The sequence below is a fragment of the Talaromyces amestolkiae genome, assembly GCF_001896365.1.
Source record: "Talaromyces amestolkiae strain CIB chromosome Unknown scaffold6.1, whole genome shotgun sequence".
Lineage (NCBI taxonomy): Eukaryota > Fungi > Ascomycota > Eurotiomycetes > Eurotiales > Trichocomaceae > Talaromyces > Talaromyces amestolkiae.
In genome coordinates this window covers 33,939-173,467 of record NW_024468042.1, presented here as the reverse complement: position 1 = coordinate 173,467, position 139,529 = coordinate 33,939, and the positions used below count along the sequence as shown (strand labels likewise).

The window sequence follows — 139,529 nt, the reverse complement described above, 5'->3', positions numbered from 1 at the left end:
ACTGCTTCTTTCCCAGAGAAAAGGGAGACTTCGCAAGCCACAAATGGGATGAAGAGTCTACCGTTGAAGAATTGCTAGCTCCATATCCGGATCTAGACCGCAATGTGTTCAAGCATCTAAGCATTGGTAAAGATATCCGTCCTTGGAGATTGTGGGTGCATAAACCCTATGAATGGTGGCAGAAAGGGGTTGTTTGTGTGATGGGAGACGCCGCACATCCGGTAAGAGTAATTTCGATCACAATGAAAACTAAATCTGACACTGACTTTTCTCAAAGATGATGCCAGATCAAAGTCAAGGAGCCTGCATGGCCATCGAAGACGCAGCTTGTCTTGGTCTAGTTTTCAGCAAGGAACATTTCCGCGGCGACATCCGTGAAGCTCTAGAAGTGTACGAGAAGATTCGCAAGCCTCGGGCAACAAGAGTCCAAGCAGCCTCACAAAGAGCCAGGGAGAATATTTATGAGCGCATTGGTATGCACTACTCTCGTATAGACTGAACATTCACAGTCGTTCTAACAAGTACTTATAGGATTCTCGAGCAACACGAACAACGAGAAATATACCGTACAAGACGAGTCTAACAAATTAACTATTGAAGAGATGAACTCGTATGTTTTTATTTTACCCAAACTTCGATACTTTCATCGTGCCCCGAATACTGATATTGTCTTTGCAGGTACGATATGAAAAAGGATGTCGCAAGCGTATTTGCCAACCGATCCGAAATTTAAGCAAATAACTCAACAAGACGCTTAATCTTGGCTACTTTTCCACTTCTATGTTGATTGTTCTTACTCCATTAATTTGTTTGATACCTCTTGAAGTCATAATATCAAGCGTGATAATACATGTTCATGCGTTTTGTAGGTTTCTTATTGTTGTTTTTGCCCTCGGATAGAGTTTCCTATACGTTACGCAATCAAGACATCACTTACAAGATCAATTGTATAGTCTATTGACATATGTCAAAACACCAGGCCTTTAAGATAATCAAGTAAACTATCGTCCTATTTTGAGAAGCAAATCTTTCGCTGGAGTTACCAACCTGACGATGCCAATCGCGTACCGCACCATCCTCACGATCAACAATCAGCTCGGCTCAGATCTCTACGAAGCAGATCCCAGAATAAAAGCCGGCTCTATAGACGGCGTCTTACCGTACTACATCAGAGCCGGTACTGAACGGACAGTGTTCATCAGCACCCCAAGCTCCTTTGCCGGCTCAAGGGGATCATTGATATATCTGACACACAACAACATACAAAATTGCGAGGCAAAACTTGTCTTCGATTTCAAATGTGTTGAAGGAGAGGCCAATTATGTCAGGTTTAGTAGTACGATGCCGAATCAGTTGAGGGTTGTGGTTGATCCGTATGACGCTACTGATCACCCTTTATATGGTGCGTGTCTGGATAGTGTAGATATTTGCTTTGATCAAGCTCGAGTAACCCTTCATTACCTACAGCTACATTTACTCTGCTACCATAATCGCCCAAAGACCTTGAGCTGATATCTTTTCGATATATTCGGACGACACGAGGCAAGAAACAAGTTAGGGAAAGAGCCAGGAGTTTCCTAATCTGGTGACAACCTTGTATCCATACAAGACCGACAAAAGTTTACATGAAGCCTTCAGCCTATGAAGAACGCACCTATAGATGCTTCTGTCGTTCAAAGAAACCTAAATATGGCGTATTTTAAAATACTTGTATATAAGTCATTCACTACTCAAATTAGTATGCAGTTGTCTAATATGGTCATGAAACGATTAAACAAACAAAAAACGCCATCCATGCAATCTTTTGGCACATCAAAATACATTAGAATGATTACAGTAGCAAGTCATTGAACCCTTCTCCTAAAGCGTCGTAGACTTTGGATTCCCCAAAAGCATCAGAACGACTTTGCTCATCCGGCTGATTGAATGACTCCCAACGATGTAGATACATATTCGCCGCTTCAACTAATGAGGACTTTGCATAATGAACGTCGACAATCTCCTTTGATTTGGTGATCTCAGTTTCTACCACTCTCGGTTCCCGACCGCGACGGACGAAATATCGACCGTTGTGCTTTGACCAATTGGTGCGGAGGTACGTTTGCACCTGACGAGTTGTATATGTGCGATGTTCTAGAAAGAGAGGGTTCACGTGGGTATTGTCTGTTAGCTCGTCGGGGAAAATGTCATACTGGTCTTCCATGACGGTAGATGGTTCAAAAAGTCTCTGCACGATGAAGGCTGTGTATGTGCGTAATTGTCCCAGTATGGCCATGTTGTGATCGTCGGAATGTCCATTTCTGACGAAATAATCGAGAATTGGGACCATTGCGGAAATAATATCAATACAAGACTTGATGATCAGCAGTGCGCGCGTTTTTTCGGTGTAATCCGCATCTTGAATAAAGATGTATATGACCTGCCTGATAGCTCGTAGAATGGCACCAAACATGCTGTTCACCGATTTGATGCAATCAGGATCATTGATGTCAACATCGTACAGCAAATCACGCGCCGCTCGAGACGTTGCTTTCATGACCGGCAGAACAAAAATCCAAGCAGCAGTGCTGCTTAGTGCACACTCAATATAAGCTGGAAACAAGCAATGTAATAGAAACGATCGCAGTGTTGGATTCGCAGTGTCGCCAGACTCATACGTCTCACCCATACTCTCACAGAGCTGAGCAACGAGCTCACCCTGTCTATCATCCAAAGCCGCTGATTCGCATATGCCTTGCAAGAAATTTACCAGTTCCTTCGCAGCTTTTGTTGCAGGTAGTCGAATGCCATAGCCTTTCAATTTTGCTACAACAAGCCCCGGATCGCCAAGTGGAAGGGGAAATGTAGACGGGTCTGTGAAATAGCGATCGATGGGACAGATCGATTGCGTGTGCTGCTGCATGAAGCTGATTATATCGTGCACAAATTCAACGTACTGTCCTCGCGCGGTCTTTCCGGACTGGCCGAGCTCTTGATAATTCGTCTTCATCGTTGCCATCATGGCCATGATCAGTTCTCTGTACTCATCGATTGCTTTGGTATTCACGGAGCCAGTGTTATCTTGAGTTTGTAGATGCTCACGCATATTCGACAGTAGGCTAGAAATCAATGATATCCGTCTGTCTGTCAACTCCGACAGCGAGACATGATATCGACCATCTGTCCCTCGATTGAAGGGTAAATTCTTCATTAGTAGTGTCTGATCTTCATTGAGAAGTACTTCCGTGAGACGGTGTTGAAATTTCAGTGCCGACGTTCTCTCCACAAGGCATGACACCCACATTGTCAGAATCTGTAGTCTACATTCCGAGAAGAATTGACTATCGTTCTCTATACAGTTCGCGAGAAACTGAGGCCCGAACTTTTTGGTCTGCGGAGTCATTCGAAGGGCTGTCCAGGAGTTGCCGCTGTAAGGATTAAGGTAGCTATCCCAGTGTTCAAGTCCACTCCTTACTGAAGCGTGTGCCAGAGCCGACCAGCACTCTGTCAATTTGAGGAGCAAGGAGTCCTCCGGAGGCCTGTCTTCACCGAAACAATTGGACAGTAGGCGAGAGACACATGGTCGAATAACTTCTTGCAAATACGGGAAAGTCGTAGCAGCTGCCGCGGGTTCGGCCACGCCATCAAAAACTTCTTCAAGAGCGGACCAGTCTCCATATTCCTGGCTGTCATCATTTGTAGGAGAATTTGTAGAATTGACGAGAGGTAAGTCCTTTGCAAGAAATTTGATAACGAGCTGCAGACCATCACAGATGATATGATTGGCTCTGGAATTAACCGGATCAAACAATTCAAACAGCTTGACAATAGGAAACCCCTCCACAAGAAGGCAAGCTTGACCGAAGGATCTTGATGATTGAATAGCCGAATCCATAGCTGTGATAGTCGAAGAAATCAATGCCTCAATCTGACGTTGATTATGTGATACAGTGGACTCGACGTCCTGCTTTGAAAAATGCATTTGATTCTTTGCTTGCGCCTCGACTTCAGTTTTTGCAAGCTGGTGTTGCCGGACTATCCCCGAAGCGAAGAACTTGTACCAATCGGCAAAATGCTTCAAATCAGCATCTTCTTCATTCGTTGATAGCTTGAAATGCACAAGTCTCCTCCACGAGCGAATGCTCAAACTCATCGTTTCCAGATGGGATGTTGCAGGATCAATCACGTTACGAATCGTCTGAAGTCTCGGTCGACAAATACCTGGAACAGCCCAATAAAGGGTACAAAGAAGGTCATGGTGATTTCTCAAAGCATCGAGGTCTTCATGAGCTAGAGGCTTTTCTTTTGGATAAACTCGCCCATGGTTAGGGAGAAGACGCCAAGTGATGTTTCTCATCGTCTTCTTGTCGTGGACTTGGGAGAGGTAGCGAAGGCCGCTGCCGAGTATTTTGAGAAACAGATGAAATGATGAGTCACAAGGTTCAATCTCGATGGTAGGGTTCGTATCCAGCGCTTCGAGGAATGATGGAGATCCAAAGCTTTGCTCAGTTTTAAGATTGTACATCATGTTTTTAGCATAGAAATCGAACAGTGTTTCTAAAATTCCTTTGCAGTGACGCCAAGACCAGGACACCATGAGAAGAAGACATCTTTGGAAGAGGACGCGGCAATAGTTGATGTAAAATGTAGGTTGATCCGAATCGAGATAATACGTATCCAAGACCTTCGAAACTAATGTCTGAACGATAGGCCATTGATCGTACTTATCACGAAATCGAAGCCCAGGGCGACCAAGTCCGAATTCATCGATCTCATAGAGTGGAAGCGTGGTGAAGACTGCCTCCCAAACCTCTTCAAGATGCTGAATGTTTGAAGAAGATGCCTTATCAGCAAATGATAATAACGCCAACTCATTAAACCATCCTTGGAATTCTTGGGATGAATGCAAGATCTGGAAAAGAATGATATGGGCTTCGACCGCGGGGAAACCATGGCGAATTCCAGATTCGAGATTGACATCCTGATTTCTCTCATTGAATTGGCGAATATTTTGCAGTCCATGATGGGTGTACATTAGAGAAGAAATCTGGCGGGAAACGGTCTTGACGAGATTCAGAGTGTCCTCTCTCTTAGAGGGATTCACCAATTCGTGAGATGCAACTTGACGTATTTGATTGGCAAAAATCATGTTGAGACTTGCTAACCTCAAGTAACCCTGCCATCCACTATGATTCGCGTGACACGCCGTTGCGACATGATTGTGCAAATCGCAAATAAAAGGTACGACACGCTCGATGAAGGATACTCGATCAATCGGGTCAATGAAGTGCATAGTATCGGTGATCCATCTAATCACAAAAACGAAAACTCGAAAGGTATCAGAATTGGAAGAAATCTCCGGCAATGAGCCATATTTCTCAATCTCATTCTTAATCAAGTCCATGATCACGCCCAATTCGGAAGACACTTGCTCAGTCCAAGGACCCCAGCGGAAAACTTGATCGCCCAAGTCAATGACTGCAAAGCCTACATCTTGATCCATGTTTCTTTTGTTGATATTAAGTGAACGTGAAAGACCACATTCGCCGATAAAAGTAGAATCGTGAAAATATGTCCCTTTGCGAATAGGCAAGACGTTAAAGTCGACAGAAAAGACCCTAAAATTCCCGAACCCATATAATGTATTACTTAAACGCTTAGTATTGTCGACTGGAGTAGTATGTGTCCTTTTCGCCGGTTCTGAGGAAGCTGTTATTTGCGGCATGGGATCAATATCAATCACTTCTGCACGAGCTGGAATTCGTTTTCTTGGCGGCTTATGTCGTGCTGGCTGCTGATTCTCTATTCTTTCAGGTATGGGCTGGATGGCAGGTCGAGGGAATTGTGATGGATCTTGATCAGGGGGCTCCAACGTAGAAATGTAACGGTCTAGAGTGAACGTTCGCTTGCGGTCTTTGTCTAGTGCGGCCAGAGAAGCTGAGAAGGCATAAGGAGAAAGGCCTGCTTCACCACCGACTATCTCGGATTCCACAGGTCTTGCGCCGTTTCTTCGTAGCGAGGTTATGGCATGTGTCCTACTGATGACGTTTTTTCTAACGAGCCTTGATTGCTTCATGGTCGTCGAAATGACTCGACTTTTCACGGGAGGAACGGCCAGTGGCTGTGCAAATGTAAGATTCTCTGATGTCAGGTCAAGCTCTCGTAGAAAGCGTGGTCTCTCATCAGAGACCGAATTCTGAGGTAGAGTACTTGTATGATTGCGATCCGTACGCTCTTGTCTGTTTGCTGAAAGGCTTTGGAGAGGTTGACGAGCACTTCTCGGGGTGCTGGTCATCGACAGCTTTGCTTGCTTCATAGATCCCTTCTTCCAATCCCACAAAGCTTTATTTGTCTCTTTCGTCTCTTCTCGCGTGGCCATGTTGAACACTTTTCTACTTGGACTTGATCTTCCCTGGTCTTTCCGCGATCGAGCTTGCCTAGTGGCAACCCGTAAGAACTGAGGTTGTTCTTTACGAGATCGGCGAGCGACATCTGGGGCATCCAAAATGCTTAAATTTGGTATCTGTGGTCTTCGAACTTTTCGTTTTGAAGGGCGAGGTGTCCTGTCGTCGAGACGCACCTGCCGAAGTGGACGACTCTTCTGCGGTTGATTATTTCTGTAAGAGACTTGCTTTCTCTTGTATGTTTTCGGGATGCTCGAGTGTGATCTATTGTGACTGAATAGTGACCGGCGTACAGGCGAGAAAATCTCTTCAAGTGTGTTGTCTTCAGGAATATCTTCATCCATATCATTAGTCGGATCGTAAAACTTCCTTAAATCGGCCGAGGTCTTGCGGCTTTCTTTCGCAACCTGGATGTCAACAGCAGCAGGCGCATCAAGGTCGGCATCATCCGAGTCAGATGAGTCTTCCAGGAACGCGAAAGTCGCCCGCGGTGTGAGCGACTCTAGGGCAATGCTCCGTGGTCGCGAGATTGGCCTCGCCACCCCCTTCTGTGGTTCAGCACGTGTAGAGAGCAACTCTCGTTGATGTTTGTCTGATGATGGATTGGCGGTCTTTCCGCCTTTGTTTTTAAGATCCAACGTTAACCATGACGCTGGAAGAACGCCCTTGATTCTACGCTGGTATTGTTTAACCGCCATCTCTGACGCACTTTCCTCTGGTTCATTATCTTCGACTGAGGTTTGTGAAGTTATATGGTCGTCTTCAGCGTCCAGGGGTGCAACGCTGTCGAAGTCATCGTCAATCGTAAGATCGGTTGCATCCATTGAGACTGACTGTACGGTTGTGTCAAATGTCTTTGCAGGAGGGGTGAAGCCCCGTGGGAAGCGGAATCCATCCTTTCCCACATGAGCTGCGGATGGGACGCTTCCTGAGCGAGGTGGTGATAGCGGAGCCTGAATTGATTGTGTAGTATTGGGGCTGACGAAAGTATCTGCCTTATCAATCACAACCTTGCAAGATGGGAATTGTTGTTTATGCTTTTTGACTTGGCTGTCATGGAACAACTTTCTCCTCTTTTGCGAATGAGGTTGGACATGATCATGCACCAATTGAGACTTATCTTTGGGTATCCGCTGTCGGCTAATTGAAGCTGGTGATTTGCATGGGTCGGGAGGAGAGGACGGTGGGAAGATGAATTCGCTAGGTGGACTGCTCGGGGGTTCAGGCGCACCGATTATAGATTCTTGGCTTTCTCCTTGAGTATGCCTGGCAGCAGATTCTGCAGTAACCACACGAACTGGCTTAAGCCCTGCCTTTCTGACAAGAGATTGATATTTGGCATCTTCTATGAGATACGGATGCATTTGTATCTCTTTTCTTTCGCGTAATGATCGTCGCTGGGGTTGGAGTTCCGTGTCCAATGCTAGAATATCACTTGTCAAAGTTTGAGATAAAGCGTCTTCATCCACAAGGTCCACTATTTGAGGCGCAACGAGTCGTTGTGGTTGGGAGTGTTGGTCTCCATGGATTTGGTGAGCTTGTTGGCTTGAGTCTGGTGAAACTATTACCGATGGAGCAGAAGAAAGCGGAGAATCTGAATCACTTTGGAACCCCAACACATCATTTGGAATATCTGCGGAGTTGGTAGTGTAAATTGTCTCTGATTTGTTTGGTACAACGCCAATGAAATGGAGTTCATCATCTGACGAAGCAGCCTCATCGTCTGTGAGCAGAGGCTCAATCGCTGAACCAGACTTTGCCAATAAAGGATCGGTTTCAGGAGGGATCAAGGTGTCCGACTCATTGTTCAACTCTAAGTCTACCGATAGTAAATGATGGCTTCCCTCGTGGTCACCATCATGGGCATTGTTATTGTGACCTCCATCATTCAAATTCAGCTCTACCGACTGTAATTCCTGGTCTTTTTCACGAGCACCCTCATCCTCATCATCGTTGTAACTGCTGTGGTCTGATCCTAGCTCCGCCGATTCCGAGTATTGCTCATATTCCTTGACGCCCTCGCCATTCTCAATGCTGTTCTTATCTTCACCAAGCCCAGTCAGTTGTACTCCATCTCTATCATCATCATCCAACGTAGGGGCTTGTTCCTCGCTATATTCCTTCCTCGATTCCTGGCTTTCAAAATCCTCGTCGTCATCTGAGTCCGGGACGTAACCCTTGTTCCGCCATGTATTCATTTGTACTCGTACGTCCAGACAAGTCTCCCATTTCTCAGCCCGGTAGTCTTATATCTTCAGAGAAGACTAAAACATCGTACAGTAGACGAATAAAGTTGCCGGCGTGGAGTTTTATATGTATAGCAGAAGTGAGCAGTTGTCGCACCACTTGGTGAGACGCGTCTGGCTGTTTGTGGGGAAGGAAGACGCGTCGGCTCGATAAATTGATTAATTAGCTGTGTCCTGCCTCAGGCGCTAAGGCATCAACACGCAGCTCTCAGGCAACCAACAATTTCACAATTTCAAGCTTGCCGAGCAGTTACCTTTTATCCACTCTACAAGACATCTACTGAGCTTTGCATAAGCCTTCATTATCCTCATAAAATGCTTTGATCCCACGCGATATGAACTTTGAAACTGTTCAAGAATTTAATTAATCAAAATGAGTGGACTGCGCGGCCTTGTCCCGGCAACAGTCGCCATCGGGCTCGGTATTTTCACAGGTGTGAATGACCACTCCATCCATTGTCTGTTAGCAATTATAGCTCAAGTTCTGTCTTCTAACCCCTTTTTTTATTGCACTAGGATACTACACGTTTCACCCGGCGATCCAACAATTTAACGCCGAGCGACGAACAATGAATCCGTAAATATGATCCCGCATCTACTTTTAGCGATGAGACGAGGTGAAATGGTGGTTTTGACAAGTGGCAACAAATAGATCGATTACTGCAGTCGCCGACAATAAATTGAACAAAGAAACATCTATACCGACTGCTTCGCAGAGCAGTGCCCCGAATGAGCAGACTGAGGCTCCAGCGAAAACGGCCGAACGATGAGTCAGTTCCGTGGCGAGACGATTATGAGTACAAGTCGGAACAGAATGCTCATGGAGAACTCCATATTCTTCGAGAGAATTGACATAATGGTGACTTTAGTCATCATATCGGTGTACATATACCAGCATTTATAGGCGTCGTGGGAATTACAATCTTGATCATATACGGACAACGACCACTGCTATCCCATACTCAAAGTACGCGAGATCTGAGGATTGAACACAACTTACAACGTCGACCACATTACGTTCCGCTAATTTATGGCGTGGATCGAACTAGTAAAAGCTATCGACAATAAAAACATTTGCAGCACCTATCCACTGTTAATAGCAAAGGACTATATCTACACTTTGTAAAATCATGAACGGGCGCGATTATTGATATTTTGGATCCTACTTAGGTAATAGATTCAATATTTCCAAAGAATATTGAACTCTTGGGTATATACCCATTGATCTAGAAGATCAGAGATCACTTATATCAATGCATTTTCAAGATCAATCAAGGACACAGTCACCCTGTTAGATGTTCCTGAGAGCACGCCTCCACCGTTCAACAGAAGGTAAGTCTCCTTCTCCTGCAAAATGCGCAAGGACCGAGTGTAGCTCGTACTTTCGGGCGTGGGGATCTCCGTCCAATTGCCTGCACCCAAAGCTTGGTTGACGTAAACAGAGCTTGACCCTCCGGAGCTCACAATGATGGTGCCATTGGAAGAACCATAAGACGACCACACAACGTAGGGCGAGCCATCAGGAGTGGCTCCATTTGAAACTACCATTTGAGTTCCGGAAGCAGTTGCAAAGTTTTCCGGGTCTGTTGAAAGCTTGTATGTGACCGGGAACGAATAGCTAGAAGTGCCAAAGAAGCTGCCATGTTCATAAGTCATGAGGAATTGGCCATTGGGAAGCTGTGTGAAGTTAGAGAATGGAAAGACTGCTTAATAAAGAAACCAAGAACAGAATATGAGGGAAATAGGATACCCCTCAGGCGGATGGACAGGAGAAAAAATACCTTGGTAATGACTGGCATGCCTGGGCGATCCGTATATGTATCATACGTGCTAAAAGTGTATTCTAATTAGCCTAGATCAAAGAGACAATCATTGATCTTTGTAGAAGACCTGCATACACATCGTTGACCACAGGCCCCCAAGATTTCAGATCCGTCGAAACCTGATGGACGAGCTTCTGTCCATATGTTGCATTGTCTCTCTGATCAGAATAATAACAAATCAACCTCCCATGGCTGAGGGTGGAAAATTAGTATATGCTTCCCTTGGAATACATTTCGCTTACGGCTACTTACTGAGCAAGCAAGAATGGCTCCCAGACCGGCGTCAGGCCATTATCGGGAATTGCTTCTCCTCCTGATGCAATGTGACTAAGAAATTGCCACGTCTTTCCGGAATCATGGGATGCATAAATATCAATCTGAGTGGTAGACAGATCCGTTGGAATACTGTTTCCAGCCAGGAGCAAGGTACCAGGACCAAATGACCCAATTCTTTCATCTAAGTAATATAGGAAAGGTTGATAACGTAGTCCCACCCCGTTGGCAGTGTCTTGTACCTTTGACAATTTGCTCCAGGTTTTGCCAAGATCGGATGAGCGATATATAGGAAAATAGACAGCTGGTGGTTCGGGAGAGTAGTTTTCCCATGTGGCCAGCAAGTCGCCGTTGGGCAACTGAACAGTACGAGCATACAGAGTACGTGGAATGTTGTAGTCAGACGGTGGATCAAAAATGGTGACGTTCGAGAATGTTTTCGTCAAACTAGGCACAATCGCGGCTACAGCGAGTGGCAGAACCGCCAACGAGAAGAAAATACGGACTTTCATGATTGGCAAGTCGGTGATAGTTTCGCCTTAGGTGCATTATTATTTTCTCTTACTCGCGAGTCTCTACCTCTCTTTATACAAGCACCGAACGCGCCGTACTCAACAACATGACCCCAGATATTCCTGAGCGGATAATAATGAGATGCGGGGGAACCGAATGCTTTTGCTTGATTGTTCTACAGTCTACTGAAATGTTAATATAACTTCCTAGGTGTCGGGTAAATTTTTTATTCAGGTATTGTTTCGAATCACACTTCTCTGTCGGCGTGCACCCTCTAAGACTATTAACCGGTGACAATCTGTTAAACTCTGTGTCGGCGGGGATGAGGAAAACTTTAACAGAAAGTGCAAAGAGAAGAGGACGATTGTGCATCTATCTGGGAAATCTAGTATGACGATTGGTGCGATATATTGTACCGTATCCCGAGACCTTTGTACCCGCAAATTGAAAAATTTGTGTCGAGAGTGATTTGTTTAAAGAACTTCCATAATAGTGCAGGTACGTTTAGAATTACATTGCGATATGGCAATGCTTAGCTGTCCTTTGAGTGGTCCAGAAAGCAAAAACCCAAGAGGTCTGGACTTGAGAAACAAGTAACTATTTGGTATCGCGATCCTATATCTAGCGAGTAGTCAAGCTGCTAGCGCATTACTAATAAGGGTACGAGTATCTAGCAGTATAGTCATTAGATCTGTCATCCCTTCATGCGTTAGGAAAAATGATGTCACAGTAAAACCTGGGCAGCGCGAAGACAAATTAAGGGAATCCCTCGTAAACAAATGTAAGGGATTCATGTTAGAATTAGAGAAATATCGCAAGATTTACACAGTACGCTCACAAGGAGACTCATATTCAGAATACCTAACCACATCGTTTGATGCTAATTTTCTTACCATGTTCCGCGGTTCTTCAAGGCGGGGAGTTCGCTATCCCATTCGACTTTAAAAGCTGTGAAATCTGTAAGAAATTGATTTAAGAAAAATAAAGGGAGACGACTTACTAGCTGGGAACGGAGTGAAGCTGCCGCCATCCTCGCGGAGGTAGTGGTAAGAACCACCCTCACGAGGGATTTTCTTCAGAAGGCCTTGGGTACCGCGTGCACGACGGAGGTTATCCAAACGACCAACGACGCGAAGCATGGAGGTCAAGGCGATAAGGCTGGCATCCTGACCGAGGCAAGAGTGAGCTCCAATGCCGTAGTGGACATATGAATCCACGGGGCGGTCAAGAAGAACCTTTTCGGGTTCGGGGAAGACGACTGGGTCGCGTGAGGCGCTGATGAAGCTGACAAAAACCTTGGCACCCTTATTGATCTGTATCTCATTACCGCCATCGTTAACGGTGACGTCTCGTTGAGCTTCGCGGTAGGCACCGTATGTTCCGTTGAGACGAATGGCTTCAAGTACGTAGTGAGTAAGAGCCTTGTCGGACTCCGGTGTGTTCAACTTGGCCAGGCGGTTGATCTCGGGCAAGTATGCCTTTCCAGCATCGGACAGATAAAAGTCGATGATTTGAGTGAACTATGAGATATTGATTAATACGTCTCCCGCGAAAAGGCTTCAGTCTAAACAAAGAAACTTACCACCTGACCCAATTTGGGCACCATAGATACAACAGCTGGGAGGATCTGAGTCCAGGTGACTTCATGCGCATTGAGACCACTGTCAAGCAGATTCTTCACCACGTTCACGCCATAGTCAGACAAGGGGTTATCTTGCTTGCGCAGGCCATCGATGAAGTGGGAGAGAATGCCGTTGGAACCAATGGATTTGACGTTCAGTTCAACCATCTCTCCAATCTTCTTGGCAACAGCACGAGCAGCCTGACGCAGTGGATAGGAGCGCATCAAATCGTAGTCGAAGAAAACAGCTTGGAAGATGACGGCATTGGCCATGTATAGCTCATGCTCAGTGAAAATCCCTCGTGGGTTGCCCTTGGTTTTCAATGGGAGTCCGAAAAGATGTGCAGCAAAGTGCACAGTGGCAAGGTTTCCAACACTGTAAGAATCGATTAGAAATATCAATAAATAATTTTGCTATGTGATCAACTTACTCTCGAGTGAGATCCACCTGCTTAGTGCCGGCAAGTGTGTACGACTTGTCGTGAAGCAACTGCAGGGTGATTTGTTCATAAAATTCTTTTAGACGAGAGTCCCATCCTTCTTGGTATAGTGACCTCTCAAGGAGTTCACGTTGCTTAGTGTGGAAAGGTGTGTCACCAGAGAGCATGTAATCAAATCCAGTCTTCTCACCAAACACCCATGCGCTGGCATCACCCCAGGTAACACGGAAGTTGCGAGTATCTTTGAGGACAGTCTCAGCAGCTTGGTATGTTTTCAGCTCCACACGGGGAGCGTTGAAAGTTGGTGGATCCCAGCTGTAGTCAGCTTCACGTCCCAAGTTCTTCATGATGACCTTATTCTCTTCAGGGATGGTCATGGGGTAGTGTGCGTAGATCGAATCGGATTTGAAATGGTTGGGGAATGCACGGAATGCAAGCTTGTAGAACACACAGCCCTGGTTGATATTCAAGTCATGACCACTTTCTTGCCAACCCCAGTTTGTGAGGTTTCGTGGTGTTTGGTCGGTAGTATAGAAACGATCACCGCGTACGAGAGCCACAGCATCGGACAACACGGCACGCGAGATGGTATAGGTAGGCGTGATACCAACACCAGGAGCCATAGGTTCCTTAGCTTCCTCAGCAACGATACCGGGGTATAGTTCGACATAGTCGGGATGTTCATAAAGGTGGCGAAGTTGATCCGCAACGTATGGGTCTGAGTTGATTTCCTCAAAGGTCTCGTACGGTTTCAAGTTGAAGAACTTACGGAACTCGTTCAGAGAACCGACGTTCCATTTGCGGGCTTGCTCAATACCAAGAATTTCAATGGACCGCATAACCTTGGGAACGTTGCGAGCGCCAAAAGATCCTAATTCAGGTCAGACATCGCGCGCACGAGCAAACGTAGATCAACTCACCTGCGACGTCCTCAACAGCGCTAGCCATGATCTTAACAAGGTCATCATCTTTGAAAGTTCCGTCTGCTTGACGTTGGAGGTTGGCGAAAGTACGCTTAGAGGGATCCTTGTCAATGCTCTGTTCGTATTTATTGAGTCCCATAAGGAGCTCGACCATGGAGACCTCTTCGGCCGGTTTACCGAACAAATCCCTGTAGACTTCTTCTGTCCACTTCTCATCATTATAACTGGTAGCCGAGTGCCAGCGGTAGGCGAGGTTAAATTCCACAGAACACTGGTTTCCAAGACCAGAGGGAGTGGTGTGAGTACCCTGCATTCTGGCACGGGGATCTAGACACCATGTACTATTGGTCCTGTTAAGGTTGACAATTGTGCGCAAGTAATCATACAGAGTGATGTTAATGTACAGACCGCAAGTGATCCTGGACACAATTAGAGCTGACCTTAATGTTATTGGATTATGACTTACAATCGGCCGGTTTGAAAAAGATCCTCGTCATATTTCTTCCAGGCAGCTTCAGTCTGCTCAGGTGAAAGACCTGGGCGAGGTTTGTTGAATCTGCCATTCTCATTGATCTGCGCAATCTGTTCGACGACGTTGTTGTGGAATCTACAGGCGCAACTTGGTCAATAATCTCATTACAACGGCGGGCCYGACAGTTCTCACCTATTTAACATAACCATGAGAACGTTGCACATGGCAGGGAAAGCCTGGAGACGGGGCTCCGAAAAGGAGTCGGGTTTGATCTTTCCATCTTTGAAAGTACGCATCTGATTCTGGTCATCCTGGTTATCACCGTAGAGGATGGACAAATCCAGATAGGCGGAAGTCTGAGAGATGTGAGGGTTTCTGTAATCGGTCTGGAAGATGTCTATAATGTGACGTTAGAATTATGCTTTCCCAGCTGTCGCATTACCGAGGTCTACTTGCCGTGGATGATAAGCGAGGCCCAGGCGAAGAAGACACTGGAAACTTTGTTTGGGTGTGGTGTGAATTTCTCTCTGGCCATGATACTGTCAAAGATGAGACCTGCATCTGGAAGACCACTCGGTTGGATAGTCAATGGCGCGATTGAGCGGGAGTATTCAGTGTTGGCAGCGCCCAGCCATGGAATTGTAGGATTGTTCCACGAGCCATCGGCAGATCGGTATTCAAATTTGGGTCCGACAAACCTATGACTATTAGTATGGCGTACCGATCGTCTGGGTTGGGGAGTGTTACGAAAGAGGTGGATGTGGAAGAGAGTCCCAAAGTTCGTCAAGGAACGCATTTGTAAGCTCAGTCCTCCTCTCAGAGTTAGACGGAAGTCCGCTGACGAGCTGGATAATGCGCTCCATCAACATAGTCTTGTCATCCACATATCCGCCAGACGCTTTGTTTTTCATGACTTCAACGAGAGTACCATAGTCTTTGAATCCCAATGATCGGAGATCAGAAAACAGGCTGGTGGAGTGATCATGGCCATGTTCCAGGTAGGTGCCATCGCCACTTTGAGTAGGCAATGGCTCTCGAGACGCGTGAATCACTTGGGCGTATCTCTCGAAGATAGCAGAGACTTCATTCCGGGCCTTGCTGTGGTCTTCCGGCTCAGCAGGCGGAGCAGAGCTCGAGACGGCCTTGGATTGTCGCTTGCCATTCACCTTTTCGCTGGTCTGGCCATTCTCCTTGACCTTAGAGTCATCCTTCTTTTTGAATACGGAAGAAAACCTGCGCATCTTGAAGACAGGCACGCAACTTGAAGAAGCAAAAAAAAATTGAAAAGATAAAATCAGAGGGTATCACAATGCACAATTGTATGAGTAACCGAGCAAAGTGGAGGACTAGAAGTATTTAAGAGAAACTCAGATCGTACGTAGTGGACCCGAGAGGTAAGTAGGCAGCCACAGGGAGCTATGAATGCTACGAGGTCCAAGGTACAGCTGTATTGCTTGTAAGCTGTTAGCCTGTTGCTACGTGGATTTATCAAGTGCGGAGCACAAAGCAGAGCCAGAGCTTCATTGCTCATGGCAACTATCAAGGTGATTGGCGGTAACATGATGTCATGATCCTGCTGATGGTCCTAGATCTGAAAGCTCTCGATTCTCCTTCGTCGAACCAGGTAAGTCTTGCCCATGTTGCTCGCAGATTTGGAACATTGAATCTGCATGAGATTTCACAGTCCAGCGATTCGAGCATCATTTGGCGCTCCATCTCGGGCTCACTAGTGGCCAATAGAGCCAGACTAATATCTCATCAGCGGTGGATCCCGGGGTCGATCGATGGAAAAGCCGCGTTTTGGGACTCCGCAAGGACCAGAGAATGGCATGACTTGTGCATAAAACGMCCCCGCCTACCTATCTGGGAAAGTTACTCAAAAGCGACTAGCTTCTCTCTGAAGTTCGGTGGAGTGAACACGAAGGCTTACCTTATTTAGTGACTGAGTTTGCTGCTCCTTTGATTTGCGGATGCTTTATTTGTTGATACGAAGACCATTTAGACTCTTTTAGATTGTCGACTCCACAATCGTCAGCCAGGTGATGAAAGAAAGTCTCTTTGCGAAGATGATCAATCATGGCGGTGGACCCCCGAGCAAAAAGGTCGAGTCCGGTTTGAATTTGGCGGCGTTGGATACGGTAAGCTTAGGTAAAGAAAAAAAAGCTACAGAGTAGGCAATTGACAGTCGTTTGAAGGCACCGAGTTCCGACTTCACCGCCAATCGCGACGACAAAGACGCAAGGGTCCCGTTGCATAAAACAACGTGTCAAGATCTAAGACCCTGTACAAAGCACGCAAATTGTCCGTCGCATGCAACCAATGTTCGTTGCGAGCAAGCTGGATTCTAAAGCCATCGTGCGCAATTATTTCGTATGAATCTGTCCACCGCATAGCCGAGCCGTACTTCGTAGTCGAAGACAAAATCACATCACGGGTGGGAGATAAAGTCGGAGGGATGATGGGTCCAGTATATCCACATCTTGAGCTCGATAGGAGATATGTCCGATGGCTCAGCTCCAATAGCTTGTCCAGATTGCCAAGAATCATCACGATCATGACAGGAAAGTGGTCGAAGAAAGGCTGTCGCTTAGGATGTGCGTCGTAATTGGGCAGGGGGGTTGACAGGGGTTGCCACCCACTTTGCTTTCGTTTTCCATTCGAGGTACAAGTGTCCGGTTTGGGTTTTCACTTTTCAGCCCGCCACGCGCAAGCTGTCGGTCTGCAGTGGATTCAATTTGTCGAATTTGGTGGGTGGTTCACCCAGAGTCGAAAAGTAAAGCATGCTAGCGTAGCACTAGGGCTAACTAAAGTCGTCCAAAGAGCATCTTAGCGTTCAGGATCATGCATGATGGCCAAATTCTAGCCGATCGCTGGGGAGGGTAGCGAGTCTAGTCCGTTCTCCGTAGAGATCATCGTAATATTCCTCCGCTTACGAGCCGGGTTCTTCAGGGTACACCAGTGGGGTATCACCGTCGGGTGCACAAGGATAGTAGAGTACGTACTGAAAACAATTGAGCGACGGCAGAAGGAAGTGAAAATTCATATAGAGAAGGATGATGGATGAAGGGAATTAGATGTCATCCCGTCGGAAGGAAGGCAGGAAGTAAGGAAGGAAGGAAAGCATGGCATTGAGGCAGGAGCGACCGACTGTCACGGTTCGGGTGGTCCCTTCCTTCCGCTCCCGAACTTTGTTCTTTCCTCCGGCAACCAACTCTCGTCCAGTCTCAGCATCAACACTTCCTCTGGCTCCAAGCTAACTTAGTGACCTGGCTAGCATCGTAGTACTAGTACGTAGCCAAGTACAACTACGTGCGCATTGACGAACCGATTCTCAATTCCAAAGCCATGGCCAGCCCAGGTGGACCTTCCACGACCATATCTGCCCGGTCGACCTCCTTACTGTCACTACGGAGTATCCCGCAAGTTCAGCTTGCCATCGCCATTGTTTTGCTAGATCGAATGCGCCATGTTGTCCAAGGTGGTATCGTATTGATTCAGTACTCCGTGCTTGTGGTCGACAAGATATGGATCGCCGCTCGAGAAATCGACACGCTGCCCAGTGGTGATTTTTTTTGCGTCTGTGCAACAAGCAATGGATGATCCATACCAGCTGTCGTAATCGTACTCCATACTCGTAGTGTTCAGGCAAACGATCTCGTGGACACGATACGATACATAAGTACTATTACGTAGAATGTTTAAAGCAAACAAAGTCAATCAGATTGAGTTGGCTTGGCTGGGTCTTAAGACTGTCGTGATATACAAGCCTAAGTCTTAGTTCGAGTTTGCCAGTTCGCGAGATCTCCGGAAACAGAAGAGAATAAGGTATGCAACCACCACCTAGGACGTAACAGTACGATAAAATACCCACCCACAGTATGTGATTTTTTCCTTTTTCTCGTGTATTTACGGCTGGGATACCACACAGGAGAGCCAAAATTGAGGAACACTTGGATCGCTCCACTCGACGCGGGCCGCAAAGCCCCCTGTCCATAACCAATCGTTTACTAGTACCACGCCTGAATTATTCTTCTAGCTTCAAGCCGCGAAAACTAGATCCATCACAATTTCCATTCTGATTCGAGTCACTAACTTTTACGTAGTTAGTCTTTGAGTTCTGAGTGACAAGCACGAGGCAGCAGTGGATTATTCGATAGTGCTTCCTGCCCCCCACTGTGACAGTCCGACACGCTTAAACGAAAGAAAAGCGAGTTGAAAAACCCGTCGATGATAGGGAGAGGGATGTCCGAGGTTCATTCCAAAACAGGGCAATCCATTGCTGTCAGCGCTTGCCTGTATCCACTGTACTCCGTAGGCTCTCGACTCTCGAGCACCCTAGTCCAGTCGTGCTAATGCGAGCTGTGCATCTAGAGTAACCAAATCTGAATCAGAAGGGGACAGTGCAGGGCCACACAGTCATGATCAGCGTGTCTGTCAACGAAGCGAGGCATAAGACGGAAATTCTTGCTCTTTATCCCGAACACGTTGTGATCTATGGGCCAGCAATTTGTTGCAAGCTACGACTACACGGACAAAGTCTCATCATAGGTAGTACGTAACTACCACTGAAGTACACACCATCCGTAATGAGAGTCGCGTACTCCGCATTGGTTGCCATTTCAATCATCATTGCCGAGACGACAAGAGAAATAGCTTCGTGAGCGAAATTCATCCGTCGGTATACGAACGTGCCTTCTTCCCCCTACTGCAATGGTGCAGCATGATCATAAACTTGTTATTGCCGGCTAAACTTTTGAGTACATGACGTCGACTGGGCGCATACTGACTATCAGCGCGTCGACACCGGTTTGTATATATACTCTCGGTAATATTAGCGTATCCATCGGATACGATCGAAAACGTGGATTAAGCACCACAGTGATTCTACAAACATCAGAATGGAGCCGACCATCGGGCCGCAACAGGCTCCAAAGACCTTCGTGCTCTGCTTTGACGGCACAGGCAACAAATTCTCGGGAGACGAGTCGGATAGCAATGTCTTGAAGATATTTCGAGTAAGCTTTTCCCACGAAGCAGAGTGTCTCAACCTGTGTTCTGACCACCGTCTTAGATGCTCGATCGCAGTCGCGGTACTCAATTCCACTACTATCAGCCAGGAATTGGCACCTATGTGACCTCAACTTCGCTCTCGAGCACTGGCACCATTCATCGCATTCGCTCGGCTTATCTGAAAGCCAAGGATTCTGCCGTAGGGTCGTCGTTCGATCAGCATGTCATGGGTGGGTACAAGTTTCTCATGCGATACTACGTTCCCGGTGACGATATCTACTTTTTCGGCTTCAGCCGTGGCTCATACATTGCGCGCTTTTTGGCCGAAATGCTGGATTATATCGGTCTATTGGAGGCTGGAAACGAGGAGTTGATCCGCTTCGCATGGAAAACATTTGCCAAGTGGCAACAGCGACGAGGTCAAACTGACCAGGACCAAGAAGAGAAGAAAAAACTCTTCAATTATATGAAAGCTTTCCGCGAAACGTTCAGTCGCCCAATCAGTCGAATCCGCTTCATGGGACTTTTCGATACAGTCAACAGTGTACCCCGATTCGAATCTGCCTGGATGCAACGAAGTAAATTTCCATATACAGCTCGCAGTTCTGCTCTCGTGATTCGCCATGCGGTCGGTATTGATGAAAGACGGGCCAAATTCCGCCAAGATCTGATTTCAGAGTCGAAGCCCTGGCATGCGAACCACAAGCATCATGACCATTACCTAAGGGATCACATGCACCATCTTCACCTCAATCGCGAAAAGCCAGAAGAGGTCCCTAAAATCACTTTAAACAATGATGGTTACGATGTCGACCTGGAGAAAGCGGGACAGGAAGATGAAAAGACCGCCGCTCGCCGGGGTCGAGAGGAGGGCGAATCCATCTACCGGACTCCACGTGGCTCCAGCGCCGGAAGTACGCAACATATAGATCGATATCGCGCACCTTCACCATTACAGAATCGAAAAACGAGTCATCCGAACTTGGACGTCCCGGAGATCAATGTCCCTATCGATGACGGTTCGTCGACACACAGCGATGTTACGTCACTGCAGATCGCACATGAACTCAGTGAGGACGACGTAAGAGAGCAAGATATTCGCGAAGTTTGGTTTCCAGGTGGACACGCTGATATTGGAGGTGGCTGGAGTCTCGAGGAGGGTGAATCCTGGGCTCTGAGCCATGCGCCACTGGTCTGGATGGTTCAGGAGGCACAGAAAGCTGGCTTGAATTTTGACCACAGGAAAATGAAACAATTTGAATGTTGTGAAGAGTATGTTGAGAATTACTCTCCCATCCATGTCTATGACCAAGAGCCGGATTGGTGTCAGGATGAGAGTCATGGCGCCAATGTAAATGGCAATGGGATACCAACAATCAAACTTCCCCGGAATGAGAACGAACGTAATACAAGTCGTGCGCTTCATCGCTTCCTTACTGCCCTTGAGCACTCCAGCACAAAAGGCGTACTGCACGATTGCCTGGAATATGGCGCAGGACTTCCGTGGAGTTCTGTGCTTTCTTGGCGCATTATGGAGTATTTGCCGTTTCGACGTATGGACCTGCAGCCCGATGGATCGTGGAAACCTATCCGCTGGCCGCTTCCTTGCGGTGAAGTTCGTGATATTCCCGACGATGCAGAGATCCACGTGTCAGCCATTCGTCGTCTAAAAGCCGATCCCAAATACCGTCCTGGAAATCTGATCATCGGGGGCGGCGGACGCGGCAAAAGGAAAGCTTCTGCAGAATATGGTATTGGTGAATGGGTGGTCTGCAACGACGAAGGCGACCCTGTTCGAGAGACGTATACACGGAAGAAGGCAGGCAAGAAAGCAGAAGAGAGCGAGAATCAGTAGCAGCTCTCTCGCGTTCTCTCTCTGCCAAGCCGGGTCCTGGCATATACAGCACACATTGTAACTATAGTGATCAAACTCTCAGCAATGCATATTCATACACTTCCGAAAGCCATTCATTTGCGATGCTTGTAGGGATCCGAGGTCGATAAGAACACACCACATCCTAGCCCTAGTAGGCATTGTTTGTTTGTTGCCAGGTCAATACATCATCTGGCAAACGAAGCAAATACAGATGTGAGAGTGGCTGATAGGAGCGGATCTTCCGAGGACGCCGCACGCGGAATGGCGGTTGTATCGAGCGGTCCAGAACATACTACGTAGTCGATGATACGGACTTGGAGTATTCTAGACGGGTATGGAAAGAGGAGGGAGGGGAGATTCGCAGCTCCGTGATCTAGACTCGTGATTATAATAGAAGACTCAGAGTACAGAATAGAAAGAAAGAAAGAAAGAAAGAAAGAAAGAAAAAAAAAAGTAGCTTGTGACACGGCCGCGCCTTCATTGTATTGTCCGTAATTAATTACATGGCCTTACCAGCGCTCTCTTATATTACGCGCTGATTCCGCCTGAGACAAACCGCCCCCCGCCGGACGGTCCTGCCCAGTACAGGGAAATATTACAATATAGTCTAACTGTCTTCAATCTTTTGCTGCAACCACGACTGCCCGTATTGTATTTCCTCTTCTTCCACTACCACTCCAGACCACCGATTCCTTTTTGCTTCGCCATTTCAGACACCGTGGTCCGTCGCCTCTTCAGTGCTGTGGAGCGCATTCATACGAACGATCCTCTGTGATGATTTACTGATCAGCTGGTTGTGCTGTCGTCACTTTCCGGCCGGGGTCTCGATTTCAGCGTGCTGTTAGGTTGATCTGTTGGCATATTCAATAATAACAACAACAACAACCGGCCAAAGCAACAGACAAATACAGGTGTGCCTGGCTTACGGAAACCTCGATGCAGCATGCGCTCGACTTTTTTCTCCGGCGGACAGCTTTACTAAGGCCATCATGATGACTGAATCATTCGTAACCCCGGAACAAATACAGCTCCCACCCAGCCCGGCTCGTTCTCCGCTGCCAGTGGGAAGCACACCCTTGTCCAAAGCAAATTCCCAAAACGAGGATCTCCTTTCTGTGCCTCCTCTGTTTACCACCCCTTTGCCGCCGGTCCGAAACCGCTCGCCGCTGTCACGAACTCATGCACGATCTCGTTCTCTCGCAAGCCCCTTTCCGATGCAGATGACTAGAGCCCATTCGTCGCCTGGACTAGATTCTCGCGGTCGCTATGTTTATCCACCAAGCTTTGCTAGACCTCCGAGCCCTCTGGAGCAATCAATGCGAAGACATAGTCCGTTGCGTGCTGCGGATGACATGCGAATTTTGAGCCTAAGCTCATTGAATATTTCAGAGACCATTTCCGAACACGCAGAACTCGAGCTACCGGAGGCTACACCATCACCATCGACGGAATCGCAACCGACCTACTCGCCATTTTCTCCTTCGACGCATACTCCAGTTTCTCGGCCTGGTCGACGACCTTCCACGTCATCACTACACAGCAACCTCTCAAGCATCACGACGAACACTACCAGCAGCCCAGGCTCTGTTCATTCCTCTCCAATCATGGTGGCGACGAAGTTCAACGAGTCATACCCCGGACTTTCCATATCTTCTACCTCCTCGATGCCGTCCACGCCGACCAGTCTTCGCTCACGCAGTCCGAGCATATCTTCTCTAGAGACGATCCCCGATATCCCAGATGCGGAAGCAGACGCCGAAGCCGAAGCGCTCGAGTTGGAAGAAATGACTCGATTGAAACTAGCTGCCGAAGCGACCGATGCAGATGGCCTACGACGCCGACCTACCGCAGAGAACTCTCCGTCTGGAAACGCGAGAGGCTACGGGTCGTCGAGAAATGACAAACGGAAGCGTTGGAGTGTCTGTGGAGCAGAGCGACGGCAAGACCTGGACCTGGAGACTATCTGGGAAGATTAGAAGGAGAACCAGGTATTTCTACTCGCAAACATCCACCACTTCTCGAGCGCATCTCTTATCAGCCACCTATATGCGCATGCGTCCGCCAATAATCGCGAGGCTCTTTGGCTTCAATTTCGTGTATTTGAATTACTTTTTTTCATACGAAGCGCAGATGTTACTTAGCAATGGCGTTACGGAATGCATCGTGTCTTGATACCCGATACGACAGAGGCCATTCGTGCATATTATTCTTTATTTCGGTATTTCTATTTGGGGTTGCTTCTATTTGACATGGAGTCTAGTGTGGCGTCATGGGGTTGTCTTCAACAATCTGTTTTTTATTTGAATTCTCGTGTATGTTTGCATCAACTTACGGAGTGACAGGTCACTTTCCGTCATGTACATGCCTAGTGACTATGTTACCAACACTTAGGAAATACGACTGCGTAATATGTGCACAGGTATGTAGAATCGTCGTCGTACAATTTTCATCCCACCCCTGCAGGACAATGGCATATAATGGTATGGCCTACCCCAATATTGAGTTTAGCTATGGAGACTATGAAAATGAATAGCATCCTACCCCAGATCCGTAGTACATACTATGTACACCACTGTGGTCCCTTGATTCGCGTCCTCCACTTTGCTTGCATCCAAAAAACTGTAGCTGTAGCCGCTGTTGTCAACATCACTGCTGGTCCTTGATTCGTCCACGTCCTTGAGCGGATTTTGTATGCCAACGCTCTTTCTGAGGAGACGAGTATGTTTCAACATGAAATGGCAGGAGAAAGACGAGGGAAATAGGAAGCTGACAAACAAAGCGTATTCTTGTCAGAGCAAAATACCGCTTTATCGTAAAGGAGATCCCCTCATTAGGGCGATATGGTAACGGTATGTAAGACAGGTGCGAGCGCTCTGTATTCGCTGTAAGCACGTGACATTCAGTTCTGCCCGTTGCTATATTGCGACTGGGTCGGCCAATCAGCAGCTTGTAGGTAAGAAAAGCGGTCGAGCGCAGCAAACTTATGGTACGACCCTGCTCAATCCCACCAACAGCGTCTGCCATTCTTAACGTTTCACCCGTAACTAGAATTCTGACTTCGAGGAATAAATTGCGAAATATTATAGCGGTTTCCGACCGGATTTGGCCGCGCAATATTAAAAATTCATATCGTGCGGAGAGAGATGGATGGGTTTTCCTGCTCTTTTAATCACCGACCATACACGCTAACTTACGGCCTATACTACAAACACTTATGTTACTAGTGGATATATGTATATATACCTAGGTAGCATGCGGAGTATCTACCTCCAGGTCACAGCCGACACCCGAGGGCATCGTCTCCAGCCATCCCCATATCTCACTCCATTCGATCTCCCAGTAGATGAATGCCTTGAAAAAGCCTAGCTTGAGTCTAGGTTAATCCTATTTATACCTGGACATGGATCCTTCGGGCCCTCGTTTGCATTTAATATCCGCCGTTGCGTGACAACCCCTCCACAGAAGGTCATAAGGTTATGGAAATATACATTCATGTGATACAGCCAGGACAAGTATTTATCTAGGCACTGTCCGTTTCAACAAAAGTAAATAAGCTAGAATTAAGTGCCGTATAACGAGATTGCCACCCAAGCGCACCAACCGCAAATCTATTGCAATTTCACAATGACGAACGGTAAATCGCAAGTTGTCATTGTTGGCGGAGGTCTCGCCGGCCTCGTTGCAGCAACAGAGCTTTCACGGCGCGGAGTCCATACAATCATCGTCGACCAGGAAAATGAAGCAAATCTGGGAGGACAAGCGTTCTGGTCACTGGGTGGCTTGTTCTGCGTCAATTCCGCTTCCCAGCGTCGCCTTGGCATCAAGGACAGTCGAGAGCTCGCCATGCAAGACTGGTTCAATTCCGCTCAATTTGACCGTGACACCGACTTTTGGCCCAAGCAATGGGCCGAAGCATTTGTTAACTTTGCCACCGATGAGCTAGAAGCTTATGTGAAGAGTTTTGGCATGTCGTTTTCAAGTGTTGGTTGGGCAGAACGGGGTAGTGGGAACGCTAGTGGCCATGGGAATTCTGTCCCTAGGTTTCATGTTACCTGGGGTGCTGGGCCAGCAGTTGTCGAAGCTTTCGAGAAGCCAGTACGAGAGGCGGCCAAGAGAGGACTGGTAGAATTCAAGTTTCGGCACAAGGTTGACCAGCTTGTAGTTGATGAGCAAACCGGGGCCGTCGTTGGTGTTCGGGGACAGATATTGGAGACGTCGGATGCTTTGCGAGGGGTTGAAAGTAGTCGAAAGGCCATTGAGAGCTTTGAAATTGAAGCGACGAAAGTTTTGATTACATCCGGCGGAATTGGTGGTAACGTTGAACTGGTGAAGAAGAACTGGCCGGTCGACCGTCTGGGCCCTAAAGTACCGCGCTCGTTCGTCGTCGGCGTGCCTGCATATGTCGACGGTCGAATGATCGAAATCGCAGAACAAGCAGGAGCCAATATTGTCAACAGCGACCGGATGTGGCATTACACGGAAGGATTGCAAAATTGGAACTCTATCTGGCCACAACATGGCATCCGAATCATACCAGGTCCATCGTCATTGTGGTTGGATGCGACTGGCAAACGGCTACCGCCGTTTCTGTATCCTGGATGCGACACTCTGGCCACGCTCAAGCATATCTGTGCTACCGGGTATGACTATACTTGGTTCATTCTCAACAGAAGCATCGTCGCTAAGGAGTTTGCTTTGTCCGGCTCGGAACAGAATCCAGATTTGACCAGCAAGAGTATCTGGAAGGCGCTACAGCAGCGATTTTTCAGTTCTTCCCCTACAGAACCTGTCCAAGCCTTCTTAGATCATGGAGCAGATTTCGTGGTAGACGAATCTTTGACCGCTCTGGTCCATAGGATGAACAAACTTGCCGAAGAACAGGGCGGACCGTCAGTAGACGTGGAGCAGATCAAACGAGAAATCGAGATCAGGGACGACCAAGTCAAAAACAAGTACTCGAAAGATGCACAAATCATGTTGATACGTAACGCACAGAACTACTGGCCCGAACGATTCTCGCGGGTTTCCAAGCTTCACGAGATCCTGGATCCTCGCCACGGACCTCTCATTGCCGTCAGACTGAACCTTCTGACCCGGAAGACGCTCGGCGGACTCGAAACAAACCTGGACGCGAATGTTCTTCGTCCCGGCGGCGAGGTATTTCCCAATCTATATGCCGCTGGAGAGGTTGCTGGGTTTGGCGGAGGAGGCGTTCATGGATACAGCTCACTTGAAGGGACCTTCCTTGGTGGATGTATTTTCTCCGGGCGGACTGCTGGCATCAAGATTGCGGAATCTCTGGGAGCGTAATTAGTGGATGTACTAGTCAAGTTGCCAATCAAGAGACCGTTTCAATAACCATAGAGGACTGAGTCCATATAACTTGTATGATAATATTCAACATTGCTAGTACAGTAAGTATTGAAAAATGCAGCGAATCACAGCGGAGTGTCGGGCATCATTGGTATCGCCGGGCCGAGCTTGCTGATAAGGAATGAGGGTCTTTTTTTCCCCTCGTCCCCGAAAGGAATCATCTTTACTCTCCCAGTCCCGGACTTCCTAGATATACTATACCGGACACAGCACCGGATTTTTCATCGTTGTTTCATCGTCAAACTCCATCGCAAGACTGCTAGCCACCGCACGACTGCCCGGCTCATCCTGCCAAGCGGGGAACGTCACAAGGCCCGTCTTCTTATCAGTCCGTATCACAGAATGTGAGTGGCACATCCGGTGTTTTTGCTTTTTCCTTGCCTACCTATACCCAATTCATCAATTGTGCATGTGCGAGTGCTCGCGGCTGGAGTCCAGATCAGCGTCGTCTCTCGACGAGGCATCGAATGAGGTACATGAACAGAGAGGCTGCCTTTGTCGCCGTAGCCGCCAGCGCAATCGTCGCCGCCTGTGAGGAGTTGAACAGGTCGAATCGGGTTGATGATGCTGCATCATGCATCATTTTATGGCTGTACCTGCCTGTTTCATCTCGAGCCCGCATGCCAAGCGTGAAGATGACGGGTTTCGGATTCAGGATGAGGATGGCCATGGGCAAGCGTTACACACGGCCGTTCCTGCTGCTGCTGGCCTGCCATGTCCTCAGCAATGAATTCGTCCTAGAACTTTCATTTTCTTCTATGACCTCAAAAGATCTTATCCGGAAATTAAGATTCTACACAAGATTTTCACACAAACCAACATTTTACACCAAACCATTGCATAACCCTGTCTTCAAAAACGTACGCATACAATCATGGAGTGCAAAGCTAATCAGTTGGCTCAGCTAGCAAGCTGGTTACAGTACGCGAGTGTTCAGCGACACAAGTCGACTCTGCATCCAGCTGCTGTCGGTCGAAAACTTCCACTATCTGCACGCAAATATCAACTAGCTCTCATGGGGAAGACTCCGCATGTAGGAATTATCGGAGCCGGTGTATCTGGGCTAAGATGCGCTGATATTCTCGCCCAAAATGGCGCCAAAGTTACCATCTTAGAAGCGAGGAATCGTATTGGCGGAAGGGTACAGTCATGACCATCCTGTTCTTAGACCATGATAGATATCGTAGGTTCTGCCTTCTGAAAAACGGGCTGACGGTTTGCCACAGATAACGCAGGTTGAAGTTGGTGGAAATCTGGTGGATTTGTGAGTCGAAAACGAAAATTGTCCGCCTTGTAGTAAGCTAACCACTTATAAAGAGGCGCAAACTGGATCCACGGAACAGAAGGCAATCCAATCGATCAGATCAGTAGGATATCAGATACGACCACCTGTGAATGGGACGGGCGTGAGACGATATATGATACCAATGGAAAGTTGCTCGATGAAGCTACCACCATGAAGTTGGCTGAGTGGATGTGGACTACCGTTGATGAAGGTTTCGTGTTCAGCACCAAGAATAAGGACTCGATACCTGCCAGTATGAGTTTGTACGACTACTGCTGTAAGCAGCTCGAGAAGACCGATTTTACTGAGGCGGAAAAAGCCGCCTGCAAAGAATTCTCCAAATTTTGGGGTGCCTATGTCGGCGAACCTGTTGAACGACAGAGCATGAAATTCTTCTGCTTAGAAGAATGCATTGAAGGGAGTAAGTCTTTTCAACATCCACTATCCAATCGGCGGAAGACTAATTTGTCCAGCGAATTTGTTCGTGGCATCTACGTACAAAAACATCCTCGACCATATCTCGAAATTAGCATTAAAACATGCGGATCTTCACTTGAATTCACCTGTTGTTCAAATAGAAGCAGCCAACAGAGAGGTTACCAGTGACCGTCACATCACCGTCGTAACGGAAGCTGGGAAAAAGTATCAGTTCGACGATGTTATCGTCACTTGTCCCCTGGGCTGGCTGAAGAAGAACAAGTCTGTTTTCAGTCCGTCGTTACCATTACGCTTAACTTCTGCAATCGACAACATATCATACGGTCGACTCGAGAAGATTTACGTTACTTTCCCACGTGCCTTTTGGCATATACCTACCGAGCGCAAGTCGGCAAGCGGCACCGGAATCACAGTTACCAATGGCCCCGACTTTGTGCCCGATAGTGATAGCGACAAGTATCCACCAGCCTTCACACAGTGGCTGGAACCGACGTATGTCAAAGCCCCTTCAGAGGAAGGAAGCTGGAACATGCAGTGTGTCTCATTGGCAGCACTTCCGCCAAATTGTGCGCATCCAACACTCCTATTCTATATCTACGGGCCCACATCCGCCTGGGTTGTCAATAGCATCAAAGACATGGATGAATCATCACTCGAGTATTACGAATTTCTCGATCACTTTGTCCGGCCATTTTATTCTTCTCTTCCCGGATATTCCGCCTCGTCCGAGTCATGTACGCCCACTGCTTTTCAAGCGTCTAAATGGATATCCGATGACTACGCCGGCAATGGTTCCTATGCAAATTTCCAGGTTGGGCTGGAAGCTGGCGACAAAGACATTGAAGCGATGCGACTTGGCATGGGTCCTGATCGTGGGGTGTGGTTTGCTGGAGAGCATACTGCACCATTTGTCGGATTGGGCACGACGACTGGTGCTTATTGGAGTGGTGAACGCGCCGCTGGGCAAATATGCGACCTTTACAGTCTAGGTCAATTGGGCCTCGGAGTCAGAAAAGACGATTCATTGCCTACAGGAACTCCGGGGGTGATGACTGGTAATACCATGTTCCATAAGGGGAACACAACGGCACTCCGGGCTCCTGTAGTTTTGGCAACAGTACAAGGTCAGTGATGATGGAAGTTGTTTGGATTGATGGAAAGATTGGCGATAGACATGTCTACACGTCTGCCAAGCTCGTTTTTTCTATGGCGTCGGTTATCACTGCATTGCTCCTTGGTGATCAACATCTCAGTCAGCGTTTCGCCTGTAGCAGTATATCGGTAAATAGCATGTAAGGGCTCCATAGTATGATGACAATTAATCTCAACTACAACTCTATTCATTCTAGTATTTCTCCCACCCTCTCGGTATCCGACAGTCGCGGAAAGAGTCCTTAATTAGGGCTGACAATTCCGACGGACTTTTCGCAATCGGCAAATTGAGCCACTCTTTCAATGTTTGTACAAATAAAAGTTCTTCAACGGCCAAGCTGGAAGCATTCGGTGAGAAGTGGAACATACTCAGCGCTAGCAGTAAGCAAGGCACCGGATAGGCACATCGCGCGCACGCTAATCTAGTAGTCCGCCACACAACGTGGTTTGGATCCATCGACTCCATTTCACGACTCGGTTTTCGACTCTTTTTGCTCATTCCGTCTTCTTTCGGCGATTCTGCGCTGGTGGACCCCTCGGTATGGGTCTCTGGACTCTCGTATTGAGAATATTTACCGAGATAGTGTCGTGTCTACAAACCTAAAGAGACTGTATACCGGAATTTCTCACAGTTATAGCCGCTAATACTGGAGCGAAAAGTGGTCACGATGCCGACAGCTCCTATTTATATAGGAGTGGAGATGTCCACTACAGAAATGATCCCTTCTTCTTGTGCGGACTGAAGAAATCAAGTGCTGTCTCACCTTTCGTCCTTCGTTTTCACCACTTCATTTCTCCTTCCCAAGGAAATTGTTGCAAGCCAGTCAAAGGATCATTCGCTTTTAGAGCCAGTCAGTTTTTACTTTTGCTTGACACCCGAATCCTTGCAATTGCGGACGTGGAGACTAAACATGGCGATTGTATCAACTTTGGGGAGCAGTCTCCCCTTACTCGCGCTCCTTGCGCAGATCGTTCCTGTGATGTCAACTGTGACTCCGATAGTATCGTGTTCAGATACTTCAGTGCAATTCTTTGAGAACCCCAGTTTTGAAGACGGAACGGCCGAAGACTGGACCTTTACGAACGCCTATCCGTCATACAGCGTCGTCGAGGCGGGCACTTCCGCTGCGAAGATCGCAGCAGATGAGGACGGACAGTGGTACCTCCAGACTAAAGGCTACAACCATGCATTTGACCTTTCTCAAACGATCACGGGACTCGAAATTGGTAGTACTTATACTGGTTCATACTACATCAACGTTCAGCTGGGCGGGTCCCTGGGGGGTTGCTGGAATTATGCCTATCTTGACTCGAACGCCGCTACCAACCAGATCTATTACGAGTATTTTTCTATATCAGGAGCTTATAATAACTGGCAGAAGCATACTTTCACATTCAAAGCTACTTCTAGTACCCATGATGTTATTTACGCTATTGACTGTGGCTCCTCCTATGGTGGATCAGAGTGGTACATTGGCTGGGATAACTTTGAAGTTTCAGGCCCTACCAGCGTCTGCACAACTTCATTCTCAACTGCCCCTACTCCGACGCCAATACAAACACCTCGCCCTTCATCGCATGCTGTGGTCTCTTTGCCATCTTCTTCGGCCGTTATCTCGGCAGCTTCGTCGGCTGTTGTGTCAGCCTCTTCTTCGGCTATAATTTCGGCATCTTCATCGGTTGTTACTAGCGTATCTCCCTCCTCGTCGGCTGCTGTTCGTCCTTCTTCCCATCGTCCCACACGCCCTTGCACACGCAAGACTCTCAGTTCCTCTGGTGCCGTGCGTCCTTCATCGTCAGCTCAGGTCTCCATTCCCACGTCGCGTGCTACTCGTCCTTGCACACGCAAGACTCTCAGTCCCTCTGGCACAGTGCGTCCTTCATCGTCAGCTCAGATCTCCAGTTCTTCGTCGCGTGCTACTCGTCCTTGCACACGCCGCCCTCATCGCTCAACCTCAACTCCTGTTTTACCAACTACATCATTGCTGACCACTGCTCAATCTTCGGGAGTGTCTGGCACTCCTTCAAACTTAATCTCTACCATTTTCACCGGTTCTTCCAGCACCACATCTGTACCCGGTAACAAAAATGGTGGATCAGTCACTACCTCAATAGCTGTTAGCACTCAGGGTCCCGGCGAGCCTGGATCAGGTGACTTCACTACTTCAACTATCTTCTCAACTCGCACAGCTACGATCACTGCTTGCCCAACCACTATCACTAACTGCCCTGCTAATCAGCGCACAAGCTATGTTACTACCGAGACTATAATTGTGTCCACTACAGTGTGTCCTGTTACCGCAGCCCAGGCAACTTCGACGTCCAGCTCAAGTTCGAGCACTGGTTCAGCTCCAGGTTCGGGCTCAGGATCTAACGCTGGCTCTGGCTCCAACACCGGCTCTGGTTCAGGTTCAGGATCAGGATCTAACTCTGGCTCAGGTTCCAGCACTGGCTCTGGTTCAGGATCAGGATCAGGATCAGGATCAGGATCTAACTCTGGCTCAAGTACCAGTACTGGCTCTGGCTCTGGCACTGGCACTGGTTCAGGATCAGGATCAGGATCTAACTCTGGCTCAGGTTCCAGCACTGGCTCTGGTTCCGGCTTCGGCTCCGGTTCTGGATCTAACACTGGCTCGGGCCCCGGCGCTGGCTCAAAATCATCCAGCAAAGCTCTCAGCCCGGCTTCTTCTACCGGCATCGCTACTTCATCTTCTCCTGTCAAGACTGGACTATCGTCAACCACGAGCGCAACTTCCCCGGTCTATACTGGCGCCTCGGTTTCCCAGCCGTCCTTCTTCTCTGGAACGCTCGCAGTCGTTGCTGGTGTGTTGGCAATTATTCCCCTTCTCATGTAGACATTCTACAGTACTTTCTTTGAAATCGACTCTCCTTGGCTATTCAATCCGCACTTGCTTGTACCTTCGTGATTCCAATGCTCTTTGCTGGACAGGTGCATCCTGTGTTGGATGTGTACTATTCCTTAATGTATAATAATTGTTTCTATCTACAAGGGTGGGCTCATGAATCAAGATCTGGTTGTCACTTTGATTCACAGTGGATGAGAGCATCTCCAAGCCTACCTGCGCGCATTCACGATGTTGATATATTCCTGCGATGATTACGAGTCTGATACTTAGGTAGGGCTAGTGGTTGCATATTTCGGGCATTCTTTCGTAGGGCAATTCGAACATACTCAGCTCCTGCTTTCTATCGACTTGTAGTTGACCATATATCACATACAGAGTCTGGAGATAGAATAGTGGTGTGACTGGTCAGAAATCAGCAGTTGCAATACCGACTAGTCCCAAACGGGCAACCCGGGGGCACCTTCTCATGTGCATTCCCTGCGAAGGGGCAACTTTCTCTTTTTCTCTCTCGCTCTCTCTCCCTCTTTCTCTATTGACAGTCTGGATTATTCGATGAAAGTCTTGTATTGCTCATTACTCTGTCTGCTCTATCGGCATCTGATCATCATCCCAACTGTACAGATCCAAACACCACAATGATACTCAAGTGACTCGCTTGCTTGCTGCATACACTGTACAACCATCGCGCAACCAAAACCAGACTGTCCCGGCGTCAACGATTGGGGGCGCAAAATTGATATTCAGGAAGAAGACAACTGTAAAACACCAAAATACAAGCCGAGGGAAAATAAAAACAGCAGATCGACAAAGGAAAATGAATGGATAGCATCGCTTCGTTATGGTAAGGGTTTGTCTCTTAGCCCGACTCATTCAATAGGCTGTATTGCATGTTATTGCCATGCTCCCTGACTCAAGGACAAGAGTCCTTGTATACAGTCAAGATCTTCTTCGCGGCTCGAGGAACCGGTCTTGGTCATGAAAGCCGCGACTTCGGCATCCAGTTTGGCTGCGGTTTGTGACGGGTTTCTCACATCCTTAGTGCCCCGCGGGCCACGATATAATCGGCCATGCTTGGTCAATGCGAGGTCATCGACAACGGTATTCTTGCGAATGCCATTTTCTTTGAGAACGGACCGTTGCGTATGAGACTTTGCTCTTTGATGACGACGTGGGTCTGGTCGACGATAGGTTCCTGGAACCCAGTTCTCTTTATCCGAATCCCCCGCCTCCAGATCCCCTCGCTCAACGCCTTCTTTACCAGCCTTGTGAAATGACTTCAAGCCACCGTTCGAGTCGTGCGCCAGGTGGCTTGCTTTCTGAACGGACTCGAGTCGTCCGAGAGATGACAACGTGCGGGACAGTTTCCGCCTCTTCTCTCTCGACACCTCGACCACGTCTGGTTGATTATTCGTGCCGATCGCTGGAGACGAAAAGTTCGGCTTCGAGAGTGAGTGGCGAGCGGCAGACCGATGGCTACCAGAGCGATAGAGGCCCGGTGTCCTAGTACTGTTAGACGGCTGAGAGCTGAGTGGTGTTGATAGAGCGCTTCGTGCGTCATTGTCACAATAAGTCTCCCACATGCGTGCATCGCGAGATCGACCGAACGGTTTCATACCGTTCCCTTCTCGAGCCAATGGGCTACCTCCGGGTGTCCCAAAATTGATTGCGCTGACACTTCTGCGTAAGCTAGTTTGGCGTGGCACACGGCCAGGAACAAATCGCAAGCGGTTTTTCGATGGGGACGGTTCATCTTGGGTGCGGATGAGAGCCTCGCCATCCGAAGATAGGGAAATTCTCACTGCTGTGCGAGCCTTTGGTGGCGATGGAGTGGGCTCCCCCTCTTTCCTGAGAAGAGCTTCGCCGTCGAACGACATTGATATCCGAAGCGACGGCGGAGATCTGATTTCTTCTTGACAGAGTTGTCCATTGTGTTCTCCATGGCAGGCTCCAATGTCCGAAAGTCGTCGTTTCTTTCCGTTCACTTGTATGCCTAAGCCGGTAATGTCCCTCGAAGTGTCCAGGTTCTCAATATCAGCCGAGTCAAGTGACGAGAAAGAAGTCTCCGGGTTCAAAGAGCCGGCTGCCATTGAGGTTTCCAACTCATCATCATCAGTGTTGCTCGACGGATCTGCGAGCGCGTCCTCATCGTCCCTCCTAACGTTCCCCTCTGGCTGTTCGGCCTGTTCGCCGTTGCGAGGAGAACTTGTACCATCACTAGTCGGGGAGCCATTCGAGACACCATCCAAAGCAGGAGGCCGTACTAATTCGTGTGGCTCGAGCGGCTTCGATTTTCGACGGTCATTCTGACGTCTGTTCTGGAACCAAATCTTGGTAAATGTTAGCAAGTGCTTTCTGCACAAATTGCACGATGAGAACGCGCTTCCAACGCGTACCTGAACCTCTTTTTCACCTAGCGAAACCTGGCTAACTATACTTGCTCGAGAGACTTTATCTGGCTTCGGGTTCTTTTTGTATTCGGCCTCGAGAATGGCATGGTCTTCAGGACTAACCATAAACAAAGTTAGCACTTGTTCCGAGTTGATGAGATGGCTCATTGACAGTAAATGCGGTCAGTGGCTCACCTTGTACGCCGCCTTTTCTGGCGCGCTAGTATCTTATTGTCGACGCGAGGCGGAAGGTTCTGAGTCAGTGTCTTTTGTGAATGAACGAGAAAGGCGTAGTGAAGATCCGCCGGGGACGAAGAATTAAAGGATTGAGATGGCGAAGATGAAGTGGCCGTGATAGGAGTCGAGTCGGCGGGAACCATGATCAGTGATCAGGCACGTATTAGTGGGCAGAGGTTGGGAGGGATGTAGATGGTTACGGATCCCATGAGGTAGGATATCACTTGATGTATGAAGTCGAAAAAAGAGAAGATTCGTAGAGCAGAATTGGAGGTATGTGTGAGTAAGTAGTCGAAAGAAGTTGAAGTGTCGTAGTCGTACTAAGCCAAATCAATTTTACGGCGTAAGTCCCGTCGACTGTTAGGTTGGAGCAAGCATGATCGCGTTCGCGGTGTCATCACACGCGGTTTCTGCGTGCGGGAGCGGAGCGCCTCTTCTTTGCACGCATCTCATAGGATCACCCGGCGAGGGACCCGCGTCTAGCGTCGCCTCGCCTCGTCGTTAGACGCGACCGCGCTGTGTTTTACGTCTTGCTCTTCAATTCAATCGATTCGTATAACTACGTTTTAGGCATTGGTGAAGCAATTGAAATTACATACTTGCACTTCAGGTGTGCTTACATTGCTCAGTCCGACTTTTACGTGTTTGCTGATTCATCGTTCATCCGTGAGTCAGCCGAGGTGTCAATCAACGACTCCCAGACATTCGAAAGAATACAATCCATAGAGACATAGATCTATACTAGTAGATCAATGTCCGACATCTGTCAAGTCCGCTTGGGAGAGGGCTTATTAGTTGTCTGAACTTGTCTCTCTGGACGACTCGGATAACCCTAAAGACAAACAGTGCAAACATGAAAAAGCATAACACGTGCTTGACGCGAAGTCCCGTGACCTATGCCAAGACTGCACACGCGGCCTGTGCTTAGCAGGGATGCCTCGATGCCTTAGATCGTCCGGCCTGGTAGCCTTAGGCCGCCCATCTTTTTCTTCCGTCCACGAGAACTCCCCTTTCTCCTCTCTCTTCCAGTTGACGTCCTAACCTCAACAACACAGCCCTCCGCTGCAACGCACCAATGACTCACGGTGAGTGATATCACACAACTCTCTCTCATCGAGGCCATGCTGTCTCCAGACTAGTTGCCGCACGTACTGCCCTACAACGGCAATGCGGCTGATAAGCGGCCCACCAACAGACCGCCAGTTCCCCTGCCCTACGCCCAGGGCTGAACACCCAAACGGTCGAACCTCTCCACATCCACGCCATTTGAGCTGCTGAGATTGGCTACAGCTTCACAGCCTTACTGCAACCACTCGGTCCAGCAAGCGGTCAGGGTCTATCCAAGAGGTTTCCAGATTCACGGTCGATCCGAGAGATACGTCTGCCTTTTTGTGTTCTTCGACGGCTACAGGACCTCTGTGCTGATGCTCTTTGCTTGTTTTCGCGGCTTCGGCATTTGCTCTGACGCAAAAATCCGGCCATCCCGATGGTCGAGCTGAGGATTACTCACCCCAAAAAAGCAGGCCGCGAATCCGCCCCAGGCCCAAGGTAGAAGTCGTCCCATAACCCCTGTCCACAAATTGCTTCGGTCGAGCTACTTCTGCATGCTCATTCGACAGAGCCCTTTTCCAAAGAATATGACCGTTGAATGTCTGGAAATGACGGCTTGGCCAATGACAATCTGTAACTTCATAATCTTCAAGGAAAATGCCCGAGACTAACCCCAAGAGATATGAACGATTGATGAAGTATATCCGCAGCGGACTTTTTCCATCAGACAAGCAAGGCCAGTATCTCTGTCCGTGACCCGCAGCTGTGATTTAGATCCGGCTTGTATCCTTGTCTGGTCAAGATTTTGTATCTACTCAATCATGGGTTCTCCAAAGCTTCGTCATGGTTCAATACAAATGAAAATGATAAACCAAAGGGCGCAATATCGAGCACTGGCTGCTTCACTCTTTTATGCATGCTTTTGTTGGACTAATGCTATACAGCCTTGTACAAAATCCTAATCGAATTTTATTTTTTCGTCGTTACAAGAAAATCTCCAGTCCCTTCCTTCCGCCGTTTCTACTCTCTCATAGCATGTCTGTCCCTCTCAAAGGTCACCTTCATTCACTTCTGGCTTGCCGCTCTCCCCTTTCATTCTCTTTCATATACCGTTGTAATTCAGGTCCCTCGTTTGATAACGCACGTTCGTTCATTGATACAAGTCTCGAGACCCCTCGGGGCTTCTTCACATTCGTTTTTGAAAATTTCCTTCTCACCGGTTCCATGATCAAGATAGCACTAGCAGGGACCAGTGGTCTCGCACAATATATTGCTCACTACATCTCTACACAGACATATCATCAGTTTTTCTTTCTATCAAGGAACGTGAGTTGACCTACTCTACCCCTATTTAAATTTGTCCCATATGTTGACCGATGCCTCCACAGCCCAGTCCCGCCCTGTCCGCCCGAGGATGGCAAGTCTTGTCCGTCGACTACAACAACCAGAGCGACGTTCGATACAAGCTTGTTGGCGTGGATACGGTCATCTCAACCATCTCGGGCCAGGCACAACTGTCGTTGATCGACGCCGCAGCCGAAGTCCATGTCCGCCGATTTGTGCCCTCGGAGTTCGAAGGACCTCCGTTGCAGCGTCCGGATATCGACCCTCTCGACCGCGGACAGAAAATCGCTCTTTCCAAACTTCAAGAGAAGCAGCAGCTCGGGATGGAATATACTGTCTTCACGTGTGGTGTATTTTATGAGAGGTTCTATCCTGGAGGTTTGGCGGCGCTTCAACTTGGTGCAGGAACACATATCTCGGGTGAAGGACAATATATTCTGGAAATGCGTCGTCAAACAGCCAGCATACCTTGCTATCCTTCAGGTGACGCAGTGCACATATGCATGACATCTGCGGAGGACGTCGGTCGCTACATAGTGGCTGCTCTTGATCTCCCTCACTGGCCAAATGAGTTCCTTCTGGCAGCAGAAAGGATGAAGATTGATGATATTGTTGCGGCAGCAGAACTCGTGTCCGGTTTGTCTCCTACAGGTTTCTAGTCAGTCGAAGTGTACCTTGGCTAATTATGTAAATTACGAAATCGACTAGGCGAACCTTTTCAACGTCAATACTATGATCATGCCACCTTGCTGGACAGCATTTCCTATTCCTCGGCAACAAATGATACGGCGGAATATTGGCGCCTCCAGTATCTCATGGCTACTTTACAGGGCCGGTACGACTTTCACCACACAAATCTGAACCAGCTAGTGAATATCCAACCCAAACCATTCTTTCAGTGGTTACTCGCCGCTTGGTCCAACGTTGCAAGAACGTAATGCCTTATGATGAAACCGCATTTGATGTACATGTAGCGATGATTGGTTCTTCTCTCAATGCTGGACATTCGATATATTTTCGTTTCTTCTTTGTCTTTTTACCTCTTACTTTTCTCCTTTTGGAAACACAAAAAGTTTCGGCATGATTGTGCTGGTCGCAATATTACCTTCCAAAACAACTCTGCGTAATTCAAGCCGGTGGTGTTGATCACCAGGAACAAGTTCTGACGGCGGGGCTTTAATACTGATTATCTTTCCTGAATGAAAATATCTATCCGACTATAATCACGAATATCGAGCCGGTGTTACAGTCGTTCATGACAAGTGGCTCAGGTGATTGTTGACAGAGAGCCACAGAGTAATGAGGTACAACATTCGAGCGCTGCCCACAGAACCCCGCTTGATGTATACATCCGTCCGACAAAGTACCAAATTGTCTCTGATTGGGAAGAGCCCTTTGATGGAGTAAGTTGAGTCAAACCCTTCCAACTAAAGCTTATCTACCACTATCTATGTATGTATACGCATCTGAAAGTAACTCCGATCTATTGCTTTGGTACGTGTCTCTTGCGCCAAGGTTGCTGAATCTGACGAATCGATCGCATGACTTTTAGAGAAGGAATCATACAAGTGACACCATGCCTACGGTAGTGTCTAGATCGAATATTGAAGTCAAATGCATTGATTGATACCCCGCCGAGCTATGTCTGTGACATGGATGCATCAACGAAGTTGATATTCCACTGGTGAACAAAATTTTGTGTATCGCTTCTGTGGTTGTGGCGCACTGGAAACTTTACGGATATCCCAATCATACGATGACATGACTTTCTCCCAAGGAGTTGTCATGGTTAGCACTCCGATCTCATCATGCGTGCTTGATAACAGTTTGGGAATCACGAGATTTTTTTGTCGCTTTGCTCTTGCTCAGAACCTTAAACGAGTCTATATGATGTGTCCGCGCATCAAAGTACTATGTATGTCAAGTTTGTGTATTCCAGCAGTACCCTTGTCAACTTCCTTGTTGAGCCTTCTTCAACAAGCATAAAAAGAGAAGAAAATCATAGGCTCAAGTCAATCATACGACACTCTCTTATGTCTCTCAGCGCTATTGGTGAACATACGATACCGTACCACAGAACCCTTGCCTTATATATGAGTGTTGTACAAGCTTCACAGTTTGAAGTATATGAAAACAGGTCTCAAGGCCGCATTTGAATCCGTCTCTTTGCTGCTCATAGGTTTGTCTATTAAACCCATCTACGCGTCGATCCTCTTGCGTCAGAGTGCACACCCGAAAACTCACAAACGACCATCGAGTGATCTCTAGCCATATCTTACACAACACGAAACTGTGGAATTGGTACTTTATCAAGATGCCAGCAATAATGCCGACCGGCTACAGCCGGATGATACAGGCCTGGGCCCAAGAGCCGCTGCCGCCAAAAAAGCGCGAAAGCGATACTAATACACATGGCAACGGGCAAGAAGCTGTCAATATCTTGCTAGGCGTTATTCTCGGCGTTGCAGTGTTCTTCGTTCTAACTATGATGTATGTAACTTTATTTCTTCATCCAAGCATCAGCCGCAGAATTGACTGGGATCAACAAGGCTCATTTTCTATTGCAATCGACGAAGTCGCAGGATTGCCGAAGATCCCAATGGCAAAATATCGCTAAATCGCTTGCAAAAGTTGGAGGCAGTCGCGCCGACGCGCCACTTGGAGGAATGGTGGCCGACGGTGAAGCAGTCACTCGGTCTCTCCCAGGGTGTGGATAATCATTTTGTTTGGTAAGGGTGCTCCATCCTGAGGTTCCAAGACTGACAAATGTTGAAGTGTCGTTTGTTTCGACCCAGTCGAACGTACGCAAGAGATTCACGAGCTCAAATGTTTGCATGTATTCCACAAGGAATGCCTGGAGAAATGGTATCTTCGAAGTCATTACACGTGTCCTATGTGCCATCGTGTCTTTTTCGAAGAGCGAGAGCGGCACATATCTACACCGAATCTGAACTTTGTCATATTCGTATGAATTATTCTCAACATCTCTGTCGCAGGTTTTATATTGAGAAATAATCGGAATTGAAATCATAGGAGTTGAATTGATTCCAATCCAAATACGGTTCGAAACCCGAAGCCACATTTTCAACAAAACTGAGATCCTCATGGGGGGTTACTGTTGGAAAGGGCTCCAAGATTTGATCCAATATCCGTGATAGCTTTTTTTCAACTTCCTTGCAGGCTGCATAGTTTCCGTGGCTAGGACTTGGGCTCGCAACCCAGGCAAGACACGACACAAACACACTTAGATTGCGAATGATTTCAGATCGTGGAAGTACGACGGGGTGGGGTCCTGGCTTCTGATTTTGACGCAGAATTTCAAAAGCAAGCACGCACGCACTTGGAAGGCCATAATAAAGCATAACCCAAGAGACCTGTTTGCTTCGGTCTAGTTTGGCTTCTCGATCGTTACAGATCCGAAGAACGGTTGTCAACAACTGTCTGGCGGTGTCAAACAAAGGTACATGGCCTACATTGGTGTGCTTAATCACAGCCCGGTGCAGCAGGAACTGACTATGGAGATAGTCAATGTATATTAAAAACATCATCTGGCACCCGTCGGGTAAAGGGCGAGCGAGATCCTCTGGCGAAAGACAGTCATATCGGAGATGAGCCGGGCACTGACCCCATGCCTTTTGCGCACGTTCCAAAATCTGCCTGTTCCCAATGTTAGTCAAAGTCGACGACAGAAGCAGCTAATATTTGACATGGAGAAAGAAGGACAAGGGAAGAGACTGCAGAGGTGAAAAAAACAAAAAAACATCAATAAAAACGTACTCCGCTTTACGAGGCATGTCCCGCTGATAGCCCTCACCAAGTGCGAGCTCGAGAATCTCTTCACGACAGATGGACAGCTGCAGCCGAATACGATTGACACCTGGACGACGCGGGACGCCATTCTTATCCCAACCGTTCACATCAACCCTTGAAAGGACTTCTTGTTCGACATCTCCACCAGAAAATAGCACGTCATCATCAACATCGTATGGAAGAATGAGAGAGCAATATCGGTAATTGATCAAGGGAGGCCGTCCCACAAATGTTGCAACACATTTGTCGGTGTAAAATGCAGCAGCAAAGCAGTTTCTCCTCAACTGTTTGAGAAAGAATGGACAGTTTCCGTCTGCAGGACCGTCCACCTGGTGTAACCCAGAGGCGTACACAGCAGCTGCGAGATCACTCAATCGACGCCATGCTTGATAGCCTGTTCTGATCAGTATATAATGTTTCCCTCGTTCTATCTACAAGTCGGAAATGAAGGAATAGCAAACTCACTGGAATCACCGTACTGCTGCGTCTTCATTATCACGTCCGCGTGCAGTGCATAAGCGAAGATTTCATTCGAGGATGCAGCATGGTCGCAAAACATCAAGCAATTGGTGGTTGCATCTGAGACTTGTAATACTAGCTTTTCTTTCAACTCGGCATTACTTTGGGTGTCACCGGTCATCCTAAATTCCGTAAACACTGGATCCTGTTCCGTAACAGAAAATAAGCCACAGCCCGCTGTGGCTAGAATAAGGGCAATGGTTTCCCAGCGAGTGTTACGCCCGGTGAAAGTAGCAATGTACTCATCAACTGTCATAGATTTAGCTCGTGGCATTGGTCGGGATGAGTTCTGAAATATTTTAAGTGCAAAATCTCTGATCCGGCTTTCGACGTGAGCAGACTCAAAGCTGTCGTACACTCGTCGCGTTTCGTATAGTGTCTTATCGATGATATAAGGGGGCAGCGTCTTGTACCACTTGCTGGCGTAGAGGCGACTAGTGACAGAATCGAAAAATTTCAAGCTGTATAATAAAGCCAATATCCGGAAAGCCGATTGCGCGCGATCTGGGTCTGGCTCGGCTGCTGTCAGAACCATTGCTGTTCCAGACGGAACATCGACATCGGCAGGKATCTCCTTCTGATGTTCAGATAGCACTGCTGAGAAGCTTGTTGAGCCAAGATAGCCTGGCGAGGTTGAGACTTCCAACCTCGGCGAGCTTTGAGATGAAATAGGTGCTAGACGTACACTCAGAGCCGGGCTTGACATGCTCGGGCTCCTGTCCAGATGTGGAGGTCTACTCATATGTTAGTCTCCGGATGAACATCAAAGTAGCATGAGTGATTGTTAGGGTGACACATACTTTGGACTGGTCAGTTTGCCAACCCTATAATTATATAAAGAGTTACCACGCGTCGGATCAGGAATGGGGTTTTTTGTCATGGGCGAAGGGTGATAGAAGCAACTTTGACTCATATTTCTTGTCGCGCATCGGCCACACACAGGCCGGGTGTGGTCGCATTTAAGTTTCGACTTGCGACATGGCTCACAAGACTGCGGTTTGCCATTGCGACGCATTGTCGTGGTTTCCTGCAAATACATGATTTGGAAGTCGAAGCGCTTCTCGTTCTAGATCTGGAAGTAATTGATAGTAAGCGTTGAACGACAGTGGCCTCACAACGGCACTAGCCCTATATTAGTTGGTTCTTCAAAGAAGGATGCATATTGAATTGGCTGAATGTGGCTCCTTTCTTGTAGATGAAGGCGAAGATGAACATCCATCAATATCGGCGGAATAAAAGCTCGGAGTTGGTGCTAAATGCGGACCAATCACAACCATCGAATGCTCTCCGGAGCTAACCTTCTTAGGTGTGGTTGCTCCGATGCTGCGATTACTGCGTATTACCGTAAAAAAACTTTATATCAACATGTTCTTGGCTGACTTATTCGTAATTTATGGTATGAATGATACGTAGCGACGTCCCGCATTTTATACGGGGAGGCGTGTACCTACCTAATGACCGCTCTACTTTCATTGGCTTCATTCCTTCCAAGGCTCGTGTTATCGACCATGCGAAAAGTCGGGAAGCCTCCATATCAGTTTATCACATGTCCAAGGCATAGTGCTTTAGGGTTTCGCAGTACCGTTCAATCCGCTAATTGCATAACATGAATCTTACCTCCCTCCTCTATCTAGGCAGTATCCACACAAGGGCCATGACTTCTGCACCTATTCGAATTGCAACAATTGGCGGGGGTTGAGCGTTCCTCCTTCATGCATTCCTTACTTATTCGCACCTAGATGTACACATCTTCGAGTCGTCACCGACCTTTAAGGAAGCCGGTGTGGCCATTGGAGCTGCTCGAAACGCGCTCGACGCTAGGGACCTCATGGACCCGTCAGCCTCGCAGTGTCTCCAGAAAGCAGGTGCAGCAAATGACAACGATGACAATGATGACAACGATGGCGACGCATTGTGCACATCGTTCATTGTGCTATGTTTCTACGAGAATTGCTGGCTAATGTGCCTCCGGAGCGCATGCATGTTTCCAAGAAGCTGAATCATTATGTCGAAACCAGAAATAAAGAGGTTGACGGCTTTCTTACTATCCATTTCATTGATGTTACGACTCATGAGTGCGACATTCTGGTTGGCGCCGATGGCATCCACGGCACCGTTCTTTGCCTAGGGAGACGACCCATCGGCTTTTCCTAGAAACAGAGGTGCATGGGCCATCATGACCACGGGGCTTTATGACGAAGCGCAGTCTAGTATCGGGAACTATTACATCAACAAGGAGGATGCACGCGAGTATTCGTGGGTTGAAAATGGAGCATACTTTATTTACAACATTCTAAGCGAACGTCAAATGGTGCAAATTATTCTCGCTTCGTATGAGAAGGACGCAGAGGCTTCAAGAAATTGGCAGCGGACAGTGAGCGCAGACTATCTAAAAAGGTTTATCGAGATTGGCCACCACAATTGTACAGAGCTGTGAACGATTTACGAAATGAAGCGCTTTCAATGAAGCCACAGTAATCACGGATAACTGGTCTTTACGATGCAGCTATCTGCACTCATCCCCAATATACAGCCATGTACCTTTAGGAACATTCGCCAACTAGCACTTACGTAGCTGAGGCAGCGTGTATCATAGACACTACACATGCCACCACAACTTGGCAAGTTTCTGGACGGGGAGTATCCATTGGAAAACAGTCTTATTTTCTCCACGTTAATTGGGGTAATCAAGACAAATAACTGCTGAGGCAAGGATCGCTTTGAAGGTCTACGATCAAGTCGTCACCCGCATACACAGCGCATCGTCGACTCGAGTGGGGCCACCGAACTGATTGTTGTAGGTTTTAAGTAGGAGACAGAACTCATTCTCGATACTTTGAGGGAGGAGTTGTTACCGAGATGGGGCTTTATTATGGATTCTAATAATGCTAAGCATCTCGATGAGGCTCTCGTGATTGCTGTTTGAGAACTTAAGGTTTATCAAGCAGTTGACCGCAACTAATGAATGGCTTGAGGATTTTGAAGATCACGAAAGAGTCTATGTTCTGTTCTTGATAGTATATGTATCACTTTAGAAACTGAGAAATTGGTTAAATACAAACTTGGATCTTCATATATTATATCAGTGGGATGTTATTAAGGTTGAGAGCGTTTATGAATGAACGTGAATAGTTTTAAAACTGAATTTTGCATACTTTAGTCAATATAGTCTCAAGTTGACCTTCTTGGTCTGGTACCAAAGCCATAGGTACAGCTTGATACCTTACACTCATCTCAATATATCCTGACACAAGCGATGCTACTGCTGTTTCAGAAGATGATTGAATGTGGAATCTGCCTTGGCAGAATCTCCAAAGGATGTGAGGGGTTCAGTGACGAGCTGTTAGTTATATATCAGTCAGCTATAGGCATATGTGATAGGGAAAGCAATGGCTCAGAAACACTTACTTCGAGGGCTTGGTCAATATCCTCGCCATGGAAGTAGCCATACTCTACTATATACTCCACGACATGTTGCATAGTTGTCTGAAAACTCTCGGGCAATCCCTTTGCAGCAAGACCGGCTTTAAATGTCTGCATATCTATCGGATGCAAGTTGACTCTCAATCCCTGCTGTTGTAGGATCTGAGTGATTTGTCCGAGAGTATATAGCTTCTCAGCAACGTTGAACCTGTGACCTATCGTCTTTTCTGGATTAAGAAGTATACCGTTAACAAACTTTCCAAGATCGGCAGTTGGATCAATGATCGGTAGCAAAGTGCTTTCAGTAGCACCACCGCTAAAGAAGAGCCCATAGGAATGAGGGTCGACTGGCATGGGTGCAATGAAATTGGAGATGATCTCGGAGCTGTAGACGCCAAGCCTCACAACCGTATATGGGAGAGACAGAGCGCGGAGATAATCGTCTACTGCAGCCTTGTGATCGAAATGAGCAGCTGCAGTGTATTTTTGGCCAGAGACTTTGCATGAAGAGCGTTAGAAAACAACATCCGTATACAAGAGCTGACGCACTGGGCGAGAGCAGGGATAAGGAGGAGTATAGCAAGACAGGTAGTTTTGATTCTTACCTTGAGAGACGTAAGGAAGACTGCTCCAAACAAAATGCTGTATATTTGATTCCTATGTCTCGGATTAGTAGCTTACCTTGATTGGTGATCCTGTGAAGAATGCTCTTTGGACGCACCTTAGCTACATCCGCAACGTTTTTCCCTTGCTGTTCTTCCAAAGCCGCGTCCATTTTATCCCAGAAGCTCGTGACTAGGAACACCGCATATGCGCCAGCCAAGACTGACTTGAGTGATAATTTGTCTTCGAGATCAGCCTATCATAGAAGGCAGTCATCAGTATCCGCAAGGTGATTAAATCCTGAGATCGAGAAACAGGGAGTAGAAAGGTTTACCTTGACGACTTCTGCCCCTTGCTCAAGGAGTGCTTTCGCAGCTGGCTTGCTGGGATCTCTGGTTACTGCTTTGACTTTGAACTGCCGAGATGTCCGAGGATCTTTTAGCAGAGCTTTCGCGACAGAGCCGCCTTGGATGCCAGTGGCGCCAAACACCACAACAGTTTTAGGCTGAGTAGAAGTCATTTTGTAGGAAAAGTCAAGGCGTAGTATGAAATGCAGACGAATTATCAGTAGTAGACTTAGAAGTAATGGGTGCTGTCAAAATGAATCAGTCGAAAACAGATTTGACTCAATTTGATGGGACAAAATACCGAAATTAATAAGTGGTCGTCCACAGGTACAGGCTTCTTCTTATAGATCCTGGGCTTCGTTCTTCACATTGCAGCGGTGCATGGAAGATCTGGCTGCAACATATGTTTGTCAAGGATTCTAGAACGTGCCAACTGACTAATTGACGGACAGACCTCGTAAGATATGGTGACTCTATGAGCAAAGAGCACCTTCAAGATGAAGCATATCATAGTTTGAAGCCCCCTGATTGGCTGTTTCGCAATACTTTCCGAACAGGACTAGCGTGAGCTGGTCTGGCTACTTGCACTAGGCCATTTGGGGGAAATGGTGGGCACGGGTCATTATTGCCCCGAGAGTCCGCGGTTTATCCGAGGCCGAGAATTAAGGCAGCATCAGGCATCAACTTTGTCCTCTTGCTGTCTTGCTTCAATTGATTCTATTGATATGACTTCTGCTTACTTACCACGGTACACAAATGCCAGAGCATCGCAATGACTCGACATGGCAGATTGTCCAAAGGTTGCCCCACCTGTAGGAGGCGCAAAATTAAGGTCTTTTTTCCCCAGTCATTGATTTGACCGTCGTGAAAGCTCCATCATACTCATTTGTGATCAATCGTCTAGTGTGATCAGGTTTTGCCGGGATGTGGTCAATGTCAAAAAGCAGGATGGACATGCCCTCAGTATGCAGATGCGGTGGACCGCATGTTTCAATATCACTGCAAAAATAGCGACGACAAGCAATTGAAGAAAATAGGCACTCCAATGATGAGAGATACACGTATCGATTCACCCTGGCCGACAGCGCATAGGACCGACATGGTGCTCATAGAGCAGCCAAAGAGGATGCCTTTCTCTGTGTCGCAAATGATCGATGACTATGCATCGGCATTCTTTTTTGCAAAACACGTATTTCGAGAATCTGGTGTTGCTCGTGGTCATTTTGAGTTTCTTGCTGCATACACTACAGGCCTGGATACCAATGAAACTCTATTTACAAGCTTGAAAGCAGCTACTCTTGCAGCATACGGCCTCAAGTTCTGCTACCCAGCGCTTGTACAAAGGTCTAGGATATACTACGGTCTTGCTCTCAATGGCCTACGAACAGCCATGCAATCGCTTACAGAAGCGACGAAGAGTACTACGATTGTCGCGATGATGTTACTAGGTACATTTGAGACACTCAACTGCGAGAACATCAACTCACTATCAAGTACGGATGCACATATGAGTGGAGCAATGAGATGCATCTCCTTCCGGGCCAATCAGATACTCAAGTCTCACCATGGGTTACAATTGTTTTTGCAAACATCGTGGTGTCGTCTGGTGACCTCCATACTACGCTCCCGACCAATACCCGAAGAATTGATTGAAACCCGAAGACAGGCCGCCAAGTACTTGTCCACAGATGACCCCGCTTGGAAGCTTTCAGAGATCATGGAAAAGCTGGCCAAATTTCGTGCTGAGCTGAAGCTGCGCGTACCCTGCGATAATATAGAGGTTGTGAATATTGCTGCAGGCTTGGATCAAGATTTATCAACGCTTGCAGAAAATATGCCAGTCGAATGGGACTTTCAACGGATTTTAGCAGAGCAAGACCCAGAACTAGTATTTGGGTCATATTATCACGTCTATCCCGATCTGTGGATGGCGTGCATCTGGAATTTTATTCGGGCTTGTCGATTAGTACTTCTCAAAGAAATACGTTCTCGAGCTGGGAGTTCCCCTGATGTGATCTTGCTGGATCTCTCGTCCAGGCATGACTGCAACTATGCAGAACTGGACACAGTCGTGGAATTCTTGACTTCTGAAATTTGCGCTACTGTTCCCCAGTTCTGTGATTATCTACAGGACCTTCATGTCGAGGTGCCCATTACCAAAACAGAAGTACCGACAACTGCAAGCGTCTACCACCTATTTTGGCCGCTGTTGAATGCGGCACAGTCTACATCATTGGACAGTCAGCGGTGTTGGATTATCGATCGCTGTCGTAATATTGGACATACTACTGGTATTCAACAAGTCTTTGCTCTAGCAGACTTCCTGGAAACACGGGAAGACATTGACTCCTGGGTTGACCGGAATGATGAAGAAAAGCTGTCATCGTTGAATATCGGCAGAGGAGCTTGATCCTGTATTTTTCACAAACAATTTCATTCAAGTTCATGGTATCACTCAACCCAACGCTTTCCCTTTCACACGTGACCGGAAAAGCATCGAATCCGACGATCAAGGCTGAGAAAAGGGAATCTTCTTTACACTCATTGCAAAATGTAGAACTGCACAAATTTCCGAGCCTCTATATCATAGTTCCTCCCTCCACCGAACAGGAGCTTTTGACTGTTTATAAGGAGGAGCCGAAGAGTGGACAGCTTTTGAGCTGGTGTCAATAGCCTCCGTAAGTGCTCGGAGGTGCTTGAAATCAGGCGCATCCTCTCCCAAACCCCACGCAAAGACGCCTCCTAAACCCAACTCATCTACTAATAAGGGAAATTTTCGGTGAATAGCATTCGAAGTATCCCATGTCCAGAATAAATTTTCTTCTTGATCCCAGAAGAAATGTCCTCCTCCGTAGCTGTCATAGCTTCCTAGCTTCATTGCCTTACTGAAAGAGGCTGCCAATTCTGGCGGGACTGGGTCATGCCATGAAAAACTTCCTGATCGACCAAGATCTGCTCCAGTTACTGGATCTTCTAGCAACATTGTTTTGCAGCCAACCCCTTTCTGACTCAAACATCTGCTGTTATCTTTTGGATCGGTCTTGAACCATTTGACAAAGAATGCAAAGCCTAGATTAGCCTTTAATGGAGCTATGCCATGATCTAGATAGGATTCCAATCCCTCCCGCGAAACTTGCACACCAGTATGATGTCGTGTACTATTATCTCTGCGATTCATCAAATCATAAGTCATGATATTGAGAAAATCTAGATTCTCAGCAAGCTGGTGTAGGTTTGCTTCCGTGAAAGCAATCATATCCCTTTGAAGGCCAGGTACCGCGGCTGATATGAGTTTCTTCGGACCAAGCGCATTTCGAATTTCTGCTAGTAATTTAGGATACGCGTCAATCTCCCAAGCCTTTTCCGAGTTCGGAATGCGCTTGTAATCGTCACCGTTTCCACTAAGGCACAAGCAGACCGTTAGCTTAATAAAAAGAATGCTTAGAGCCGGGGACTTTTTTACCCAGGGTATTCCCAGTCAATATCCACACCTATGCGATCGATTAGTCCAGAAAACTAGCATCGTTCCGTTGCAAATTGACATCTAATTACCATCTGCACCCGTTTTATCAACCATTTTCTTAATGTTTTGCGCAAATAGCTTTCTGCTACTATCTGTTGTAGCTGCCTTTGAGAACCCTTCCGTATCTCCCCATCCTCCAATGGCGATCATGACAGCTGTGTTGGGGACAAATTTGAAGCGTACCTCTTCAACAGTGGAGAATAGAGGCCATTCAGTCGCACCAGGCACGTTGAAAGCGGACGAGTGCATAAATGCCATGATGACATGTGTAATGTCTTGTACCAAATCTATGGTCGGAACAACATCATGCTGCCTGAAAATTATGTGAACACCGCGGAAAAAGGTGAAGCGGATAATCATACTAACCCAGTCAAATACATCATACATCTCCTGGCCTCAATCAATTGTAGAGCATATAGGAGCCATAGCCCGAGCACGCAAAGCGACATCTCGTGTTACAGTCCTATTTGTCCTATTTCATCAAACGCGGGAAATGATTGCGACACACTAGATTTCAGAAGAGATAGGGTCACTTTCCGCTGCAACGAAGCTAGTTGGAAGTGGTAAAGATGATGATCGAAGGGAAAAGTGCTGTGCAAATGCTGATTTGTTTCTTTGTATGTTTGCCGTGTTTGTATCGATTGCATACAACACACATAACCCTAACCCCATATGCAAGTTACGTTCCATATCTGAAATTATTCAACTGGTCCTAACAGCTTAGCCATTTGTATAAGGATTGTTAGGTCAGATTTATTCGACGCTTGAACTTCAAATCTAGTGTACTTACTATGTGAAAATTCGTTGTTGATGCGTCTTTAGCCCTGGAGCTATAGGAATTCACTTAAGTATATATATGATCCCTCTGGCTCCCTGTGGTGTAAAGTCTTTGATTTCATAAACTTATCTCAGCTTAGTTACTGGTCACTATTTGATTTCTAAATGCTCCGACACTCTCACGACGTTGATTTACACCATAATTATCCACTACATGAAGATGAAACACACTTCAGTCGTTCGTGCAGCATTCTTCTCGATGGCCGCCACTGTACCAATCGGAGAAATGGATCGCACTCGTATGTTCATGCTTTTAATCCACACATAACGTTCCAGAACCTGTACTCTTTTGCTGGTTACCGAAATACTCAAATACGCAGTCGGAAATGTGAATGAGGCTGCAATTGGGAGAGAAGAATCTCCCTTGTAAGATTCTCTGCGCAGCGTGAGAATGCCTATTACCAACCTGTCGCGTGACGAATTGAAAAAATTGGCAATGTCATGGAGATTCCAATTGTCACTGTCGATCATTTCAAGATCTGCGACGAGATGAGTAATTGAAGGTAGACCAGAAGCCTCCTATTCTATCCATGGAGGAGCCCAACTTTAGTCGACCGAATATGCATTACGAGAGATATAAAAAGCTCCTTGACAACATGGTCGAGGCGTCTGACTTCCACCAACGTGATGACAACTACGAGGGAGAAGATATGCACCCAAGGGTCTCTATCCTCCTCCAATTGAACAGTATTAGATATAGTGCCTAGATTAAGCATCTGGCTATGTTTGAACTTACCGATGGCGGTATAGGCCACATGCACGAATGAGTGTTCAGCGCCCAACAAGATGTTGAAGATGTTTTGCAACATTGAAGAGACCTATTGGGGTGGTGGATTTGCGCGGGAGGGCATAGGTGACATATCTACATGTAGAAATGAAGACTCAGGTGTTTTATCTGGACGGTGTAGTATTCAAAAATTGTGTAGATTACTTGAAGTTGGATTCCATAAGACTCTATTTGAGGCACCCCGATTCCACGACAAGAATAAAATTCAACTGAGCAGTAGCCCTTGGAAAGCTGCTTCGCCTGTAGAAGTCTATGGTTATACGGCCGTGGTATTGATTGAACAGCTTGTTGTGTTGCTTGGCTTTATAATCAAGTACCTAGGTGGATATTAAAGTCTGACTCAAATTTCAGTTCTAGGATTGAACGTTTTTGTACAGAAAGATATTCAAAGTATCCCCCCACCTAAGAAAAGCATCACTGGTAACTCTTATCAGACCAGCAGAATCACCAAATACAGTTATATGAACTAGACAGTAACACTTCCACTGGGCTTTGGATGAGGGAAACCTGAGGGCACTACCGATGGAAAAGGCACCCCAGATGGCCTAGGTCTGCCAGATGGGTGAGGTCTGTGATGGTGAAACTTCGCATCACGCTTCTCAAAAGGTCCACTAGGAAAGACGGACCCGACAGGTGGTGGAGGTAAACCAGAGCTGCTTGGTTGAGGGCGACCAGAAGGATGGGGTCCAGATGGAACTGGAGGCCGAGGAAAGCCTGAGCTGCTCGGTTGAGGGCGTCCAGAGGGATGAGGACGTCCCGAGGGATGGGGTTTGCCGGACGGATGAGGCCTGTGATGGTGCAATAGGACGTTCTCCTCTCGCTTCTCGAATGGTCCACCGGGGAAACCAGATTCCGCAGGGACCGGAAGGGTTACTGACGGTATTGGTGGCGGGCTCACAGATGGAAAGGGGCTGAAAGATGGCAGAGGTGTGATTCTGCCGCTGGGTGAAGGACGATGAGGCGGCCTTGCAGCGGACAACCCGATCAACGGGGCAAGGACAAAGGCGATCTTGAAGAAATGCATCTTGACGGCGTGTATGAGACTAGATCGCTCGATGGTTTATGGAATTGGTGTCTTGTTCGGAATGGTGTAAACGAGTTAGAAAGTAAGGAGCGTTTGTGTCAGTAGACACGTCAAGGAAAGACGAAGATAAGAACGAAGTGCGAGGTTGCTTGCCAGAAGCCCTTGCGAAAAAGAATTACCTATGTCCATGAATAGAAATTGTCACTCATTTATATACCAGTGGTCTGGAAATTTCAAATCACTTTGCGGTCTGACCATCTGACGTGATGCTGGCACATAGTCTGTCAACCCCAGCCAACTAGCAAATCAGACTTCGTATACGGTACAGGAAGTTTGTTTAATACATCGGTGCAAAACTCATGATCCAGCCCCTGACACTCTTCTAGACCTAGCTATAGGATTGCATGGTGGATCCATCTGGGTCATCTCCGTTGATCGCCTGTCCGCTTATAAAAAATTAAGAATTTGGTGGGGTAGCATTGCTTGGTCTCTGCCGCACTCTCTTAAGTCCCCTTAGCTGGGAGGAAGTGTAGAAGCCTGAAGGGCTGGTAATTAGAGGTTGATGATTCTTAATTGGGATTAGCAGAATTAAACCGCCGGCGTTTCGTTTCCCGGCACACTTGATTGTGATTGGGGCCGGTAGATCGTTCTTGGAGAAGCACAGTGACTTGGGGTCTAATCTGCTGCGACAGAACGGATTGATTTTGGCTAGGATCATTGATTTTACTGAGCCGGTCACTGTCGATCTCGGCAGACTTAGCATGGAGCGGGCTGATCCAGGTAATACCCATGGACAGATCGACAAGTCAGCGACATGAAACACGCACGCCAATTTCTGCACCATTCATAGCCTGTAGACTGGCTTTGTGTTACAGAATCCCCAGCAAATCGCCCATGATTCAATCTTTTTGAGTCAGAAGGTAGATCGAATTGCCGTGAAACTCTGTTTAAAATTCACGATAAAGCATGTGGTCTTGAATTACTACGACGTTGTCAAGAGGAATGAAGATTTGCTCAACCAGCACGCTTCCGAAACATGTGGCCCCTGCTGATGGCTTAATTACGACCGTGGATTACGACGACTTCATAACTCCACCAACGGGATTCGTCTGTCACCACGAAACTTTTGATAAGAGCGTGGGGTTCTGTGTTTTGGATTGATAGGGTGATATTTTATCAGGGCAAATGTTTAAGATTAACGTCGACCTTTCTCATTTCGCGATTGGGGGGAGGTTTTATTCTGCGATGCATACATTGTTGTTATGCTGTCAATTTTCGATTCGGAAGTTGTTTCGCTCATTCATGTATCAAAGAATAGGTTTTGCTACGATCATTCATCCGCCTTCCAAGGTTGGTTATAGAACAGTCATTTCCGACAATCTATCTACCCACAACTAATGAGAACACTGGGCTAAAATTTACTCAAGAACTTTTCACTATTTCCCTTCAAGATCATTATCAATCATCGTGTATTATCGGAGCCCGGCTTCGTAAGATTAAACACCAAACAGGTCAGCAATTGCAGCTCTAGGGTTGGTCTTGCGTCGTTGACGTATCTTTTGCGATATTGTCACATTTCAAAAGCGAAGCGTAACCTCCAACGGAGATACTTGAAATAGAGACGTAGCATCTGTGGTGATCACCACAGTAATCCAGTTATTAGAGAGCGCATTAAGAGGACGCATAAGACATGAACGAAGTCTATAGTCCCCCAACTGTAGACAATGAAACTTACGTTCTAAAGTACGATATATCCAAGAGCTTAGATCTCGCTTTGAAGAAAGAGATATATTTCAAGATACAGAAATTGCATGAAGTCTCGCAAGTTGAAATGGAATAGTAATACTTTCATCGTTCTTACTCATCCGTCCTGTCCATACGTCATAAATAATGAATGTTTATTGTCAGAGCAAAATCTTACCATTGTCTTGAATCTATTATTTGCTAATTCGTAAACTTAACAGACCCTCTCTGGAATAGAGGTTCTTTGATTCACACACTATCAACTGTGAGTTTCCAGTTTTAATACACACATCAACAATTAACAGCGTAGGAACATAAATGCAAGAGCGAGCAGCATTGAATATTGTTATCCTGGTCTCTGGACCATACACGTACCTGGTCGTCAGCTAGGTCGAAAGGGTACGCAAAAAAAAGACTCAGCGACTATGTGGAACATCAGGTTTAGGACTTATTTTACGTCATATTTAAGGCGAGAGCTTGCATATTTAGTGTCTGCACATGAACCTCTAATTCTTGATACTGAATCAAAAATCTTCTCCCACTTTTGAAGATCTTAGTGGTGGACCATTTCATGGCATAAAGAGACAATGAAATGGTGAATTACTTGGATTCAACATCTATCCTCCAAACCGTAAAATTTCACATCACACATTGCTTGACTCCATTCTGTAGAGCTGTCTCGTTGTATGACCTGTCAAGCTATTACTTGACGCCGTCTAACTCCTTCTTGGACTCTTCAAGAATTGCATCCCAGTCCTGCCCTTTGAGCCAATCACTGTAAGATTTTGTTTCTACTGGCTTTGTTAATTGGGATGGCTCTATAAATCCATCAATACCTCCCATATAGCCATATTCCGGCAAAAACAAGGCTGCTTCCAAGACTTCCCACGAGACTCCAAATTGGTCATGCATCATGGCAGGGGTAATTGACACGATCTCAACAGACTTGCCAGTTGCCTGAGTCCAGAGATTAGCCACTTCAGCCAAGGTTGGATATTCATTATAAGCAAGCAACTTGATTCCCGGCGCTTCATTCTCAACAAGCGCATGGACAAAGTGACCCGTTGATTCTTTTTGAAGAATTATTGGCATTTTGAATTCTCTATCAAATGGAATGATCATTTTGTAAGTGCCGGTGGACGGATCGAATCTAGGCTGAATCAAAGGATTGGTTGCATAAGCACCAAGGTAGATGAAAGAACTCTTCTTGGCTAGCGCTTTCTGTTCATTCTCAATGTATTCGACAATTGTTGCTTTGGAATCCCAATGGTGAGATCTGTAGTATTTTCCTTTGGAGGCTTTCTTCATCGGACCAAGGGCGGAGTACACAAATATCTCAAGAGATGGCAGGGCAGCAGCGGCGATGGCTGCATTCTTTCCACGTTCTACCTCTTGCTGAAGACACGCTTCCCCTAATCTTTCTCGTTCCTCGTCCGTTATGGCGGTCGAGTTTCGATATGAACCCCAGAAATCCGTGTTCACAAACAGAGCGTTGGCGCTCTCAAAGGCAGTGGACAAGGAGCTGATATCGAATAGATCGGCTTKTACGACTTCAGCACCTTGTGACGCAAGGCTCTGGGCAGCCGGTGAAGACGTGTTGCGGGTTATGGCACGAACACGCCAATTTGGGAGTGCAAGGAAGTGCTTGACGACGGACGAACCCTGATTGCCAGTGGCACCGACAACAACAATCAACTTTTTGGCTGTCGACATTGCATAAACTCGATGCTTTCAAGTTCGGCGATGCGACTTGCTGGGTGGATTAATGGGGCAGTAATATGAAAGAGGAGCTTCAATTTCATGTAGATGAGAACGTACTTTGCGTTAGCTGGCAGTGATTCGTTTTGAGTTTCAGTGCAGGAAAGGCTCTGTATTTATGTCAATTAGAACTCTTCTCTGTCTATAGCAGGCGAGGTAATGACCAAGAGCTCTTCAAAATATACTCCAATAGGGAGCTGTGCAGCACGAAAAATGATGGCTTACTATCATTCTTCGATTTATCTTGCTTAGAGTTATGGCTTACTAGCATGTGTGGCACTATGATTGGCTGATGGAGGGTAAGCCAACTCGTCTTGGTGATTTCTTGCTCTCAACGCAGCTCCCCCTACAGTAATTACCACGGTAGTTCATAGCAACAATGAATTCCCATGGTTTTGATAGAATCTTACACTTTTCTCCACCTTTCTCATATTTTGGAGAGACCTTGGATATTCGAAGAGAAGTGTTTCGACGCATTGCCGTACTCGGATCGAAAATAGGGCTAATTTTCTCTACTGGCCAATTATATGCTAGATACTGCGAGGGTCCACTTTTTCGTGTCCAATTTGTCGAACTTTTTCGAAATTTCTATCTCATACCAAAATTACTAGCTTACTGGGCGTCAGTCCGGAAAAGTGAAGGTTTTCAAAGGTATTTGAAGCGTTTTCTGTATTGTTCCAAATTAGAGAATTCTCTTTTTGGTGCGGGCACAGTGGGGACAGCAACAGCGGCTGTCACTTATCAATCGCCACGTTGTAAAATCATATATATCATCTACGCTGTACAGCGCCGCGAGTCTTATAGCACAAGCGGCCAACTTGGCTTATCGAGGATTGTCCACCTAGGATTCATCTCTGCTATCAGGCACGACCGGTACATGGCGCAGCTACACCCCCGTGGACCGTTGCTCTCGACCCCCACCGTTGCTGACGTTTCCGGTGACTGCAAAAATGAAAACAGTAAGGACAAGAAGTTTAAGCGCGTAATTACCCCGGCACGAAAAGAGCAGAATCGGGTGGCGCAGAGATTGTATCGTAAGTTAAGGATCGCCAGATTGAAAGTCTATTGTCGAGAATTCCACATTGTCATTAAGGAGCTGACCTCCAGACTAGGTCAGCGCCATAAGCAGCATAAAACAGAAGAAGGTCAACTGTCTGGCACAAAGGGCGTATATACAGGTTCGAAACCAAGACCAATCAGGCCCCGTTCTAGTAAAGAAGCCGAAGCTTCAAGTCGGCCGAGTACCAGTGACACTGCCCAACCAGCATCAATTAGCGATATGCCAGATTCAAAAGTTCGAAATGACCACTCCAAAATTGCGCTACCAGCATCTGATATCGGATCGACAGTCACAAGTCCTAATTACCAACCGGCATGCACTTTAGACCGATTCATTGTTGATGATGTTCCAGCAATACATGCAGACGGTCATCACGATTCTTTAGACCAAATTAACATTCCACTTGATATTGGTGAATTTCTGGATTGCAGTCTTGTCTCGGACGCAGATCTTATGGGTTCACTGGATATGAATGGTATGTTAGCACCGTATTTTTCGGATCACGCAGGGATGGTCATCTTGCAACCGTCATTATCGAATCGAATCATGACTGAGAATACTACTTTGCTGGATGCGTCTATGTCTGGTCGCTCTGCTTCCCAAGCTCATGACGACGATAACAAAGATGTCGTTTCCTTTCTACAAGCTGGGACTAAAACCATGGATAGTTCGTACTATCTTGAGAACGGCACCTATCTTGCAGACCCATATCAAAATGCAATGTCCTTTTCACAGGTTACAATACTTAACATATGTGCACAAAACGCAAAATGTCTGGGTATGGCACCGGAGGATTTCATCAGTGATAATTGCCTTTCGCTATGTTCACCGTTCTATCGCCCAGCATCGGCTGCTGATGACCCTACAGCTCTATTGGCGGCCGTCTCGCGGCCGTACACCCCGAAATTTTTCCAACCAACACTATCGCAGATTCTTTTCCCGCACCATCCTATATTCGACCTGATCCCTATCCCTGCTTTTAGGGAGACAGCGATCATGCTTGCGAGTACTTCTCCGTCTTTACTCAACTCATTAGAACTCAAGCAAGATATTATGTGTGGCGGACTTGTCTGCTGGGGTACGAGGCATGGTTCAAATCATGGCGGAAAAGGACAGCCCTGGGATTTACGAAGCTGGGAAGCAGCGCCTTGGTTCTTAAAGAAATGGCGATTACTAGTTGGTGGGAAAGATGGAGATTTATGGAAGCAAAGTATGTGGTGGCGGAATTTGAGAGGGGAGCCTATGGCTTCTGATTGATCTTCAAATATCCACACCAATCCACAATTTCAATCATGGCACATGAGGTATAGACATGCAAATAATGAAAGAGAACTCAAAAGATTCTCGGCTCAGACCATCCATTCACCTACTTTTGTCGACAATCAAAAGACCAAGCCCTTCATCTGCTCAATGTTCTTGACATTGACACCCTCCCAGAACACTATCGAACCCCAGGTAAGGAGGTGCAGACAAGTTGCCTTAGTCAGCATCAAACGCTGTGCATCACCGTACGCTTGATTAATGGCATCCTGTGTCGGACTGCTAATGGGATATGATGACTGTACTGTAATTGAACAATAGATATCAGCCAGATTAATCTGTGCGCTTCTGGTAGATATCTCGCCAATTTCTGAGGGAAGACACCACTCCAAAGCGCTCCAGAATAGGAGAGCCAATTGTACTGATAGCAATGCCGGAATTAGCTCTTGAGAACTGACTGCCATGATAGTTATTTGTTCGCAAATCACCAATGTTCCACCGCCAAAAGCGATGAAAATTCGACACATGATAATTTTACCGATACTAACCTCAGGTTGTCAGGATTTAATCATCAGACCAACGCCTAAGATGGTGATGGGCATCCCAAAGTAAAGTGCTTGCCACTTTAGCTACCCATTGTAACAAATGACGCTGCCATGACAAGCGACTAGAAGGTTGGGCCAATAGCGTAAATATTGGAAATAAAAGTGGCATTATTGACTCCAGTGTTGAATTCAACAGCCAACAAGGAGTGGAAATGATTGTGCCGGATATACCAGGCTGTATAAGGACATGCAACCAACATATAGGTGAAGAATATGTTATCTACCCCAGGTACGACCTCTGTTTCTAACTTCCGATACGTTTCTGTAAACATGAACATACCGAGCTCGTATTACGGTCTGAGTAACAAATCTCTCAAGGACGTTGTTGTTTATTATTACTCTTCTGTCTTCAAGTGGCTCTTGTATCCGGATCACGTCTCGAGCGAAAAACTGCTGTCAAAATGTTTATTGAGTGACTGCTTCAGTGTGGTCCTAACCCTAACACGCGACCATCGCCCGGACAGCACAATTACCTCATATTCATAACTCCAGTCTGCATATAAACAATCGTATGACTCGGCGAATCTGTACCCGAATAAGATTTATATACTCCTCGCATAATAGTGAACGATTACCACGACGCCTACTAGATCGGGGTTAAAGCCTCGGCATTTCCTTCCTTTCTATGGTCGCAAATAGCAAACGCTTTGAAGATCATGAACCACGGGTGGAAAGTTGATTGGTATTTTTTTCTTAGCTCTACCTGATAATTGATGGTGAGTTCATTTCCCATGCAATCATAGGCCGGAATATCGTGACGGTCGGGCATAGCGCGCATTGCGTTGGCGTTCCTCGGTTCGGTACGATGAAGCAGCATCTCCGCACCATAAAACCATCATCTTTAGGGCTAATCGGTCCATAAGGCCATCTTCACTGGAATATCGGGGGTTATACCCCGTAATTGATATTTCTGGTTATCGAAAGATCAACTGATGTGGAATACTAAGTATTTGAAATCCAGGAAACATTAGACCTCGGTATTTGGAGCCACCTACTCGAGGCGATTTCACTATATATCGATACAATTCCTTCACTGGGGCCTGATGGCAACATGTAAAAGTTACGAACAGAGATAAACAATCAAGAATTTTCAGAAGTTGTTGTGTGTACATGGATAAGATGGTTGACCTTTCAAAACCCACCACTGAATTGGCCGCCGGCTTCACCACCGGAGTGAACCTTTGGTTCAACAAGGTGCCATGGATCAAGAATATCACTCTGAAACGTGGGTTGGTTGCTGCTTGTCTATTGATGGTGATTCATGTCATTATCCAACAGCGTCTCCGATATGCTAGGATGCGCTACCTGATAAGAAAATACCCTTTCAGAAATCGAGAATCCTACCGCTTCATGACCGATCAGCAGGCCTTTGAAATTCAAAAGACCATTTTGCAGCTTGAGTTTCCCTTCATGGCATTAAAATCTTTGCAATTTGCGCTTTTTAGAGTAAGCTTTCTTGTTGACTATGTGACTGTGCCCATTGCCTGTATTTGTTCTCCGAGCTAAGGTAACAACTAGACATACGGAATTCCCACCATATCGTCTCTTCTGGCAAGAACAACCGAGTTTTCTGATACAGCAACTGCATTCAAGCGATATGCCGATACAGGTGTTCTGATCGGTCAATTTATGGCCTTTGATCCTTCTTCTGACAGGGCCCACGAAGCTATTGCGCGAACCAAATTTCTGCATGCCAACTACCGGAAGACTGGCCATATCCTTGAAGAAGACATGTTGTATACACTGAGCTTGTTTGCCCTTGAACCAATCCGTTTCGTGGAAAATTATGAGTGGCGCGAACTATCTGATCTAGAGAAATGTGCTATCGGCACCTACTGGAAGAGTCTAGGCGATGCGTTGGGCATCAGTTACGCCTGTCTACTGTCTGGCTCAGAGATTGCTGAAGCAGAGACAGGGGAGAAGAAATCAGGTTTCCAGGATGGTCTTCATTGGCTGGAGGAGATTCGCACTTGGAGCCACGCATATGAAGTAGAGAAGATGAAACCTCATCTCAAAAACAAAGAGGTAGCTGATAAGACTACCGATGTGCTCACTTATACCTTACCTGGTTTCATGAAACCGGTGGGAATACAATTTGTTTCGTTTCTAATGGATGATAGGTTGAGAGCCTCCATGATGTCAGTATCCCTTCTTCTTGAAAGCTCATTGTGTTGTTTTTCGCTCCTGAAAATGGCTTGATTCCACGTGAAGTAGACTAACGACTACCAAAGGTACAAAACTCCAGATCCCGTGTTTGCGACCCTGTTTGGCACCCTACTGGCCACACGCAAATATTTCCTGCGTTATATTGCTCTGCCTCGACCTTACTTTTTCCGGAACGATGTGTTTACTCATCAACCAGATGAGAATGGGCGTAACTACGTCAAAATCTGGGACGCAGTACCCTACTATGTCAAGCCAACAATTTGGAATCGGTGGGGCCCTGCAGCCTGGTTCAAACGTCTTCAAGGATTACCACTGCCAGGGGACGACGGCGACAAATACTTTCCACAAGGCTATGACACATTGGATGTTGGACCGCGTCATTTCCGCGGCAAAGGAAGAGCTCAAATGGAAGAGTATAGGAAAAAATTACTTGAAGAGAGGAAGGGACAATGTCCCTTTCATTGAATCAAATCACGACTCATTCTTCTTCTTGATGGAACACTCTGATATCGTAGGGTGTGGACAAAGTATATAGTGTGGGAATTTATTATAAATGTATATTTCTCATGGTACTGCTCGATTCGGATCGAAAGGCTCGGATTAAATTTGATGTCTTAGGTAGAATCTGGATCTAGGGATCCAAAATAGCTCATGAGTATCATCGAGGTATTGAAAAAATGCACATATCATTTTAAAACTAAGCACACTATCGAGGCCTATTTTGCTTTGTCATCATGTGGAACATATTTAAAGTCAAAGCTGGTTTCCTTTCCCAAACCCGATTTGGCATCCATCAAGAGGCCCCAAAACTTCTTTCTATTATGCTACAAATATAATCATGTTAGAGAAAGTACAACGTGCGATCATCGAGAAGTAGAGTGATTATCTTACCTGTATTTGTTTCTCATCAAGGGCTTGTACAGACCGACAGACATACGCTAATGTAGCAGCATATAAGAAAACCCAGCCGACAAACATCCAGGCAAATATATCCGGATTCCCAATTCCAAGTTCATTTGATAGTTCGTTGCCAATTAGCGAGCGAGTCATGCCTTCGAGTACACCCGCGGAAGCGTATAAAGGAGGTGTATCCTTCAAGCCTTGAATGATGTTCCTCGCTAAAACACCGCTCATACGAGTTGGATTGATTTCGGCGACCATTATTGACTCCATAATGGCGCGTGCTCTACTGGGAGTTCCAAACCACTCGGTCGGAGTTCCAATATAGTGCGCAATCAAACGCCATAGAGCTATATAGTCCGTTGCTTCTTGGTCGCTCATGAAAATCCCTTGTCGTGGCAAACCAATGTATATGACTGTTGGTGCAAATGAGCAGATTGTGCCGATGGAGTCTAGATCATTGATTGGTATCCCATGCTTTGCGACATCATAGTATGCTGGACGTCTTTCAACGAGCTGTAGGATTCGATTACGAACTGACGCATGTAACAATCTCACGCGGACAGTTGAAGCATGACCGTCACCCCCTGGACGAATGGATTCAATTGATTTTGTGACCTGAAGAGTGTGCTGGAGAGTTTCGAGAAGCCGGTGTCGCACAACCTTTGCTGAGAAGCCGCCAGTACGACCTAACGTCTCGACGATATTACCAGAGCCCCTAGTACAAGTAATGTTGTCAATAGAGATCTCATTCAAAGGCTCGATATGTAAAAGTCCTCTCAGACTGGACTAGACATACATTCCTCCGAGCAAACTCTGGAAAGCGAGCTAATTTAACAACGAATCAGATTAGTTTACCGACCAAAAAGTCATGCAGACATGTAACGGATGAGGCATCACCAACCGCTATACCCATCGAATGGCCGTACCGATAATAAACGTTTTGACCTCTTTCAATTTGGGCCCAATCGACCCATTCAGGGACAGTGTTTATCTGCTCCCAAAGTCGAGTGAGAGCCTCATGTTTCCCATGGTTGTCACGTAACAGGGCGTACATATCCAACTTCATAAGGTCCGGCTTGAAGTCCTCTTGAGGTTTGTCTTTGGATGCTAGCTTGGTCAGTAAATCTATACAGTCACTAGCTAAGTCGTCCATCGTATGACGAAGCGGTTGCATTTGTTCCTGGGTGAGATGTTCCGGTGTCCAACGGAAATCATAGTTCCAGCATCTTCTCATATCGGCACTATTGTTCTCGCCTGCCATCATTAACATAGACAGAATATTTTTCTGTAGCAAAGAATATAGTGTTGCTGTTGTAAATTATTATGTCACCTGGCTTATTTCGACGTCAATGGTATATTGAGTATATCTGATTGGGAAGGAGGAACGAAATCCGGGTGCACATATACATGTCTTAAATAACTAAAAGTCAAACTCTTATCTGATATTTCGATCACGGAAAACACGATTGGAAAAAGAATATGACCTGCCCCTAAGCGCATCGAGATATAGTTACTGCAAAGGAACTTCGCGTTCCGGACCGAGGCCTACCGCAGGCAGTTTATATCATAGATGCCGAAGATTGTATATCAAAAGCATTCATCACGAGGTCAGTTATCACCTCCCAAAACTTTTTGTTCAATATGGTGATTCACAAGCTGCCTTAGAATGAGCAGTATTTCACATGGCGATGGTACGGAATTTGCGATCGACAACGCTTACCATTCACTCATATAGGCCAAGATAACTATATTCAAGCTATGTGAGAATAAAAAAGATATACCATTCCGTTCCCTATGAAATGATCAATGAGCGTTCGTACAATTTAACATACACTAACTTGAGGACAAAGAGCCTCGGTCCGATGGGCCGTGGATGGTTAAGAGTCGGCGGTCTTACTATCTGTTTACGGGTTTTCGAAAAGGGCCTGGAAGTAATGAGACTGCCGACCCGAGTATCAGTTTGATCTTCTTTTACGTCAATTGTTGTGGGTTTGACCTAGGCAAATGAACTGCATATCATATGACCTGGCCGACTTATACAGCCCTCTCATTCGGTTCGTCCGCGTGCACATTATTTGAACTGTTCATCTACATGAGCTTTATGTACCTCGAACTTGAAAGGAAATAAATGGATAAACAAAGCTCAAGTGAAATCGGCACCTGTTCATAGTTTCTACGCGGTACCTAGGTGTAGTGGAAAAGTAGATATCAACAGACGTGAACTTAAACACATTCACGGATGAGACGGGCCAAAATGATAAACCGTTCGAGTTGTATGGAGTCGTTTTACACACAGTCTTCGGGTCTTCGATCGGCCGAATTAAACATAAATCGCAATGGGCAGAAATGACAGGAACCTTGCAACTGGGACCGATCAATGAATCAGTCTGTGACGTTGCGAAAGTGTTTCGCTTAATGGCGCGTGTTAGTATCTGCAATACATTGTAATGAAGAGCATGTCCCACAGCCTGAACGTACATGACTACGATTGTAACGGGCACACATAGAACCGCAGACAAACACAAAAGATAGATCTCCCGGTCTATGTATATTCGCGCCTCGTCATCATTGACCCACTTCTTTCCCCACGTTTGCCGTGGCTAGCTCTATACGTAGTATACCCATCTCTTGCGAGTGTAACCTGGGCCGAAGTACCGAACCGAGCAATGGAAATGAAGCTTCCCCGCATCGGATTACCAGCCAGCATACATGGTCAGCTCTATGACCTCTTCAATGAAAATGTATCATCGTTGTTCTATGGCTTTCTCTTTTCCTGCTACTACACTCCATGAACCCGGGGCCGTGCTGAGTACGAAGTTCGGATGTACTTGATTTTGGTCTCCAAGTCATATGGCAATTCAATAAGCCTTCACAGCATTCTCAATTGATTGATTAGCAATCGCAACGATGGTGTTTAAGGCAGAAAGATACGTCGACATCCCAACAAAAGATATTCTATCTTATATCTTCGATAAACCTGAATATGACCAGAACAAGCCGGTGAGTGCTGCATATAACCCAACATGGCTACGACTTTCTTGTCAATTCAACCTTTACATACAACTTTAAATTACTGTGACTAACTTTTAATACAGATATACATCGACGTTCATAACCCATCGCGATCCATTTCATGCAACCAGGCTCGCAGCATCATTCGAAAACTCATCGCGGGATTCAGAGAAGCTGGTGTAAAGGAAGGAGACTGTGTTGCTATACATTCTTTCAATGATGTAAGGAAAAATGAGAAACGAGACCAGCAAGAACAAAAGACTCATACTAAAGAATGCGAAAGATTCTATATTGCATGCTTGTACTTGCAATCATCGGTGTTGGTGGTGTCTATACCGGCACCAATCCGACATATACAACAGCGGAATTGTCCCATCATATCAAGACATCAAAGAGCAAATTTCTGATTTCCGAACCTGAGATATTGGAATCGCTACTAGGGGCTGCAAAAGAAAACAATGTTCCGTTACACAATATCTGGGTATTTGATCCTCTTGGACAACCGATTCCTTCTGGTCACATATCATGGAGAGAGCTACTGAATTTTGGGGAGCAGGATTGGGTGCGTTTTGATGATGCTCAGAACTCTAAAAGCAGACCTGCTGCAAGACTGTTTAGCAGTGGAACAACTGGCCTACCTAAGGGGACAAACCTTACGCACTACAATCTGATTTCACAGCATGAGCTTACGACTAAGGCACACCCAAGACCACATGCTGTAAGTTTGAATTAGAGAAATTGCACTTAAATTGCTTTGCATGTCATAAGAACATGGTCTAAACTATTTCATGCGATAGATTTCTCGGGTCGTTGCGTTACCCATGTTTCACGCTGCTGCCGCTCCATCAACAAACGTCAGTGCATTAGCGGGCGGTGAAATCATCTATATGATGCGCCGATTTGAGCTGCAGACTTTCTTGAGAGCAACTGAAAAGCATGGAGCAACTGAGATGGCAGCCGTGCCACCAATCGTGCTGGCCATTGTTATGTCACCATTTTCTCGCACACGTCCATTTATGAAAAGTATCCGAGCTGTTAGTTGCGGTGCTGCACCATTGGACAAGGGTCTTCAGGCTAGGCTATTGGAGTTGCTAGAGCCAGGTGTGCCATTTAATCAAGTGTGGGGAATGACAGAGACTTCATGTGTTGCAACTATGTTTGGATACCCTGAAAAGGACGATACAGGCTCTGTCGGGCGGTTAATACCAAATCTTGAAGCTAAGTAAGCCGTCTACAAATTATACGTCATCAAATACCTTCATTCAGCTGACCCCCTCAATACAGACTCATTGATGATGACGGAAATGATATTTCAGCCTACGGCGTCCGCGGCGAGATTTGCGTTCGAGGACCGACTATTATTCCTGGTTATTTCGAGAACCCGAAAGCCAATGCTGAAAGTTTTGACAAGGACGGCTATTTCAAAACTGGCGACATAGGATACTGTGACGAGGCGACTCGCAAATGGTATATCATTGACAGGAAGAAAGAGCTTATCAAGGTCCGCGGGTTTCAGGTTGCCCCCCCTGAGCTCGAAGCCGTCCTACTTTCTCATCCTCAGATTATCGATGCAGCAGTCATCGGAGTACCGCATCCAAGTGGTGATGGGGAGGCCCCACGCGCTTACATCGTTCGGCGACCTGGGCCTGAGGGCGAAAGGTTGACGGAAGAAGTCATCAAAACTTATTTAAGTGGCAGGCTATCGAAGTACAAAGCTTTGGTTGGTGGCGTCAAATTTGTTGATGCTATTGCAAAGAACGCCAGTGGCAAGATTCTGAAGAGGCTTTTGAGAGAAGCCAGCAAAAAGGAACTCGAAGCTGCCTTGAACAAACCAAAACTTTGAGATATTCATCATGTCTGCAATGCATGTCGATTTCTGTTTTTTTCGCACAACTTTCAAGACGCCTGTATAATTACAGATGGTTGATAATATCACCTATTAGGTCATTTGTAACCTCACTTTGTTATCAACCATGGTCTTTTACAATTGCCCTGTCTTGGGGCAGCAGGCATCTTGAAAACAATCCAGACAAGTTCACTCAGACTTTAAATCTGTATAAAAACCTCTACAACTGGCATCATTGATCTATCTTAATAATAAAACGTACGCCATCGTTATTTAGGAGTGAAAGAGTCGTGTTTGATGTTTATCTCGATCCTTTTGTTTCAGATATAATTAGAAAAAGAGTTCTCCCACGAAGAGGTGGTACCTAAGCAAGGAGAGACTTTCCAAAATGAAAGTAAGCTAGATAGAAAAGCATTGAAGCCTTATTCAAAAAACATTTCGACGATTCGAAGCATGAAAGATAAATGATCAATTCAATTCTGTTTCTCTCTTGATTCAACAATATAATTCGCGAGCTGTGTGACTTTGCTGTCCAGGTCAGTTACTTCGTTGGTGGTGGTATTGGATAGCAGATTTGAAATAGCTGAAGCAATGGAGCTGCTATTTCCTTGTACAAGTCCTCCAATCGTATCGGTAATCAACTTTACGATCGATACTTGTGCTGTGATGACTAGATTATTCAAAACCTGTTCATAATAAGTGATGTGTACGCCGTTATAGACGGTCGAGTTTCCGGACGCAGATAGAGCTATATTTCCGCTCAGAATCGCATTCTTCTCTGCTTCGATAATCGTTCCCAGGTTCTGAATAATTGTCTCAATTGAGACCGAGCCACGCAGAGAGACTGTGTTATTACCTGGTGTTAAGACCACGTTATAAATCGCAGCTTGACCCAAGTTAAAGCCGCCTGTCTGAAGATTGAGAGTGACATTTCCCTAAGGCCAAAGCACAGCAAATGTTAGCAAGCAGCTTCAAGAACAGAGTATTTAAGTATGACCTTACAAGAGCAAATGTAACTAGAGAGTAATTTGGCAACACAGCAACTCCTTGCAAGTTAGTTCCATCGCTCTGTCGTTCGACTAGTCCCGCGGATGGGATCGAGAAGCCATTCAAGGCCCATAGACCTGTACAGACTCGAATTATGAGTATCTCATTATCTTTAAGTCTACCATAAGTAGAGTGACTCACCTTTCAATTCAACATCTTTGTCAAGAGTCAGTTTAGCCTTAAGTGCGCCGAGATGGGCTGTTGTTGTGCCTTTCGCTGACATTGTGAATGTCTTTCCATATACAGCCACAGTCAGGAAGTCTATGAATTGATCCCGATCTAGAAGGGTAACTGTTTGATTCGTGATATTGATAGTGGCTTTGCCCTCGAAAGTCTCTTCTGGCAAGATAACATTGATATACGGCACGATTGGAGTGACATTTCGGTTGAACAAACTGAGAGTAATAGGATCGAGGCGAACCCTGAATCCCTTCGGGATTTTAAAACCGGCACTTAGCGAAATTGTGAGGCTGTCTGGGCCAGGATTCATCAACATCGCAGAGTAGATGTCAAGGTTTGCCTTTTCCACCATTAGTTGCGCGATGGCTGGAAAAGCGTATAGAAAACTGTTTTGTTGAATAAGCATTCTCGTACACAAATCTCATCATGTCATCGTATAGCTTCATTGCAATCCCAATTATAGAGGACCAAAAAAGTCCAAACATGATGCAGAACGATTTGGAAGGGGCGAATGTTGCATGTGTGGCTTACAAAAGTGGGAGAAATATTGCGAGGCCGATGATGCCCGCAACCACATAGCAGCACCAAAATCGTCGTAGATGTCTCTTTATCCATCGAGGGCGTTTTTGACTACATGAAAGAGAAGTGCTATCAATGACTTCGATATGCTCCGCCTGGCCTGCTTTAGACTCAGATAAAACTTGCTTCTCCTTTCCACTTTTCGACGCAATGATTGCCGACTTGTACTCCGGCATTTCCTGGAAACCAACAACATGCTTGTTGTCGTTCAGCCATTGCTTATGACCGAGGTCTTTGCTTGATGACATGATGATCCGAAACGTGGCACAAACCACCTTGCTTAATTATCAATTGCTTCTTCCATGAAAAAATAGCATTTAGGGCATTCTTATATCAAAGGGGCAAGTTTGATAACCATGATTTGTAGCATGACGCAGCCCAATTTAACTAGTGCACTCGTAGAGACATTATACGTACTACTAAAGTGAGGAGTTAAATGCATCTCAGTAGCAACAAAAATAACCTATTATTAGTCTCCTTTGATCCCCTCAAATCAGACAGAAAATGCGGAGAAATCATTTTTTGCCTTCAAATCTGTGATTCAATCTGATTTTAACAAACCATCAGATCCATACGATTTAGGAGAAATCATTTCTTTGTAATGATAGACAGTCTAGCCTTGATCTTCGTGTCACATTGATTAACCAATCTAGGGCCGCGGCATTTCGGTACTGTATTCCTTAGACATATGAATCCGAGTTTGAACGTAAGTATGGGGTTGGTCCTCGGTAGATTTGCAAGCATGCAACTGACGGATTTGCTTAGGTAGTCCTATTTGCAATCTAGGCAAACATCTTTTCAAATATGTGTCTGGTAAAACCTCGGGACATCTTGCCATCTTTTTTACTGTTGTATGTCCGATTTGTCGAAGTCTTAATTTCGAACCATCGCCTAAGGACATATTCATGTCCTGCTATATTTAAGTGCAGATTATTTTGATGAAGTAAAGACCCAGATGCTACCTAACGCTTCTCAACGTTGGTCTTTTCCAATATAATCAAAATCTCATTATCAGATCCAAAAGCAATAATTACTCGCAGTAGCTGGGAGATGTCTGACATTCTCAGTGAAAGGTTGTCACAGACGGCACAACCGTCGAAAGAATGCATGAACGAGAAATCTGTCCAAGCCCCCAGCATTGATGTCGACCAAGAACTGCTAGACGCAATGGAGAAACCTCAAGAGATATACAAAGTCATCCAGGAGGGACTCTTGCTTGCTGGAGGGGCAGCCGCAATCTTACTTCAAGTGGCAAATCCGGGCGTTGCAAAAGGGGTGAACGAGCATAGTTACTATGAAAAACATCCGTTAGACCGCCTCCGCACAACGATGATTTATGTCTACTGCATAGTATATGGAACCAGGCAAGAGAGGGAAGCGGTCATCACCATGGTGAACAAGGTTCATGCGCGAGTCAAGGGTCCAGATTATTCGGCAGATGATCCACACCTGCAGACATGGGTTGCCGCCACTCTATATGCTGTTGGAACAGACCTATACCAGCGTGTCTTTGGCTACTTTGACGAAACGATTGCTGAAAGAATCTACCGTGAATACGCGGTCCTTGCCGTGTCTCTGCGAGTTCCCCCTGAAATGTGGCCCAAGACAAGAAAGGATTTCTGGGCATACTGGAACAACGAATGCGAAACTCTTGAGGTCACCGATCATGCAAGAGACATTTCACAGGGTATCCTCTATAACAAGAATATACCATTTGGGCTTCGAGCTATCCTTCCACTTGCTCGTGTCATGACAGCTGAGATGCTTCCGCTCCGTATCCGCGAAGAATTCGGATTCAAGTCTACTAAGCTCAAGCGAGCAGTGTACAGGGTAACTTTGGGATTAACTAAAGTTACATATCCAGCCCTTCCTAAAGCGATTCGCACGTATCCTAAGCGATATTACATGAAAGATATGAGACGACATATCAACCAACATGGCTAGTCACTGTCGTACGGCATGGTTTTGATTGGATGACTAACACATTAATTATTTTGATTAGCCTCTACTACTTGTTGTATCTTACGCCTCTGTTTTCAATGAGAGATATGTACTGTCATTGATGTTTACGTATATGAAAACAGAAGTTGTTGGTACTAGCTTCAATCTTGCCAGAGCTCCACCACAACCTAATGTCTGAGCTTTTCTCGAAAGAATAGTGTGCCACAGACATAGTAAAACCCTGTTCCACCGTATCCTAGTCTTCTCAGAGCGTGTACAGTGTTAAGGTTTGAAGTATGCTCGCCCTATAATCCGCTAATTAAACAAATATGTAGGAATCAGCATGATTCAGGCTCTTCAATACAGCGTATTGGACTTTTAGTTCAATGGGCAGATTAGGGTCAGCATCTTGTTCGAAACGGGTTTAAATGCGGAGATTCCAAGCCGTACCGAGATGCCGAGGAGCCCTGTCAATAGAAAGCTCCACCCCCGCACACTGAGTTAGAGCTAGTCCACATCTCGACGGATTGTAAGATTTCTGGAGTCGGCTGCATGGTATGCGCTATGTAGTCTTGAACATATCAATAGCGGGGTAGTCAGACTAAGGTAGACGGGTCTAGATACTGTATAGGCCGTCATACGCCTCCTCCACTCGCTTTGGGACATGAGCATATTAATATATCAATGGGCGTCTTTTTGAACCGACTACATGTAGTAGGTCAGATGCCCTACAAGGTCATGAATTTGATTTAATGTCTTAGACTGCTCGGTTTGAAAGACCTAGGGTTAGGGGCTCTATCCGAACACAATCTATTTCCGAGTCCGCGAGTCAGGAAATTGTTGATTTCCACTCCTTCGTACCAGCACAATATCTTTCTATAGTCTCCGTACACATATCAAACATGACTCAGTACACAACAAATTCTTCCCAAGATTTATACATCTAAGGTACGGTCCTGTGAAGCCTGCACAGTAGAAAAGAAAGAAAGGAGCAAAATGTGACATTAAAGGAGAGAGCGAGACCGTGGCAGTGTCCATCAAGAGAGGGAATTTGTATTTACATTGTCTCTTCCTATGGATCTTAAGACTAAACGGGTGGATCATAGCATCTGATCGACGACGTAGTCGCGTTGCAGAATTCCAGTCTGCTGGTTTTAAGCCCAGCTGTCAGTCTCTAGATCTATGCGCAGCCAATGAATTTGAATATAGCCAACTTGAAGCCCCAATTCGATAGCCTAGATGATGACCGTTGAAATATGAGCGAAGATGGAGATCGCTAGTCAGTATTAGTACCGGCACTAGTGAGTCTAACCACGAACTGCCCAAATTTACTGACCATCGCCCCAGAATTTCCTCCCCAAACAAAACACGTCGTGAAAGCTGGAGCAAAAGCTGGAAAACCAAGCGCTAACTCATCAGGAAAATAGAAGACACGATAAATTACGCGCCAAATCTTTCGGACGTTTTCATTCACCATCCATCTGAATTAGAAGAGCGACAGGATGATCCAATATCGCCCGCGGGGCCGTACCATCATGAAGCAGGCGCGACGAGCCGCGGCGGCTTGCTACACATGCCACAAGAGAAAAGTTCGGTGCGATGCACTTATACATGGTCAACCATGCACCAATTGTCGTATAGATGGTCGCGATGACTGCAACCTAAGGGTTAAGGTATCCGAAAGGTGCGTTCAACAGTGAAGCGCTGCCGTCGAAGGATAATGTAATGGCCAACTCATTTTTTTTTTCCAAATCAGGGACAAGCCTAATAGGCTCAATGCCAATACCACAGCCGCAAGCAATCACCTCGAGCATAGCCACTCTTCTCACCGGGAGCCCGAACTCCATGGAGATGCATCCACAAGTACTCATAAGGTCGTTGTGCCAAAAGACAATGCGTACGGCAAAGCCTCGGACGGAAATGTCATATTTTCATCTTACCGGTTTTTAGATGGCAGTCGTCTGTCTTCCTTGCCCACAGAAGACGTTGAGTACTTGATCTCGAAGCGATGTCTATATCTCCCCCGAAAAGACGTTCTAGATGAATTTGTCAGACAATATTTTGCCATGGTGCATCCTTTTGTGCCGTTGCTTGATGAAGCAGAATTCTGGCGGATTTACAACGGGGCCGGAACGAAAAAGGTGTCGCTGTTTGTCTTTCAGGCGATATTATTTTCAGCATGCTCTGTATGTTCCGAATTTGAAAAAAGATTCCTTGCTACAATGAGAGCATACTAACAACAATCTGGTGGCTAGTTCGTCCCATTGAAGACACTGCAAAGGTGTGGGTTCAATGACAAACGTACAGCTCGCTCGGAACTACATAGGCGGGCAAAGGTACGTGAAGCACGTTCAATTACAAATGCTGCCCTTTACTTGCGCCGCAGTTCATTATTAGATTATAGCGGGAAATCTTACACTCTCTTCAGATTATTTTCGATCTCAAAGGGGAGGATCGGTATCTGTACCGAGCGCAAGGCTGTGTCCTACTTTCTCAACACACGTCAGCAGACGATCCTCACACGGGAAGTCTCTGGATAGCATGCGCGGTTCGTATTGCAATGACTCTAAACTCATATCCACTCGTTCCAGATATCGAAGGTGCGGATCAGCCGACAATCAAAAGGCTGTGGTGGTCAATTCTTCTTCGAGATCGAAGTTTGAGTTTAGGCCTGCGACGACACCCACAAGTCACGTCAATCGAGTTCATGAATAATGAAGACTGGCTATTAAATGAAGTGGATTTTCAAGATGAATTCAGGAACTCCCTAGTGTATCCAGAAATTGTCAAGCGTCAGCTATTTGCTGCGCTCCAGGAACAGTGTCGGTTGGCAGTATTATTAACAGATGCGTTATCGATTCTATTTACATCGCCTGGCCCTACCGCACAATCCTATGCGGTTGAACCTACTTATAAAACAATCCCGATCTTAGAATTGGTGAAGGAAAACCTACTAGTGTGGAAGAATCGAACGGTTCTTACGCCGAATTTCAGTTCCAAATGTGGCGCAAAAGAGCACGAAATTGTCGACCTGTTCGCGCACATAACCTACATGTATTATTAGTGAGCATTGATCTCATCGTCGTTGAGTTGACTATGCATTTGGCATGGGCTAAGGTGCAAGTGGCTAACAACAAACTAACGTGGATAGCACCGCACAGATATCTATTGCCCACCATGAGGCGATGGTTCTTGAGAACCAGCCTCAGCCACAACTTTCTCAAGGGGAATATAACAACCGGGTCATAAGTATAGGAAGTAATCTTCGCACCTCTATTGAAGGCCTAATGAAGGTTATCGAATATTTCTACACCAAACAAAGCTCGGTAATACTTCCGCTCAGTGTGTGAGTAATTCAAGCTGCCGGTTCTAAGAACAACGTCTAACCGCCCGGAACAGCCTGGCTTATGCTGGAATACCCCTGATTCTTTCGGCGATAGATCTCAAGCTATCTCCATCTTACTCTGAGATGCTTACTCGACGCAATCGCTTAGACGCCTTTGCCCATATCATCCAGCGGTCTCGAGATCTCTACGAAGTGACCGATGTTGTAGCTGCAGGGACCAATCAAATCTTACATTTGGCGTACGCAATAACTAAGAAATTATTTCTTTCCCGGAGGATGTAAGTGCTCGGATTGTTCATAGTCTGACGGTGCTTTTTCTGTTACATGTTTGTCAACCCTGAATCTTGTCTGTCTGATATGCCATTGCGTCTAATGATTGACCGTCCGTATCACTGATTCCCGAACTTAAACTAATACTTTTCGCAGTATGCCAGCATCGAAGCAAACGTTGAATTCAAAAGCTGTAGAGCTTCAACGACCCACAAGCTGGGACGAGGCCTACCTCCGCTACCCTCGTGCTTATTTGTACATCTCTGCTTCTGTGGAGTACAGCCTCTCACTCGGAAGAATACCTGCCGAGTCTGTGTTCCCGGAACAAGTTCGTCATGTTCCGTCACTAGTTTTTGGCTCGAAATTATCTCCTACAATTGATGTGCCTCTTAGGCTCTCTGATTCTTCGAACCCTTACCTAGGAACAGACTATAGTATCAATGACTCGACCTTGATATTTGGCTTGGAGCCAGTTGCCGGTGCAAATCGGAACATGAAGGCGTTGATGGATAAGGAACCAGATCCTCCCCTTTTCGGGGGTATTCATCAAGTGGATAAAAGTGGTTCGTCACAGCACGCCGAGTCCTGTGATAGTGACTCTACTCGAGAGAGTATAGAAAGCAACATCCAGCCTAGGAGAACGCAGGAAGAAATTCCTCAGGTGATCAATCTAGACTATTTTGATATTGACCCAAGCTATCAAGGTATTTGAAAATCCTACTTCCCTTTTCCTTTTGCGAGACTGGTTTGAATGCCTGTTCAATCACCACAAGCATATCTGAAACCACACTAACAATCTTCAGAGCCGATTGGCACAAATTACACAGCTGTATCAGCACTAGCAAATCCAATTTTTGACGGGGGTATCTATTCTCCGACAACTTCTGGGGACATCGACTGTAACACGACGTCTTACGATTCTTTATTCCAACTATTACAAGAGGATATGACTTACCGATCCACTTCAATTGACGTTTGAGAATGGTGTCGAGTCAAAGGGCTTTTTGTCAAACCTTGGTCGAAGCATGTTACACGTTGATGATTCAACGAATTGGCTGTATTAATAATAGGCATCGAAGTTATACGTCGGAGATAACACATTGTAGAACTGCGGCCAACATGGTTGTTTTTATTGACAAATTCGGCCGCTCTAATAGCTAATGAAAAGAACACTTGTACTATAGGTTCATGGATTCTGACTTATCCTACATACGACATAGCTCACATTTGATTATGGAATTCTCCTAGCTGCTTGTCTCTACTTAATGGATATTTCGCTTTCAGTTGATAGAAAAATCGAGAAGGGTCTTGAGACCATCACCACCAATACATATACTTCAATGAGCACCAAAGTGCAACCCACACTTCAAGATGTCTTGATTAATAGTGAGCAATGGCCGTAAGACCTGAGAGTAAGCATTAAAGACACATTTGTATGTACATACATGTCTATTGGTGGTCTTTCGATTTTGCTGAATTTACGTCTTCATTGAATCAAGAGAACAAGACTGCCAGAGTGGCTGCCTTACTCCAGAGACGATTCATGGCAGTTGGTGTGCTACTACATATTGTAGTTGCTTGGATGTAGTATCCGTATCATTATAATTAGTTACGACGAGTATTGAAATGGCTAGCTATCATCGCTAATCGGTGTGGCGACGGAGGTCTTTAAGCCAAATGCTTCATCCCGGCAAGCAGATCGGATCAAGCCCATGAAAATGGGCTCTGGGCTCTTGAGCCAAGCTCAAAGAACCGGATTTAATCACTTCTGTTTCTCTGCACTATTATTAGTCAATTTTAAGGAAGAAGATTGATATTTGTTTTCTCTCATTCTTCTATATCTATCCAATCCTTCCTTAATTCGTTTTTGTTTTGTTCGGTATGCGATCAACCTACTCGTGAAAGAACTCGAACGAACTTGACAAATGGTGAAACTGTAATACGTATCAAGTTATAAAAGCGTGACCCAACAACCCAAATTATGGTCTGTAATTTGTTTCATTATGGTAAATATTTTCAATTGTGTCAGAGGCTTGTCTGACCAATGATTATCATAGATTACGTTTCTGGTGCACATTATACTCAATTCAGACTTTCCACGACAACTTCGATACTTAAAATTCGTCTTCGATTTTGATTGCTGCATAGATGGCGCAGTTTCTTAAACAAGTAACAGTTGGAATTTTCGGAGCCGGAGTAGGCAGCTTGATATTGCTGGAATTCCTTGAAATATTTTATGTATCATGAGAAGCACGAAGCGGTATTGATGAAGAAAATGGGGCTTGATGCCAAATGGCCTAGGGATACTATATCAGCTCGGGCTGTTTGGAGGGTTCCATTACTACAATGCACCTCATCATTCGTGGAAATATCGAGATGCAGATAGGACTGTCTATTAAACATTCACAGCTACGAAAGCATTGAAAAAAGAGTAAGATTGTAGACAGAGTTCTACGGATTTGGGCGTCAGCTGTCCTGAACTGACAGTGCAACACAACAGATTGGGCTATGAAATAACCTTTCTGGAGCTACTTGATATAATCTACCAAAGGATAAGACAATACCAGAATAGAGTTTTCCATAACGGTCTCTGATGTATCAACGTTCGATACATTTGACACAATCACTGCCACAGACGGAAGTAGAGCCAAGTGTGATTATGTCGCAGGGGCTGATGGGGGCGAAGTGTCGTACGGAAATGCAATTGCTTGAGAAACACTCGATTATCAGACACCTTCAACATATATGTGTTGTCGACTTCACTACTTCAGGTAATGGGAAGGCAAAGGCCGACAAGGGTAACTCATAGATCGAGAGTCACACTACCCCAGCGTCTTCGGAATATCGTGCGCACTTCCGGAAATAGCCCCCGGTTGTGCTATCACAATCTACAGGGAGAATTTATCAATACTTGTGTTCAGTATTTCTGAAGGAAAGCTTGTTTGGTTCTTCATTGACCTGGAATATCCTATCACTTTAGCACAAGGAAAACACGCTACACTAAGAAGGATCTGGAAGTATCAATTATTACTATCACATCTGAAGTAGACTTTGCGGAAATCTTAAGCAACAAAAAAGTAGCAGTAATGGACGCATTGGAAGAAACAGTAGCAAATATTTGGTATGCTGGGCAGATTTCTTTTGCTAGGTGATGCTGCTCATAAGAATTTTCAAAAGACTGCAAGATGGTTAACTGTACATTCTATTATTGACTGCTACATGCTGCCGCATTATGCTATGGGAGCCACCCAGGTAATGGAGTCTTCTGCTTGCTTTATCAATCAGTTTATCGAATTTCGGAACAAGCTGGAACAAAAGCCATATTCTGAACTCTGAATAATACAAGCAGATGTGGACAGGGGCGTTGAAATGGTATGCAAGAAAACGATAGATAGCAACCATGCCAGTACTCAATTCAGCCATTATGGAATGCCAAAGCCTGTTGAAGGTAGGCCCCACCAGCAAAACTCATCTAGGTAATCTGGCCAAGATGACGGACGAGGATTTCTTTTAGGTCCTAAACTCCTGGGTCTCAATTTGGCTGAGAAGCTGGAGAACTGGCCCTGGGACAGTGATAGTGTCAAGTACTATATTTGACAAGCGCAAACGATGAGCCAAGACACATCAATAGCTTTACTATAAGTTACATGATGGTGATTTACGGATAGACCGCATGTTGAGCTCGATTTACGCTTTAAGGAACGATTAGCGACTATCTGAAAGTTACCGCAGGTGCAGTAGGCCATTTTCAATGTGGAGGAATTGAAGATCGAATCACTTTTAAACAAGGAGGTTCCAAAAAAACTAGACCTTCGGAAATTGGATTATATTTGGGATTAAACACCCCCTTCAAGCCTGTTATTGCCAGTAAATTCTTGAAAAATAGCTTTAAGAGCATTCCGATATGTAGATGAAGTACCACCGATGGGCATCAACACTGTCGCCGCTCGTTCCATCGTTCCCACTGGTTGAATCTACGCCCTGTATTTCGACTACGTCTGAGTCCGTCACAGTCACGTTGTCATCACTAGTAATCCAGTATTCAGGACTGAAGTGGTCGTAACCTAGTAGCTCCGGGGGTAGCTTGGGAACGATATCATCAGAGTGCGTGACACGGTAGTTGGTTCCCAACGTTTCACTTGTAATAAAGTCGGCTAGGGCTAAATTTCCAATACGAGGTTGGCCGTAATTATACTAAGAATAGTCAAAATTAGGATTAGACGGATAGAACAGCACGGGAGGAGAAACCAACCAGCTGAACAGTATATCCTGAGGCACGGAACACGGTCGCTGCAACTGCGGCAAGAGCACCTCCAAGACTGTGACCGGTAGCAACCAGAGTATAATCTGGAAAAGCGCTAAGAGCAGATTCGATTTGCGATGTCACATCGATAGCTACGGTTTCCCATGTATTCCAGAAGCCCTCGTGGACCTTGCAACCTGAGCAGATGCTACTAGCATCAATAAGAGGAATGTCTAGGTTAGCAATCCAATTCTCAAAGTCACTGCTTCCCCTGAAAGACAGTATTATGTATTTGTTCGATTCATCAACGGCGATATAACCCGTCGCATCACCGAAGCTGCTTGAGCTAGATTCCTCGGCTCCCTGTTAGCGTTGCTTATCTGAATATCTACAAGGTCCATAGCTAACCTGTCAAAGCTATATAGAATTGTAGTATCAGAAGCTTCTACTGTCGGACAATTGCCCACATCACAGGCCAAAGCAGTTCCGGTGGTGTTGAGATTAGCTGAGCAGTAAGCTGCAGCACTGTATTGTGCGAAAAGATCTAGACTGTCCAAAAGGGAGGTAGTGATTGCTAGTGGGTAATAGTGTGTTAGCTACGACTTATTTCCCATCGGCCGATAGCTACAAACAATACAAAATAGAAACATGTACATCAGAGACTTACTTCGACGATGGATGAGTTTAGGTGCTGCTGCCACAGGCCACGCCAGAATGGCCCATGCAAAAAGTCCAGCCTGTAGCTTCATGGTGCATTTAATTCTGGAAATAATACACTCTCTGTAGCCGGGAAAAGATCCTGAATGTTTTCAGAAATTTATACTGCCTGCCAAACATGCAGGGCGGCACGCAATTTATGAGACTGACACACAACACCTTAATAACCCATGGTCAGCTTCTCGTGTTCATTCACGTTCTGGCACATGCACCTAGGGCAACTTATCAAGAAAACTACATATTATTAGCAGTTCTAAAATCAACACAACAATTCGGCATTTGAATAAGAAACCCCGTAAAACTATTTGCTTGGTATTGGTCAAGGCCTTCATCTGTACTGTATTCGACTTAGAAATAGGTACTGCATGAATGCAACGATGGTGGAGACTAAAGACTCCACGTGAATTGGCCCTAGATACGCAGGTTCAATCACAAGTTTCTTACGCACCTTACTTAACTTGATTTGCTCTACTTTGCTTTTTCCCCTCTTTCCAGCGCTAGTTGATCGGCGCAGGCGGAAGCCTCCAAGTCCTTGATTTCTGGTATAGGAACGGTAAATTATCGGCTATCTAGTCAATATACTAGATATGTCCATGGAGTATCAAGGTTACAGCACAGAGATGATACGTGGACTCCGTCGGAGACTTCTGATTTGGGACGAAAACCGGGGATTATTGTCTAGGTGACTATGATGGCGTTCCCCCATCCGGAGCGATGTGTATCCTGCAGGATATGCAAACGGCATGCAACAAGTTAAGGTATCGCACGATTTGGCAATCCGAGTTTTGCATTGTTATCGCCAGCTATGGCGTTATCACATCTACTTATCCAGAAGTGGCAGATTTTCCTCTGTATTACACATGTTTGTTTCGTAGTCCTTCGTCAGTGAACCTACATACTCTACCACCTTTAGATCGGAGCGATCAACGTAATGATAATGACTACCTAGCGAAGGGATGAATCGTACATTTTAGCTGTTTGACAGCACAGTCGGACATACTACATACTATGCTGTGATTATGCATTGAAGAAATATTTGTGGGGGCTACTCTAGTCTCAACTAGTAGGAACAGTAAGTAACGGGACAAATACTGCTTTGATACTAATGAAGACTTAAATTGCAGTAGTCACAACGCACCACTTTAGTCATCGTGAACCTTAGGCTTTGAACTTCGCGGTCTGCGTCGAGGAACCCTCTGCATGCTCATTGTTTATGACCCGATCGTCCTGCATTCCAATGTTACATGCTTAGAGGGGCTATATCCGTGCACAGAGAAATCTGTGTGGGTGGTCCTGGTTGTTAATCGCTTAGATTGTGTCAAATTCGAATCTTGCCAACACGATTATGTCGCTCAGCGTTTCCATACCCATGTAACCAGTGCTATCGAATATCCCATTATATTAGTGTCTCGACAGGCTCCTAATATGAGGAAAGTTGAGAATTGAACAGTCGACGTGAAATCGGCATCTCGCATACTTAGAGACGGCATGTGACTCGAAAGTATTTCAAGAGTCGAGAAAGGGATAAGATCAAAGCCTCGTAAGCTGGATGTTTGGAGAGTGATTTTCCGCAAATCAAAGACGCCCACTTTTAGTGTTTCGGCGAACGATTTCCATCTTTGGAGGATTGACATTAACATGGTCGAATATAGATCTCTGCCAAATCTGACTTTTGACGCATTTTTCCATTGGAATTTAAAACTGAATAGTAGCAAAGAAAACCAGAGACTCAAACGAAGTGCTGGTAAGCCTAAGTAAATGGAACGTGAATGCTCGCCGTCTGGAATAATGCGACCAATAGCGCTTGGGGGCGTTGCTACATACGCAAAGCTAGCGGCGTCGAGGATAAAGCCGTCCCAATCGTAGGCATATGCGTCTGGGTCATGCTGAGTGATGACTTCGATGTCGCCGTTCTGCAAACCTTCCATTGTAATTGGGATTCGGTCAAGTGTGTTGCGTGCGGTATTGGTAAAGTATACATTTCCAAAAAAGACCGACCTTTAACCCGTTAGCACCGATAGGAACTGTGGCTAGATGGTGGTGCTAGCGCTTCATCCTAGATCGCAATTTCAAATCCTCCAGTGGTTGTGTTTACGTGAAAGACGAACAGCCTTTGGATATTTTGGATGTGAATCTGTGCCATCTAACATGATGGCATTGGGATGGGTTGCAGCAACTGATATGATGGGCCACATCGCATCCGTGCTGTAATCCACGATGTATACAGTTTCGTTAGTATAGCTGTAAATGTCCCGAATTCCTCTAATAATTGCGAACTTGTCATATCCAACACTGCCAATTCCGCACAGGGCAGTAGCGCCAGGCAATTGATCAATTATCTTTGCTTGAGGGTCGGATGCAGAAGGATCTTTTTCGAAGATGCTGGCATTGTCGAATGTGCTCAGCAACAGGTCCCCATACGGCCATAAAGATTCTTCTTGTTGCCGAAGCTGAATTCGAGGAAGCCAGTATCATGATGGCAATGCCGAGCTGCAGGGATCGCATGATGAAGGGAAGCTCAGATTAATCCGAGGCCTGGTGGTTTCTACCAAATAGTAAATTCGTGCACGAATGTGGATACTTTATGTTTTTCATCCCGCACGATGGGTAAATGAGACTGTATTAGGCGGCCAGAATCACGCGGATGTTGGTCAACAAGATATGCCAGGTTTAATTTGTGCCCTGGACTCAACTAAATAGGTAAATGAAACATTGCCGACGACTAATAATTGGGCACAAAAATGATCAATGATTGCATCACAGCGTCATATACGGTTCTCGCCGGCTGGAAAGAGTCATAGCTTACTCGAAATTTACAGCACACTTAGATCTAGAAGTATTGCAACTGAAGCTGCATTGTTTGGCATGGGCAAGTCATATCGGCGGGTGTGCGGGCCGAGGACACATATCCGGAAGTAGGTATTTCATATGTCCAAAGCAGCTATACACGAAGAATATATAGACTTGTCAGATAAAAGAATGGATAATTTCTCAACAAAAACATTCAATATTGAGGATTTAGAGCTTTGTGTGGAATAAGGCATCTTGAATCGCAATTTATTCTCCTACTGAAATGGGGTGATTCAAATGTTTCATTGCTTATCAGGCAGGGCTCGGTTGAAGTAAGTACACCTTATGTTTCCATTTGTTAAGAGACCGAACGTCTTTCTCCGGGCGTGAAATTAGGTAGAGCAGGTTGCAACACTGGGGACGTTGGTGCAGGATCCGTAATCCTTGCCCCCAGTAACAACTACGTCCTCCCATGTCCAGCTGGAGCAGGCGCCACTACCACACGTAATGACAAAATTGTATCCATCGGATTCGACCGCGCCGCTTCCAGAGACATTCTCAATGGTCAAGTCTGTGATAGGAATTCCAGAGCTAGCGGTGCCCCCGTCCAAGTCACCGCCGTCGTAGTTCTGCTCAATAATAATTCCATAACTGCAAGACACGAGTTAGTGCTTCTATGTTCCTATTTCGAGGTTTGGAAATGATGCTAAACATACCCTGAGATCTCCGAAAGAATGATCTGGCTATAGGTGACACCAGTAATGGTGCCAGTATCACCTTCGGTTGCTTTGATACGGATACCTTGACAAACCAGTTAGACAGAAATTGATTAGAATCAGGCAATGTTTTTCTCTTACCATTGACAGAGCTCTTTACTTCACTATTTTCGAATTTGACAGTGTCGACAGTATTATCGCTTCGGCCACCTACACTGCCAATAGACAGCCCATGGCCACCAGAGCAAACACCCCCACTGAATGTAATATCTGTTCCAGAATTGACTGCGACACAATCATCTTGGTTGTATACGTTGGCACCAGTGATAACCACGCTAGTACTAGAGCCAATATCAAACCCATCAGTATTATGACCACCCTCAGTATCACCAGCGCTGTTATTGATGGTCATATCCGTGATGGTCAAGCCATCGCAGCCATTGATGCTAACTGCCTGGACTGGTGTATTCTCAATATAGAGATTGGTAATTGTCGAATCGGTAAGATCATGGGCGTAAAAGAACTTGGGCTTCGTTTTGCCTCCGTTGCTGCCCTCTCCATCCCACCATCGTGCTCCGTCGGGGTTCAAGTAAGCACCTGAAGCACCCTCCACGGTGATCCCGGTACCTGAAATCTGCAACAGGGGCCCATCCCATTCCTCATAGCCCCAGGTTGTTTCACCCTCAAAGATGACCTAAAAGTCAAAAATTTAGCTTGAACCTCTGAATTTGTCAAGATCCGAGTTCTTACGGTTGTATCGTCCGGCAAATCACTGAGGTCCAGGGTCTTTCCAGAGGGAACCGCAACATTCGATAAGATGATAGTCGAACAAGATTTCTGTGAGGCACTAGCTGAAGATGCGCCACTTGAGCCAGAGAAGGTACAGCTAGTTGCTCTTCTGTCTAACAAATTTGGAGCAGGTGTGATGGCAGGCTCAGCGACCGGCTTTGCAACGGCGMAAGCCGTAAGTGCTGCGAGCACCATAGAACCAAAAATAAGTCTCGTCATTGCGATTACGTATCAGATTGGTACTCATATACCTCGTGTAGATGATATCTGCTTCTCAATATCGTCATTGAAAGGCTGGGCGAAACGAAGATTTTTATATTCATCATTATACATGTCGTCAATTGAATCATCTCTCATCGCCTCTGATATGGCAAATAAAGCTTCACAATATCCTCCAATGATTTGGTAATGCTGCCTTGAATGAGAATCTATTGGTGGCAAATATACCCCGCAAGTATGAGTCTAAATTTATTAGAATCATTGACGAAGCTGCAAAAGGACTTATTCAAATAAGTATAATACGTTTTATGGGTCAAGCTTTTAACGCCACCGGTAGATCCGGGGGGGAAAGAAATTCGGTAAGATGTAAAGTCCCGATAGCAAATACACACGAATACAAAGAATTAGGCTTCGAACTAGTCCACAAGTGCCGGTAGTCCTTGCGCAGGCCAAAAGTAAGACGCTAGTCTGCGAACATGGCGGTCCTTCATCTCCGTTCGATTTTCCACCACTCGGGTTGTATCAGAAGGATGAAACAAATTATGTACGGCTCTTCGCCGAGAAAAAGATTTTGTCTTATCGACTCTGCGTAGCTTGTTTTCAATTAAAAACCTGAGATACGCGTAAAAACGATATTCCGCAGTTTGTAGAACATATGCACACCTTTCAGTCCAATTTCATGGGTCTGGAGCGTTTAAGTCCATGGAATAAACGGGCAAGAGTCTTGTTGTTATGATAAACGATGGGAAACCAAGGATTAGAATGCTTTTCACAATTTATCCAGCTTGATCTAGCATATTACACAGGAAAGAGTAAAACATATAGCCTATATTGCCCTAGTCGTCATCTAATTGAAACGGCCATGGGATTCTGCCTTCCAAGTTTTAAGCGGCCACCTGTTTTTAAGCATTCAGGTCATTCAAACTAACAAACCTAGCGTTGCGGAGTAAATCGTACTGTGATCAATTAATGGTCACATTCTATTCTTCAACATTTTCCACCAGTTGGCTCCCTTGGAGAGCAATAAAATCTGCACCTGCTTAAGAGATGATACCTCGTGAAAACCCGTGCTAGAATCGCTATGTCTACTTGTTCTACTCTTGGTATAGGTTTACGTTTCAATGTCTAATAGCTTCTAGATTACAGCAAGAAAAGAGTAAATTTCGAAACTCAAAGTATGCGCATTATTTTAATACCACTTTTACTTCTCTATAATGCCTGTAATTGCTCAGTGTAGTCTTGGATATCTATCTCTGATCTCCTGTCCAGTATCGCCGAAGAAATACATTTTTAACTGGTTATCACAACAGGCCAAGAAATCTAAATGCATACCTCTCAGGATAAATATATTATGAATTCTAAAGTCAGTGGTTTCTGACTTGTACGCATTCATCAATAGGTATAGTGCTCCCATTCATAAAAGGTTGGTGCCTTTTGGGAGCTTCGAGAGTCTTCGGAGTCATGCTTCAACCGTATCTTCTCCATTGGGTTGGCACTCCTTCAGTTTTTTGGGGTGGCTCTGGTCCGGGCAAAATCTCTCTGAGGAGTTCATTAACCCCCATACCCATTTCAGCACAATCTTTCCAGTGTTGTGGGTAACCGAGACTGACCTCCTCAAACCGACAGCCATTTTTCCAATCTGTTCTTCGAATATGAAGATGGCCACTAATTACCACCTTCGCATTGAATTTTTGATGCCAGTCGGCTGTCAATTTTGTACCACACCAAATGGAGAACCTTGGTATGAACTTCAAGGTTACGAGATCTTCCCGGAGAGGCCAATGATTGGCAATGATCATCGGGGTTTCTGGATACCGCGCTTTTGCAGCTCCTAGCTTGGCTTCAAATCTCTGAACAAGGCTCTTGCACCAATCTTGGCGACTAAGATATGGGTCTGGGTGAAGTAGAAACTCATCCGTTGCCTCAATGTTCATTTCCCTAGCCCATGGCACTGCGCCTACATAGATGTCAGTCTACAGGCTGTCAAAAGAACATGGTGCCCATATTAGCACCAAAATAAAATTTTGAGTTAAAGAGGCTGTTGAATACTGCCTGAAAGCGACCTGCTTTATTGCGCGACCGAAGGAATCCATAGGAATATTAACACACCTTCTAAAGTCACATCGTCCGGTCTGAAAGAGTAGTCGTACAGGGTGAAAATTGGCGCAATCACCGCCGGGCCTCCCTGTCCCTCCCATAGGACAAAATCATCTTCTGGTGTGAGAACACCATACGATCGCGCTATCTCGACACATTGCTGATACTTGTTCTCCCCCCGTACACCGGCGCTTGATCCGGTCGTGAACGTGTATAGCTCATGGTTTCCAGGACACCACCATACTGCGGCAAAGCATTTAGCAGCTGTCGAAAATGCTAGTTGGAGATGCTCGACGGTCTCCCCGACATCTCCGCATAATATGAGGCCATCTCGGGGATGCGGGGCCAATTCAGCCCAGGCGGCTTTGTTGACAGCGAAGGCTACGTGAATGTCGGCAATCGCGTAGAGCGTACCAGTGGGACTTCTATACGTCGGAAGACGTGGGTGATCAGACATGACAAATTCTTGATTGGATAGATATAGGCAGGTGAGCTCTCTGGAATTTACTTGGTTGAATAAATCGTGTATAATACCGATGATGTTGTTGGTTTCACGCGGTTTTTCCGATAAGGATGCGATGCCCAATGATGGATGATATGACAATCACACTCTGATTAATAATAAAAGAGCCTAAAATTGTCGGTCCACATTACATAATATCAACATTGGCATTTTCAACAATGGACATGAGGTAGTACAAGAAAGATGAAAACGTAACAGGACTGGCATTCCGCGCTTGCATACAGCATATCCTTGGTTTCGATCGATTTACACTTGGCCGGAGCATTTTAAAAACAACCGTAGACAATTCTGTCAAAGCGCTGTTTCCATTTTCCAGAATTCTAGCTAATGTACATCGGAACGAATCTTGGATCTAGAAAACGCAAGCATATGCATAATTCTAACGAATACTCATCTTGAAGTCTGTGGACCGAGGCAAATTATTCGCGTCATCGCAGTTTCGCATTTCAATCCGAAACAGAAGCTTATCGGTTTGACCTCATCCATAGCCAGGACCCAGAAGCTACCAACGCGGCACTCATTAGAACTAATCTCAGTATGGCCTTTGTCGCGTACGGTATCAATGTCTCCCTTAGAACTTTCTGTTGCTCGTCTCGCGTATTTCTATGCGGAAAAGATCTGTTTGGACTGGGCTTCTCAAGGAACTCACATAGCGGTTCCCAGCCATCATGCACCGACCATATCAGCGTTCTTTCTGTTGGCGCAACCTTGGCCAAATGTGCATAGTGGTCCTCGTATATCGCTAACGAATTTTTGACAATGCTTCCGTTCCACAAACCATCAAAGTCCATGCGATTTACGTGTTGATCCAACCAAAACAATTGCAGTGAAAAAAGAACCAATATCCTCTTGAAAATACCAATAAACAATTCGTTTCTCTGCACTACTGATGCAATGCTGTCCTGCCATGCATTGATATCCGGTCTGTGTTTGATGATGATCTTCGCGTCGGAATAGGCTTAAACCAATTCATCGGCGAAACAGATACTCGGTGTGTCTGAGACAGCTTGAACATGGCCTAGTACTCGGTCAAAATCCTCCGCTAAAAGTGGCAGATCGCGACCGGATTTTATTAGGTCGCACCAGACCACACCAAATCCCTGGGTTTCGGGCGGGCTCAAAGCCGTGGTATGTCCATAACCCAGTTCCTCCAGTGCAGCCTTGATTGATTCTGTGCCCGTACGTGGCATGCCTAAGCATAGAACAGCCATCGGCTTCTCCTTGGGTCGAGAGCGGCTAGGTCGCTCGAGCGGCCATAGGCATTGGTATAATTGCAATTCAGTCATAGCTCTGTTGACAGGCCCTTTGGGTACTTTACTATTGAATATTTCCGATTGAAAAAAGGTGCAATTTTTCCAGGTGCTCTTCAAATCATTTAGCGAATTGAGAACATGAAAATTTGCGGGAATTCTATGGCAATGTTAATCTTGGGATACGCAATTCAGGGGGATTTTTGAACTTGGCCTGGGGCACCCATTTCGTCCGTGCTGATTGTTAGATTTCCTGGATAATGCCACTGTACCTGTATGAAGCATCGGAGTGATTCACTTAGACACATGGGGAGCTGCGCTATCATCAATTTGGCTCCAGCCAGAGCGAGCCAGCACCTGTATGTGTTCACAAGTACGGAGAGAGGGACAAGATCATAGATAGAGTCCTGACATCGGCACTATACGAAGTAACGAAGTGCTCTCAAGAGACTACATTCGTCTATTGAGCAGAATGAAATACCCGATCATGGATCGCCGGCTCTTCATTCCACGAAGTTTCAACAAAACTAATTTGTCTGCATACCCTTTGGTCTTTTCAAAGCCAGTAGCTGTGTCTCGAACTAACATGCTAATGTAGGCTGTCGTCCATTGGACATATGTTTTGCTATGACATAAAGGGCACAACAGGACATGTTGGAGCAAATCATCAAGGTTATCCCAGTTTCTACCAGTACGGCTTTGCCATAATAGGTGAGCCGCCTTCCCTGTATCATGGTAATACCGATTCTGATTATCCACTAATATACAGTATGAAATCAAATCCCACAGAAATGACGTCGACCACAATTAATCTTCGCCTGTCTAAAGAAATCTTCTAGACATGCACAAGGATTGAGCATGAATGAATGCCAGACCATGAGGACGTCTATAGAGAAAAATCAGTCATCTACCTAGATATACAGCATACGTAAGTACATATATTCGATATGATAATCGACTTACTCAGACGAGGAAGTTCACTTTTACTTCGCCCAATACTCAGATTATCAACCAAAGCCGATGATTTCATTGTAAATCAATGTCAATCTCTTTTCCTCTACACCATCATGCAGAGCCGTATCGGCTGTAAAATGCCGACCCGGGTGATGAATTTCAAACAAGCCATCTTTGGTCCTTATATAGCGCCGTAAGTTGTCCGGAGTTGTGAGGAATCTGAGGTGATCAATACACTCTCTTGGTGTGGCGGTCCGGGTTGGGCTGACTTCTTTTAAATACTCGACAGACCGATGCTGTTCTGGTATAATGCTTGTCTTTTCAAGATATTCGTTGTTTTCTTCCGTTAATGCGGTTGGAGAAAGGGCATCCGTTTCTCGAATCGGACTCTCCATTTGTGCTGGCACAAAGTCGTAGTCTGTACCTTGGTGATGTGAAATCGGAACGTTTAAGATGAAATAATTTCAAAATCTTATGGCACTATTCGGACACTAAAAGCGAGTAGCAGCGTAAAGCGGGATTGAGCTGACTTGGTCTCTTGGGGTTGGCCGTCAAGGGGGCAGTGCATACGATTCGGTTATTGTGCCGGCGTTAGGAAAGAAGTACAGAATCCGGCTACAGACATGGAGCTCAAAGGATAATCTTCGAATAGGGCTGATTTCACCTCATGTGGCTTATCGATTACTACCATGTTTGTCTACGTGCCTATCTTTGTAGATATATTGAAGCCTGTTACTGAAAGCTGCCCAAGTGATCTCAGTACAACATGAATAGGTTTGATGTAGGGCCAAGGTGTCCAGTATATGCTTCTAGGCAACATGAAGTTTGCTAATATACTAGCATAGTTAATTGGTTACTGGGTTAGTTAGGGTCAAAGTGGGCAGGTGGCAAGGCTTACCTGTTGGTCAGCGTTCCATAATCCCGGGTTGTACTGACCTTCACTCTGGTGCTGTGTTTTGTGATGGTTTACTACGGTGTGCCTCATTGGATGGGTCCTGTTTCCAAGCAAACCTTGTATATATATACGGCAGTAATGCAATTAAACTTTATACTAGATAGCTCACATAATTCTTTGTTGTCTATCGAAGAGGCAGATTGTAACCACCCTACACAGGCTCTGGCACGACAGATGCCATACATCTAAGTATAGGCAAATGAGGTCTGCAAAAAGACAATAAAAACGTAGTGAGGTGTCGTCAAGTTAGGMCCGTGCAGATTTTACGGGCGCAATTGGCAGTTTGCTGGAAGACACTCGCTGGGATTGAACGGAATGCCAATTATCAGATGTTAGGATCTTCCGGTTTCTAATTGTGGAAGCATGGTGGTTGCGTCGTGGCGCAAAAAAAAGAGATAAGCTTCAATCAGACGCATGACAAAGTCTTGGCCGTATTCAAGGCCTTTTAAAGCAATGATCCATGTGCTCTGCTTGCAGATCTCTACACACTGTTGATCCTCGCCCACACCAACACCCAAACCGGGCTGTCAGCTGATTGGCCAGAAAGGTGGATGCCAATGGAGAGTCTGATGTCAGACCACATGTATCATTTGCGGACGCAGCTAATGTGGGTTCTTTATTGGCCTCTGTATCGAAAATGAAAGGAATTACCCATTGCGTTGATGATGAGTGGCAGTTATATCCTGACAGCAAAAGCAATGTCGACCAGTACTCGCACAGCCTTAGGATCCATGACATGGCTGACTACAGACGACTTAGCTTGATTGTCAACATATATAAAGCTAGGTCATTACTCCCATCCCAAACGGAAAAGTCTCAATGCATCATAACTGTCACTTTAGCACTTCAAAAAATCCTTATACTTTCTCAGTTGAATCGGACACTTCACCGGATTGATCCATCATGTCTGACACAAAAGAGCTATACAACAACCGTAAAGAGTCTCCATACGATCATCCTTGCCATACTCAGCGAAGAAATCCTCCTCCATACGACGAGGTTTCCAGAGGGCGGTACCCTGCTGTGCCCGAGTCTGAGCAACGTTTTCAGAATGGTGCACCTATGCCTCACCACCCACAATATCAGTATCAAGCGGTTGGCGAGAATGCATCTTATTACAATGACACCCAGTCACAATATTCCCAGAACAACGCCACAACTGGGGAGCCAAATGACGAGAGAGGATTTGGGTCAACGGTCATCGGAGGCCTCGCTGGGGGCTATGTGGCCAACCAAATGGGGGCAGGACCGATGGGAACTACGGGGGGTGCTATTGTAGGTGCCACTGGAATGAATATGGCAACTAATATGCTGTAAGTTATTGTTGTTTGACGTCTACCAAAATGAAACCCCTGGACTGATTTCAACACAGCCACAACAACCAGAGTGGTCCAGGCACTGTATACGACGGAGGTTATGGGAGCATAACCACCACGACGACCACCACGTCCCCAGGAGTTGGGGGGATGGGACCACTGCGCCTTGGAGGGTTGGGACAGGCTCGTTTCGCTCGTCGAGCCATCAGACGCCAGCGACTGGGCCTCTTCTAAATCGCGTTTTGTCGCCAGTTTATTTTGAGTAAGAAACGACGAGAGCAAGTTGATATAGACGTTACGAAAACTCAGATCTAGTAGTAGCATAGCTCCAATATAAATACTTTGATTGTTCTTTACTTCGGAGTCTTAACCCAGCGAACAGACTTTGCCTAATTGGGAAGGCAAGACTGCCAAGCTGTGACGTCCCCACTTAACACAGTCATCTAGATATGACTAGCCAATGAGAGATTTACCTCTGAGTCATGCGTCATCTAGCCCTTTGTGGTTAGGCGCGTCGTAGCCGGAGAAAGGTCTTTCCGAAAGAAGACTCCAATCGTCCTTCCTAGGAAAACCATGGAGAGGAAACTATCAAGTCTCAGTGTCACTGTCTGACTAAATCTTGGGCAGCTAACTTTACGAAAGCTAGCGGATAGTCCCTGAGGCGCATCCGCAGCTTCAGTGGTCGGTGTGAACTAATGACTAATTACCCTTGGGGGTCCACAAGCGGCACAAGATTCTGCCCAATCAGCGTCGCGGAATTCAACAAACTCAATGTTTTGATGGCTTCTTCGCTCCCTCCTGATTCCTCTCTCGAGCTTCTCGAGCGGCATCGATTGAATACCTACTCTTGTTCCGCACAATATTCAAGCGCCGTGCATTTGACACTCCATTTTGAGCTACTCAGCTGTTGTCACATTTGGCTGTCTGTCGTGAAGTCTTGCCAATCATGTTAGCCAATACATTACAGAGCTGGTTCAGCAACCTGTTGCTACCTCAAGTACTTCTGCCCAGTGCACTGACTGTCATTTTCTTCTGGATCCTGTCGCGTAACAGAGTCGATCCTCGCGAGCCACCGGAAATCAAGCCCGCCATCCCCGTTGTAGGACATATCATAAATCTAGTGCGTAATGGCTTTTCATATTACACCAAGCTCAGGTGGGTACTATTTACTTGACGACTCCCGTGTTCTTGTTTATACCTCGCATGATTGACATATTAAATGACGATGATCAGCTTCCAAAATCCGGATCTGCCCATATTCACAATCAACATACCAGGAGCCAAGAGCTATGTGATTACATCTCCATCGCTAATGTCAGCCGTCCAGCGCAACTCTCGGAACATCGCATTCGACCCTTTCCTAGATGTGGCTGCAGATCGCATCGCTGGATGCTCACCAGCCACTTGTCACGCCCTTCTAGAGAAGCGCCGTGGTGGTCTGGGCGTTAACCAGCTAATGGTCGAAGCTATGCATCCGGCCCTTCTAGGAGAAGGTCTGGATGGTATGAACGAAACTATGGTCAAGGGATTAAAGTCATGGATTGACGAGCTTTCGCATCGTGGTCAGACATCCTTTGATCTCTATGAGTGGTGCAAAGAAGCCATGACCGTTGCAAGCACGGATTCGGTATGGGGTCCGCTCAATCCGTACAAGGACAAATTCATTCGGGACTGTTTCTGGTAAGTATGCGCCACGTTTGTATCATGGTGGAGCCCGGGGACAATTAAGTTACTGACCTATGGCAATAGGGACTTTGAAGGCGGCGTTGGCAAGTTGATTCCAAAGGTTGCACCGCATATAGTAGCCCGCAAAGCATGGAAAGGTCGCGAGGCGCTGGTTGGCGCTTTCGTAGATTACTACAAAGCGCACGGGCTAAAGAATGCATCAATGCTCGCCCACGCGAGATACGATGTGCATATTACAAATGGCATCTCATTGGAAGAATTCGCGCGCATTGAGGCCGGTCTAGGGCTTGGCTTGCTGTCCAATACCGTCCCTACAACGTTTTGGTTGATGTTTGATCTTTATTCTCGCCCAAAGCTACTGGAACAACTCCGAGAGGAAATCAGAAACAATGCACTGTACATGAATGGGAACGCTGCAACCATCGACGTTGCAGACCTTCGCGACAAGTGCCCATTGCTCGTTTCGACGTTTCAAGAATCTTTGCGTTTCAGAGCGTCGGGAGCTTCCACCAGATTCGTATACGAGGACATGATGTTTGACGATAAGTACCTGCTCAGGGCTGGATCTATAGCATACATACCGGTTCGACCAGTGTACTCCCATGCGGATGTTTGGAGCCAGAGCTCAAGCGACTTCATTGCTGATCGCTTTTTGAAATCAAACCCCCGGAAGCTAGGCGGATTTCTGGGTTTTGGCGTATCGCCAAGTATCTGCCCAGGCCGACATTTTGCAAGTGCGGAGATTATATCCTTTGCGGCCGCAATGATTTTGCGTTTTGACCTATCTCCAGTGAAAGTCCCTTCATCGTGGATCGAGCCTAGATTGAATCTGAGCTCGGTGGTTGCAACTTCAACGCCACCTGGTGAGCCCTTTCTAGTCAATATGAATGTTCGCGATGAGTACAAGGACTTCAACTGGGATTTTCGTGTCAGCAAGGGGAAGGGACAGTTTGCACTTGTTATTGGGTGATTTTACTTCAGGCATGGTATCTAAGCAAGAAATGAAAGCTATGCTTCCCGCACTTGGACATACGTAATAATGTTCAAAGATCCTCTTTATGTTACGTGCATAAAAAGCAGCCTAGGGCAAGCCGGCCTTCCAACGCGAACCCTTTTAGCTAGAATCTCACATTATGCTAACGCTACGAGTGACGATATACACAAATTCAAACACCGTTGATGTCATCTCGCAATCCAGTCCAGCAAGGGAAATTAAGCCTGTCTGAAAGCTATTCTCTCAAAGGCTTGTACATATATTCCCCTTTTGACTATACAAGCTTGCATCCTTTCACTCATGAATAGTGTGCCTTGATTATACATGCAGTATTTTACAATAGCATGACAGTGGTAAGGCCAAAATGTGTACAGATGAATATCTCATCGCGCAGAAAATTCGGTGCGAGCTCTCTCCTTCAGGAGAATGGTGTCAGCTCTTGAGTGTCCGTTAGCGACCTTGTAATCTTCAGGTCTAATGATGTGCTCTGGTGAAATAAGGGAGGGCTCCGACAGAGCCTACCGAAAGCGGTAAGGCGGCGACGCCATTTTAAGTCGCGCGATGGCGCGATTCAACATTACATAGCAGACTGCCAAACAGTGCAAACACTGCCAACCGCGACGACAGTGGCAGTGGCAGTGGGCGCCTTCCTCAAATGACAACCCCCGGCTGGCAGGCTCCTTCTCTCACCCGCAGCCAAGAAGGCTCGCCATGGAGATGCGATGAAGAGCGCATTCCAGCAATTCCGCGTATCCAAGCCTCCTCCACGAAAAGGCCGCCGCGCACAGCAATCACCGCTATCGCAATCCAAAGCCGCTGTACCAGCTTTCAATCCGACGACACCAGACGATTCCGCGACGCCCTCACGGAACCCTACCCAGTCGGCGTGTGAGCGATGCCGACGACTCAAGAAGAAATGCAGGCGTACGGAGGCTGACGGCGCATGTAGTCTATGCGTTGCGGCTTGGGTGCCCTGCTCATTTCCCAAGTCTGTCCAAAAGTCTCAGGAGCGCGAGAAGGCGCTTCAGCAACGTATTTCATGGCTATCCCGCTTTGTTAATGAGGCTCGACTACCCGACGCGGTGCCCGTTGAATTGATTGAGACTGGTCATGATCTCACGACAACTGCCGTCACTCATCCGTCTATCACCCCAGAGCAGGCATCGATTGACGGAGGCCATCCTTGGTATGGGCCTGTCCGGGAACAAATACCTTTGGCTGGCTGCAGAAGAGCGGAGAAGAGCAATCCAGACACATCTACAGCCCCGACTCTTCTTGACAAAGCCACAGCCTCGCGTCTTGCAGATGCCTACTTCCGACACGTTCATCGCGCCTACCCATTTCTAGATCGTGACCAGGTGATACAGTCTCTCGACTCTTGCTTCGCAACGGCGTCCGATGACACTGTCTTCATGGAGATGACACGTATCCCTACCCGCCTAGCCGTCGTGATGGCCATTGGCCGGACGACACTACAGCGAGTGAACGAACTCGGTAGTTCATCCGTCCCCATTTTCGACATACCCGATAAAGAAATCATCCATGAGTGTTTGTGCAAGAACGATCTTATATCGGTAGAGATTCTGACCTTACTCGCACTGTATTCTCTGTTTGAAGCCCATAGCATACCACCGGGGTCCATTGTAGGAATTCTGTCTCGCAAGGTCATATCCTTGGGGCTTATGCGAGACAGTGGCTCTTCCTATGAGCTTTCACAAGTTGAGCTGGAGCGTCGTCGCCGACTTTTTTGGTCTGTTTATGTTCTAGACCGCATGATCAGTGTCTCGTATGGTCTTCCACCCAGTATCAACGATGAAGACATCGCTGTTCCGCTGCCAAGCATCACTGTCGACGAATATGCGTCACCCGATCGCTATTATTATTCCATGACGCTACAGGTTAACCGCCACGTTGTGGCTTTGCGACGTCTTGAAGGGAAAATCATGCAGAACATTCATCTTTCATCCTCGCAGCGCCTTGCTGCGATCAGCCCATCCCTGTCAACGTCCTATTATGAAAACACTCGCAGGGAAATAGATGATTGGTATACCCAAGGCTGTCTGATGTCAAGTTCTGCCATGAATGACAATGACCATCTACCTTTTCATAACACTATCACATGGCACAACGTTCGCTATCAAAATCTCTATGTGTTGTTGTACAGCCCTTCAAGGCTCAACGCGGACCGTTCAGTGGAAGAGATCGAAGAATTGCAAACGGCTGCACGAAAGTATGTGCATTCCAGTCTTATCCTGCAGCAGCAGAATCACCTTCCGTTGAACTGGATCACGTTATGTCGATTTCTGATGATGGGCGCCGTTTTCTTCTACTGCTACGTATGGAGGCTCAATCATTTCAAATCAATGGGCAGCGTACATGTTCGTAGTACACATGAAAACCAAGCGTCTCTCTTGTCAGCAGCATCGCCTAGGTCTACAACAGGAGTTCAATCACGCATGTACGAAATCGCGAATGATATGGCTCTATGTGTAAGGATTATGGAGTCCTTCTCTCGAGACTGGGCAGCTGCGCAGCGGGCCGCAGCCATTTTCCGACAATTTGCTGATTATGTAGCTACGCAACAATCCACGCCATTTGTGCAACCCACTGCTCGCAATGATCAGGGTATTGAATCTTTGAGTCGACACTATGATCCTGTTCTTGATGCTGTCATGACCGCCTCGGTTTTGGATGTGCCTATGAATGAGGAGCAGTTGAATTCGCTTCAGACAATTCGAGAACAAATCCATGAACTGATGAAGGATACCCTAGGAGAGACCACTATATACGCTTATGCAGTAAACGAATTTGAGTCCACAGCCGGGCTATTTAAGACCGGCGTTGGCTCCAGGTTATTTCCCTCCGATAACTACGGCAGGGCATCCACCGCAATTGGTGAATTTTCAGATCCTGATGTCTCAACGGATAGGTCGGGCCGAGGTATGAGCTTGTGGCTGGATGTTATGGACGACCTAGGTCTTGGTGTTCTGTGATGATGCTGGTATCTAGGATCACTCTTTTCGCCATCAAAGCCCTTGATTATCAGGCAGCTGTTGTGAACAGGCTCCCGTACAGTACTAAGTAATATTTGAGCTTCTCTTCAGCGAAACATCGGATGATGGTTTGATCAAAAGTACACCCTGTTTGATCTTCGCTCCATCAAACAAAACAAAGGGGGGATCAACCTCTCTCATGCAAGGAGCATCTGTCCTGTCCTTCGCTCATTCCAATATAAAATGGAGTAAATAGAATACGAGTCGCGCTCATGTGGATTACATATCTACCTAGGTACATCTGTGCTCGCTTTGTAAGCAGCTGGGAAAATTCAGTGTCGACAGATAGCTCTATCACTATTCTTTGAAGGGCTTTTCCTGGTGTTTGCTATGTCAACGAATGTAGATCCTCTTTCTATCAATGCCTCATCTTTTTCCGAAGAGGGATATATGGATTTGGCATACCTACAAGATATTCGACATCAATATTTTCACAAATACCCAGGATTTCACAGGCGCCGGCTTAGCCAGGGCGATTGGATATGAAAATGCAAATGTTTATGAGATACTCGTGGCATGATTGGTGTATTTACCAATTAATCCAAATGCAAAAGAGCAGAGCGGTATATCAAAGCATACATGGGAGACGAATGCTAGGTCATTGTTGAGAGCTAGCTATAGATTCTTTGACGGTAATGTGACCAAAGCCAAATTTGAACCCGGTCTCTATTGTATAATCATCGCTTACTATTTGCTTTTGTTTGTCCCCTCCAACCATTATTCGCAAATTAACCGATCCTTCTGAATGGAGGCAGAATTTGAGTTGGGTTCCTACTTCACTTCCGCATATTTCTCCAGACCATCGTGCAGCCGGCCGTAAATACCTCCATGGCAAGCTCTGACCTCCTCCCATTCCTTATCGGGAAGAGATACAGACAACAAGCGTAACCAGCCACCAACGATGAAATCCGCATAGCTGACCTGCTTGCCAAGTAGGAAAGGCCCACTCATGTCCCTTGAAAATAGCTTTCCCAGCTCACCCAGCATGCCATGGAGAGACTTATTCATCTTCTCTCGTTGTTCTCGTTTCATTGTGAAATCGTCCCACGACGTTAACCCAGCGCGACTAACGTATTCCGCCTTTGTCACTTCGGCGGTGTCTGGGTGAAGAGGCAAGTTCTCCATTGTCAAGGCGAAATAAGCCGTGAATGCTGCCTCAACTTGAGCGTTGAAGTCGGAGTAGTTGCCATATTCAATATCCTTACTCTTGGAAAATGACCCTAGAATAGCAGACCACCGATCGAAGACGAAGTCGAGCTTTTGAGGAGGAAATAAATCTCCCACACCTGAGGCTGGATACGTCTTTTGCAAATAGACAGCAATATCGAAGGAGTCTCCGATCTTGGTGTTGGTGTTGGGGTCAATCAAAATAGGGAGCGTATAGTAACCGGTGCCATCAACATTGTGGTGGCATGGGGGCACATCAAGAGCGCGACGGACATTGGGAATATCGGGAAGAGGAATCCATGTTGTGGAATAGGCAATGCCTTTGGAATTGAGCGCCAATCGCGACTTCCAGGGATTTGGAGCACATGCAATGCGCGTATGAATATCATACAAAACTAGGGAGTCCAAAGGTTTCGAGGGCGCTGCCATAGTCGATGAGACGATGAGACACGTTGACTAGGGCTCATTAAGGTTAATCATCTAAAGGAAGAATCACGAAATCAAGTCCTTTGTACACTTTTTTTTCTTCTATAGTTACATTCGCGATCTCTGATTCCCCGCCTTGTGGCCCCCACAGTAATGTATGATGGCTCTGATAAGAAGGATCATCCTGCGACGGCCTTACAATCGTATCATCAGCGACTAAAATGGCACAATTCACTGCGGAACTCTTTATGTTTGCGCATTATTTTATGTGACTTATATTTTTTGCCAATATGAACGATATCCTAGCCCCCGCCAAATTCTTTTCAGACCCCTTGACAATGGGATTCATAAAAAAAAGGAATCGAAATAGTTCCTTTATGGCTTGATGAATCGTACTTTCATGCCCATCAGCGCGTCTCTACGCAATTAATCATTTACTGTACTTAAATTTGATATACCCGCTGTAGCTAGCTGCTGTCTAAAGGGCCGCTATCCAGGTGTGTACATAGTTTTAAGAGGGTGGAAGAGATTAAGGATAATTAGTGCGTTGGCTATTTCCCCAGTCACTTATCAGCAAGGATTAGTTGAGTATGGAATGAGAAGTATGTATGCGAATATCGATATCGTTGTTGGAAGTCCTTGAATTCAAATTTACTCATTATAGAGAACCTCGAATAGAGACTGTCATTATATATCACAAATCGAGTTTAAGGATCACGTCGTTGGCATGACATATTTTACCTAGGTAGGCTTGGAAGGGTATAGCTCGGATTGGAGTCATATTACCTGTCAATTTAACCCCCTCTGTGGGCTAGTTAGTCTGCTAATGAGCACGTCGGTTGATATATTAACTAGCTATGTGGTGTTTTTGTTGTTGTACGAATTTCTTCTAGTGCTATGCTAGAGTACAGAGGTTGGGTCTATATGACGCAAGATATACGCGGCCTGACAGGAGCAGAAGGTTATTTATGGTGACACATAGTTGATGAACGAGGCGTTCCGGTCTAGATTGTTGATCCATCTCGAATATCAATCAATATCGCTTCTTGATGTACTTCGTCCGTATACCGAGTTACAGACAGATTCAAAACCTCCTTCACCTTATTTGTCTCTCTCTCTCTCCCTCTCTGTTGCCCACAGCCAAGGCTAGTGCCTGAACTATTTCAAAACTGGCTAGTCTTGTAATATAATATACCAGCACTGTATATAGTCCTTATACCAAGCTGACAATTTGATACTATCATTGGTTGTTTTAGACTCCAGTATTGTGTTCTAAGTATCAACTTGAAAAAGAAGTAATTGATCTAACTAATCTAGAGCTAGCCTTGGAATGTGGCTTAGAAAATGGGTCCTAATAAAGACACGAGAGAGCGAGAATCATAAAGCAGTTTTTGAAGTTGTCTGTATCTTGTGTTCAATTATCCGCTCATCAATGTGCCATGGATCAGAGACACCGATGAAGCCATGGGTTGACCAGCGGTATAAAATTTACTCGATGACACGGCCAAATGCATGGTTAGTTAGTCCATTATGCATATCTACGCACGTAGCAGCTAACTAAAAGTAGTCTGATGCTTTGAATAATGGACTACTATGTCGATATCGGCCCCGCTGAGAATGTATCCGAATGTTGTGCTTTTGCCAAAAATTGCTCATGACGGGTACTTCCCAAAGAGGCAGGAGATCAAGTGACTCCATTCGGTAGGGGACGAAAAAGGAGCAAGAAAAAGAAAGTAAAACAAAGGTGTAGCTAGGGCCATGTATTTACTCAAGAACCTGCTTCAGGAACCTACTATAAAAACATGCATGCGCAGGCATGCTCTAGTCACCAATCTCATGCCCGCAAGCTTGCGTCAACTACCCGTTTAAGATCGTTATTTCAGTGGACTGGTCGAGCTCTTTCTTCTCTGTTCTATCTCCATTGTGTCAATCCACCTTACCGCAGATATAACTAGAAAATTTCCTCGAATAAGCGCTGATGCTCTCCAGCATGCAGAATACAAAGCCACATGGTGAATTTATCATCTTTCATTTCCGGATGCTAGTACCAAGCCATACAATTCAGTGACTGTAGATTTGCAAATTTATCTGCAAACTTTCTTTCTAATATTCTTTTCTCATTCTTGTAGCCTCGTACAGATAGCAACACATCAGGCCTTTCAATTTTCCGGTTATTGATACAAATATTTACGTTTTCGACATCGCCTCGAGATGCCAAAGAAAGAACGCGAAAGGCGAGATGCAACTGAAGACGAAATTGAAAACCTACGGCATGTCGTTGACTCCTTGCCACTCATAGTTTGGGTTGCTCTGATAGCTAGTGGAGCAGAACGTTTTACATTCTATGCTGTCACAACTCCTTGGCGTGAGTTTAGCCACTGCAAAAGAGAGAGAGAGAAAGGATGAAGACGTATGTATTGAATTTCTTACATGTAGAAAATTACACGCAGTACCCTCGGGATAGCATCACAATTCCTGGTGCTTTAGGTCTCGGTCAAGCCACTGCTTCAACACTCTCGAGTGCCTTTTATGCTTTTACATTCTTGACTTCTTTGCCGTTCGCTATTGTCTCAGACGCCTGGCTAGGACGTTACAAGACAATATGCATTAGCTTTTTGTAGGTTTCTCGCTCCTTACCTCCTGATATTCGTTAGGACTAGACTAACATAATCATAATTAGTCTCAATTTCTGCGGGTGTTTAGTCCTATTCGTTACCTCTCTGCCAGCTGTAGAAGTGCACTCTGTCAAGGTTGCTGGGTTGGCAATTTCCATGCTTCTTCTGGGACTTGGGACAGGTGGTATCAAGGCGACTATAAGTCCCTTCATAGGTCTGTTTCTTCTCATCAGCAGTAATATTCCATATAAGAGATTTTACTTACCTTTATCTCAAAAGGGGATCAATATTCTACTATGACTCCACAGCTAGTAACCACAAAATCCGGTGAACGTGTCGTCACAGACCGAATGTTGACCCTCCAATACATATACAACATTTTTTATTGGTGAGAGTCATCGAAAGCTGACCTAAATCTACAAAGTGCTTCGAGCTGACTTTCGTTCCAGGTTTACCAGCATCGCAACCTTGTCTCTGATTGCCTCGACCTATTTAGAGAAAGAAGTTGGGTTCTGGGCAGCTTATCTCCTGCCGCTGTGCTCAGTCTGGATCGTGGTTCCTTTATTGTTCGTTTGGTACAAGCCTTTAGGTAGTGATAAAAGTGTCTCCTTTATTCATCGAGATGCTGATTACTTAAAAAGTGAAGCTTCCGCCACAAGACAACGTTCTACCACACGCATTCAAGGTCATCATGTACTCGATCCAAGATGGATTCTACTTAGACGCAGCAAAACCCGCATACCAAGCAGAAAAGTACGGAAGGCAAATTGAATGGGACGATATGTTCGTATCAGAGATCAGAAGAGGCCTTAATGCGTGTAAAGTGATGTTCGTATTCCTAATAGAGAATCCAATCATACTTACCTCGCTAACATGATTGATTTTATTTCAGGGCATGCTTTATACTATACCACCTATGCAATAATCAAAGTGTCAACAATCTCATCACTCAAGCCGGACAAATGCGGCTAGATGGGGTACCAAATGACACCATCAAAGCTCTCAATCCTATTGTCTGTGTCTTGCTCGGACCAATAATCCAAAGGTTTCTCTACCCGTCACTCCGCAGAGTCGGTATCCCGTTCGGACCTATCGCTCGCATGACTTGGGCGTTCATCACGATGAGCGCATCAATGGCCTTTGCAGCTGGCATACAGAAGCTGATATATTCCCGAGGGCCGTGTTACGAGCATCCACTGGCTTGCAATACTCATGGAGCGGATGCAAATGGCAGCACAACTACACCCAACGATATAAGTGTATGGGTACAAACACCCATATACTTCCTGCTAGCATTCGCAGAGGTTCTAGGCTTCACAACTTTATCAGAGTACAGCTATTCGGAAGCACCAAAGAACATGCGCACTTTGGTGCAAGCTCTTGGGCAAGTGGCTTCAGGCGTTGGATCTGCGTTGGGAATAGCTGTTTCTCCGCTGTCGGATGATCCAAAGGTCATGTACATGTATACTGGATTGGCGTCGGTCATGGGAATTTGGGCTTTGGGGTTCTGGTTAGTGTTTAGGAGATATGATAGGAGCTAACGATTACTTGAAGGGTGAGAAAGGAGCCCCTGGGAGTTAAGCGGCATAATGAATCCATGCCCCAGGCAAACATCAATGGTGATTATAGAGCGATCATGTAAGAACTGCATTTTCGGCGCCTACGAAGAAGATGACCGTTTGGAGTGTCGGAGGATGCGTGGATGAGGTGTCTAATCCAGCGTAGCAGTCCTCCAGCCATTTTATGAAACAGAGCCCCCAATCTGGCTGCTTAATATGCAAAGAAATTTTTTCATTAATGAAGATTATTAGAAGGCTCTCGAGGACATTCTATCCCAAAACAGTGCACCCTCGTATGCATTACATGCACTGGAAGACATTACTTACTATACTCCCTGTTCGGAAAAGCATTCTGAGTCATGACGTGAATCGTCGTCTCCTTGTTTATCCCAGCTAGCCCAACTGCCGCTTTATGTTCATGCCCAGGTCCGTATACGTGAGAGTGATTTTGACGGGCGTCTTCCGGGAAGGCACTTCGATCAAGGCCGATGTCACTTAGTTGGAGATCTGTTCTCCGATCATGCCTGTATTGGTCCTGGCTCGAACTTAGAACAACCCTTGTATCGCCAGTTCCAGGTTCTCGAGCGAGCTTGGTAATCATTGCAGCCATGCTCATTTCAATGTTGAGCTTGACCATGTAAGTAACGGGATGAAATTGAATGTATACGAGCTGATTTTTGAGTGACATAAGCCCTATCAACATCACCTATTTACACTTAGTATGAGGCACACAGTGAATGGTGGAAACGGAGAAGCCTTACATCCATGCCCACTGATAACGCCATAAGCCAGGCATTGAAGTTCACAAGAGGAGCATATTTCTTCAACCCATGATAGCGAACAAGGCGATGTTGAACAATTCGAAGGAACCAGTAGTTCAGGGCAGCGTCGACAATACAGATAAGAACTTTTGATGTTCGATCCCAGTACCTATTGATTACTGGGTATCTGTGCTGATGTTAGAATAGCAGAGAAAGCAGCGGGTAATCCATACAATTCATTTGCCGGTGGGTTTAGGTGCGCAGGGATCCAAATACAAAAGACAGCTATATTAATAGCAGTGATGATTCCCGCCGTGATCCATCTCACTTTGATGACGGTCCGTTTGTTCTCKGCGACGACGTAAACGCGGTTGATAATAATCTGCATCAGGAGCTGAATCTCGAAGACCCAGCAAAACAAAAGGGAGAAGAGAACGGGCACACTGTATTACCAATGAAAAAGTCTTGTCAGTACCTCTGGTTACATATGATTTCAAATTTCAATCACTGATATACACACCCCAATGGAATCACTCCCTCAAGAAACAGCCATCCTATAATCCCGATAATGATATTTGCTATGATCTCTCCCCATACAAGATAGACGTATGTGCTTCGATGCGGAGCTCTTATAACAGTCGTCTGTTTGAAGGCTTTCCAAACTGTCCAAAACCCATAACCAAGGGTAAAGCCCGCGGCGACTCCAGCGATCTTGAAGTCTTCCAGGGTTGATGCCATGCTTAGGTTATGATTCGAATTGAATGTTATGATAGTATGAAAGTTGTTAGACGCAATTGCTCTTTGAACCAGTTGTTTCTACTGGGAAAAAGGTGATATTTGTATCCGTGGCAATCAAAAAGCCTCCTCAGATATTAGTTATATATGTCCACGTCTCGTAAAACGCCCTGACCCGATCGATAATTGTATAATAGGGCACATGGCCGCACTGATCGTTTCACCTCTAACACGTTGTTGACATCTGATTGGTTTCTTCTCCTCATTTTACAACAGAATCAGGTTGGCGAGAGATGGGAACTATAATTACTGAACCTCTGAGGCGTGTATTGACGTCTACGGCCGTTCGAAGCAGTGCGCTTTGACTTGAGCTAAGCAAGTATTATGCCACTCTTTGCAAACCTTGAGATGGTGCTTTTTGTCATTGCAAACGTCTCAACATGTCCTAGGCTTTTCTTTGAGAGATTCAATGATAACTACTTATAGAATAATCATATATATAGTAATGCAATCGTTCTCATTCTAATTTCTCACTCTCGTTTTGAAAGGCAAATTTCGAAATCGAAATATCGAAATTTCAAAATACCAGTCCATACCTAAGATCTCGATGTCAGTCAGTTAAGTCAGTCAATAGCAATACAAAAACCTAATTAACGCCACGTCTATGCTGAACACGATGGCTAGCAACCCCTGCATAGACCCCGTTCTCTTTAGTACACTCAGTTCAACTGAAAGGCTCCCCCCAAAAGCTCGCATGGAAAAAAAGAAAACCAATTAGAGGTTCCAGACCAGCAAGAATGCACAGACCCTGTTTAGTCAGAGGCTTTTTGAAACCCACTAACTTAGTTACGGAGGTACGATCAAGCCTCCAGGGATTTTCTGCGGGGTCCAAAACTGGGGAATACACTGAATGTCTCAAGGCAAATTTGAAGTTGCTAAGCAAATCTGGCGGGTAACCTGAGTCCTGAAAACGGGTCCCAAGAGTAAAAGAACTTTAAAAATAATCTTGTAAGTTCTCGGCGAAAAGAGCCTAATGTGGTTAATACCTTTAAACTAGCATTCAGAGACTTTGTTCAAATTTAGTTACGACGACGTTCCACATCGGCACATCCCACCCACCCAGCTTTAAATTATTCCAAACCCCACACCATAATAAAGTTACTTGGCAATAGTTTCTGACAGCAGTCATGTTGAAGGCAGAGTAAGACTTCAATACTGGTATTCCTGTAAATCAAAGGGACTACAATGGATGAAATTGCCATTCTTATAGCCCCTGCGGTGGTATTTGTCTCACTCTCTACTATTCAGTTGGAACCTTCATTTCGACAATATCTATTGCTCCTGGAAGTTACCAAGATGCAGTAACACAGATATACTGATCATTTTATATGCAACATAACATCTAATTGTTCTAAGTCCTCTGCCTGTCTTCTTTAGCAAAGAAAGTAATGGTGTATAATAGAAGAAATACTTACTAGTAACTACTATACTATGCATTAAATTTACACAACAAATTCTGTGATAAATATGTATATGAGATATATTGTTCGTATTCGATTTGAAAACACCTTGAATTACTAAAATACCGCTATTTCTATTTGATTCGAGCACAGCGCGCATGCCTTACTCGAATTGCAGGCCTGGGCTTGTTCAAAGCTTGTGGCTCGATTATGCCATGCCACTCTCGTCCGCAGAATTTTGTAGCTAGCCCTGCATCCCGAGAGGTCTTATCCAGGAAATCGTAACCAACGCCACGTCAGTAGTAAGATCAATCACTTTCACTGGCATGGTATAGTCCATTCTGCACCCATGGTCAGTTCGATCCACGTACTCTCCGAATTCGGCTCCAAGATATCTAATCTTGGCCAAACAACTTGGGCAAGACTAGCTCGGACACCGTTCCAATCCTTAACGCTGGTGAAGTCGCTCCATCTTCGGACATATAGGTCGAATATACTTCTAAGGGACCTAATCTCTCCATAACGGGTCTCTATGGATTTCTGCTGTAAGTCTTTCCTACGAACCAGACACAAAGTCAATATCCGTAATGTACAGGCACCGGTGAATGCTTTCCATAACCATATGTTGTAAGAGCTTACGTCTTTCATAGCATCATTCTCGGATCTTCGTAGGTCTCTTTCAAGAATTTCGGCTAAACGCCGCAGAAGCCTCGGTTCCATGGGATGGCCACCGTTCCAAAGGCACAGAACACTGTGAAGATAGAAGCTGCCGGCTATCGAAAGTCCAAGATAAGATGTTGGCATACTCATATTGCTCCGGTCCGTCGCTGGGAAAAACGACGCCGCATTGGCCCGTGCTATGGCATACATGAGAGCCGTCATGCTTGTGCAGCCGAGGCAATTTTGCGGATCATCGCCATCACATATATTCCTTGGAAAGGCTCCATGGGACGGCTGCACGAGATGATGTGGAGATTTTTTGACAACATGCTGTTGAGTCACTGCTCTCGTCAATCCGCGCAGTGCGACGATAAATGGAAAAGCGTCCACATCAGTTACGTGACGGGATGTCGCGCTGATGTTGTGGAATGGTATGAGGCGCACTCCGGCTTGGCTGTTGGGTATGGACGAGAAAGAAACATGCCAAGGCTGAGTAAGCTCGGAACGCCGGTCACTGTGATCGTTCAGGCGACTCTTCACTGCAGCAGTCAACTGATGTGCTCTAAAATACACAATGATGTCAATAAGGCATTCATAGTGGTTATAATATGCGCAATTATGGGACAAGGACATGACATACGCCACGAGAAGACGTTCGGCCACTTCGTCTTCGCCCTTAACGCTCTTCTCGCCCGCCAACTCGCCCGACTCTCTCAAGTCCAGAATGCTTAGGAGTGCCTGAATGTGATATTCCGCGGACACGACCTCGCCAATACAGCTCTAGCAAGAGAGTGTCAGACCTGCAGTAAATCAGAAGGGGCCGTAGTACGAGATCAGAGACCTACTTCAGCTATACACAGCGTTGCGACGAGTTTCATGCATGATAAACTCGACATGAAGAAATGATCCTCGAGCCACCTGTTGACCAAGCGGATTGATTCTCCTCGATGAAATAGAAACGTGCTGGTAAAACCCGCAAAACTTCCATTACCCCATGTATAATGCATGGCAGCTATAATCAGTAAGCTTCGAAAGGCTACGGCGTCTTGTGCGCTCCGTCCAATACTACGTATGTGGCTTAGCACAAGGATCACCATTAAAGTCACAGGCCACTCATGAAAATTTGTATCTAACATCATCAAAGGGCGTAATTCAGCCTTACCATTCACGCATTATACGAGCACCACGCTGTCGAGTAACAGCGGGTGAGAAATTGTCGGGAGAAGGATCTATGCATAGCACGTCCCTGACGCACTCGTCGCTAACTATAACCCCTTGAAGTCAGCAAATTCGTAGATCCAGTCACAGAAGCGGGACGCGCGATGAATCCTGTCCTTCCTTACAGTAATGGAGAAGCTCAAACGACTTCAGCTCCATCGATATGGGAAAAGAGTTGAAAGGATCCATGGTGACCGCGGCTTGCGGAAGCTGCCACATCAAAACGCCTAGTGTTCTCTCATCTTGCTGATCCTGGACAGACAAGGATGGAGATGAGTATCTACACTGTTGTCTTGCAACGAGACAATTCGCACTATGAGAAATCTTTGATTAGATTGTGTGACGAACCGTGCAACCGGGTTATTGGCAATGTGCCTTGCGTACCATGCCTGCAAACTCACCATGACGGGCGACTCTCGTCGCATCGGCGGTGACGCAATTTGCAGTTGAAGCACCCCAGCCTACTTCTCCGGTGATGCCGGCGAGTCCTCTCAACGGGTTTCTGCATCACATTTCTCTCTTGTACCATTTCCAATGCAGTGTGAGCTGATTTGAGTGCGGATCAAGTTCATTTTTACAAGTAGCCAGGTTTACCACTTAGCACAGGTGCTTAACCGTTTTCGGTGGAATATACGCAAAGTTTCCTTAGTCAGCAAATTACGCGCGTCGAGAAGAGATTAATTCGGGACCGATTAGGATTAATGGGAAATTCGATTGGATGGAGATAGTCTGAGTTCTCGAAGCTACTCCCGATATTCGTTCGAAGATTGGCCACAATATATAGTAGTGTTCCAGTAGCATCTCCTTTCTAGAACCAAAACTAGAGAGGGGAAAAGGGGACTTCTCAAAGAGTAGACCCCTTTGTTATATAGTAACTATCCCCCACAGTTAAAGATTGAAAGTCTCCTTGACTTTTGGTCTTCTGATACTAGCGATTTTCAAGTGAAGGTTGTATCAAAAACTAATTATATGTATACTCATATACACTCGTCACTGTCGAATTACAGACAACAATCCATATAATATTAAGTTATAGGCTTAGCTCCATTAGCCATGACTGAGAACCCTTCTTTCATCTTCGTGCCAGGAGCCTGGCACCGGGCCGAGGTCTGGCAGAAAGTGATGTCAGAGCTATCCGGACAGGGCTACACGTGTATAGCTGTCACCCTTCCGTCGACGATCACCCCCAGCGCGGCCTTCGCAGACGATGTGAGCGTCGTACAGAATACTGTTCGCGAAGAAACTCAAAAAGGTCGTGATGTGGTTATTGTTGTTCATTCCTACGGCGGCCAAGTCGGTAACAGTGCCGTCAAAGGGCTTTCTCGAAAGCCCGCGTCCGTATCCTCATCGTCCGGTCACGTTATCGGACTCGCTTTGATAGCCAGCGGCTTCCCAGCCACCGGAGTCAGTTTCGTGGATGGGCTTGGCGGAGAAATTCCACCCGAGTGGAAAGTTGATACAGACAAGGGGCTTATTTCGTTAGCAGTAGATCCCCAGGAGTTGATGTATCAGGATCTATCTGAAAATGAAGGGAAGCTCTGGGTCGCTCGACTGACAATCCAGTCTGTCAAGGCAATGACAGAGGGAGGCGAATCTGCCTATGCAGGTTGGAAGGAAGTGCCCAACTGGTTTTTGGTGACACTGGACGACCGCGCATACGCAGCGCAAGCACAACGATTTTTCATCAAGGCAGCACAGGATGCAGGCGCGGATGTGACCGTGAGAGAAGTAGCAAGCAGCCATAGTCCCATGTTGAGCAAACCGAAGGAAACTGCAGAGTTTATTCTTGACGCTGCCAAGGACTTTGTTAACAGGATCCCCGGCTTTTGAATCCCTAGGGCAGACAGCTGGACGTACAGTTGCATAAGTACCCATTGTAAGCTAAACAGAGGAGATCCAGGCTCGAAGAGCATGAATTCCTCGGGAAGTGTAATCTTTTCAGATGATTGGTGATGTACTATTTAATAGTATTATATATATAATGTTAGCTATTAGTCTTACCTTGAAGAATAAGAGGTGTGTAAAGAATAAATATAATGAATACTATAGCTTAAGGATAGTATCCTTAGTAACAAGGGTGATGATTATCCCCACTTTCGCTTCACCCTGTAGAGTGTAGAATCACCACACATGATCAGAATAGTCACTGCAAGGCATTCAGAGACTATGTTTAAATTTGGTTACGACAACGTTCCATGTCGACCCATACCACCCAGCTTTCAATCATTCCAAACCCCACACCATGATATAATTACTTGGCAATAGTTCCTGACAGCAATCATGTTGAAGGCAGAGTAAGACTTCAATACTAATTATTCTAAGTCCTCTACCTGTCTTCCTCGGCACAGAATGTAATGTTTTCTAATAGAAGAAATACTAACTGGTATACAGCCTAGAAGCACTTGCCGTAAGCCATAATTAAAGCTGGGGACAAGGCTTATCATCTGTCAATAGGCCAGAATAAAGCAAAAGCTTACCATACATTCCGACTACTTGATCGATTATTTATTTCATATCTTATCAAAAAGAACAGGTGGTCATCATCCATAATTTTACAGCTCATGCGAATTTTGTAGCTCTGAATACAAACGAAGGACAAGCATCGGGACGGATCGTTAGATAACATTAAGATTCATTCAAATAAAATATGTTAATCTCCGCCAGAATAATACAGGGTGATGATCATACTAATAAACTTAATACAAACATTTCAGACATAAGGAGCTGATGATATCTCCCAATCATGTGGGAAAGTCATGCAAAGTCTAACCACCAACGTATCCTAATAAGTCACCATGGCTTAGATCAAATAAAGGAAAAGAAATGCTATAGTTTAAAAATGAGAATATTCGAAACAACGTATATACTCACTCATATTAGTACCTAACCATAGCCAGACTTCTATTCTTTCCCTCATATTCATAGTTATCATTCCTAACACAGTAGCAATTTACGCAGATCTAAACTAAGATGGTCAGCCGTTCTTCCACTTCTCAACACCTTGAGACTCCTCAGGATTATCAGATTCGAGAGCAAATCCAATATTTCAAAACAGAATATTTTGGCTATGTCATATTATGTTCGCATGTAGCGATTGATTAAGTGTCATAGTCATTAGATACTATGGACTTTCGTCAGGGTTGGATGCCATCTTTCTTTAATTCCACTTCGAATATGAGAACTGCAGAGAACCTAGCGATTCAGTGATTGGTTTTTCTTAATAAAAATGACAAAGGGAAAGCGTCGGACTCCTTTAGATGGGAACTCAGGGGATATGAATTTACCAAAGAATCGGATCTCGAACGCGTAGGCTACCAGGATTGATGTAAATCCAAGCGAAATGATGCAAATCGTAGATGGTGTTCCGTGATCCCAAGAACAGATCCGGAGACATTTTCGTAACAACGGACAATTTCCGCTACCTCACCAAAATCTTGCCCATACCCAAGGATTCCGTGTGGAAAAAGCCGTTTACTCGAATAAATAATGTATACTCTGACTGAATATAAATTAATTACAATATTCCAGCGCATAACCCTTCAATATCTATATAAAGATATGCTAATTCTGATGTATCCCATGTCTAGACTTCAAACTTCAAATAAGCTATTGTTAATATATTTCATATGCATGCTTTTAACCTCTTTGACAAACGTAGTGAACACCTCGTGGCGGTGACAGACTCAGATCTGATCAAGCAAGGTCGATGTTTGCGATATCAGAGCTGATGGAGAGGGCAGGTGTCGTCCCACTTTAATGTACCGCTCTAGCCTCCATTCTAGCCTGCTTTTCTTGCTTCTTGCAATCAGCTTTCTCTTTCTGAGCTTGGCGCCAGGCAATTCCGTATCGCATGCTCACAATCGGCCCCAAGCTACCAATTAAGAACAGCGCCCCAAGGACTGTGTACGCCCATCTAGGAGCCCTGTATGAGTGACCCATCCGCATGAAAAGTTGTTCTTGTTTCTTCAAAGATGTGTAAAAAATACTCACCCATATCCAATCGCGTCACTCATAGGTACGATCGCCGCGCTCACCCCAGCGCCCACCAAGCACTTCATCACATTATTCGCGGCCGACACATTCGCTGGCCTTCCAGGATTGATGTCCACACACAATACCATTAGCGTTTGACCTACCACGTCGGTGGTGTATCCTATTAGAAATAAGAAGATAATCAGACCGCCGAAGGTGACCTTAGATTCCAGAACCCATCCGTATCCGACCATAGCAATCGCCCCGAGGAAGAAGTGCGGCACGGCAATCTGCATACGCGCCACTTCAATTGGAAATTTGGAGAGATCAGTTTGGCGGTTCTTGTGCACTGGATAGCCTAGACGTTTTGCATGTCGGCGGTAGTTCCAATCGACGAGGTAACCGGCTGTGAAGGCAGAGGCGAGACCGCCAGCGCCGATAGGGAGCTATAGTCGCATCAGTTCATGCTATTATTAGATCAGTATAATTATTGACGTGCAAACATACAAACATGAGAGAAATCTGTAATTCATCGAAGCCATAGTTGCGATTAAACGCCTGGGCTGTGCCAGTTGAGACAGCATAAAAACAAGACATGGCCACACTATTACCAAAGAGTAAGAATATCATTTCTGGTTCGCCTAAGATGCGTAGAGTCGAGATAGGATTAGGAAACGTGATTTTGTGATTATTTCGCAGCTCCTTCATTTTTGCTTCATCGATAGGGATACCCTCCTTCGCACGGTTGTGGAAGCGGATGTGGTCACTGAGGTTCCAACTCGATTTTGGTGGTGGGACAGAGCCATCGCCGACGATGTTGCGACACGTTTCTGGTAGGAAGAGTAATAATGGAATGAAGTAGGCTCCAGAGAATATCAGGAGGAACCAGAAGATCCTGTTTGGTATTAGTCATATCTTCCGTCTATACACTCTTTCTTCTTCTAAGTGATGGCTGGTGCAGTTATTGTACTACTTACCAATGCCATCCCAAATATTGACTAAGGAGGCCGCCAAGGACGGGCGATAGGCTGGGTCCAAGAATCAAGCCAATTGATGCGAAAGCAATGTACTTGCCACGCTCAGACGATGGAATGATATCACCCACGAGTCCATTTGAAAGCACTATCGTGCCGCTACTACCTGCTGCCTGTACCATGCGGAGGAGCAATAGGGCGACGTAATTATCCTGCAGCGCTAGAGCCAGATTAGCAGCCATATATATCGAAAAGCATACCATATACGCCGGCTTGCGGCCAGCTTTATCGGAGAAACCAGCGACCATCATCGGTCCGAGGCCTTGAAAGAGCTGTTTGGATCCAGTTAAGAGAAGTGCAAATCTTGGTTGTGCTCGAGTCCGCTCACCAGATACGTGGTGACTGTCAGTGCAACCTTGGACACTGAAACATGCAGGTCCGCTGCTATCTGGTTGACGGCGGGATAATAAATGGCCCCCGTCAGTGGACTTTGTGTAGTTCACATCAGTCTGTTTTTCTCGCCACGTTTGTTGTGAATTTACCTTATCCAACTGGCAAACGAGACAGTTGCAATCATTATCCGTTTCTGCTTTACTGTAAAAACAGAATAATTTTCCGCCGCTATAAGATTTTGAGGAGACCCAATTGGTGGATGGATTGCTCTTGTATCCGCATCCCCTTTCTTTTCAATATCTTTCAAAAACATTTCGGTGTTCCTTTCATCCAAGTTCTCGCAAATGGGTGCGATACTGGTGTTCGAGGGGCTAGAATTTGTTTCCATTGTGTGGCAGTTAAAATTGTGAATACACCATTCAAATTCATCTATCTTGAGAAGTCTTTTCACTTGGACCTGTGATAATAATTGATAATTAAGAATTAATAGTTAATGGCGGTGAAAATGTTCCTAGTCTATGCCGGGTTGAATTCGTCGTGGTCACCACTGGGTCCTTTTCCACGTAGTAGTGTTTCCGTTGCAGCCCCACTGCGGACGTGGCTGGAAGCTTCCGCGGTGGGGGCTGCGACGGGACGAGTCGGACGACTTTTCTTTGTTGAAAAAAGATATTCTCGTTTCTTTGTGGAATTATTGATCTAATTATATTATCTAAACGATTTTATTATAGGGTAAGACCCTCCGGAGCATGCTAAGCTTTTTAGTAGCTCTTAAATTCAACTTCCCACAAAGCTTAACTATGCTCCGGTTGACCCCAATGATTTCCACACTACGTTTTTTACTTTACTGTCATACAGGGATCATGATTCAAGATATAGTGCCGTACTACGTACTTTTTAAAGCCAATAACCAGCTAGTGATATTCTTTATAATATAGAGCCTTTATTAATTAAAGTAGGCGGTCACTTAGTAAAGTACCATACAAAGTAGCATAAAAGACACTTGTACGCATTTAACAATATCAGTATATAACCTAGTCGCAAATAAGCTGCTTATAAGATGGTCTGCATACTCTGGTATCATAACCCTTTCACCAATAAAATTTAGGGTAGTCTTATCGACATCCCACCAGACAACGCTGTTCATCATGCAGCCTCTTCCTGACACGTTCAATACATACACTTTACATTTAGACTGTCCTTCAATATCCTAACAAATTCACCTGCATTTAATCAACGCCCTCCAGCAGCTTGGGTTACATTGTTATGATTAAAGTCCATAGCCGACCCCTACGTGGTATTGCGCGGTTGGGTAGTGCATTCGTATCCCTTGTTAAAAGGCTTTTTGGTCCCTTTACTACCTTAGAGACCATGAAGACCGGAGTTACATCTAACCATCCCCGGAAAAATAATTTTGTAGCTGCCTCTTACATCAGTCAGGCCACGTGTACGCTATTAATCTTGACCGTTCTACAGATTCAATTTAACCTGTCCTCCATCTACCTATCGAGACCATTCTGCGCTTGAAAATTTTAACGATGGTTAGAGAAAAGTTGTCTTCTGAAAAAGAATAAAACAACCAGCAAGAGAAAAATGAGGACTTGCTTGAGACAGCCACCCCTGTTATTGAGTCAGATCTCGCTCAGAACTATCTTAGAGGGCTCAACTTGGCTGTCATTATTGCTTCTCTAGCCATCTCAGTCTTTTTATGTGCCAGTCTTTCTATGTGCCTTGGACGAGACCATTATTACCACTGCCATTCCCCATATCACTGATAAGTTCCATTCAATTGATGATGTTGGCTGGTACGGGTCTGCATAGTGAGCTGTTTCTTGCCAACTGGACCTTCGCTCCTCTAAAATCTAATTATCGATTATAGCTTCATGACCTTCGCCTCTTTCCAACTTATTTACGGAGAATTGTTTTCTTTCTATTCAATAAAGAGTGTTTTTCTTGCGTCAATTGCCAATTTTTGAGTCCGGTTCTTTAGTTTGCGCAACGGCTCCAACGTCGACAGTATTTATCGTTGGCCGTGCTTTAGGCAGTGCAGGAATTAATGCTGGATTTATAATGTAAGTTCATACTACCCGATTATATTACTCATACTTATTTAAGTCCCAGTATATTAGCAGCCTCTTTGCCACTAGAGAGGCGGCCAATATTTGTCAGCTCATATAGCAGCATGTACGCCATTGCCTCTGTCACAGCACCTCTTCTTGGAGGAGCTTTCACAACGAAGGTAACATGGCGTTGGTGCTTTTACATCAATCTCCCACTCGGTGGGACTGCATCAGTAGCCATAGCATTGTTCTTCCATCCTCAGCGTAATGTGAAAGCGTCCTTAAGCACTTGGCGTGAAAAAGTAAGTCAGATGGATCTTCTTGGGACTGCAAGTTTGATCCCAGGTGTCATCTGTCTTCTTATTGCACTGCAATGGGGTGGATCCGAGTATCAGTGGAGTGATTTTCGCATCATCATCTTCCTGGTAGTCACAACATTGATGATAGCAGGATTTATTATTGTCCAAATATGGAAGCAGGACGAAGCCACAGTCCCTCCTCGAATCATTAAGCAGTGTAGTGTGGCATATAGTGTGTGCTACCTCTTTCATGCTGGAGGAGCTGTCAATGTCTTCGAGTACTACGTTAGTGCCTCTCTCCTATCTTCTTCATGATAGTCGGCTGAAAGATGAACGTATGATATAGCTACCTATCTGGTTTCAAGCTATTCAAGGCGTGTCAGCCTTTGATTCAGGTGAGCGTATTTTACCTACCATCCTAGGTACAGCACACTTTTCCTTTATTTCTGGGTTCGGTGTCTCAAAGACAGGTTACTATACCCCTTTTATGATCCTTGGTGCTGCTCTCATACTGATGGGCGCTTCCTTCACTACTACTTGGAAAGTCGAATCCCTTCCTTCCCAATGGATCGGTTATCAATTTATCATCGGTGCGGGCGCTGGGTTAGGTATTCAGCACGGCCGCACAAACCGTCCTTGCAAGCGCCGATGTCCCTACTGGCGCGGTAGTTCTCATCTTTGCGCAGATCCTCGGCGGCTCTGTTTGGTTATCAGTCGCACAGAATGTACTGACTAGCCAGTTGCTGAGGAATTTGAGGGACGCTGGGCCAGGTTTGAATCCAGAGATAATACTGAATGTGGGCGTTACTGGTTTACGGGATGTGATTGGACCGCAATACCTGGATGTCGTTCTTAAGGTATATAATTTTGCTCTCACAAGGACATTCTACTGTGGCGTTGCATTAGCTGCTGCTGCATTTTTTGCTTCTGTGGGAATGGAATGGAAGTCGATCAGAAAGGTATTAAATTGATAGTACTTAGGAATATCATGAGTGACTTCTTGATTGCGGGATCAATCCATATATGTGTCACCGCAAATATGAGTAATACCGAGGTGTTATCATCAACCGTTCCATGGCAATACACAAATACTTAAATTGTCATGATTAACAATAAATGAACACTCCTGCCATACAAAGCATCTAACGATCTCTGACATCCCTTAGGGTATTTTTAGAATAACTATATCTTTGAGTGATTCATGTTTCGCATAATTACACTAGATTTCAGTTGTATTATACATAAAATAGTATGATTACTACATCATACTATTCTTAATTGAATATTTTTATTATATTAAGTGACCTAATACCAATATATGAATCACGAATCGAGATTTCTATTGGATGTTGAGCCATGATGGTACGAACATAGGCCATTTTGTATGTGTATTGAAGGTGGCCAACCCGCTTACATGGCCAACTCGCTTACCGAATACGTTACAGCAGAATCTATTGGTAATTAATCCCTGCACAAAAAAACGTACTATGGAAATCACCTGGTTCAACCGTAGTATGATTATCCCCGCTTTCGCTTCACCCTGTAGAATGTAGAATTACCACACATGATCAGAATAGTCACTGCAAGGTAGGAAGTTTCAACGGTCGCGTCCTATATTGAATGATAGCGCTCGACTGCTCCAACCTAATACTGTGCCATTTACTATACTGTAATCCGCTTGCTCACCAACTTACACACAGAAGAATAGGTACAGCTATATCATATTGTGAAGTCGACCCTGACAAGCCGCGCAGAGGGTGCACAGGGAAGCTTGACTGTCATGCTCCCTCTTTCGTCGTTCCAAAGAGCTTCCACTGGAAGCCATGCAGGATACAAAACAGTCAGAGTAGTCTTAGAAGTATTAATATCTTTTGGCACAGACAGCTCGATAGAGTCAGGGGCCGTGATTTCTCTTCGCCATACAGAAACATAACTCAGTCTTTCAGAACATCTGATGCCCACGGCAATCCATTCATCAGACCACTTCGGTAATCCCAACGGCCAGAAAGGTGTTCCGAAACGCAAATTCTGACGAATATCTTTATAGATGTCAATTCCTTTCGAAATAATCTTCAACTGGTGGTCGTTGAGTTGGTCAATACGACCACTCAAATGCACTCGACCTAACAGGCTGTTAACAACCGAAAAGGCATTTAGCTCGTCATTCCAGTGAGGTTGTGGATAACACCATGTGGCACCTTGCTCAGGGATCACAGCTGTCATAATACTTGCCGCTACTGCCGCGTATCGGACAGGGTCTTGCTGATCACTTGTTGACTGTAGTGCGCAGACAGAGAGCATCGCGTAGTCCAGCCGTTGGCCACCACTACTGCAATTTTCAATAACAAGACGAGGGTGTCTATCGATCAATTCCCGTATCCAGGCTAGGTAGGCTCGGTTATGAGCCAGCTGACCATCGCCTGGGCTGCGACCGTAAGTGTCTGTCCCGTAGGGTACATTGATGTTGTAATCAAATTTGAAGTATCGGATGCCGAAAGTGTGGATCAAATTGTCGATGATTCTTGTCATTCTTGAAATGACAGCGGGATGGTGGAAATCCAGATGATAGCGGTCTTTCTCGAGGACTCTAACCCCGTTGTGTTGAAAAAAGGCTTCTAGTGGCAGGKCTCCGAGTGCAGGGCTATTGACTCCCATTACCTCTGGCTCCAACCAGAGACCTGGCAACATCCCTGCCTTCTGAATTTTCGCTGTGACGGATTGCAGGCCAGAGGGAAACCGTATTCGAGAGGGTTCCCATTGTCCAACCGAGGCCCACCAGTCTTCTCCTTCAGAATACCACCCGGCGTCGATGCAGAAATATTCAGCTCCGCAGTCTGCAGCCTTGGGTATCAGAGCGAGTACCTTCTCTTCCGTCGGATCGCCCATTAAGCAGTTCATATAGTCATTGAATATCACGGACATTCTGTTATTGTCTTCATGTTGTCGAATGATTCTTCGTCTGTAACGACACATTTCCGAGAATGCGTCGTCAATGCCCCGCAGGTTTACACATAACGCGACAGGCACACTTGTGAAAGATTGCCCTGTTTCAATGACAGTACTCCATTGGTGGTCTTGATCTGCCGGTCCTGATGCAAATATGTACAAGCTATCTCGGTAGTCGCCGATTTCCCACCGCCACTGGCCGTTTGTTTCAATCTGCCAGAGCCATGTTTGGGATCCATCGTTGCTTGAAAGAGCACCCATAGCGAGATGGTCCCCCGTAGAAAATGATCCTTGGTTAGAAATGGCGTAGCAATACTGCGAGGACTCGTAGCCTAACTCAACGATACCAATGTCATCGACACCGACAGCAGGCAAAGGTACTGTCTGCCACTGTGCTTCTCTGAACCAGGTGTTGTGAGCGTAGGAGACGCTGTATTTCTTCCACCACTGCGGTAATGCAAAGCCGCTGAAGACGAGGGACGAAACCATGCTCAGGACGACCTCCGATGCTGATTCATTCTGCACAGTCACTGCAGATCGCAGAACAGCTACATCGGGATAAGCCGAAAAATGTACGGTTACCAAGATTTTGGATTCTGGATCGTGCAATACGACATCAAGGCGATTGATGAGCCTATTATCAGGGGACCTCTCTGAGTACTCGCTATGCTGCCTGTATAGCAACCGTTGGCTGCAATAAGTGCGAACATGGCGTTTGCCCGTCTCGAACCTGTTACTCTCGCCCCCAAGCTTCATTTCTACCAGGGGTAGAGCCGAGTCACGGATTGATGGATTCATTGTCTTCTCTTCAGCAGCGTCGACTGGGGAAATCGAACGTAGTACCGCATTGCCACCTCGGTCGATGTCAATCACTATTCTCAAACGCCCGGTCAACCAGACGATATCCTTCGCCGGACCCATTGTCCCGGTAGACGATGCAGCGAAAAGACTTAGCAAGTGTTTTTATTTTTATCTAACTTTTTCTTTATCAAGCTCTTAAAGAAGTGAAACGAATACGACTAAAAAGTGTATATTGATGTAAGTTTGGATTTACTTTTCCCACAACGTAAAACATCTGAAGCTTCAGTACATTTAACCGGACCTAACCTGAGTTCAGCCTATGCTTTCTAACCTACAAAATGCTCCGGAGTATAGGGATTAAATCTCAGCCAGCGTGAGCTGTTTTTCCGATTGGATACCGGTAGGACTTTTCGCTGTAACTAACATTGAAATCTCGCACTGGAGTCTGTTGGTGAGGGGAAAGTGATATGTTGACGAGCTTGCCAATTACGGTACCGAAATAAATATCCGCGGATAATTTTTGGGAGGGTACTGATCGGATAAGTTCACACGGACGCGTGTAAAGCCAGTGGGGAACTGAGCACCAATGCCCCATGGGGAGCTCAGAATATCCATACTGGGGGAAATCTATCGCAGTTGTAGCGTGCTAGTTTCCACATGAGCACTAACTATCACCAGCCATGAAGACATATAAAGGAAACACGGATTAATATTCCCTTAATCCTCGATTGTTGCATCGTTCAAGCATCGAACAGTTGAACTATACTGTCTCTCAATCATGCGTCGGCCTCAGTTCATTTCGGCGGAAGCCTCTAGCTACAGTTACTTCTGTGGTAAGTGAGGACCTTGCATCATTCAATGCTAAACTGTCATGGACTTTCTGAGTAGAGCCTACAGCTGACATGACATGCCTGATAGCTTTCTTTGTTGGCATCGGTTCGCTCCTTTGGGGTTACGACAGTGGTATCTTTGGCACCGCCCAGGCGCAGACGTATTTTGAGGAGAAATTCCATCCATCCTCTGCCATGCTCGGCGGCATTATTTCGGTCTATACTGCTGGTGGCGCCGTTGGTTGTCTTTGTTCTGGCCCTATTGGCAATCGATTGGGCCGCCGGGGCACGATCCAGGTCGGTGCTGCCATCGCTGCTGTTGGTACTGCTATCCAGACTGCTTCAGTAAATACGCCCATGCTTGTCATCGGACGCTTGATTGCAGGCCTTGCTATTGGTATCATCTACTTTGCCATTCCACAGTTTCAGTCTGAAATTGCTCCTGCCTCTCATCGTGGTTTCTTTGTCGGCTTGCATGCTCAGTTCATTGGCTTTGGGTATGCTCTTTCCAACTGGATCGGATTTGGAGTTTACTTCGGCAGGGGTCAATTCACGGTATGCACATGGGCTGTGTTCCCTAAAAGATTGTCTCCAGTTGTAAATTGACCATGCATGATCCTCAGTTTCGATTCCCCGTCGGCCTTCAGATTTTTTGGGCCGTGCTGCTTCTTGTCGGATCAGTTTTCCTACCACGCTCGCCACGTTGGCTGATCGAGAAAGGACGCTATGACGAAGCACGCAAGGTTATGTCTCGTCTCAGAGCAGCTAATGCGGACCCCGAGTATCTGGAAAAGGAATTCAATCAGATGCGTGATCAGATTGAGTATGAAACCGAGAATCAAGAAACCAGCTTGGTGGGAATATTGCGCAAACCGTCTTATCGCAAGCGCCTGATACTCGGGTGTCTGATCCAGATCGGACAGCAAATCTGTGGTATTTCCGCTATCAATTACTACCAAACCGTCATGTATAGGACGCTGGGCATCAAGGGCGTTACTGTGCTCGCGCTTGCCGGTGTCTGGGGCTTGACTGGTCCATTGGCCAATATAGTTTGCTTGCTCTGGGTTATTGACCGAGTCAAACGACGCACGTTATTTTTCTGGGGTTCAATTGCCTTGACCATTGATATCGTTATTGTCCAAGCAATAGTTGCCGTTTACAGCGGCTCCGATAACAAGGTTGCCAACGGCTTTGGAATCTTCTTTCTCATCCTCTTTGGCGTGATATTTTCGCTCAGCTGGAACTCCGGTGCGCCCGTCTACACTACTGAGATCTTCCCAACGCAAATTCGCGCCGTCGGCGGTGCCATCTCGACGTTCTGGTCGTTTGTTATCCAAGTCGTTCTCGCCCAGGCCTCACCAACTGCTTTGCAGAACGTGGGATGGAGATACTACTTTTTTTTCATTGCGTGCAATTTGGTATCGGCCGTTCTTGTCTACTTCTTTCTTCCGGAAACCCACGGAGTCAGTCTTGAGGAGATTAGTGAGGTGTTTGGTGATCAGTTTGTCTCTGTGCATATGAACGAGGCGCTCAAGACGGAACCAGTCGCTCACCACATTGAGGGCTCCGAAAGTAAAACAGAACAAGGGACTGTGGCCGATAGATCGGAGATCGTTATCTGAGCCAAGTTCCGGAATCGCAAATTGAGTTCGTATGGCTCTTAATTTGGTGCATACAGTTCAATTTGATTTTTCTGGTTTCGATAGTCTCATGTTAATTCAGTTCATGATGCACTTGGTTGAAACTAGAAAGTTGGTCTGCTTGGTGCTGGAGGATGCTACAGCAATCTGTAGCTACAACCTTGCCAGTGCCAGTTAGTAGGCTGCTGGCGCTTGAGATGGAAGCTTAGTTAGCAATTTAGTGGTTCCAGCAAGCACCTTTCGACTTGAAACCAGCCAATCTAATTTTTCTTTTTAAAAAATGGCCGAATTTTGGCAAGGCTGTTGCTATATACTGCCATAGGATTCTCGGTCGGCTTCCTCGACCGTCAGGATCATTCAGGGTTTGTTTTTGGTAGCAACCTCCAGTTTCCGCTGATAGCAATATCAATATAATTTTCCATATAGTGGACACCTCTAAATCCATCCAGTCTACCTTGCGTATTGACTGATTTTACTACGCTACTATGGATTGTAGGTATTGGCTCGGTCTGCTGAACCCCCGGAGTACCTAGCCAAGCGCGACAATTGTCAAAGATATATGAAACTTCCTATTTGATCGAGATTTATAATATGCACAAGAACGAAACAAGGTTGATATTACTTTTAAATGAAAGAAATGGACAAAAGAAGCCATTTATAAATAACTTTGGACCAACCAACCCCTATTCACAAGAATCACTGCCTTAAGAGTGTGTTTTCGCACGGTTGCAAGACACATTCAAGCAAAGCTCAGTTCATCAAACACACCGGTGGCATTTGTGAATCCGCCATGCGATGAAACCAAAACTCCAGCGTCAGAAGGGTCCGATCTCGATGGCAGAGTCACTGAGTGAATTTCCGTCCAGTTCTGCCCGTCGGAGGAGTAGGAGCCGGTAAATTGCTTATCCGCGACGGCGAGTCGAACCCAGATCGGAGCTTTGAGGTTATCAATTGTCGATAAACTTTCAAGTTGGCCATCGTTATTCTCGTCCCATTGAAAACTAACCCCATAGTCACTAGTCAAGAACACTCCGGCATAGCCCGTGGTATTATCGCTATCATATCGTCCGGGCCTTGCTGCTAGGTTATTTCGGACCACTACGCCGGCTTTTGTCCAAGGATCCACCGCGTCTAAAGCAAGCACCTGTGCAGTCACGCTACCGTTCGTTCCGAGAGAGCTGGGTTTGTAAATAGCAGCCCAATCGTCATAGGGTGCAAAGACGTCGCGGCCACCCGTCCGAATCCCGAGCACCGTCTTATTGCCAGAACTGCACACTTGTCCGGACGTGACAAAAGGCCAAGTGGAACTCGCAGTTAGATCAGATAGTATTCGTTGCATACCAGATATTGTTCCACTGTGAGTAATAGTGTTAGATACCCCAATGCGAGGATTCTGGTATGTCACATTGATATGTACCATTGGCGGCGTGACACACAGTGAATCATGTTTGGTTGAGAGAGTCCAGTTTGCGGAAGAAATACCATTGGCAGGAACACTAAGTAGAATGGGACCGGGAGGAGTAAGTTTGTAATTGACATCGTCGCTCAGGCTTGACTGGAAGACTACGTTGGTGAAGTCGAAATCGTCAAAATTGGAGATATCTGCCACGACAATAAACTCGCCCGGCTGTGAACCATTCAGGAAGTTTAGGGCGAGATACGAATCTGAAATACTTGGATTGGACACCGGGCGAGAGCCACGACCGCCAGGTGGGACGCCAGCACGATAGGCCGCTCTGTGGGCAGCTTCACTTGTCAGATCCAGGCTCGGGACATTCAGATTGTTAATAAATGTGTCATTGAAACCGCCGGTACCGTTAGGGAAGTTGACCATGTCTCCATGGTTGTGGCCGAAGTTGCTGATAAGCGTATTGTTTGCAGTGTGGACGCCACAGGTAGCACAGCCCTCGTTGGGTGCAAACCACGAACCATTCGAGAGGTAATTGTTCTGGGTAGCTATAAGGGAATTAGATCCTTCATCGGTATACAAGCCGTACCAGTTAGAATCATAGGCATAATTCTCGGAAATATGTGTATCGGGACTCTTGGACAAGGTATAGATAGCGCCTAGATCTGTGTGAGACAGACCATACAAGTGTATCAAGTTACCCTCGATTACATTGTTCATAGACGTAGTTGGCGTGTTGTACAAAGGTTGGTAGTTATAGAGTCCTCGCGTGATATACGTCTGACTGCCACCGGCGTCGTTAGCGCCCCAGCCATAACCATGGCAGATGCCTGAGTACGGCACGCTGGAGACGTCGTTGTGGCTTATTTCGGAATACTGAACGTAGGTTGCGAGTATCGAGACTGTGGAGCTGAATAATGACGAGACATTGTAAAATATATTGCCGGTCAGATAGATGTTAGCATTGATCATGCGAGGATCGCTGGGGTGATGAGCATCGGCTTTGATACCACCAGCAGTGATAGAGTTTGCCATAACCTGTGTGAAATAACCATCTGCTACAGTAACGTCTTTGACCCCGAGACCAACCCCCGTCAGATGCGCATTCTCATCGTTACCAATTCCGATGCCACCAGCGCCAAGCTCGGTATAGCTACCACCGGTAAAGGATATACGCTCGGCAGCACTGACCTGAATGGCACTGGGAATCTGCCACCATCTTGGTCTTGATGCCTCAAATTGAGGGTAGGTAACATTCTCTCCGATATACCCCCCCGTCTGCTGGTCGACATAGCCGTATTGGCCTGGCCTGAGCCACGTTGTATGCTTCTACAGCCGTGAGCTATTAGTTCTCCTTCTTCTTGGTTTTCTGCCATTGGACTTGGGAATGTAGGTTTCAGCTTACAAAATTGAGGCCCACAAATGATATGTCATGAGCAGGTGAATCATAAGTTCCCCCAACAACAAAGAGGGCCTCCAGCCGGCCGAGAAAGGTTTCCGCGGTATCCATGGGCTCATTGGCCAGGGGAACATAGTATACGATGCCGGCGTCACTGTCTAGATAGTGCTCACCACCTTGACTCAACAAAGATAGCGCGTTTTGCACATACACTCCAAAGTCGGCATTTGGTTGAGGGATAGTATCATAGCCAATGATATTATTCGCCCATGAGTTTTGCTTCATGATAAGCGAACGATTTCCTACTCTCTCGATGGGCGCGTATCGGTCGGTGAATGAGTTGATGGCGCGTATCTCGGAATTTTCAATACCAGGCGTGGTCATGAGCCAGTCGTACTGGGACGAATTCCAGGTGATCGAGGTGTTAGTAAATTGGAAATCTGCACGGGAAACCTTTCGGCGGGCATAATTTGCAGCCCAGCCGTTGACAAATAGATTTCGAGAAAGCAAACCCTTGGGAACATTGGCAGAGTAGAGGTTACTGCTACCATTCACTAATTTCCAGTCGGTAACTTGGACACCTCCAGAGACGGTAGCATTTTTTCCAGTTGCCTGCCAGATCACAGTGTGACCGTTCTGGCCAGAATCCGCGCTTGTAAAATTCATACGATCATCCAAGATATACAAGCCGTCAGCGATATGTACTGTGATATTCTCACTCATCTGACCAGCGACTTTCCGAACTGCAGCTTGGGCATCAACTAGATTGGAGAAGGGCCTGTGTGGCGACCTCCCATCACCTGATGGATTAGACGACGAAGCGACATAGAAATCCAAGGCATGGCTGCCGATGCTGAACGTCGCGCAAGCCAAAGCCACCACTAGCTTAAAGCGTACCATAGTAGCGGCCAAGAATAAACTCTGAAGACAATTCCTGAACGGTCTAGACGTCTCAAGAAAGAGCCTTGGAAGTGACTTGGTAGCAGATAGCTGCCCACTTTATAACGACTGGGTGGTAACCGGGAACATGAAGAATTGCCAACGCCTAGAAGTTATGGTGACAGCAACCCCACGCTGACGCGACTGTGCCTATAAAATCTCCGCTGTTTCTTCGGCGAACTTTAGGTTACGCAGGTACCTAGTCGGGTATGTAGCTCTCAATCCTTTCCGCTGCTATATTCCTTACGAACTTTGATTATATCTAGAGTTGGACAATGGTGCATAGCATTCGTCGTAGCTCCATCGACGCCCCCCGGACTTTCGTGGCTTTCGTGGAGAGATCGTTCGAATAGCATGCGGGGTGAGCCGATGAGCTGAAAAAGTCGATTTTCAATGTTGGCAGGATCGTCAAGAGCTTCATTCAGGCTAAAGGCAGCGGCTGAACCATCGAGCGTTCGCGGCAAGACGCCGGCAGGACTGACGCGTATTCCCCAATTGTCAATAATCTCCGAGGGAAATTCCAGTATCGGTAGTTCGTCGGCTGCAGCTGCATCACTGGCGGAGATTTCCGTACGGAGATTTAAGTGCTTTGATTAATATCCTATTATCCTAGCGTCCGTGGCGTTGACCAAGTCTTGCTTAGCTAGAAACTTAGGAGGCGTGTTGAATACTAAGAAGAAACCTAATTGCGCAAGAATTAGTAGTACAAACGATGAACAATTAGTCATAGCAATCACACCGTCTGTTGCATGACCGCCCATCTGAACAAGCGAAAGTAAAAGTGCTGGCATGGCATATAGCTAGGCACACATATGAAGGGGTATAAAAAAGGAGCGCAATTTTTCTCCTAGCCACATAAATCATACTTCTCGCGTTTAACTCATTTTTCTGATCTTCTAGGTAGCTAGTGTCATCGACCATGTTCAGCAAGCAAGACCAGCGACTAGTCTACACCTATGATGCGGAGCAATTATGGGTTGAGCCATGGGGTCCGGACGCGCTGCGTGTTCGAGCGACGAAGCAAGCAGAGATGCCGGTAGACAATTGGGCTTTGCAAATAGAAGTCGAGCCGCAATCCGCAGCGACGATTACGATCGATGAAAAGCAAGCGACGATCGTCAATGGTGTGATCAGAGCAATGATCAGTGCTGCCGGCAAGCTTACAATATACAACAATATCACAAACAAGTTGCTTCTAGAGGAATATGCTCGCAATCGCAATGACCTCCTGGACCCCAAATGCAGCTCTTTGGCCATTGAGGCTCGAGAATTTGCACCCATCCTTGGTGGAGACTACAAACTCACCCAGCGATTTGAGTCTTTGGATCGCAACGAGAAGATCTTCGGCATGGGTCAGTATCAACAGCCAAACCTGGATTTGAAAGGCCTGGATCTTGAGCTTGCACATCGCAACTCGCAATCCAGTGTGCCTTTTGCAATCTCCTCGCGCGGATACGGGTTTTTATGGAACAACCCGGCTGTTGGCCGGGCGACTTTTGGGAAGCATGTCATGAGCTTCGAAGCCTATTATACAAAAGCGCTAGACTACTGGGTGGTCGCATCAGACTCCGGGCCTGCTGCTATCGTTGAGGCTTATGCATCTGTGACCGGAAAAGTGCCGATGATGCCTGAACACGGTTTAGGATTTTGGCAATGCAAACTGCGGTATCAAACGCAAGAAGAACTCCTAGAAGTTGCAAGGGAATACCGCCGTCGGGATTTACCAATTGATCTAATTGTCATAGACTTCTTCCACTGGCCATTGCAAGGGGAATGGAAGTTTGACCCCACGTACTGGCCTGACCCAGGTGAGTGCCCTGCTCTTGAGAGAGTTCTTTTTATATCTCAGGTCCTGACGTTTATGAAAGATGCAATGATACGCGAGCTTAAGGATCTTAAGATTGAACTGATGGTGTCCATCTGGCCGACAGTTGACAAGCGTAGCGAGAACTATGAAGATATGGTAGCCAAAGGTCTGTTAGTTCGCACAGATCGGGGCATTCGTACGACCATGAACTTGGAAGGAGAGACTGTTCATTACGATGCAACAAATCCGCGAGCGCGGGATTATGTCTGGAACAAGTCCAAAAGAAATTATTATGATAAGGGAATCCGTGTCTTCTGGTTGGACGAGGCCGAGCCCGAGTATAACGTGTATGATTTTGACAATTATCGCTATCATCTCGGTCCTAATGTTGCAATCGGCAATATATATCCGCTATGCTATGCGCAGACGTTTTATGATGGTATGACCGCCGCTGGGCAGAATAACGTGGTCAACTTACTTCGCTGTGCATGGGCTGGTTCCCAACGCTATGGTGCACTAGTATGGAGTGGTGATATTGCGTCGTCCTGGATTTCATATCGAAACCAACTCGTGGCAGGATTAAATATGGGGCTGGCAGGGATCCCCTGGTGGACAACAGACATCGGCGGTTTTCATGGAGGTGATCCTAATGATGAGAGGTTCCGGGAGCTTTTTGTCCGCTGGTTTCAATGGGGCACGTTCTGCCCCGTCATGCGTCTCCATGGTGACCGTGAGCCCCGGCAGCCTCAAGTTGGCAACACTGGTGGTGCAACTTTATGTTCCGGTGCGGCAAATGAGGTCTGGTCATACGGCGATACCGTGTATAAGATCTGTGTGAAGTATATGCGCATTCGCGAAAAGCTCCGCGACTACACGCGCTCGCTCATGAAAGCGGCGCATGAGGAAGGAACACCAATCATACGCCCATGTTTCTATGATTTCCCACAGGATGCTACTTCGTGGGAACTTGAAGATCAGTATATGTATGGGCCAAAATATCTTGTGGCTCCAGTCTTGAACCCAGGTCAAGAAACCCGGACGATTTATTTGCCTCCGGGGACCTGGACCTTATTTGAGAACGGTGAGACGTTTGAAGGTGGAAGAAATGTAGAGGTTAGTTGCAACCTAGACACTATTCCGGTGTTGGTGCGGGAATAGAGGGTGTATGCACGGAATGGTTGAAGCAGCTTTTCTATCAAAGCCCGAAGAAGTCGGTGCCAATATTCCAGCTTAGACTGTCTACTATTTGTCATGGACTTCAAATCCTTACGCGATATGCTTGATTTTTCCTCGAAATGTCAAATGTGTGGTGGGATCACTGCAATTTGTCTTTTCTATCGTAATACCTTCCCTTCCTATCATTGTACACAAGCTGTCTGTAGGGAGACCTCTCTCAGCTTCCCGCTAACACGTATCTAAAATTTTCAGTGATAGAACCGCCATTTATTTTTGCTAATAAATGTTAGCGTATTACTAGGCTTGCCTCGGATCTTAGACAATTGATTGAGATTATTCTGCTGCAGCCACTAAATCTAAAATGGTTTTACTCGATCTATTGTCACGAAACCAACTTACATGACACTAGCAGAATCTAGCACTATTTGGGAAAGACGTTTGATTATGTTACTGAACCAACATGCACGATGCTAGGCAGAATCTAATAATATTGGGGGAAAGCGTTTGGTTAGAGCAGCAAACACCATGGCTAGTCATTTCCACGGCTAGGCACGAGGGTGGTAAGCTAGGGATATGGGTTTATGATTGATATAAGCACAGAATACATAACCATATACACTATAGAATATGGAAGGATTATATATAACAGGAAAAATAACTATTAGTGTCGGAACGTCGATATCAACCCCGGATATCTGACCCCGGCATCTAGCAACTACGCACCTACCGTACGTGCTCTGGTGAATGGTTATTCCTTACCGAAGCACGTACGCGTTGTTTATATATCGCCGAACCCCCCGCACCCCCTTTTGTAGCAATTAAACATAAATTAGAAATTAAATATTGACCCTTTTATGCCTCACTTTATAGGCTTGTTGGACTAGCCTATTCCCAATCCAATTGAGCTGATCTTGGACCGGACGAACCGACACTAATTAATAATAAATAAGCACTAAATTTATAAAATTATAATATTATACTGGTCTATAAATGGTAGCTATTAAAACTAGCTAAAAGAATACAGTGTAATACTATACTCAATCAGGACTAGTAGTTCAATCGATAAGTCAGTAGATAATGACTAAGCTAATATAACTAAAGATAAGATAATAACTGCGACGATATATCAGAAAAGTTGTCTATAGTCTCTATGAGAAGTTTTAGCAGGGTCTCTAGCAGCTGTACTAACTGCTCAGTCGACCCATGGGGCGTAAATCAATCCACTTTATGCCCGAAGACGATCAGTTATTAAACCTTTTCTTGGAAATCACCCTCTCATTGTAGCTGCTAGAACAACCTCTCCGGAGACCGAAATCCAAGACTCTGAAGCTGTGCATTATTTTGGCGCCGCCATATTTATATCATTGAGGTTGACAAAAGGCAATTGAGTCCCAAGAGTGGTGTACAGTCCATGTACTACAGTGTCAAAAATGTGCATATTACTATATTATATTCTATCATACAAAGAGTATTCAAAGTAGTGTAATCAGTGTAATCATCTGGGCGCAAGAAAGAACTAGGTACAGTACAGTACAGTACAGTAATGGTGAGTTTTCTGACACTCAATAAGGAAGTGCGCGTCGAATTAAAGCTCTTTCAGGTCATATTGCATAAAAATGATTACAAACAACGGCTGCCTCGGTGACAGGTGTACATAGCAGGGGATCAGTGGTTGAATATGGTTGTAAAACCATGCCTAGCTCACCAAATCATTGCGTAATTGCCAATTATCTGATTGTCACGTCAGTCATGACTTGCATCGTGGATGATCCTAGATCTTACATACCTCTATTATACTGTAATGTAATACCTACGTGTCGGAAATGGTCTTCTCTACATTAGAACATAACTGTTTGATCCTCTCTGAGCGACGAAAGGATCTAGCACCGATCTTGGTACTGGAGTGTCACGAAAATAAACGATCTTCATCCATTCTACGCATCCATACTGCTAGAACAAAGTATATGTCACATAACGTCATCTTAATCGCCAATACACCTTTATAGCTCCTTGTCCATAAATATTCGTGATGTGCCTTTGGGTAAACAAGGAATCTCACCAAAGGCTTTGTATCCATGTTTAATGTAAAATCCAGGCGCCTGAAATGAAATTGTATATAATACTGCGCGAACACATCCTCGACGTCTAGCTTCCTTCTCTGCTTCTTCTAGCAACTTGCTACCGACGCCAGTCTTTCGAAGAGATTGGGGAATGAAAAGGAGGTTGATAAAGAATAATCCCAGTGATGTCCGTCCAATTAGACCGCCCTTGACTTCTTTCGTAGTCGGGTCCGTAATTAGAACATCAAGGGTCTTGTTGTCAGGCTGACAGGTAATCGAATTATTAAACTCATCGAGTTGTCGGGAAATAAAATCGTGCGCCTGAGGTTGTTCGACGTCTGATAAGATAATTTTGAATTCCGGAGCGCATTCTTTCGGGTCACTGTACTCCATAATGTGATAAAAAAAGACGTGAGCTATACATGAAAGGGTGAATAATATCGTGAATAGGGACATCTTCCAGACGAAAAGGTGAGAAGCTTGACCCGCTATGAGTCATCGGCGGCTACCCCACCCAGAACTATTACTATTAACTTAGAGTTTCTTGTTAGATGGCTGCCTGGTTTTAGCGGGTCTTTCACTGCCATTGTCCAAATACCCTAAGTTACCAATCTTCTCCAGCCTAAATGATATGTCCAAAGCTTCGATCAAGGGGTTAAGATAATCATGTCATATCCATTTCTTGCTGTGGACACGCAGGCCAATTACGCCTGTTATCTTGACATTATACCCCGTATTCAGCACAATGTCTCTTGGTTCTGTTCTCGTTCGGGTAAGCGCTCTGACAACAAATAAAAAGAACAAGTTCCTGACTCTAAACAGAGGAACGAGCTATATCAGGTCCTTCATGGCCCTCATCCTTCTCGAGGCTAGCTACAAGGTCGTCATTACTAATTACATGTACAACTCGTCTGCTGAGGTCATCAACCGCATTGAATTGATTTGCGGCAAGAGGCCCGAGTTCGTCTAGAGTAATATCATTAACCTAACCACTTTTAACAAGATGTTTTCAATCTATCCTAATATTAACATCATTATTCACTTTACTGCTCTCAAGCTACGTATATATACTTCTAACTATTTTATTATTTTCTTAACTAATAGACTATGTAGATAAAGACTATCAGTGAGTCTAGTGAAAAACTACTTAACTACTACCTTGTTAATCTCTATAGCACAATCAACCTACTCCACTCTATGCAAAAATATAATATTTATAATATTATCTTCTGCAGCTCTATCACTATCTATAGCGATACTATCTATTTCTCTAACATAATCCTAATTCTCAAAGAGTGCCTCTTAGATCCTACTAACTTTATAGAAATACCAAGTTTGCCGTCAAGACTGCTATCACAGACTTTATCAATGCTTAGTAAAATAATCTCACCAAAGCTGGTAAGACCGATAAGGCTGAGAAGTGGAATACTGCTTTATTATGTTATTTCAACCTAGTTAGTGCTCATTCTAGTGGTATTATGGGTAATAATTCTTAGGGTGTTTCTTACAACTTGCTCCTTCTTTTGGCACAGATTACTACAGGAAAGCGCGAGAAGCTTCTTGTTTTCGGCGATGGTACGCGCTTTTCAATTTCCTCAGCAAATGCGTCCATTCTATCTATGTTTGATGCTTACCACTAGTTTGGAGGCTTCTGATTAGCTTTTCAGATCGCCTACTAATTACAGGGTAGGTGATTTAAGATATTCCGCCGAAGCAATCTGTACTTATGTTCGTTATTCAAGAGGGATTCACACAAAAGGTAGCTGTGCATATCGTTCAATTACTGGAAACTTGAGGACAGAGTGGGGCTCAACCATTGAAAAGGTAAAGAGACTGAAATGATCAGTCTTAAATATTAATAAGAGAGTCCTTGCAGCTGAGACAGACGCTCCTCCACATGGAAGAATGTCTTATTCTAATTTCTTGGCTTACGAAATCGGTTGGTACCTACCAAAACTTGATAACGGGCTACAACTGAGACTTGAAGTTGATCTATATACCGGGCAATATACTCTATTAAGTGTCTTTAAAATTACTATAAATCACAACATAGCTTCATAATGAAATAACAACTGGCGTGCTAGAAACACAGAATTTTATTCTACCTAAAACTCCCTCCCCACAATAACAAAATAAGAAAGATTTTTAGTGCCCCTTTGCCGCTTGTTGATCACTGCGCATCTCCCGTGGAGATGTCTCATATGTCCACCACAGCGTATACCCGTCAACTCCCCGCAGTGGAAAACGTGACCCACGAAGAGATATGATTGCAGCCGCAGTCGTGTTGTCTCACTTGAAATTGCGCGACTATGTAACTGAAACATTATTACTATGCAGAGCAGCCACTTGGCTGCGCTGTTTTTTTCTCACTTTCTGGATCACAAGGCTGTGCCAAGACTGCCTACACAATATGAGCAATATTGGAGATAAAGGGGATAAGTCTTCTTTGTTATAAAATGGTATATTATTGATGTCATGGTGGTCCGCATCGGATATATAAAGTGACTGTCTTCCTGGCATCCAACATATTTTTAATTCATCAAAAACGTTAAAATATCATAAGTTCTTACTCCCATATTTCAGAAACCATCGTCCGCCAACCCACCATTACTCTTTCCTATAATCTCTCTCTCATAATCGCAAACATGAAGATCTCTCAAGTTCTCTTAGCCGCTTTTCTTTCCTCGGCAGCTTCTGCTGCGCCTGCAGCTGCCAGCAAATCGATGATGGCCGAAGACACTCAATGGACTATCACCCAGATGGTCCGCAACTGCAACAGTGAGGATACCCAGTGCACCTGGAACTTCGGCATCGATGCCAATGGCTCCAACACTGGTTGCACTCTTGTAGTCAATGGTAACCCCGCCTCGCAAGGCAACGGCGGCCCTGTCACATGCGGAAACTACACTGTGACATCGGGCTGGAGCGGCCAGTTTGGTGCCGGCAACGGCTTCACCACTCTCTCTGTTGTCGACCAGAATACTCGACAGATTATTTGGCCTGCCTACACCGACAACCAGCTTGCGAGCGGACAGCCGGTCTCTCCCGATCAGAGCTACACTCCTTCCAATCTTCCTTAGTTCTCTGGACAGTCTGCGACGAGCAAATCATTATTCATCCGCCTATTCTGCATCACCTATTCAATTTCCTTTTTCTCTCTGAGAACAATCTTCTCTTCCCTTGTTTTGCCATTCTACAGATTTGGTGTATTTCGAGGACGATATCTATTGTATCCAATTGTTAATATTTCGAATGTTACATGATATATAGGGTCTTACTACGTCATAAATTTATATGTTCTTTACAACGCGGTGTGATTATGTAAAGATTCCCCATCACTTGTAAGCAATTATATGCAATGAATAATTATGTGATGCATTTCATAGGCACTGCTTAGAATTAACGCTAGGAAAGCCATTTTTACAGGGTGAGCTGAAACAATATTTCCGAATTGCGCAGGGCTGTTCGGCGAATGTGGTTTCTACCAGGCTTTCATACCAACGGGTAAAGCCAATTTATGTGCCTAACACCTAACACCTATTCTAAATAGCGGTTATATAACCGCCATTTATTTTTACTAACAAATGTTAGCGTCGTGCTAGGCAATCTAGATAACCACTATTTATTTATTGATGGTTATCCTCCTGCTATACTAAACTATAGGATTACTGCTTAAATTTAGACTAGATATAATACTCACCCTAGATAATCCATTATCTAACTCTAGATCGATTTAAGTGACTAATTCGTCTATAATAGGTAATTAAAAATCATTAAAAATCATTAGGGGTTTGTCGTAAACCGATGATTCGTAATCGTCTAGATCAGAGTAAACTCGTCACTTAACGGCGGTTAGGTGGTATTCTGTTTAAGAAAGGGCAGTAGGCCTAAGTAATAATAAGATAGCTTTAGTTAACTAGATCTATGAGTAATGGTATACTTAAGATTAAATAGTTAATTTAAGACAGTAAGTAAAACTAACTAGGTGAATAAATAAGAGTCTTTATATATAAAAGAGATTCCTAATAGAGGGCATTATATATTGTACCTGGGGTACGATATGTTGGTCCTTAGATATAATTAGGTTATTCCTGGGGTATGATTCCTCGTTCTTAGGGCACTGTGTGTCACGTACCTGGATCCACCTTAGTTAAACAGCGTTGTGTCGAGGTACGCTAGGCTTTGTTGAACCACACAAAGGTTCAAGGGTCATCATCGATAAGATAGGCTAAGTAAATAGAATAATAATAGTCGATCAGTACTAGAAGTCTTAATGTAACCAAAGTAGAAGAGATCCCCCATACAGCCTAGTACCTGTCCGAGTATAAATACCTTACTAACTCACTATTATATTCGAGTAACTTATATTAAAAAGCTATAAAAAATAACTAAATACATAGTAAATAAATATATTTATATAGATTATATTCCTACACTTTTCTCTATACTTAGATGTAGATACTAGTATATATCTAATAATTATTTCTTCTACTTATATATAATCATCCTATATTTCTTTATCCTTTTAAATATATGTAATCATGTGTTTTCTGCTTATATTACCTATAAGCCCATATCCTTAGCTAACCACCCGCGTACCTAGTTATAAAAATAACTAGACGTGGTGTTAGCTGCTTTAATAAGTGCCTTCCCTTAATAGTACTAGATTCTGCCTAGTATCATGCAAGTTGGTTTCGTAACACGACTAACCATTGAACCTTTATGTGGTTTGGTAAACCTAGCGTACCTCGACACAACACTGTTTAACTAAGGTGGATCCAGGTTCGTGACAATCCGCAACGTAAACTCCGATCTGGTCTAGCGTTCCTGTCACAGACCTGGATCCACCTTAGTTAAACAGGTTGAACCACACACAGGTTCGTTGGTCGAAAAGGTGACTGGTTAATGAGCCAAAGGGTGAATCGTATACGTAACTAAGATGGAAGAGACCCCTCGTACAGCCTGGTGCCCGTACGAGTTGGGTTGCCTTGCTGACTCTCACTAGTATAGTTGAGTGATTTAGATTAAAGAGCTATAAAGAACAACTAGATACATGATAAACAAGTGTATTTATATAGACTATGTCTCCTACACCTTTCCTACACTTTCTTATGTATACTAACGGTATATCCAATAGTTGTGTTTTCTTCCGTCTACAGTCTTCCTACACTTTCTTGTGTATACCAGAGTGTATATGGCCACGTGTTTTCTACGTAAGCTGTACCCTAACCCTTAGCTACCGCCCGCGTACCTGGTTGTGGAACCAAACGCTTCCCTCCAATAGTACTAGCTTCATGCAGGTTGGTTTCGTAACACTGCTACCGTATTAACTAAATCTAGATTTAAAATCTTAATATATATATATATATATATATATATACACTCTGGATCTAGTTAGTAGGCATGCTCGTATACAAACCGAGGCCTAGTTGACGTACGTTCTCGTATACAAATCACGCCTGGTTGACGTACGTGCTCATACAAACCGAGGCCTAGTTGACGTACGTTCTCGTATACAAATCACGCCTGGTTGACGTACGTGCTCATACAAATCACGGCCTAGTTGACGTACGTTCTCGTATACAAATCACGCCTAGTTGACGTACGTGCTCATACAAATCACGGCCTAGTTGATGTACGTGCTCGCATATAAATCGAGGCCTAGTTGATGTACATTCTCATATATAAATTAAGACTTAGTTCTAGTCAAAATAAAAAAGATTAATATGGAGTTTTTAATAATTAGAGGTTTATATATAAGATTTTTAGATGTGGTATTTAGGCTTACAAGCGCATTACGACTTTTGTCGCTTACGCAGCTTATGCCGTAGATGGGGCGCGATTTCAATGCGTTAATTTTGCCGGCAATAAATGGGGGCGGTAAGAGGGGGTGGCAACACTACTCCCCACTGCACACCTAGTCTTCTATTTTCCCCTCTATGCTTAGTTTTCTCGTTGACCGCTACGCCCAATGCAATATTAGTATTTTGGCCTGAGCACCTTCACAGGAGTCCTAAAAATTAGTTCATGTAGAACTTGAAGGGTACGCAAGCGCAGCCATTTGGGTAATATACTCCACGGATGCAAAATATACGACATTAGATCCGGCGCGTATCTGATAATACTATCAATCTTGTATGTAGATCTCACTATAAGGGAAGATATATTGAGCTGGGCTTCAATAACCTGGTATGCTTAGAGTCTGTGCTGACCATATAGATGACCTAGGTTGAGTTAGATAGCGTACTATATCTTAGGATCAGTGAGGGTTTCTGTTAATGATGTGGTAGTCTATCTATCATAATATGGTTGAATTGGTATCGATCTGGTCCACACTGATTCCTCCAGTCTACGCCGATCAATACCCATAATCCTCGTATCTAACACCTAATAATTCAGCTCATGTACTACGCCGCATAATGCAATCCGAGTACTTTATCTAGTGTCCAATAATTCAGTCCACATACTGCGTTATAATGTATGGAATCATGATTCAGCCAACGCGCTATATCGCATGGTATAATCCTAGTACTTAGTTCCTCACGATTCGTGTTACGAACGTCACTTTCCTGCTATACCGGAGTAGGCTAGGTCGTGGCGTAAGAACGAACTCTCCGCATACCTTCTGATTGGTCTTCTCATGCGGGGCTGAAAAAGAGATGTATACGCTTTTTACCAAACGTATACGAGAATGATGACCAACTGGGTTCATACAGTAATGAGGTTGCAGATAACTTTGTACACTACCAGAACCGTGCGGCCACGCGATAATCTGAGGTTCCTCCCAGCCTTGCTCATTATGACCAAGCATTTGCTAGATCCGGTTTAGGCAGGAGAAGACCAGCTCAATCAGCCTAAGGGTCATATATTTAGTAACCTTCTGGCCCCTCGGGGCTGTTTTGTCTCGTCTTGGTCATACGAGCCGAAAACAGCCCCCAATCACATCAAGATACTATAAGCTAGTTTAAATCTAACATATAGAGTAACGCGTAAGGGTCTCATTCGCCTAAGGATGACATTCTAGTATAGCCATGGACGCGGATAATTTTAGTGCTTGAACCTTAGATATTGGCCAATCACCTCACAGATTTCGAATGACCCTTAGTCCGGCAGCTCGCACCGAGCCGGAAAATATAAGATAGCTCACGCCAATCTTATCAATCGTCTATATGTGCCCCGCAGTATCCAGACTCTCCTGATCAGGTAGCCGAGCTTTCAGATAGTTAATCATGGAATCTCCTGTGACAACTCCTTTGCCGGTCGAAAGCTCGACTCCTAGTCCGGCTTATACAGGTCGACGCCGCGCTGGGCGTCCCAAAGCTAATTCGTACAACGATCTGATGAAGCCAGGCGAGAGCTGGGGAGAATTAGCAGATGCAACGGAGCGCAGGAAAATCCAGAATCGCTTGGCACAACGGGCGTACAGTAGGAGCTTCCAATTCCCATTTGCGCAGTTATTGCATAGGAATGTGTTTACTGACATCCTTTTTAGGACGAAACTTGCGAGATCGAACAAAAGAGGTCGAGCTACTGAAGAATGAAGTCAAGACACTCCATCAAGCAATTAGCGTTACCACTACGAGCAGTAATGCTAGCGAGTCAAGCGAAAAAAGAGCCTTAGCGCCATCGCAAGGCAGCTTATCACCCGGCTCTAGGGACTTTACAGCGGAGTGGGATTTGAAGAATAGCACCCGCATAGACAAGTGGTCCGACACAATTTCGCAAAACCAAGATATGCTGGACGACTGCCTGATCTGGCCGTCAGACCTGGACCAAGGCTTCGACGACTGTTTTCAAAGACCGGAGGAATCCGCAGTAACCAGCAATCCTATATCCGTTCACGCCTCCAAGGGGTCAGGGGATTCGTCCAGTTCCGATCTTTCAGCCGCCATGTCCACGTACTCCACATCTGCCAACACCATGGGCTGGCTAGAATCGGGAATCTACGAAACATTCCAAGGTCATGAGTTAAATGACGCCATCAACTTCTCGCACCCACCGTCGTCGGCATCAATGACGGCTATCGACAGTCCGGTACTAAGTCCGACGTCGAGCCCAATACGGCAATCAAAGTCTTTACCAAGTGGTGCCAAGCTAGACCGCGACCGAGACGCTGACGAGCCCTTGATTCACATTGCCATCGCGCGAGGCACGATCAACACGCTCAAGCTGCTTCTCAAGACATATCCAATCTCGGTCAACAAGAGAGACAAGGCTGGCTATACGCCGCTGCAACGAGCCGTCATCAGTGGGAAGACCGACATGGTGGCATTGCTGATTGAACACGGTGCGGACCCAGGCCCATGATGAAATCTTATCGGTCATATGCGCATCTACCGATGCTTGGCTTTTGCTTTTGCTATTTGGTTTTCGTTAGTTCCACTCGTTCGGCTCAGTTGTACATATTGTTTTCTTTTTGTTTTTCTGGCGTGGTGACCGGCGTTATTGCATCGGAGGACGAGCAAGGCAAATGGAAACAGCACTGAAAGGGGGACAGAAAACAAGCCTAGTCCAATGAAAGTCGCCGGAACCGCTGACTAAGGAATTTACTTGGAGAGTGCTCTTGGAGAGTGCTCTTGGAGAGTGGATTTTCGACCTACATTTGCAGGGAGATCTCTGGGAAAATGGTCGTTAAAACAATGGGCGCAACCATGCCACATGTACATAGATATACCCCGAGATTTCAGGCGCATTCATATGAGATATATATAGTTCCGCGCAGTGGAATGAAAAGTTCGAGAGCAGTTATGATATAAGTTAGTTCTCATTTTGCTAGATATAAGGTCTACGGATAGATGAGATATATGTAGTTCCGCGCAGTGGAATGAAAAGTTTGAGAGCAGTTATGATATAAGTTAGTTCTCATTTTGCTAGATATAAGGTCTACGGATAGTGGTGGGGTTGGTAGTAGTAGTAGTAGTAGCAGTAGTAGTAGTAGTAGTAGTAGTAGTAGTAGTAGTAGTAGTAGTAGTAGTAGTAGTAGTCGTATATCAAGTATTTGTAGTCCGGTTTTAGCTCATGTTCTTTTATCCATCACTATGTCAATGAGGATAAGGATTTGTCCAAACCTTGAGAGCGGGTGCCATGTAAACCCACGAAGCTATTTATTTTACGTGGAAATGTGGTGCTAGTAACTAGCACGCTCATCTGATTTTTGTAAGTGATGCAAAATAGGTGGCTCAACTCAGCTTTGGATTTTCTTAATTTAGAACCAGCGAGGTCGCCAATCGTGAAATTAATGACACTTCGATTTTATGACATGAAACGGTGATATTATTGTAATGGCCCACGCGCAGTAAGGAAAAGTGAGGACAGATACGGCTTGGTTTCAAAGCTATTAGTAACTGCTACAATTCGCCCTAGAAGCCAAGACGAGATCATTAGTACGAAGAGTAGAACATATCTAAATACATCAACGTTTCATAAAGTTTCAAGGCAAATGTCGTAGAAACGGTTCACATGACGCGGTGATGACAAGGATAAGCGCAAACAATTTTGCTACGTATAATTGCGGGGCCTAATTAGGATTTGGGTAAAATATGATTTGCTTACTACACACCATAAGCAATAGTAAGATCCAACATGTGGTCAAAAGCGTAGAGTAGAATTAACGAATAGCTAAT

General features: G+C 45.6%; 34 protein-coding genes across 34 annotated transcripts in view; 18 read left to right on the top strand and 16 right to left on the bottom strand.

Annotated features, from left to right (window-relative positions):
- BHQ10_003657 (uncharacterized protein) overlaps positions 1-733 on the top strand; it is a gene marked incomplete at both ends in the record, with an annotated part of 1,609 nt that extends 876 nt beyond the window's left edge. The window contains 4 exons of the mRNA XM_040875937.1: positions 1-221; positions 278-473; positions 532-610; positions 679-733. The exon at positions 1-221 is cut by the window's left edge and continues 301 nt beyond it. Coding sequence (XP_040732161.1) covers positions 1-221; positions 278-473; positions 532-610; positions 679-733 — 551 coding nt within the window. The remainder of the gene's footprint in view (positions 222-277; positions 474-531; positions 611-678) is intronic.
- A 1,098-nt stretch (positions 734-1,831) lies between these two features.
- BHQ10_003656 (uncharacterized protein) lies at positions 1,832-8,581 on the bottom strand (the record flags this gene model as incomplete). Its single annotated transcript, XM_040875936.1, has 1 exon — positions 1,832-8,581. One exon carries the CDS (start codon positions 8,579-8,581, stop codon positions 1,832-1,834), a length of 6,750 nt encoding a protein of 2,249 aa, XP_040732160.1.
- Positions 8,582-9,874: 1,293 nt separating this feature from the next.
- BHQ10_003655 (uncharacterized protein) lies at positions 9,875-11,237 on the bottom strand (the record flags this gene model as incomplete). Its single annotated transcript, XM_040875935.1, has 4 exons — positions 9,875-10,306; positions 10,411-10,459; positions 10,528-10,644; positions 10,705-11,237. The coding sequence occupies 4 exons, from the start codon at positions 11,235-11,237 to the stop codon at positions 9,875-9,877; spliced, it is 1,131 nt and encodes a 376-aa protein (XP_040732159.1).
- An 890-nt stretch (positions 11,238-12,127) lies between these two features.
- Positions 12,128-15,935, bottom strand: BHQ10_003654 (uncharacterized protein; the record flags this gene model as incomplete). The annotated part of the gene is made up of 9 exons (XM_040875934.1): positions 12,128-12,186; positions 12,239-12,758; positions 12,821-13,235; positions 13,291-14,170; positions 14,220-14,641; positions 14,689-14,829; positions 14,887-15,091; positions 15,187-15,392; positions 15,442-15,935. 9 exons carry the CDS (start codon positions 15,933-15,935, stop codon positions 12,128-12,130), a joined length of 3,342 nt encoding a protein of 1,113 aa, XP_040732158.1.
- A 3,657-nt stretch (positions 15,936-19,592) lies between these two features.
- Positions 19,593-21,559, top strand: BHQ10_003653 (uncharacterized protein; the record flags this gene model as incomplete). The annotated part of the gene is made up of 2 exons (XM_040875933.1): positions 19,593-19,709; positions 19,766-21,559. The coding sequence occupies 2 exons, from the start codon at positions 19,593-19,595 to the stop codon at positions 21,557-21,559; spliced, it is 1,911 nt and encodes a 636-aa protein (XP_040732157.1).
- Positions 21,560-22,569: 1,010 nt separating this feature from the next.
- BHQ10_003652 (uncharacterized protein) lies at positions 22,570-23,556 on the top strand (the record flags this gene model as incomplete). The annotated part of the gene is made up of 1 exon (XM_040875932.1): positions 22,570-23,556. One exon carries the CDS (start codon positions 22,570-22,572, stop codon positions 23,554-23,556), a length of 987 nt encoding a protein of 328 aa, XP_040732156.1.
- Positions 23,557-25,204: 1,648 nt separating this feature from the next.
- BHQ10_003651 (uncharacterized protein) lies at positions 25,205-26,890 on the top strand (the record flags this gene model as incomplete). Its single annotated transcript, XM_040875931.1, has 1 exon — positions 25,205-26,890. The coding sequence occupies one exon, from the start codon at positions 25,205-25,207 to the stop codon at positions 26,888-26,890; it is 1,686 nt and encodes a 561-aa protein (XP_040732155.1).
- A 937-nt stretch (positions 26,891-27,827) lies between these two features.
- Positions 27,828-31,911, top strand: BHQ10_003650 (uncharacterized protein; the record flags this gene model as incomplete). The annotated part of the gene is made up of 7 exons (XM_040875930.1): positions 27,828-28,094; positions 28,180-28,217; positions 28,271-28,659; positions 28,712-29,800; positions 30,831-31,170; positions 31,329-31,467; positions 31,519-31,911. The coding sequence occupies 7 exons, from the start codon at positions 27,828-27,830 to the stop codon at positions 31,909-31,911; spliced, it is 2,655 nt and encodes an 884-aa protein (XP_040732154.1).
- Positions 31,912-32,076: 165 nt separating this feature from the next.
- BHQ10_003649 (uncharacterized protein) lies at positions 32,077-35,462 on the bottom strand (the record flags this gene model as incomplete). The annotated part of the gene is made up of 4 exons (XM_040875928.1): positions 32,077-32,552; positions 33,630-35,022; positions 35,089-35,200; positions 35,278-35,462. 4 exons carry the CDS (start codon positions 35,460-35,462, stop codon positions 32,077-32,079), a joined length of 2,166 nt encoding a protein of 721 aa, XP_040732153.1.
- Positions 35,463-37,745: 2,283 nt separating this feature from the next.
- On the top strand, positions 37,746-38,372 carry BHQ10_003648 (uncharacterized protein; the record flags this gene model as incomplete). Its single annotated transcript, XM_040875927.1, has 1 exon — positions 37,746-38,372. The coding sequence occupies one exon, from the start codon at positions 37,746-37,748 to the stop codon at positions 38,370-38,372; it is 627 nt and encodes a 208-aa protein (XP_040732152.1).
- Positions 38,373-40,712: 2,340 nt separating this feature from the next.
- BHQ10_003647 (uncharacterized protein) lies at positions 40,713-46,588 on the bottom strand (the record flags this gene model as incomplete). Its single annotated transcript, XM_040875926.1, has 8 exons — positions 40,713-41,370; positions 41,491-41,917; positions 41,989-42,666; positions 42,728-42,776; positions 45,451-45,962; positions 46,071-46,122; positions 46,187-46,324; positions 46,403-46,588. The coding sequence occupies 8 exons, from the start codon at positions 46,586-46,588 to the stop codon at positions 40,713-40,715; spliced, it is 2,700 nt and encodes an 899-aa protein (XP_040732151.1).
- Positions 46,589-47,514: 926 nt separating this feature from the next.
- Positions 47,515-48,825, top strand: BHQ10_003646 (uncharacterized protein; the record flags this gene model as incomplete). The annotated part of the gene is made up of 1 exon (XM_040875925.1): positions 47,515-48,825. The coding sequence occupies one exon, from the start codon at positions 47,515-47,517 to the stop codon at positions 48,823-48,825; it is 1,311 nt and encodes a 436-aa protein (XP_040732150.1).
- Positions 48,826-48,999: 174 nt separating this feature from the next.
- Positions 49,000-50,196, bottom strand: BHQ10_003645 (uncharacterized protein; the record flags this gene model as incomplete). The annotated part of the gene is made up of 3 exons (XM_040875924.1): positions 49,000-49,816; positions 49,879-49,906; positions 49,968-50,196. The coding sequence occupies 3 exons, from the start codon at positions 50,194-50,196 to the stop codon at positions 49,000-49,002; spliced, it is 1,074 nt and encodes a 357-aa protein (XP_040732149.1).
- Positions 50,197-52,078: 1,882 nt separating this feature from the next.
- Positions 52,079-52,586, bottom strand: BHQ10_003644 (uncharacterized protein; the record flags this gene model as incomplete). The annotated part of the gene is made up of 2 exons (XM_040875923.1): positions 52,079-52,350; positions 52,400-52,586. 2 exons carry the CDS (start codon positions 52,584-52,586, stop codon positions 52,079-52,081), a joined length of 459 nt encoding a protein of 152 aa, XP_040732148.1.
- A 2,445-nt stretch (positions 52,587-55,031) lies between these two features.
- BHQ10_003643 (uncharacterized protein) lies at positions 55,032-56,042 on the bottom strand (the record flags this gene model as incomplete). The annotated part of the gene is made up of 1 exon (XM_040875922.1): positions 55,032-56,042. One exon carries the CDS (start codon positions 56,040-56,042, stop codon positions 55,032-55,034), a length of 1,011 nt encoding a protein of 336 aa, XP_040732147.1.
- Positions 56,043-60,122: 4,080 nt separating this feature from the next.
- BHQ10_003642 (uncharacterized protein) lies at positions 60,123-61,643 on the top strand (the record flags this gene model as incomplete). The annotated part of the gene is made up of 3 exons (XM_040875921.1): positions 60,123-60,458; positions 60,531-61,150; positions 61,244-61,643. The coding sequence occupies 3 exons, from the start codon at positions 60,123-60,125 to the stop codon at positions 61,641-61,643; spliced, it is 1,356 nt and encodes a 451-aa protein (XP_040732146.1).
- Positions 61,644-64,988: 3,345 nt separating this feature from the next.
- BHQ10_003641 (uncharacterized protein) lies at positions 64,989-66,936 on the top strand (the record flags this gene model as incomplete). Its single annotated transcript, XM_040875920.1, has 5 exons — positions 64,989-65,081; positions 65,177-65,314; positions 65,377-65,811; positions 65,891-66,315; positions 66,378-66,936. 5 exons carry the CDS (start codon positions 64,989-64,991, stop codon positions 66,934-66,936), a joined length of 1,650 nt encoding a protein of 549 aa, XP_040732145.1.
- A 476-nt stretch (positions 66,937-67,412) lies between these two features.
- On the bottom strand, positions 67,413-68,993 carry BHQ10_003640 (uncharacterized protein; the record flags this gene model as incomplete). The annotated part of the gene is made up of 4 exons (XM_040875919.1): positions 67,413-67,874; positions 67,942-68,063; positions 68,128-68,552; positions 68,698-68,993. 4 exons carry the CDS (start codon positions 68,991-68,993, stop codon positions 67,413-67,415), a joined length of 1,305 nt encoding a protein of 434 aa, XP_040732144.1.
- Positions 68,994-69,852: 859 nt separating this feature from the next.
- Positions 69,853-70,689, top strand: BHQ10_003639 (uncharacterized protein; the record flags this gene model as incomplete). Its single annotated transcript, XM_040875917.1, has 1 exon — positions 69,853-70,689. The coding sequence occupies one exon, from the start codon at positions 69,853-69,855 to the stop codon at positions 70,687-70,689; it is 837 nt and encodes a 278-aa protein (XP_040732143.1).
- Positions 70,690-78,190: 7,501 nt separating this feature from the next.
- BHQ10_003638 (uncharacterized protein) lies at positions 78,191-81,190 on the bottom strand (the record flags this gene model as incomplete). Its single annotated transcript, XM_040875916.1, has 3 exons — positions 78,191-78,496; positions 78,555-78,816; positions 81,087-81,190. The coding sequence occupies 3 exons, from the start codon at positions 81,188-81,190 to the stop codon at positions 78,191-78,193; spliced, it is 672 nt and encodes a 223-aa protein (XP_040732142.1).
- Positions 81,191-82,444: 1,254 nt separating this feature from the next.
- BHQ10_003637 (uncharacterized protein) lies at positions 82,445-86,330 on the bottom strand (the record flags this gene model as incomplete). Its single annotated transcript, XM_040875915.1, has 5 exons — positions 82,445-82,703; positions 82,769-82,853; positions 82,910-83,462; positions 85,450-85,733; positions 85,886-86,330. 5 exons carry the CDS (start codon positions 86,328-86,330, stop codon positions 82,445-82,447), a joined length of 1,626 nt encoding a protein of 541 aa, XP_040732141.1.
- A 4,128-nt stretch (positions 86,331-90,458) lies between these two features.
- BHQ10_003636 (uncharacterized protein) lies at positions 90,459-91,105 on the top strand (the record flags this gene model as incomplete). Its single annotated transcript, XM_040875914.1, has 2 exons — positions 90,459-90,868; positions 90,928-91,105. The coding sequence occupies 2 exons, from the start codon at positions 90,459-90,461 to the stop codon at positions 91,103-91,105; spliced, it is 588 nt and encodes a 195-aa protein (XP_040732140.1).
- Positions 91,106-91,817: 712 nt separating this feature from the next.
- Positions 91,818-96,544, top strand: BHQ10_003635 (uncharacterized protein; the record flags this gene model as incomplete). Its single annotated transcript, XM_040875913.1, has 6 exons — positions 91,818-92,026; positions 92,105-92,551; positions 92,621-93,523; positions 94,052-94,081; positions 94,137-94,439; positions 94,501-96,544. The coding sequence occupies 6 exons, from the start codon at positions 91,818-91,820 to the stop codon at positions 96,542-96,544; spliced, it is 3,936 nt and encodes a 1,311-aa protein (XP_040732139.1).
- An 831-nt stretch (positions 96,545-97,375) lies between these two features.
- Positions 97,376-98,200, bottom strand: BHQ10_003634 (uncharacterized protein; the record flags this gene model as incomplete). The annotated part of the gene is made up of 1 exon (XM_040875912.1): positions 97,376-98,200. The coding sequence occupies one exon, from the start codon at positions 98,198-98,200 to the stop codon at positions 97,376-97,378; it is 825 nt and encodes a 274-aa protein (XP_040732138.1).
- A 2,208-nt stretch (positions 98,201-100,408) lies between these two features.
- On the top strand, positions 100,409-102,454 carry BHQ10_003633 (uncharacterized protein; the record flags this gene model as incomplete). The annotated part of the gene is made up of 8 exons (XM_040875911.1): positions 100,409-100,562; positions 100,634-100,814; positions 100,878-101,026; positions 101,125-101,200; positions 101,262-101,401; positions 101,454-101,640; positions 101,705-102,322; positions 102,367-102,454. 8 exons carry the CDS (start codon positions 100,409-100,411, stop codon positions 102,452-102,454), a joined length of 1,593 nt encoding a protein of 530 aa, XP_040732137.1.
- A 3,565-nt stretch (positions 102,455-106,019) lies between these two features.
- On the bottom strand, positions 106,020-106,865 carry BHQ10_003632 (uncharacterized protein; the record flags this gene model as incomplete). Its single annotated transcript, XM_040875910.1, has 4 exons — positions 106,020-106,078; positions 106,134-106,549; positions 106,628-106,767; positions 106,833-106,865. The coding sequence occupies 4 exons, from the start codon at positions 106,863-106,865 to the stop codon at positions 106,020-106,022; spliced, it is 648 nt and encodes a 215-aa protein (XP_040732136.1).
- Positions 106,866-108,258: 1,393 nt separating this feature from the next.
- On the top strand, positions 108,259-109,035 carry BHQ10_003631 (uncharacterized protein; the record flags this gene model as incomplete). The annotated part of the gene is made up of 1 exon (XM_040875909.1): positions 108,259-109,035. The coding sequence occupies one exon, from the start codon at positions 108,259-108,261 to the stop codon at positions 109,033-109,035; it is 777 nt and encodes a 258-aa protein (XP_040732135.1).
- Positions 109,036-110,958: 1,923 nt separating this feature from the next.
- On the bottom strand, positions 110,959-112,932 carry BHQ10_003630 (uncharacterized protein; the record flags this gene model as incomplete). Its single annotated transcript, XM_040875908.1, has 7 exons — positions 110,959-111,127; positions 111,196-111,623; positions 111,685-112,072; positions 112,155-112,363; positions 112,412-112,483; positions 112,540-112,639; positions 112,694-112,932. The coding sequence occupies 7 exons, from the start codon at positions 112,930-112,932 to the stop codon at positions 110,959-110,961; spliced, it is 1,605 nt and encodes a 534-aa protein (XP_040732134.1).
- Positions 112,933-116,619: 3,687 nt separating this feature from the next.
- BHQ10_003629 (uncharacterized protein) lies at positions 116,620-118,767 on the bottom strand (the record flags this gene model as incomplete). The annotated part of the gene is made up of 1 exon (XM_040875906.1): positions 116,620-118,767. One exon carries the CDS (start codon positions 118,765-118,767, stop codon positions 116,620-116,622), a length of 2,148 nt encoding a protein of 715 aa, XP_040732133.1.
- A 658-nt stretch (positions 118,768-119,425) lies between these two features.
- On the top strand, positions 119,426-121,099 carry BHQ10_003628 (uncharacterized protein; the record flags this gene model as incomplete). Its single annotated transcript, XM_040875905.1, has 3 exons — positions 119,426-119,480; positions 119,566-120,032; positions 120,101-121,099. The coding sequence occupies 3 exons, from the start codon at positions 119,426-119,428 to the stop codon at positions 121,097-121,099; spliced, it is 1,521 nt and encodes a 506-aa protein (XP_040732132.1).
- Positions 121,100-121,856: 757 nt separating this feature from the next.
- BHQ10_003627 (uncharacterized protein) lies at positions 121,857-124,824 on the bottom strand (the record flags this gene model as incomplete). The annotated part of the gene is made up of 4 exons (XM_040875904.1): positions 121,857-122,385; positions 122,459-122,472; positions 122,535-123,854; positions 123,931-124,824. 4 exons carry the CDS (start codon positions 124,822-124,824, stop codon positions 121,857-121,859), a joined length of 2,757 nt encoding a protein of 918 aa, XP_040732131.1.
- A 958-nt stretch (positions 124,825-125,782) lies between these two features.
- BHQ10_003626 (uncharacterized protein) lies at positions 125,783-127,828 on the top strand (the record flags this gene model as incomplete). Its single annotated transcript, XM_040875903.1, has 1 exon — positions 125,783-127,828. One exon carries the CDS (start codon positions 125,783-125,785, stop codon positions 127,826-127,828), a length of 2,046 nt encoding a protein of 681 aa, XP_040732130.1.
- A 4,723-nt stretch (positions 127,829-132,551) lies between these two features.
- On the top strand, positions 132,552-132,986 carry BHQ10_003625 (uncharacterized protein; the record flags this gene model as incomplete). The annotated part of the gene is made up of 1 exon (XM_040875902.1): positions 132,552-132,986. The coding sequence occupies one exon, from the start codon at positions 132,552-132,554 to the stop codon at positions 132,984-132,986; it is 435 nt and encodes a 144-aa protein (XP_040732129.1).
- Positions 132,987-137,135: 4,149 nt separating this feature from the next.
- On the top strand, positions 137,136-138,213 carry BHQ10_003624 (uncharacterized protein; the record flags this gene model as incomplete). Its single annotated transcript, XM_040875901.1, has 2 exons — positions 137,136-137,331; positions 137,399-138,213. 2 exons carry the CDS (start codon positions 137,136-137,138, stop codon positions 138,211-138,213), a joined length of 1,011 nt encoding a protein of 336 aa, XP_040732128.1.
- Positions 138,214-139,529: the final 1,316 nt, after the last annotated feature.